This window comes from Macaca nemestrina, chromosome 4 (genome assembly GCF_043159975.1).
Source record: "Macaca nemestrina isolate mMacNem1 chromosome 4, mMacNem.hap1, whole genome shotgun sequence".
Lineage (NCBI taxonomy): Eukaryota > Metazoa > Chordata > Mammalia > Primates > Cercopithecidae > Macaca > Macaca nemestrina.
Genome location: NC_092128.1, coordinates 24,470,275 through 24,613,176, shown reverse-complemented (window position 1 = coordinate 24,613,176; position 142,902 = coordinate 24,470,275). Strand labels below are relative to the sequence as shown.

Sequence of the window (142,902 nt, the reverse complement as noted above, 5' to 3'; positions counted from 1 at the left end):
ACTACAGGTGCCTGCCACCATGCCTGGCTAATTCTTTGTATTTTTAGTAGAAATGGGGTTTCACCGTGTTAGCCAGGATGGTCTCGATCTCCTGACCTCGTGATCTGCCCTCCTTGGCCTCCCAAAGTGCTGGGATTACAGGCATAAGCCACCGGTCCGGCCGCCTTCTCTTCTCTTACCAAAGCAACTCTGAGACGACCACTCAAAATGTCTTATTCTGCAGAAAGACAACTATCCCTCAGAGGCTTTGAGCACCAAGGAAGAGCATGGCTTCTCAGCCTTGGAACATGAGTGCACAGCTTCTCAGCTGACCTCGGTGTGTGTTTGTCACAGGCGACACATAAGACTTTCTTTCAGAGCCAGGACATAGGCACGCAGCTTCTCCATCAGCCTCTCAAGTTTCTCAAACCCTGATTGTGGGTGTGGGGACTTTGTGCAAGCCAAGGGTATGCTCATGGAGTGGGTAGTGTTGAAGGCCTGTTTTTCAGACCCTGGACATCTGCACATAGCTGCTCCACTGGCCTAGGGGCATGTCAGGTGCTTGGTGGGTTGAGGACCTGTTCTCCTTGGGGGAGAACACATAGTCATTTGGCTGGCACAAGAGCAGGTTCTTCCTGGGTGAGACTGCTAGATTATTCTTCCAGCTGTATTGCAGATAGCATGGGTTTGTTTCACTGTTGTGCAGGACGACAGTCATAGCCCATCCTGGGACCAGCCTCTGTGCAGCTGGGTGCCATGCGGGCTTGGTGGAATGAAGATAGAGCCCTAGTGCTAGAGAGGCACAATGACTATGACCCCAGAGCAGGGCACACTCCAGCAGTAGCTCTGTTCTCAGGATGGTGTCATGCTGCAGCAGTGTGGCTCAGTGAGGTAAGGGGGAGTACACACTTTATGCTCTTCACCTGGAGTGACACAGCTAAGTGAATTCTCAGCAGCTCTCCAAACTGGACTCAGGGCTTACAAGGATGTGGGATTCTTCCGCAGTAAGGATTGGATGTGTTTGCAGTGGCAAGGGGTGACAGGGATTCTACTGTTTACCTTTTTCCACTAAGAGGTAGTCCTCTTATCTCTGGGCCGGTCTGATCCAGGTGGGTGAGATGGGGCTGCAGAGGCCAGGTGCCTCCATCCTGTCCTCCTGGGCCTCCAACCACCTCAGAAGCATCTCCACTCCCCTGCTTCACTCCATCGCTCTCCTTTTGGCACTCCAGTCAAATTTCAGCTGTCTATTTATTGCCTCGGTCCTTTCTTGTAGGGAAGATAAGGGTCAGGTGTCTCCAGTCAGCCATCTTACTAATGTCACTCTTCTATTCAATCAAAGTTGTATGTGAAACAGGAGCCTTCAGAAATAAAACCTCCAAAACCTAGGGAAAACTGTTTTTATGCTTAGGTTTGATGAAGAATGAACAGCTGTTTAGAAATGTGATTGCACAAAAGGATGTGCTCTAATGGCAGTATACTAAGAGCGGGTAGGAAGCCCAGCAAAGCCAGTCTGTTCAGATTCTTCTTGGCCACTCGGTTGAGCATTCCTTCCTCCTGGCCATATGGCAGGACCCCTACGGAATGAGTCTTATGGCCTACTATCTGATAAGGCAGATCAGCTCCTACACAGAAAGGCGGGAGAAAGGTTAGAGTAATATTTTTAGGTTTTATGACTCACCTTGGGGAGAGGAAATTCTGGTTTCTATGACTCACTTCAGGGGAGAATGAGAGGCAAGAGACAGGAGGGTAGGAGAAGATCAGAGAGAACTTGTTTCTGAGCCTGCTTTCAGCCCTTCCAATTTTCTTTTGTTCAAAGTGCTAAACTTGAGATACGGTTTTCTGAGCCCCAACAATCTTTTTGCGGCACGTCGCCCCAATGTTCCCTTGCTCAGCTGTCATGTGAAGACAAATATAGCAGGGTGGTTAAAAACACACTATGAGGTCCCTAATCACCTGAAGAAGAAATCTCAGGTCTGCGCAGCTAAGGCCATATGAAGTGCTTCCCCTTTGTGAAGGCTGAAATCAGCAGGAAGCTTCCCCTGTGGGGAGCCAGGCTGGCACAGGCTGAAATCAGCAGGAAGCTTCCCCTGTGGGGAGCGAGGCTGGCACAGGGAACAGGGTAGGTTTCCAGGCAGCATGTGTGGGTAGGGAAGGGGTGCTGCCATCGCTGCTTCTCAAACATCAACATGAACAGGTATCACAAGGGAATCTTGTGAAAATGTAGAGTCTGACTCAGAGGGTCTGGGGTAGGGTCTGAAATTCTGCTTTTCTGTCAAGTTCCTAGGTGATGCCAATGGTGCCAGTCCTCTAAACATACTTTGAGAAGCCAAAGAGGGACATGGAATGGGAAATGGTGAGGAGTCAAAGACTAAGTTTTCCTGCACTGGGAGATTGGCTTGGTCCACCTCTGCACCTGGGCTTGAGTTCCAGATTATGTTCTAAATGGATTTTAATTTTTGATGCCCATGTAGACTTCGTTAAACCTTGTTCCCTTTCTCCGGAAAGCATGATCTCAGGGCAAGTTTTGTGACTTTCCTGGAAAGCCCGGGACATAGGTATGTGCTGCCCTCTGCTGGTTGTAGTCTGACATGCACACAATCCACCGCAGCTCTGGATTTGATATTAGATGGGGTTTCCCGATCACACCTGAAATTGTCAAGGCAGTTCTAGGCCAGGAAAGGGAATGGATTCACTCCTTTAATCTTGTAGGTTTGCTCTGTAACAAATCTTTATTTTGTTTTTTTGTCGTTGTTGTTTTTTGTTTTGTTTTGTTTTGTTTTGTTTTGAGATGGAGTATCGCTCTGTTGTCCAGGCTGGAGGGCGGTGGCGAGATCTTGGCTCACTGCAACCTCTGCCTCCTGAGTAGCTGGGATTACAGGCACCTGCCACCACGCCCAGCTAATTTTTGTATTTTTAGTAGAGATGAGGTTTCACCATGTTGGCCAGGCTGGTCTCGAACTCCTGACCTCAAGTGATCCACCCGCTTCGCCCTCCCAAAAGTGCTGGGGTTACAGGTGTGAGCCGCCATGCCCGGTCTTGCAACAAACCTTTAGATACACACCTTTTCTGAGCTTTACCACAGTGGTGAGAACTTGCTTCTATTGTGAGCAATGGGTCTAGGGTGAATTGATCTAACGCAAAGGTCTAACACATCTTCAAACGATGTGTTAGATCTGTTAGGGCACTCGCAATCATCTAGTATTGGGTGTTTCAGAAATACTTTGAAGGTTTTTTTTCGCCAAAGAGAAAAGAAATAATATGTATGCTGAAAAAGCATTTCACATTATTCTGGTATGCCACCCCTTTTCTCTGCTGAGAACCTCCACAGTATCATTTTACATATGAAGAAACTGAGGCTCCAAGCGGCTAATCAATAGGTCACATTGATAGCAGAAAAGCTGGCACTAGGACCTAAGTCCTGGCACATGCTGCCTCCCTGGGATTCCCAGGTCACTTCCAATGCTGCCTCACTCTGTGTGACATGGTGATGACACTCCTTCAAGACCAGAATGAGTGACTCTCCAGAGCTCTACAACCCTCTCCTGCCCAGTAAGTCAACTTGGCAAAAGTAGCTTCTCTGGTCAGAAGAAGAAAGAGGTGACAGCAGGGAAGACTACACCAATTATTTTTAATAGAAGTTCTGTAGGAATAGACCCAATTGTGGCTCTTTCCAGGCCTAGTTTGACAAGGATGATGCTGGTATATATATACAGCTCCCGAGAGACCCTAGAACTGGGAATTTAAGCCCAGTTCTTCTAAAAGAAGATCACTATGGAAGATAGGGATAAATGAGATGGTGGGTAGTGCCACCTCCATCCCCTTAGTAAATAATAAAACAATATCCTTCCAGTTTCCATCTTAAAACAGAGAGGGACTCCAGTTGTGACCTTAATACAGCAGGTTTCTTACATAACCTAGTTAGTAGAGATTCATCAGCAGACCACTAGGGGCAGTGTGGTCTGATTATGGGGAAAAGCGCCAAGAAGAAAGCAAAAAACAACATGGCTACAAGTAGCCACCAAGAAAAGAGGGTGGAGAGTGATAAATAGATAGGGGGAAAAATCTAAGTGGACAATTCTGCCTGTCTGTTCTTTACTGCCTGCCCTCCTCTGAAACAATTTTACATCTTCTTCAACACCTTCAAGTTCAGCTGAGGATTTCTTTGCATATTTCAAGATGTCAGACCCATCATGAAAATAGACAAATGCCACCTACTCCTCCGACTGTCAATTCCACCGCTTCCTTCCGTCCTCTGCTGTTCTATACACAAAAGAAGTTTTCCTCTTGTTACAGAAGGAGGCATGACCGTGGTCCTACCCAGGACTTTCTAAGGGATGGGGGAACAAGAATAGGTTCGGTGCATCTATTCTCAGATGCTCATGGAGTCTAAGCTGGTGCCTCTTATACCTTGCTGGTCATATAGACATATTCTTGCCATATAATCAGCCCCAGGGACAGACTTCTCCAGGGAGAGGGGGGCGGGTCTTGCCCATGCCAGGTGCAAGTCATGCATCTCATCCGGGTGTTACATTTCTGATTTCAGTTAGACAGTTCAGGTGATTTCCAGGCCTGCCAGAAAGAACCCTAACAGTACAATCCACCCTAGACCCATGGTCAGCCTTTTTACAACAAAACAATTACTCTTAGTTTGACAGCAATGTCAAACTCTGCCTCTCTCCTCCACTTTATAAGGACCCATCTGATTACATTGGGCCCACCTCAATAATCTGGGATAATCCCCTCATCTCAAAGTCAGCAGATTGGCAGGCTTAATTCCATCTGCAACCTTAATTCTCCTTTGCCATGTAACCTAATATGTTCACAGGTTCTGGGGATTAGGGCATGAACATCTTTGTGGCGGTGGCATTATTTTGTCTACCACACCCTGTGTTATTTCTCTTAAGAGTATAAACTTCACTTTGAGAGGCCAAGGTGGGTGGATCATGAGGTCAGGAGATCTAGACCATCCTAGCTAACATGGTGAAACTCCGTCTCTACTAAAAATACAAAAAATTAGCCGGGAGTCGTGGTGGGAGCCTGTAGTCCCAGCTACTTGGGAGGCTGAGGCAGGAGAATGTTGTGAACCCGGGAGGTGGAGCTTGCAGTGAGCCGAGATCATGTCACTGCACTCCAGTCTGGGCGACAGAGCGAGACTCTGTCTCAAAAAAAAAAAAAAAAAAAAAAAGTGTAAACTTGAGGCTATATCTCTGTTATGTCTGGAGTACACAGTATTCAAAATGTTTGGAGTACAAGTCAAACTCCTTTTCTCTGGGTATATGGCTTTAACAAATATTGCTTCCCATGGAAAGAGGCTCTACAACAGGGCCCATCTATTCCCCATGGGAAACACTCTAATTCTTTCCCAAATTTGTCAAATCACCATGAGTCACACTATAAAAAGAATGGTTTGCACTGAGTCATGGTGCTTAAGCCGTGGAAGAACATGTTGGTAGGTTGCTTTCTCTAATTAAACATTTTCATTGACTGGGTGGCTTATAAGTCTTCCACAAGTATGTAACTTGAAATTCTGCTGTGAGATGCCCTAGTCATTGTGTCGGGGATACCTCAAACTCCGTTTGAATTAAGACATCTAATAATCCAGATGTTGGCATGCAGGCTCATTCCCATTTCTGGATTTGGGCATGTCATCTTAATAGCTGCTATAATTGTCAGTCCTGTACTGTCATGCCAGGTAACTTGCCATCTTTGTCCTTCATCCTGAAATAGGATGCTTCTAGTTTCTCTATTGATATTAGAAGGTCTTCTTCTTCAACAGTCTTTCCTTATTAAAAATGAATTCTGCCTGGTCAACGATTTCTAGCCCAGTTCACAATCCTCCTAAAGCTCTCTTTCTTTGGGTGGGCTGATGCTGTTTGAGCCACCAGACACATTGTTGCCATTGATTACTCATTGCTTTAGTGCAATTTGGAAATAAAGTGGAGATCCAAAAATGTTGAATTCTTCAGGGTGAGGACGTATAAGTAGTAGTGACCCTAGGTGAATTTTGGTTTGTATATATTGTAATGCTTCTCAGAACCATGCACGTCTAATTGCTGGCTTTTCATTCTCAGGAATGCAGGATCACCAAGTTGTATATCATTACTGTCTCTGTCAGTGATCCAAGTATTTTAATTGTGCCTTCACCTCTTCATGGATTTTCTTTTTCTACTCACAACAGCTTTTTTAAAAACATAATTTTATAACAGATGGAGCATTCAATGGATAATTTATATCCTACTACCTTTCTTAAACCTTCACTAATCACAATTAATGGTCATGCAATGTTCATTCAAAAGATTATTGATCAGTGTTCTCTGAATTTGACAGGGGAAATATTCTGCTGCTATCTAACACAAGTCCTTAGTAGGCTCATTAGTTTGACCTTGAAGCAGCTCACGTCTTGGTTTTTTAAAAAAGGAGGAGTTCTCAGCAGACAGAGTTCTCCCTCTCAAGGGGAATCTGGATCAAAACTTATGAGAAAATATTATTCTCTTGCTCTAGCCTCTGCAAGGCACCAAATTGCAGGTAGATACCACAATCATTTGTTGACTTTTTTCTCTCAATGACAATCTTACTTTTCTTTCATTTATCATTAATTTTCATCTAAACATTTTCCCACAAATGAGGTCCCTGTCTTCAGCCACTGGACAATTCCTATTGTTGGTAGCAGTGTGGGACATGCCAGGGCTTCCCTTTACATTCATTTGCAATCACTGAGGGTCAGACTAAATAAGTACGGAGAAGAGGGCCATCTTTTCCACTAAGCAACAAAACAATTGCAATAGCCCCACTTTAGTGAGGTGTAGAAAAAGAATAATCCTTTTTGGTAATTCACACAAGAATAATTGTATCAATCCCTAGGGAATTCTTGCAATTAGGTTCTATTTTATAGGTATAGTCTCTTGTTTTGGAGTATTACATGCCTGTGGGACCCTTTGCTGTATGAATAGCTCTGGTTCAGGGACTAGCAGGTTTGACATTCAACAAAGGAATTGTGGTGAAGAAAGGAAGAGTTGGCTTCGAGTTTCTGTATTGTCTCCTATTTCCTAATCCATCACAAAAGTGTAGCAATTTATCTAATGGAAACTTGCCTTTAAATATTCTCGTGTCAACTTGCAAAACATATCGCTGAAGATTGTAGACCAGCTTTTCAATCCTTTTGAAAGCAGATGCTTTAGTTGTTCATTCGAACTTTCTATAAACCTATTAACTTGAAAGTGATAAGAAATACAATAAATTCATTGAATGTGATGCTTCTTGGGCCCTTGTTGTACTGTGTGGGTAGTAAAATGTTTGCTTTAATTTGATGAAATATAACTAGGTGGGCAAAACTGATGTAGAATGCTTTTTTGTTGTTGTTAGTGTTCTTTTTTAAAATTGTAGGTCCTAAGGGAAAAGAGGCTACTTGCTGGTAAATAAAATGTATCCCTCCTGTGCTTTGCCTGATAACGTGCTCCTGTATGTATCATTTCCCTTTCAAGATGGAACTTCTTTGAGCTTTGCACTCCTGTTGGAGTGCTTTGCTTTTCTTCTCTTCTCTCTTCTCTCTTCTTCCTTTCCTTTCCTTTCATTTCCTTTCTCCTTTCCTTTCCTTTGTCGCAGGTCAGACTCTTGCACTGTCACCTTGGCTGGAGTGTAATGGCATGATCTCAGCTCACTGCAACCTTTCCGCCTCCCACCTTCAAGTGATTCTCCTGTCTCAGCCTCCCATGTAGTTGGGATTACAGGTGCCCGCCACCATGTCCGGATAATTTTTTGAATTTTAGTAGAGACGGGGTTTCACTACGTTGGTCAGGCTGGTCTCAAACTCCTGACCCCGTGATCTGCCCGCCTCAGCCTCCCAAAGTGCTGGGATAACAGGTGTGAGCTACCGCGCCTGGCCAGATTGCTTTTCTGACATCACCCATGGAATGATGGGTATTTCCAGTCTTTATGTTCTTCAGTTATTTGGGTTATCTCAATGCCCAGTAACAAACAAGTAACTGTTTTCCAGGAGTACAGCAGAGAGCAGCATTTGGTAATGCTCTAGCACAGTTCAAAGTTGGTGAGTAGCAGTCATGGACTTCCGCTGGAGAGTTCACACAGCTTGAATATGGGGAGCCAATAGTCATATCATTTTAGCATGATGATTGTGTGTTCCCAGTGGAACCACTGCCTCCTGCAGTCATAAGAAGGCTGTTGTTTGGGTTCCCAATCAAATACATCCTTTTCCGCAGTGATTTGATGTATTGGGACCAGCAGTGTTCATAACTCAGGGATATGATTTCTCCAAAAGTCAAATAGACCCCCTGGGCACTGAGCCTCTTAGTTAGTCTGAGGGTTAGTAATTTGTTTTTGGTGGTCTGTGGTATGTTATGGGTTATTCCAGCACATATTATCTCCCCAAAACTTCCACAGTCTGTGCATGGCCCCTCGATTTTAGCAATCATCTCCAATTAGAGATACGCTTTATAAGCTTAATTACTTTTTTCTTAGCTTGATCTTCAGTTTCAGAAATAATCATGTCATCAATATAATCTATAATTAGTATATTGTCCAATTGTATTAGATTTGGAACTCACCTTAACAGTTAGTGAAGATACATGGGAGAGGCTGGGCATGGTGGCTCATACCTGTAATCTCAGCACTTTGGGAGGCTAAAGTAGGTTGATCACGTGAGGTCAGGAGTTCGAGACCAGCCGAACCAATGTAGTGAAACCCCGTCTCTACTAAAAATACAAAAAATTTAGCCAGGTGTGGTGGCATGTGCCTGTAGTCCCAGCTACTAGGGAGGCTGAGACAGGAGAACAGCTTGAACCCAGGAGGCAGAGGTTGCACTGAGTAGAGATCATGCCACTGCATTCCAGCTTGGGTGACAGAGCGAGACTCTGTCCCAAAAAAAAAGAAAAAAGGAAAGAAAGAAAAGAAAGAAAGAAAGAAAGAAAGAAAGAAAGAAAGAAAGAAAGAAAGAAAGAAAGAAAGAAAGAAAGAAAGAAAGAAAGAAAGAAAAATACATGGGAGAGTTGAAATATTGTTGAGGTAGTACAGTAAACACATGAGGGTGATCATTCTACATCAGAGAAAATTGTTGGCTCACCTTGGTGACTGATATGGAGAGAGGCGAATTAGCCAGATTAATTACAGATCAATTACCAGTTGTCTTTACTTTGTTGTATCAGTAGAAGAGTCTGGACCAGGTAGGGCGTTGGTAAGGCTGTTGGGGACACAGTTTTGCTTTTCCTCTACTCTATTGTGCAGTGAACTGCCATGCCATGAACAGGTCAGCCTTTCTTACTGAGCACGCCAGGCTATTGTACATGGTGTTTGTGTACACTAACACATGTGCATCTAGTATTTCCCTAGTTAGGTCTGTCGTCTCTTATTGTTTGTTGATATTGTTTCAGATTTACTATTTGAGTTGGCTTAGGCAACTCTCAAGGCTCCCAGTTTCCATGTCCAATTAATACTGAACAAAACCAAATCTACAAGTTATTTTTTTAATCTTACCCAGTAGGGGGAGGAATTTCCTTTTAGAGATTATATCCATACCAGTTATATTTTCCGATAACAGAAATACCAGTATTCCATGCATTTTATCATATATTCTGATATTAATCAGAGTTTAATTTGCATTCTTTCCACAGTCACATCCCCATGTCTCCCTAAATGAATTCTGTTACCCCAAACAGCTCTTTACCAGGGCTAGACAGTAATATACAGTGTGCCCTTGCATCGAATAGAAGTAAAAGAAGTTGAACAATAAGAACACAAAGACACAGGGAGGGGAACATCACACACTGGGACTTGTCGGGGGTTGGGGGGCTAGGGGAGGGGTAGTATTAGGAGAAATACCTAATGTAGATGATGGGTTGATGGACGCAACAAACCATCATGGCACATGCATACCTATGTAACAAACCTGCACGTTCTGCACATGTATCCCAAAACTCAAAGTGTATATATGTGTGTGTGTGTGTGTGTGTGTGTGTGTGTGTGTGTGTGTGTGTGTGTAAACAAGTAAAAGAAGAGTTTCTTCTCCATCCCAGGCCACTTTCACATTTGTGAAAGGCCTTGGGTTCCACAGCTAGATGGGATTCAAACGCTAAGCAAGGCTCTCATGATCCAAACTGGCAAGGCTTACAAATCTACAGGTGACGATAGGAAAAGAAAACAATAGAGAAACAGTCTAGAAGTGAGACTGTTTGTAATAGTCAAAGGCTGTCTCCAGCAAGGGGTCTGGAGGAGCTGGTTTGGGCTCCAAGTTTTCTTCCTTTCTCCAAGGGTTGTACCAGGACATTCTTGAATCAGAACCACAAATATATGTACAGAATCCATTGGAACTAAAGAGTCAAAAATGGAATCTAATCTTTCTGCCTACATCGGAATTTTCTTGTTACATAACTAGAAAGGACAGAACCCTGTAAGAGTTTATACTGAGATGCACATCACCAATTTCAATGTTATCAACGACAAAACTGACACAAACTGCAACTCCTCAGACCCAAGGTCACAAAGAAACACCACTAATCATTACGGTTCCCAGCATATGCCAGGGAGATGCCTTTATTATTTTAATAAAATGTATCAGGCTAATTCAGCCCTGATAAAGTTAACTCTTACAGCACTTGCAGATATAAATTAATTTTTTAAAAAATCTCCATTTATGTTACATAGAGATAAAGTTCCAGTGGAATTTTATATTAGATGTTTAATGGTTTATCAAAAATTTAAGTATTTATGCTTAAAAATTATTTTTGTATAAATACTAATTTTAATAACTTGATTCAGAAGAAAATATTTCTAACCCCTAGAACCTTATGATCACAGGAAATAAAGCATAAACATTTTAATGATTGTAAGTCATTGTGGGATAAATTTTCAGAGGCTTTCATGTGTATGAATATTATTATAGTCTCCCATTTAAATGGCAGTTTGGCTGGATAGAAAATTCTGAGTTTAAAGTTTCTTTTTCTTCACAACTTAAGAAAAATATTTCTCCATTGCTTTTTGCATTCAGTATTCTGACGGGGTAAGAAGCAGACTGCTCTGAAAATAATCTGATTTGTATATTTGAATTTGAAACTATGCATATTTGGCTTTGGAACATAATTCCGAAACAAAACATTTGAAAAGGAACCCCTGGAATTTAAAACCAAAATAGAATTGTCAAAAAAATACACCGTAGGCTCCCGAAATCACTAGGCTAAAGGGAAATGCCAAGCTGGGAACTGCTAAGACAAACCTGCCTCCCATTCTATTCAAAGTCACCCCTCTGGGCCCGGTGTGGTGGCTCACATCTGTAATCCTGGCACTATGGGAGGTCGAGGCAGGTGGATTACCTAAGGTCAGGAGTTCGAGACCAGCCTGACCAACATGGCGAAACCCCGTTTCTACTAAACACAAAACATTAGCCAGGCATGGTGGCACATGCCTGTAATCCCAGCAACTTGGGAGGTTGAGGCAAGAGAATCACTTGAACCCGGGAGGCAGAGGTTGCAGTAAGCTGAGATCGCACCATTGCACTCCAGCTTGGGCAACAAGAGCGAAACTTCATTTCAAATAAACAAAGCCACCCCTCTGCTCACTGAGATAAATGCATATGTGATTTCCTCTTTTGGAGAGGCTAATCAGAAACTCAAAATAATGCAGCCATTTGTCTCTTATCTACCTATGATCTGGAAGCCCCCTCCCTTTCTGGATGGAGCCAGTGTTCATCTTACATATGTTAATTGATGCCTCATGTCTCCCTAAAATGTATAAAACCAGGCTGTGCTCTGACTATCTTGGGCACAGGTCATCATGACCTTCTGAGGCTGTGTTGTGGGTGGGTGTCCTCAACCTCGGCAAAATAAACTTTCTAAATTAACTGAGACCTGTCTCAAATTTTCAGGGTTCACAGAATAAATAAGCCTAAAGGCTCTTAAACTGTTTTCAATACTTTAAAATTGTTTTCAGTAATTATAGTGTGTAGATTGTGTTGTGTTTTTAGTACTATTGCAAGTACATTGTGAAATCAAGCAAATTAGCAATTATGTTTGGATCTTTGGGAAGTGAGATAGTCAGTGTGAGAGAATGAAGAAACATAAGACAGGTGAGATTAAGCCTTGCAGTTCTTAACTTGAATCAGAAATGTCCATTTGAAGTCATGATTTTTTTTTTTGAGATGGAGTTTCACTCCTGTTGCCCAGGCTGGAGTGCAATGGTGCGATTTTGGCTCACCGCAATCTCCACTTCCCGAGTTCAAGTGATTCTCCTGCCTCAGCCTACCGAGTAACTGGGATTACAGGTGTGCACCACCATGCCTGGCTAATTGTTTCTTGTATTACTAAACATACATGGTAGGTTTTTAAAAAGTTATTTCCTACCTCTTTCTACTGAAAAGGCCTGGAAGCAAGATTCAATTCAATTGCAAAGAATGGTTCTAGTTCCCAAATTGTGGTTTCTAAATATGTTTCCACTAAAAGGAACCAAGTCTCCTTGGATAAATGTAGGTCTGGAACAGGAAAGCAATGAAGTTACCAAAGACTATAAAGAGTATATGAAAAGAATGCAAAAGCCAATTTGAAGTGCTCTTAGTGGCAAAGAGGATAATTTGAGCATCAATAAGAACAGCAATAGATTATAACATATTTAAATTCATGAATTCAAAGAACACTAAATGACAACTAATCGGTCATCTTGGAGGGTGCTTGGAAACCTCATTTTAAAAACTAAAATAAAAGAATGAATCAATCATTATTCAGGGTTCTTATACAAACTATACCTCAGGGTAGCCAAATAAATTTCTCCTTAAAGAAGTATGCCAGCTAATACATGAAGAAAGAATGGTGGAATTAGTATTTCGCTGTTTTGTAATGTAATGAAATAATGGATTTAAGGAATGATCATCAATGACTACTATAAATAATACAAATAAATAAATACAAACAAAGAGGCAGCCAGTCATTCCACTGGAACAGAAGAACACAGCATATAGGAAGTAGCCAAAAAACGAAACAAAACAAAAATTGGATCTGAATTTTATCAAGCCTCTAGGTCTTATTAAGTGTTGCCAAGACATTCGGGGGATAGAGTGACATGATAAATACATTTCTGGGAATGCAATAATCAGCAGAATCCAGAGGGTGGGAAATTAGAGAGAGAAAGTGATTTTTTTTTTTTTTTTTCTCCAGACAGTGTCTTACTCTGTTATCCAGGCTCCTAGGCTCAAGCAATCATCTGGCCTCAGCCTCCTGAGTGGCTGAGACTACAGGCATGTGCCACCATGCCTGGCTAATTGTTTATTGTATTTTTCATAGAGACAGGGTCTCACTATGTTACTCCTGGCCTCAAGTAGTCCTCCTGCCTCAGCCTCCCAAAGAGCTGGGATTACAGGTGGTGTGAGCCACCACACCCAGCTATGATACGATTTTTAAAACAAATAGAGCACAAGGAGAGAAAGTGAGGACCTTGCATATTTTCAAAATATTTCATAATAAAAAGATTTTTGAAAAATAAAAAGCAAAACTTTGGTGCTCTCAAATAAAGACAAAAAATGTTAACATACAGGTGGATTCAGATTTTGTGATCCTGATGTTGTATAATTAGGGTTTTCTTTTAAAGAAAAAGAATACAAAATTAAGAATTCAATGTTAGGTACAAAGTCTAAGATGGTGCTCAGGCAAGTGAGGGCAACTGAAGGTCAAATTTTGTTAGTTTCATGGTAAATCCACCTCCGTGATCACAGCTTTGCAGCTCCTGACTCTCTGGTACCTGCATACCACTCTAGCTTTAACTCTGCTGGGCACCCCGTAAGTCCACTCTCTGATCATCCCCACACTGGCTTCCTCCCATTCTTCCAATGTATCTTAGTCCCTTCCACCCCTTGGTTCACACTGTTCTGCCCAGAAACTTCTCTTCACTCCCACAATTCTTGGAATTGTTCTTTTCCTCCCTGTTTTGGATATATTCGTTGCTGTTTCCTCTGTTTCTTAGAGAAATGGATGTGAGAATGAAAAGTGGTACTACTCCTCATTCATTTTCCTTCTACAAAATAATTGTCTCTCAATTTGTATATATTTCTTTTTAACAAAGTAAAACTTCTTATGCACATAGATTCATCGGATTGAAAAAATGAGAGTTTCTTAAAGGTAGAAAACCAGGAATACATTGGTAAATTCATGAAGCTAGAAAGTAGCTAATCAAAACTCTTATGACAACTTCTGGGGTTGATTAAGAATAGCCATAATTCTTTGTAACAAATCCCCTCAAGAGGTGGAATCTATTCCCTTACTCCTTGGCCCTGTTCTGGCCTTGAGACTTGCTTTGATCAATAGAAGGTGACAGAAGTGACTCTGCACACATTCCGAGAGTAGGCCTTCTACGATGCTGCTACCTATGAACAAGTCCAAGTTAGCCTCATGGAAAACGAAAAACATGTGAAGAGGGGTCCCTGCCTTCCCTGACATCCCGGTCCACCCCAGTGAAGCCCACAGAGGTGAGGAAACCCAGCTGATACCATGTGGTTCTGAGACCAGCTTATCAGCTGATTCCTACCCAAATTGCCAACCCACAAAATCATGAGCAAATAAATGGTTGCTGTTATAACTAGTTGGTTTGTTACACAGAAACAGCTAATCGATATGCCTTCTTAATCTCAATTATCTAAAAAAGATCTCCCTCCTCACTGATTCATAGCTAAGTGGTTCTCCAAGGAATATTATTATGAACAATACACATTTCTTTCTTTTGTGCATCACGTGAAAATGGTCAGAATCAAAATGGAGTCACTAATATTAAAAAACAAACAAAAGACTCTAGCAAATACAGCTGGGAAGGCCATGAAAGGAGGGTTCTAATATTGTACACCTGAAAGCCAAAACTACCAAGACTGCAAAAACCACAACCTTGAACAAAGCCCACTGCAACTGAACACAAAGCATACTCTGCAAGGACCTCTGAACAACTGCCTGTCCAACCTCAGACTAACACTTTCAGGACCGATCTTTGTAGCCAAGGCTAATTATTTCAAAGCAATTAGATAATCCTCATTTTTTCCTTGAAAAAATTTTATCTTCCTTTATTTCCCCAAATATACACATACTTTCCTCTGGCATGCATATTCCCATTGCAGTGCTCTATTCCCAGAGAAATATTTTTCTTTTAGGGACCCTCTCTCTGTTATTTAGCTTGACGGTCAATAAGGATTTACTATTTCAACAATACTAGCCCTGCATGTCATCCAGTATACACTGGGAAAATAAGGTGCCCCATGTGCAGATCCAGGAGACTTTGTGGCCACCAGGTGATGAGGCATGCGTGTATTTATGTATCTATTTCTGGGACAGAGTCTCTCTCTGTCGCCCAGGCTGGAGTGCAGTGGCACGATCTTGGCTCACTGCAATCTCTCCCTCCCAGATTCAAGTGATTCTCAGGCCTCCCAAGCAGCTGGGACCACAGCTATGTGCCAGCATGCCTGGCTAATTTTCAGATTTTAGCAGAGACAGGGTTTCACCATGTTGGCCAGGCTGGTCTCAAACCCTGGAGCTCTAGTGATCCACCTTCCTGGGCCTCCCAAAGTGCTGGGATTACAGGCATGAGCCACCATGCCCGGCCTATGCATGTATTATTAATGTTGAAGTAGATAATTTAACAAACATCAATGAAGTGTAAGATCTTTCACTCATAGGTGCAAAATATCATGCCAATTGCCTTCTATGAGCTGTCATAAGCCACAGCCTAGAGGTTCAAGTCCATTTCAATTTTCAACCAAACCCACCTCATAAACAAGAACGCAAAGAAGACAGAAAAACCCACTACCCGCAAGCCGAAGCTGATGCTGTGACGTGGCCCTGGCCTGTCACGGCGTGTTACAGCATGGCCCAGGCCTGTATCATGTTCCCTAGATTGCTGACTACCAACTAGTTACAGCTGACTCTAATCAGCCCAGGATTTGACCATCTCTGCATTGAACCTGGAATTGCAACTTTTAAAATGGAAACACTGCTTCTTACCTCTCCTCCCTAGACTCCATTTCACAGAGGAAAGCATCACGGGGAAAGAAAGTCGCTGTTTCTTCTTCCTTCTTTGCTTTTGTCTCTTTCTTTTCTCTCTCTCTTCTCTTTCTTTTACGTTCTTTCTCTTTTTTTGAGATAGGGTCTCACTCTCTCGCCCCGGCTGGAGTGCAGTGGCACAATCTCAGCTCACTGCAACCTCCGCCTCCCAGGTTCAAGCAATTCTCCTGTCTCAGTCTCCCAAGTAGCTGGGATGACAGACATGTGCCACCGTGCCTGACTGATTTTTGTAGTTTTAGTAGCGAGGGTTTCACTGTGTTGACCAGTCTTCTTTCCCTCCCTCCCCCAACTCTTCTTTCCTTCCTTTCTCTCTCCCTGCCTACTTTCCAACTTTTGGGGGTGTTGAATTTGTTGAGTCATGGTGAACAAGCAGAAACTCCAATGATACTGTTAACGAACAGTGAACTTTGCACAACGTTGCGGTGATTAATAATTCATTCATACAATCCTTAATCTCACAAAAGCCTGGAATGGATTTCCTGTTTGCTTATGGCAGGAAAGCTACTGTGGCCAGGCTCCAGCTCCTCCCACTGTAGATAACACCAGTCTTCATAAGCAGCACATAGCCTGGCCAGTAGCTCACGCCTGTAATCCCAGCACTTTGGAAGGCCGAGGTGGGTGGATCACCTGAGGTCAGGAGTTTGAGACCAGCCTGTCTCTACTAACAATATAAAAATTACCTGGAAGTCGCAGTGGGCGCCTGTAATCCCAGCTACTCGGGAGGCTGACGCAGGAGAATTGCTTGAACCCAGGAGACAGAGATTGCAGTGAGCCGAGATCGCACCACTGCACTCTAGCATCGGCGACACAGCAAGACTGCCTCAAAAACAACAACAAAAAGCAGGACGTGAGACTTCTACCTGCTCCCTCAGAATCATTTCTGCACCAACCATGGCCACCTTTGTGGAGCTCAGTACCAAAGCCAAGATGCCCATTGTGGGCCTGGGCACTTGGAAGGTAAATATGCAAATCTTTGCACAGCCTTCTTCTCTGGAGGGGCGTTTGGGTGTTTTCTCTTTCTGCATTCAGCCAGGAAAGCCTGGAGTTTGGGCAGGGTTTTGGAGAGGTGAGATTCAGTCCTGGAGCCGGGACTCCGGTTGCTTTCTTTTCTCAGAGCTGATTCAGGCTGGAAAGCTCCAAGGATGGCTTTCCCAGCAGCGCTGAGAGCTTCTCTAGCAAGTATCAAAGTTCAAGGAGCTGTTGGACCTAAAATTGTTTTCCAGGGCAGTTTCTCTCTCTGGCTCTAGGACACTTAATTGGGCTCAACATTTCCCCAGAGTCTTGGCTGTGGCTTTGTTGTGGCCTGGGTGGTTGCGGAGAGGATGCAAAGCCCCAAGTCCCTGGCATCCCTTTGCAGATCAGGGTGTGGGACTTGGGCTAGCAGAATCCATATGACCTGGGAGCTTGTTAGAAATGCAGAACTGGCCGGGTGTGGTGGCTCATGCCTGTAAACCCAGCACTTTGGGAGACCCAGACAGGAGGATTGCTTGAGCCCAGGAGTTGGAGACCAGTCTGGGCAAGATGGTAAGACCCCATTTCTACAAAAAATAAATAAATTAGCTAGGCATGGTGGGACACACCTGTAGTCCCAGTCACTTGGGAGGCTGAGGTGGAGATTGAGTGTTGAGCCTGAGAGGTCAAGGCTGCAGTGAGCAGTGATTGGGCCACTGCCCTCCAGTGTCGGCAACAGAGTGAGATCCAAGAAAGAAAGAGAGAAAGAGAGAGAGAGAAAACGCAGTCTCAGACTCCACCCCAGGCTACCTAATGGGCATGGGCACTTTAACAAGATCCCTAGGTGGTTCCTGTACACACTGAAATCTGCAACGTGCTGGGGCTGCCGAGAGCCTGGGCTGGGAGTCCTGGGCTCCACCCGGCTGTGTTAATGTCAGCTGGCAAAACGTCATAAGGTACATCCAGGACTCAGTGAGGCAGGTTCCTGAGCCTCTCTTAGGCTAAGTTTGAAGTTGTTCCATCACCACCTCACTCTGCCTTCTTTGCCATTTCCATCCATGATAGCACTACCCTAACTAGTGATCAGAAGCAGTCTTTGGAATTCCTCTTCTCTCCTGTGCCTTGTGGCTAATGTCCCTGCGGGGTCTTCTGCCTACGGCGCTCTTTCCTTCTGTGCACCCTGATTTTTCCCCTCTCTTGTGCCGAGCTGGAGGGTAGGACACTCTGTTGCCACACTGGGTCATTCTCAGGATACGTTCTAGGTGTATCTGGACGAACAGATCACTTCCAGCTTGATTCATGCACAGCGTCTCTTGCTTGAATAGCAAGATTTGCCCAAAATCAGAGCTTCAATCCTATATAAATGGAACAAATAATCACTTCCAGAATTTCAGGGAATCTGCCCACCCTGGGTAAGTTCACCAGACAGTTTCACAATTTTGGAATTGAATGCAAGAATTACGAAAGGAGCCTCTTCAACACGTGGAGATGATAGATAAAGGATTATGAACTTGGCAGTGGAGGTGAAGGATGGTGTAGCATAGCGGTTGGGGGCACAGGGGTGTTTCTGGATGCCTGGCAGCAGCCGGTTTCTTGTCCAGGTGGTAGGGCAGCTGTGCATCTCTGTTTTGTGTTCATTTCAATGTTTGTTATCTCACAATAGAAGAGGTTTAAAAGACTATTCCGTGAGAGATCAAGTTTTAAGTGCTTTTTGCCCCCATCATTGGCTTGGTTAGGTTAGAACAAATATGTGATAATTCTATTGCCTTTCTTTTCTTTTTTTTCCTTTTTTTTCTTTCCTTCCTTTCTTTCTCTCCCTCTCTCTCATTCTCCCTCCCTCCCTCTTTCTTCTTATAGGAATGGAAAACAAACTCTATTCCTATAAGGTTTTCTGTTTCTCCTTTTTTTCTGAAAGGATCCTTGTATAATGAACGGCCTCTACTGAGCCTTACTGTGTGTCAGGTGATGTGCTTAACTTAACATTCATTGCAGCGTGTCATCACCACAAAGGCCTCATGAGGCTGGCGCTATTATTTTTTCCATTTTGCAGACAAGGTTGAGAGAGATTGAGTCACCTGCTTAGGCCCACACAGCCAGTAAGTATTGGAATCCGGATTGATGCTGTAATGACCATTATCCAGATCCTTATCACCGTTTGGGGATATTGTCTGAAAATCCCTCTGGGTTATTTAGAGTCAAGCTTTCATCTGGGTCTTCAGAAAGTTGCAGTGGAGCCATTTGCACTCCCTGACACACCTGAAGACATTTCAGGACTAACCTGGATGAAAGGGGAACTGACTTTAACTAGGACAGGACATAAGGACATAATCATAAAATTAATTCACTTTCCTCCTTTTCTTTTGAAAACTTTTCTAAAGTGTGTATCCTCCTGGATATCCCCTGGCCAAGGAGACCCCAGTGAGGCCTTGGTTTGGAGAAACTGGGCCATGTGGGGCAGCCTATTGAAGGTGATCTGGGGATAAGAGACTATGTTGGTTGCCGAGTGTGGTGTAATTCCAGCTACTCCGGAGGTGGGAGGATTGCTTGAACCTGGGAATGTGAGGCCAGCCTGCGCAACATGGCAAGGCCCCATCACTTAAAAAAAAAAATAATACGTGTGTGATGGGCTTTTCTTTTGCCTTTCAGTCTCCTCTCGGCAAAGTGAAAGAAGCAGTGAAGGTGGCCATTGATGCAGGATATCGTCACATTGACTGTGCCTATGTCTATCAGAATGAACATGAGGTGGGGGAAGCCATCCAAGAGAAGATCCAAGAGCAGGCTGTGAAGCGGGAGGACCTGTTCATCGTCAGCAAGGTGCACGTGGCGCATTGGGTGGGAGGCCTTCACTTGAAGGCAGGCAGAAGTATCTGGGTCGGGTCGGCAGCGAGATCTCTGTCAGCCTTTTCTACATGTAGCCCTTTTCATGCCTGCCTTGATAACATCCGTGGATACAATTCTATCCATACTCCAAGCCGCTATTGATATTTGAACATGTCGTTGCTGCGCCACCTGCCTGCGGGTTGGTTTTCCCACCGTGGGCTTGTCTCCATGGAGCCCTGCACTGCCCTGGGCCTCCCTGTTCCCCATCAGAGGGATCCACCATCTGTCCAGAGGCAGTCAGAGGCCAAGGGTGCAGGCAGGGCTTGATGTGTGACCTCCCTGTCAGCACTGTGGTCTCAGCAACTGGGACCCGAGGTTGTCAGCCAGAGGGCATTTTGGAAACAGTAGGAGCATTTATCTATTGTCACATGTGATTTTCTTCATTAAGTCTATTGAAAGGTGAGGTACACAATGTTATAAAAAAGAAGAGGATGTTGGGTGTGAGGGGGTTGAGAATCACTGGATTTACATTATACACAACTTGCTGAGAAAACACTAGTTCTAGGTACGTGGAAATTGCATACATCTGGTGGGACAAATAGACCCCACTGTGTAGCAGCCAAGTGTGGATAAAGCCCTTATAAAGTTATCACTTGGGGCCTGACAGGCTTGATAAGGGACCTATCAGATAGGTCAGATAAAGGACCATCTTTTCCCGAAGGCCTAGGAATGCTTGACATTTAAAAGTTACACACAAGTCCCCCTCTCAGAGAGCCCACAGTTGAGGACGAGACTGAGACAGGTAAACACATTTCAAATCTGTGGCCATATTTACTTAAATGATCTGAGAGACATATAAAGTACTAGGAGAGTTGAAAAAGTAAATTGGTTTTAACACTTAAGACATGTCATTGACGTGCTGAGCCCTGGTGATCTTCCACACTGTGTCGTGGATTTTAATCAGCTTTGTTATAAATGGCCTGTGCCAGGTTAGATCAGGGTGCAAATCAAAAGGCAGGGACAATGGGTATAACGTGGCCCTTCCTTCTCCAAATATTAACAGCCTATTGCTACACTCTTGCAGTTGTGGCCCACTTTCTTTGAGAGACCGCTTGTGAGGAAAGCCTTTGAGAAGACCCTCAAGGACCTGAAGCTGAGCTATCTGGACCTCTATCTTATTCACTGGCCACAGGGATTCAAGGTTTGAGCGACTCCCTTTCTCAGCCTCTAGATTCTGAGCAGCTGCCGGAAAATAGTAGCTGCACCAGGGCTAGGGGTGGTGTGGACTGGAACAGGAGACCTTGTAGTTCATAATTGGGAGTGTCAGGTGGTCAGGAAGAGACCTTGGAGCAGAAAGACGCTGGCGTGGAAGGGAGGCTGAGGCCATGTGTGCTGCTGAGGTGGCCACATGCCTGCGTTTTCTTGCAGTTATGTCTGAGAGAAGCCATGATTTCTGGCAGCCCAGACAAGTTGCAACTGCCCTATCACCTTTGTCTTGATTTTGCGCCCCAGAGTTGCCCTCCCAGCAAATCCCTTGGATTAGACTTGCATAACTATATTCCAGGGCCTAATTATCTTATTAAGCAAAGCACACCCCGGGAGTGGCATCTTGGAGAAAAGCCCAAGTGCGGTGATGCTGGAAGGAAGCCAGTAGTCATCGCGGCTCCCATTGCCTGGGGCTCTGCTCTACCTGCTCCTGAGGGGTGGGAGAGACAAATTTCCAGCTCTCTCCCCTCCTGACCAGCGGGAGTGCTGATGGCCTGCCATCCCTTATTCCATGTCTCTTCTAGAGGCTGCAAGGATAGAAGCTGGCCAATATCTTCCCCAGAAAACCACACCCTGGAGATCTAATCCTTATCCAGTGATACTGAAATGAAAGTTTGCCCTTGGGTGTACACAGGATCTAGGTGTATGAGGTGAATGTCCATGGTGATAAAGGTGGCTTCTGGAATGTACTAACAGCAGATCTGAACATCAATCCAGTGGTTTCTAAAATATATGGATTAATATGCTATAGTAGATATAGAGATTTTATTTAAACTCACATTCTTGTAGTATGTACTACAGAGCCTGAAAAACTGGTATGCACATGTGGTATTTAGCAAGAGTCAGGACCCTGAAACCTTGTTTAACAGAACCAAGTGTCCTGATGCAGATTCCAGTAAACTTTTCATTCTGTATTTACAGTCTGGAGATGACTTTTACCCCAAAGATGATAAAGGTAATGCCATCGGTGGAAAAGCAACGTTCTTGGATGCCTGGGAGGTAGGTTCCAGCTTCCTGTAAGTGTGCTGGGAGAGAAATCTTCAGTTATCCGTGAGACTTCTCGTTCATATGAAAGAGGCCATGTGCCTGATGCTTTCTAATATCATCATTGTGATTCTCTAGATCTTCTAATATCTTCCTCATCACCTTTGGCTTTTGGGTGCATCTGATACTATTTAGATTTCAAGTCTAGAACTGAGTCTTCAAATAAGACTGAAAATACAATGTACCCCACTTTGGGGAATATACACGCTGTTCTCAAACCAGAGCGAGCCATTTGGAACAGGAGGTTTCGGTCTGGGTATGCTCATAGCAGCTGAGTAACCTAGGGTCAGTTTTGTAACGTTTTTAGGGCTCAGTTGTCTCTTCTTAAAAAAGAAGTCTTATAACACATACTACTACTATGTATTTTTGAGGGTGCGATAATGATTAAGATGGTTTACATGCCAGGAACATTAGTCACAGTAGCCATTTAATTATCTAAACCTATAAGGCAGGCTTAACATCCCCCTTTATAAATAATGACATTTGAAGCCTAGATTGATTGGTGACTTGCGCAGGTCATGTCACAATGTGTGTGGCAGAGCTGGGATTGGACCTAGACTCATCTGAATCACAAGTCCAACCACCCAAACCATCAGCATGGAGCTTGTCAGGCAGTGAACACACATCCAGAAATCAGGGAGCCTGAGTGCCCTGCTTCCCAGATCACATCATGATCTGTTTCACATCATTCACATTCAAAGTGAATTAAGGGATCAGTGTTTTCTCTGATCATTTTTTATTATACCATTCTATCCTTTTGCAAATGCTAGTAGAGAACAAAGTGGAGGAATGAGTTATAAATGATCAGTGGTATATGACTCAAGAGTTAATCATGTTATCTTGGCAGCTGTCTGTGTAGGGATGCATGTAGTTGCGAGTTTGTATTGTATTTTACAAGGGAAAATATATTAAGCCTCACCTTTCTGAAATGCTTAGAATTGACATGATTCAATTAAATGTAGCTTTTTCTGTGTATTGTTGGTTCAAAAACATTAATCCACAAAACACAGCATTCTTTTTTAAAGACAGAGTCTCACTTTGTCGCCCAGGCTGGAGTGCAGTGGCTTCATCTTGGCTCACTGCAACATCCCTCTCTCGAGTTAAAGCCATTCTCCTCCCTTAGCCTCCTGAGTAGCTGGGACTACACGTGCGTACCACCACCCTCGGCTAACTTTTATATTTTTAGTAGAGTTAGGGTTTCACCGTATTAGCCAGACTGGTCTCGAACTCCTGACCTCAGGGGATCCACCCATCTCAGCTTCCCAAAGTGCTCAGATTACAGGTGTGAGCCACCGCAACTGGCAGTTTGCGTTACATTTGAACAGTTTTTTTGCCTTAGCTCCTATGATGATATTAAGTATGGCAAGTATGTAACTATAGCCTGCGTCTCACAGTGCTATGTTTTCTGAATGAATACAGGAATGACTGTTAAATAAAACATTTGAAAGGCATGAAAAGATATCGATGATCAAGGTCGGAGGCTCTGATTTGAAACGAGCAGGCTTGAATATGAAAGTGCTGGATGTTTCTGTAGACCCACAGCCAGTTCAGTAGAAACCTCATTGACCACACTGAAGCAGACGGGAGGAAAAAGTATAAAGAAGTCAAGTTCGAAGACAGGCAAACTAACCTGACCTATGATGTACAATAGCTTTTAAACTATCTAATTGCTCAATCGAAAGTTTTGGGGAACCTTATGATTTCATAGCTTTTAAACTCTACTACCCAATTGAATAACTTCGTCTACGCTAGTGGTCTCAATGTTGGCTGAGCATTAGAATCACCTGAGGAGTTTACAAATCCCAATGTCTAGGCTACACTCAGATAAAATCTGTAAGAAACTCTGGGGGGTGAAATCTAGCCACCGATATTACTTTTTTTTTTTTTTTAAATTTAGACAGAGTCTTGTTCTGTTGCCCAGTCTGCAGTATAATGGCAAGATAATAGCTCAGTGCAGCCTCGGACTCCTGGGCTCAAGCAATTCCCCCAAGTAGCTGGGATCAGAGGCACATGCCACCACATCCAGCTAATTAAAAACAATTTTCTCATAGAGACAGAGTCTTGCTATGTTGCCCAGGATGGTCTGGAACACCTGGCCTCAAGCAATCCTCCTGTCTCAGCCTCTGATAATGTGTATCAGAAATATATGTATTATTAGTATGTATTATAAGACTTTTTTTGAGAAGAGAATATGAAGGTCTACAAGAGTTAAAAACTTACCCTAGGTTGCTGAAACCCAGGCTCAAACCCCCTGTTCCAATCCTATCCCAAAGTGCTGAGATTACAGTCATGAGCCACTGCATCCACCGGTAGTTTTTAAACTTCCCTGGTGATTACAAGTTGCAGCCAAAGTTGAGAAGGGCTGGATAAAGAGTTCCCTGAACAAGTCATGTTCATCCCTGCCTCTGAGCTTTGCTATTGCCTTCCTGTCTCATAGGCTCATGTTTTTCCCTTCTTTTCTCTCTCTCTCTTTTTTTTTTTTTTTTTTTGAGGCGTACTTTAAACTCTACCTGGAGGTCTGCCCTGACAGCTGCAGGCTGTGTGAATCTCTTCCTTCTCTGCCCTTTCTGACTCTGTCTATGCCACGGTCATGTTATCTGAGGCAGCCTCAGGGTCATGGTTGATGGTTCCACAGAAGGGAACCCTAGCACTTTAACTGGACTATAAGAATCCCAGAAAAGGAAGCACATTGTATACTTTTACATCCTGACAACTTCTGGAACATGTAATAGATGGCTAATAAATACATGTTGCATTGGAGGCTGCTGCTAACATATATGATATCTTTGGGCAAGTTTGGAAAATGCCCAATATAGGCTAAAAGTTATACAAAGATTCCCTTCCTTGGGGGTCCCTGTAGTTTCTGTACCGGGAAGCATGGCTGGATATGCAGACAGTGGGTCAGGTTCAGCCCCACACAACCCCTTGCCCAGGTGCCCCTGCCAGGGCATAATCTATACGCATGACCTTCCTGCCAACCCAAGCACGGTTGGTGTGGGAGAAGGTGACTCAGGACCCACAAGTGAGGCTTCTCCACATGCTGCAGCCTCTTCCTGACTAACACAGCTTACCCAGGTTAGGGTGTACAATACACACACAGCAGTAGCCACCCGCTGTCATTTGGATTCATTAAAAATAAAATCATCTCATAAGCTTGCAAATGTTCATTTTTATTTATTTTTTATTTTTTGCATTACAAAACTTTCATATTTCCCCTGTGTACAGAAGTATAATTTTGAGTGTGTTTCTTTATGTGTAAGGTGAGGGTGGCAAGAATATAAAATCTTTACCTGTTACTCCTAGTTTTTCTTGGGCTGGGGAGGGGCAGTAGGACTGGAACATTCACTGATGGGCACCCAGGCCCTGGACTGAAATGTCCTGTGAATGCCTCGGCTAACCCTGTTGTGATGAATCCTTTAGCAATTTCTGCCCCAGGGAGGACTAAGGCAAGCCAGGGTCCCTGTAGTCCCTCTGGGGCTGCCCAAAAGGTTTTCCTTTCTATGACAGGCTATGGAGGAGCTGGTGGATGAGGGGCTGGTGAAAGCCCTTGGCATCTCCAATTTCAGCCACTTCCAGATTGAGAAGCTCTTGAACAAACCTGGACTGAAATATAAACCAGTGACTAACCAGGTAAATTCTATTTAGTATAAGGGTAAATAAAAGTCTTGACCTATTGCTTCTTAAACATTGGGAGGAACGTTCAATGCTATGCCCTGAGTCTCACCTCAGGGGTCAGTGATCAGGACACTCTCGGGAGGTGTGAGGCTGACCTCATGGGTGTGTTAGCAAGAATCTCAGTGGGTAGGTGTTTGGCCTTTGCTTGGTGGTCTTTTTTTGTGTGTGTCGAACTCCCTCCCTATGAATAACTCCAAAAGCCAGCCAGCTTTCCCTGTGATGAGGATTGTTTGCTGTTGCAGGTTGAGTGTCACCCATACCTCACGCAGGAGAAACTGATCCAGTACTGCCACTCCAAGGGCATCACCGTTACAGCCTACAGCCCCCTGGGCTCTCCCGATAGACCTTGGTGAGGCTTCCAAGCAGTGGATCCTTCTCTTGATAATCTTAAAAACATTATTTTATATTTGGCAAATATTGGTATGAGACCATAAGTCACTCTAAAGAAAAATGTGTGTAAGGTAATGCGTTTAGTACAACCAAATGGGATGACTGTGGGAAAAAATGGGAATTGAAAAGCAACAACAGCAACAACAAAAACATGGGCGACGTGTTTGACCCTCTGGGAATATTTCCAGTTCAGCCACCCAAGCATGAACCAGGCTTTGCAACATACTGAGGCTTCAGAGCCCGGGGGAAGGACCCAAGCTTCCAGGTCCTCCTGCCTGTCTCCCAGATGGAGAGGCTCTGATGATCAGTCTTGAGACCCTCATTGGTGTGGTGTCCATCTGTACATGGTAGCCATGGTGATTGTTCACATCAGCATCTTTCTGCCTCTAGGGCCAAGCCAGAGGACCCTTCCCTGCTGGAGGATCCCAAGATTAAGGAGATTGCTGCAAAGCACAAGAAAACCACAGCCCAGGTGCCATATTTTTATTTTTCTTGTTATCCAGCAACTATTTCTTCCAGTCTCATGTTTCATTTCTTGTGTTGTCCTCAACTAACTCCTTAAAGGGGAAGAACACAGGAGCTGAAGCCATCTATAGTGTTTCTTCGAAGCCTGTTGGAACCTCAAGAAACACAAGAGCTGTCACTGAAACAAAGATAGCCTCTGCCTCACAGCTTCCTGTTAAGCCCTACAGCCAAGTCGCAAAGCGTGGCTTTGGAGTCTAGGGATATGGGTGCAGACGCCAACTCCACCTCTGATCAGCCTTATGACCCAAAATGCTTTCTTTATTCCTGAAAAATGAAGATCACAGAATTGTCCCTAAGGTGAAGGGAGAGATGAGGCGAGGGGCTGGCACAAATCTAATAGCTGCAAAGGGCTCAGTCAGTATCAGCGATTGTACCTGAAGCCACAGTGAGCTGCAGGGATGTTTTATTCTTCCTTTCCATAAAAGGAAGGCTCCTTGTAGCTGAGTGGAAACATGATGTCCCCTTTCCGCACAGGTTCTGATCCGTTTCCATATCCAGAGGAATGTGATTGTGATTCCCAAGTCTGTGACACCGGCCCGCATTGTTGAGAACATTCAGGTAAGATCCCGGCTGGTTGGCCCTGGTACTTCTCCGTGGGGTGGGGCAGAGGCAGACCCTCTCACCAGGATTCTCAGCTCATTCCTGCACTGTCTTTGGTCCCCTCCGTTCCCACTACCCTATCATTTTCCAGTCTAGGGTGCTAGGCTCAGTATACCTGAGATGAATGACCCATGGGCTGAGGACATGCTGGGGACGGTGCCTGCTGAAGCCTTGTCAGGTCTGAGCACAGCTGTGCCTCACACCACTGAGAAGACCCTCAGTTGCCCCTGAGCAGCTAAGCCCTGGGCCACCACATAAGCAGACTGTCCTGGCCTCCCTGCTCGTCTTCCGGCAGCAGAGGAGGTGTGAACTGTCCTTGGAGAACTGTCTTCTAGAAGGGCGCATCATGGAGCACAGGGCCTGTGCACACCTGGGGCTTAGTGCCTGTGAACCTGGTCTCCCTCCCCTAGAACACTGAGCACTACAAATACTGCGGTCTGTGTGTAGGACTTAATTTAGAGAAAAATTTATACCCCGTGGATATAATGGGAAAAACACCTGTGACCAGTTTGTGCTGCTAGAACTCCCTGCTAGAATGAGCGGCAGTCTCCAGTCACAGCAGTAACTGCCTTACTGATGATGTCCTGGAACTCCTATCTTTCCAGGTCTTTGACTTTAAATTGAGTGATGAGGAGATGGCAACGATACTCAGCTTCAACAGAAACTGGAGGGCCTGTAACGTTTTGCAGTAAGTGGCATGAAGTTAACTAGGAGCATTGCTAGGAGTTTTTCTAAACTGGTAGAGGGTTAGTTGGAAGAATTAGAAGGCTGCTGGGACTGCTTGTGTCTTCAAATACAATTTTGGGGCAGTTCTGAAACTAAAATTGGGGTACCTGGGAATCACTGCGAGGGACACATCTCTAATTGCTGCTCATTGTCTGAACTTCTGGATGTAGAGCTAGAATTGTAACAGAAGGTGTGTTGTCAATAGGCAGAAGGTGAGCATTCATTTATTCCTACATTCAATAAATATCTAGTGGTCCTCTATGTGCCAGGCATCTTCTAGGTGCTTGGGTTATCATACTATGCAAAGCTGCTGCCTCCACGTGCTTATGGAGGGAGGGAAGAAGACAGAACAGAAATAAATCAAATCAAAATACATGTGACAGACAGTAACAAATGCTAGACAGAAAAATAAAGTAGGGCAAAGTGGATAGGAAGTGGTGGGTGGTAGTGGGACGGATCCTTTATACAGGGTGGGTCAAGGGAGGCTTTGCTGTGAAGGATATGCCATATGCATATTTGGGGGAAGAGCATTCTTGGCATTGATAACAGCAGGTGCCAAGGCCCTGAGGTGGGATTGTGTTTAGAGCATTCAAGCAAGAAGGCCGGGGAGGCTGGATTAAATAATCTCCAAATGCCTCTTAAAGGAGGTGGTGGTAACTCTACTTTAAATGTCAGATAAATGGTTGAAAGAAAGTTTTCACTCTGGCTAGGTGGGAATCCTAAATCATCTCTTTACAATCAATACTTTCTGATTAATGTATCTAATTAAATATATCAAAGAGAGTTGTCTGGCATTTATTACTTCGAGGTCTGTAATTCAATGCCAATTTGAATTTCTTCCAATGTTTCTATAGCCAAAATGATTTTTCAGCTTTTAAAAATGGTTTCAGTATCTCAAGCACAGCTTGCTTGTCATGATATTCCATATCTATCCTGCCCACCTTTAGTATTACAGAAGCCTTTCCTCATCTTATAATGGCTTATTTTTATCAGTGTTTAACAAAGTAGCAGCTGCTTAGTGTAAAAAGGCAGGGTGAACATAAAATGGGATTCTCCCCCAAACTGAACGGCTGACCTTCCAATGAACATCATATCCAGTGAAGGCAATGGGTTGGTGGCTCAGGAGTAAGTGCACCTGGCCTCAGATCCAACACTAACCCTGGTTTCTTAGCTGTGTGACGTTGGGTAAATTTCCTAGTTTTTCTTAGTTGGTTTCTTTACCTATAAAGTAGGATGATAATATGAGTAGCAGCTAACATCCATTGAACCTTCGCTGAGAATGTGCCAGGGTCCTGAGCCCTTTGCCAGTGCTATTATCTCATTTAATACTCATAACAATCCCCAAGCTGTCAATTCTGCTGTTGTTTCCTACCTCAGCATGTTGTGACAGTGGATTGGGACAAGACTTGTCAGTTGCCTCACCTGACACCAGGCTAACCATGAGTTGTCATTCCGAGTTGTTTCCCGTGCCCTGGTCACTGTCTGTCCTCCTTCCTAGCAAAGCCCTCGTATCAGTTTGAGGGAAGATCAAGGTGTGAGCACCCTTCTTGTGTTCTTGCAGGGAGGAGGCTGAGAGAGCGCAGATATGATAGAGTCCACCAGAGAAGAATGCCTTCTCAACGAGAGTTTTTGCTGTGATGGAACAGAGTTTCTCTCTTTTTTTGTTTCTGCAGATCCTCTCATTTGGAGGACTACCCCTTCCATGCAGAATATTGAGGTTGAATCTCCTGGTGACATTACACAGGGGATTCTCTTTCTTCGCTGAAGTGTGACTATCTCCACTCACGTCCTATTTTAGCCAAGCTTATCTGAGATCACAGTGAACTTCGTCCTGCTGTAGACCAGAATCGAGGTGCTGTTTTACACATGTATTTCTGTATGTGCAATGAGGATCAGAATAGCACAGAAAAACATGGCTTGAATAAGCAGAGGACAATTTTTTCCACTTCTCTGATCTGAAAAAATATTTGTTAAGCACAAGAAATTCTGCCAACACTGAGGATGTAAAGATCAATAATAAACAATAATGATGGTAACCAAGATGGATTGAGAGTGGACTATGTTCCCACACAACGTGAAGTGTTTTCCTGTGAGGGAAGTCACTGAATCCTCAAAATAACCCCACTGTGGTAGGTACTCTTAACATCTTAGGAGGGAGAGAGGAGGAACTTGTCAATGCCACCCAGGTAATAAGTGATTGAACAAAGTTTGAAAGGCAGGCAGGCTCTGGGAGAGCTCACAGCGATCGATGGTCATCCTCTTCCTCCTGAGTCTTTTCCTGCCACCTTTCCTCCTTGCCTGTCTCCACTCATTCCCTGTCTTGCTCTCCCACCTTGTCTTCAATACACCATCATGCCAAAGAGTCAATGGCACAGCCTGCAAACTCCACAAAGATGCTACTCTTCACTGAGAGAGATGTGGCATTTCCTTGGAAAGCAGGGTGGAAATACAATAAAGATGCTTACTGTTGCCATTAATCTGGAACATTTCTGTTTGTCCTATAATAATCGCTTCTTATGAAATATTCCAACTATATAGAAATGTACAGAAAATAAAGTAATGAGCCTCTGGTCACCCATATTATAATGTTAACAGGTGTTAGCTGGGTGTAGTGGTATGCACCTTAGTCCCAGCTACTAGAGAGGCTGAAGTGGGAGGGTTGCTTGAACCCAGGAGGTGGAGTTTGCAGTGAGCCAGACTTGCACCACTGCACACCAGCCTGGGTGACAGAGAGAGACTCTGTCTCAAAACAAAAAACAAAAACAAATGCTAACATTTTACCATATTGTCTCCAAACCTTTAAAAAAAATTAAAGAAATTAGGAGTTACCAATATAGTCAAAGACCACTTTGTGCACATTCCCCTGACTACCTCTCCAGAGGCAAATGCCTATCCTAAATTGGCAAGTCCCCTCACCCTCTGACTGGGGCTGGGGGGTACACCTACATTCCCAGGCTTCCTTGCTATGTTATAACTTCCCCTGGGTTTGCTCAGTGAGAGGTACTGTTAGGAGCTTGAAGGGCTGGAGAAGGGAAGAGTCAGGCATTTCTCTCTCCCTCTCTCCCTGTCTCTTGACCTTGAGTGGCATCTCCAGTAGAAAGCACATTCCTCTGTGGGCCCAGCTTTTTCCAGGCAGCCTCCACCATGATTCTATCTCTTACCAGACAAAGCTTCTGGGTTGAGGGAGCAGCACCCTTTCTTTGTCCTTCTTCCTTAGGAGCGAGGATCTCTTCCTGCTGCTTCTAAACTGAGTTGCCTCATCTCCTTTCCATAGCCCAGCTATTCCATCACGTGTAACTGATCACCTATTATAACCAATTATTTGAATCAAACATCCAATATTTAAAAATCTTAGCACAGTTTCTTTTCTCCTGGCTAGACCTTTCCCTGGTATACTTCCCATCCACATTTTTGTATTTTTAGTATATATGTTCACATCCATACACAATGTCATAGACGGGGTACTTTTACAATGTATATGGAGGCACGCCCATGATGGCTGAATAGGAACAGCTCCAGCCTCCAGCTCCCAGCGTGAGTGACACAGAATACGGGTGATTCTGCATTTTCAACTGAGGTACTGGGTTCATGTCACTGGGTTGGGTCGGACAGTTGGTTCTGGTCTGTGGGTGCAGCCCGAACAGCAACAGCTGAATCAGGGTGAGGCATCGCCTCACCTGTGAATCGCAAATGGGAAGTGAATTCCTTTTCCTAGCCAAAGGAAAATGAGACACAAAACACCTGGAAAATCGGATAACTCCCACCCTAATACTGCGCTTTACCAAGGGTCTTGGCAAATGGCACACTAGGAGATTATATCCCATACCTGGCCCAGAGTGTACCACTCACATGGAACCTCCCTCATTGCTAGCACAGCAGTCAGATCTAACTGCAGGACGGCAGCAAGGCTTGGGGAAGGGCACCCGCCATTGCTGAGGCTTAAGCAGGTAAACAAAGCCACCAGGAAGCTCGAATTGGGTGGAGTCCATCACAGCTCAAGGAGGCCGGTCTGCTTCTGTAGACTCCTCTGGGGAGAGGTCATAGCTAAACAAACAGCAGCAGAAACCTCGGCAGAGGTAAATGCCCCTGTCTGATAACTTTGAAGAGAGCAATGGATCTCCCAGCATGGAGGTTGAGATCTGAGAAGACAGACAGCCTGCTCAAGTGGGTCCCTGATCCCTGAGTAGCCTAACTGGGAGACATCCTCACTAGGTGCAGACCAACACCTCACACCTCACATGGTGGGCTCTACCCCGGAGATGAAGCTTCCAGAGCAAGAATCCGACAGCAACACTCACTGTTCAGCAATATTCTATCTTCTGCAGCCTCCGCTGCTGATACCCAGGCAAACAGGGTCTGGAGTGGACCCCAAGCAAACTCCAACAGACCTACAGCTGAGGGTCCTGACTGTTGGAAGGAAAACTAATAAACAGAAAGGACACCCACACCAAAACCCCATCAATATGTCACCATCATCAAAGACCAAAGGCAGATAAAACCACAAAGATGGGGGGAAAAGCAGTGCAGAAAAGCGGGAATTTCAAAAAATCAGAGCGCATCTCCCCCTCCAAAGGAATGCAGTTCATCGCCAGTAACGGAACAAAGCTGGAAGGAGAATGACTTTGATGAGTTGAGAGAAGAAGGCTTCAGTCAATCAAACTTCTCAGAGCTAAAGGAGGAACTACATAACCAGTGCAAAGAAACTAAAAACCTTGAAAAAAGATTTGACGAATGGCTAACTAGAATAACCAATGTAGATAAGTCCTTAAAAGAACTGATAGAGATGAAATCCATAACACGAGAACTACGTGACAAATACACAAACTTCAGTAACTGACTCGATCATCTGGAAGAAAGAGTATCAGCGATTGAAGATCAAATGAATGAAATGAAGTGAGAAGAGAAGTGTAGAGAAAAAAGAGTAAAAAGAAATGAACAAAGCCTCCAACCAATATGGGATTATGTGAAAAGACCAAATCTACATCTGATTGGTGTGCCTGAAAGTGACGGGGAAAATGGAACCAAGTTGGAAAACACTCTGCAGGATATCATCCAGGAGAACTTCCCCAACCTAGTAAGGCAGGCCAACATTTGAATTCAGGAAATACAGAGAATGCCACAAAGATACTCCTCGAGAAGAGCAACTCTAAGACAAATAATTGTCAGATTCACCAAAGTTGAAATGAAGGAATAAATGTTAAGGGCAGCCGGAGAGAAAGGTCAGGTTACACACAAAGGGAAACCCATCAGACTAACAGCTGATCTCTCGGCAGAAACTCTCCAAGCCAGAAGAGAGTGGGGGCCGATATTCAACACTCTTAAAGAAAAGAATTTTCAACCCAGAATTTCATATCCAGCCAAACTAAGTTTCATAAGTGAAGGAGAAATAAAATCCTTTACAGACAAGCAAATGCTTAGATTCTGTCACCACCAGGCCTGCCCTACAAGAGATCCTGAAGGACGCACTAAACATGGAAAGGAACAACAGGTACCAGCCATTGCAAAAACATGTCAAAATGTAAACTCCATCAATGCTAGAAAGAAACTGCATCAACTAGCGAGCAAAATAACCAGCTAATATCATAATGACAGGATCAAGTTCACACATAACAATATTAATCTTAAATGTAAATGGACTAAATGGTCCAATTAAAAGACACAGACTGGCAAATTGGATAAAGAGTCAAGACTCATCAGTTTGCTGTATTCAGGAGACCCATCTCACATGGAGAGACACAAATAGGTTCAAAATAAAGGGAGGGAGGAAGATCTACCAAGCAAATGGAAAACAAACAAAAACAAAAAGCAGGGGTTGCAATCCTAGTCTTTGATAAAACAGACTTTAAACCATCGAAGATCAAAAGAGACAAGAAGGCCATTACATAATGGTAAAGGGATCAATTCATCAGGAAGAGCTAACTATCCTAAATATATATGCACCCAATACAGGAGCACCCAGATTCATAAAGCAAGTCCTTAGAGACTTACAAAGAGACTTAGACTCTCATACAGTAGTAATGGGAGACTTCAACACCCCACTGTCAACATTATACAGATCAATGAGACAGAAAGTTAACAAGGATATCCAGGATTGAACTAAACTCTGCACCAAGCGGACCTAACAGCCATCTGTAGAACTCTCCACCCCAAATCAACAGAATATACATTCCTCTCAGCACCACATCCCACTTATTCCAAACTTGACCACACAGTTGGAAGTAAAGCACTCCTCAGCAAATGAAAAACAGCAGAAATTACAACAAACTGTCTCTCAGACCGCAGTGAAATCAAACTAGAACTCAGGACTAAGAAACTCAATTGAAACTGCTTAACTACATGGAAACTCAACAACCTGCTCCTGAATGACTACTGGGTACATAACGAAATGAAGGTAGAAATAAAGATGTTCTTTGGAACCAATGAGAACAAAGATACAACATACCAGAATCTCTGGGACACATTTAAAGCAGTGTGTAGAAGGAAATTTATAGCACTAAATGCCCACAAGAGAAAACAGGAAAGATCTAAAATTGACACCCTAGCATCACAATTAAAAGAACTAGAGAAGCAAGAGCAAACAGATTCCAAAGCTAGCAGAAGGCAAGAAATAACTAAGATCAGAGCAGAACTGAAGGAGATAGAGACACAAAAAATCCTCCAAAAAATCAATGCATCCAGGACCTGGTTTTTTGAAAAGATCAACAAAATTGATGGACTGCTAACAAGACTAATAAAGAAGAAAAGAAAGAAGAATCAAATAGATGCAATAAAAAATGATAAAGGGGATATCACCACCGACCCCACAGAAATACAAACTACCATCAGAGAATACTATAAACATCTCTTTGCAAATAAACTAGAAAACCTAGAAGAAATGGATAATTTCCTGGACACTTACACTCTCCCAAGACTAAACCAAGAAGAAGTTGAATCCCTGAATACACCAACAGCAGGCTCTGAAATTGAGGCAATAATAGCCTACCATCCAAAATAAGTCCAGGACCAGACGGTTTCACAGCCAGTTCTACCAGAGGTACAAGGAGGAGTTGGTATCATTCCTTCTGAAACTATTCCAATCAATAGAAAAAGAGGGAATCCTCCCTAACTCATTTTACAAGGCCAACATCATCCTGATACCAAAGCATGACAGAGATACAACGAAAAAAGGGAATTTTGGACCAATATCCCTGATGAACATCAATGCAAAACTCCTCAATAAAATACTGGCAAACCGAATCCAACAGCACATCAGAAAGCTTATCCACCATGTTCAAGTGGGCTTCATGCCTGGGATGCAAGGCTGGTTCAACATATGCAAATGAATAAACGTAATCCAGCATATAAACAGAACCAAAGACAAAAACCACATGATTATCTCAATAGATGCAGAAAAGGCTTTTGACAAAATTCAACAGCCCTTCATGCTAAAAACTCTCAATAAATTTGGTATTGATGGAACGTATCTCAAAATAATAAGAGCTACTTATGACAAACCCACAGCCAATATCATGCTGAATGGGCAAAAACTGGAAGCATTCCCTTTGAAAACTGGCACAAGGCAGGGATGCCCTCTCTCACCACTCCTATTCAACATAGTGTTGGAAGTTCTGGCTAGGTCAATCAGGCAAGAGAAAGAAATCAATGGTATTCAGTTAGGAAAAGAAGAAGTCAAATTGTCCCTGTTTGCAGATGACATGATTGTATATTTAGAAAACCCCACTGTCTCAGCCCAAAATCTCCTTAAGCTGATAAGCAACTTCAGCAAAGTCTCAGGATACAAAATCAATGTGCAAAAATCACAAGCATTCTTGGCCGGGCGCGGTGGCTCAAGCCTGTAATCCCAGCACTTTGGGAGGCCGAGGCGGGTGGATCACGAGGTCAGGAGATTGAGACTATCCTGGCTAACATGGTGAAACCCCATCTCTACTAAAAATACAAAAAACTAGCCGGGCGTGGTTGCGGGCGCCTGTAGTCTCAGCTACTGGGAGGCTGAGGCGGGAGAATGGCGTAACCCGGGAGGCGGAGTTTGCAGTGAGCCGAGATCACGCCACTGCACTCCAGCCTGGGAGACACAGCGAGACTCCGTCTCAAAAAAAAAAAAAAAAAAAAAAAAAAAAAAAAAAAAAAAAAATCACAAGCATTCTTATACACCAGTAACAGACAAACAGAGGGCCAAATCATGAATGAACTCCCATTCACAATAGCTTCAAACAGAATAAAATATCTAGGAATCCAACTTACAAGGGATGTAAAGGACTTCTTCAAGGAGAACTACAAACCACTGCTCAGTGAAATAAAAGAGGACACAAACAAATGGAAGAACATACCATGCTCATGGATAGGAAGAATGAACATTGTGAAAATGGCCATACTGCCCAAGGTAATTTATAGATTCAATGCCACCCCCATTAAGCTACCAATGACCTTCTTCACAGAATTGGAAAAAACTGCTTTAAAGTTCATATGGAACCAAAAAAGATCCCACATTGGCAAGACAATCCTAAGCCAAAAGAACAAAGCTGGAAGCATCAGGCTCCCTGACTTCAAACTATACTACAAGGATACAGTAACCAAAACAGCATGGTACTGGTACCAAAACAGAGATATAGACCAACGGAGCAGAACAGAGCCCTCAGAAATAATACCACAGATCCACAGCCATCTGATCTTTGACAAATCTGACAAAAACAAGAAATGGGGAAAGGATTCCCTATTTAATAAATGGTGCAGGGAAAATTGGCTAGCGATAAGTAGAAAGCTGAAACTGGATCTTTTCCTTACTCCTTATACGAAAATTAATTCAAGACTTAAATGTTAGACCTAAAACCATAAAAACCCTAGAAGAATACCTAGGTAATACCATTCAGGACATAGGCATGGGCAAGGACTTCTTGTCTTAAATACCAAAAGCAATGGCAACAAAAGCCAAAATTGACAAATGGGATCTAATTAAACTAAAGAGCTTCTGCACAGCAAAAGAAACTACCATCAGAATGAACAGACAACCTACAGAATGGGAGAAAATTTTTGCAATCTACTCATCTGACAAAGGACTAATATCCAGAACTTTTAAAGACCTCAATCAAATTTACAAAACAAAAAAACAAAAAAACAAAACAACCCTATCCAAAAGTGGGCAAAGGAAATGAACAGACACTTCTCAAAAGAAGATATTCATACAGCCAACAGACACATGAAAAAATGCTCATCATCACTGGCCATGAGAGAAATGCAAATCAAAACCACAATGAGATACCATCTCACAACAGTTAGAATGGCAATCATTAAAAAATCAGGAAACAACAGGTGCTGGAGAGGATGTGGAGAAATAGGAACACTTTTACACTGTTGGTAGGACTGTAAACTAGTTCAACCATTGTGGAAAACAGTGTGGCAATTCCTCAAGGATCTAGAACTAGAAATACCATTTGACCCAGCCATCCCATTACTGGGTATAAACCCAAAGGATTATAAGTCATGCTGTTCTAAAGACACATGCACATGTATATTTATTGCAGCACTGTACACAATAGCAAAGACTTGGAATCAATCCAAATGTCCATCAGTGACAGACTGGATTAAGAAAATGTGGCACATATACACCATGGAATACTATGCAGCCATAAAAAAGGATGAGTTCGTGTCCTTTGTAGGGACAAGCATGCAGCTGGAAACCATCATTCTCTGCAAACTATTGCAAAGAACAGATAACCAAATACCACATGTTCTCACTCATAGGTGGGAACTGAAGAATGAGGTCACTTGGACACTGGAAGGGGAACATCACACACCGGGTCCTATTGTGGGGAGGGGGGAAGGGGTAGGGATAACATTAGGAGATATACTTAATGTAAATGATGAGTTAATGGGTGCAGCACACCAATATGGCACATTATACATATGTAACAAACCTGCACGTTGTGCACATGTACTCTAGAACTTAAAGTATAATTTTTGAAAAGTATATAAAATGTATACAATTGATACACAGGAAGCAATTTCACCCCAGAGCCCAGTGATATCTCCTTAGTGAGCATTTGGTGAAAATTTTCTTCTTCATGTGACTGTGATTATGACTTGCTTGATAAAACGTTTAGGTTATAGGAGAAAATGATTGGGTTTCTATTAAGTGGCATTTTTTTGTTCGTTTGTTTCACTTGAATTTAACCAAACAGAGGTAAATTTGAAAAGCTAATGTGGGCCGGGTGCGGTGGCTCAAGCCTGTAATCCCAGCACTTTGGGAGGCCGAGACGGGTGGATCACGAGGTCAGCAGATCGAGACCATCCTGGCTAACCCGGTGAAACCCCGTTTCTACTAAAAAATACAAAAAACTAGCCGGGCAAGGTGGATGAAGGGTGGGTGGAGGATACATGGATGAGGGTTAGATGAATGATGGATTGATGGATGGATGGATGGATGGATGGATGGATGGATGGATGGATGGGTGGGTGGATGGATGGATGTGTGGGATATGATGAGGTTTCTCTTCAAATAATGTGATCAATCTTTTATTCTCTAATTCATAGTAACCCCTACACCTTTTTTCCTTTTTCTCCTTTTTCCCTTTTTGCCTTTTTTAGATGCCCAGGCATGACACAGTACCAGGCATTATCAGTAGTAGCTCACATTCCATTCCCTATTTGGAAGGAGGACTAACTTTTGAGGTCTTTACAGACACTCCTTCCCCTTTATTCTCTGCTTTTTTCTTTACATGCTCACTTTATCTTAAAAAATCAAATGTTTAGTCAACCAGGATGAGTTTAGATTGTACAACCCGACTCTGGCCAATGGAGGAAGGGTACAGGGGCAGAACTTGTGTCAGGAATAAAGGCTCTCATGCCCTTTTGTTCTTGTGTGCTCTCATGGCGACTGCCCAAGGAGGCACCCCTCGGTGCAGAAGTAAAATTGCTTTGCTAAGAATCCTTTGTTCAAGTGTTCAATTTCCTTAAGGTTTTGAGCATTACTCCTAACAGTTCTGGCGCCCAACTTTGGGGCTCGAATATTCTCCTTAGGGAGGGAGGCCTACAGTCACCCCACCCAAAGGGGATGCATCCTACTGTCTAGTTACCATGCCCCTAGCATGAGGGAGATCACGGCCCACCTGTTATAAGGAATAAATCTGGATTCTCAGCAAAGTGGTGAAGAGAGCCTTGCAAGACCGTGGCAATAAGAGGAGCAGGTAATTCTTGTGCACGGAATAAGGTAGGAGACTTCGAGAAGGTGACAAAGTATTTTCTAGGTGGTCGGGATAAATTGGAGGCTGAGAGTATGTTAAGGGAGGAGACCACCCCTCATATTGTCTTATGCCCAATTTCTGCCTCCAAAGAAAGAAGAAGTAAAAACTAAAAGGCAGAAATGAAATCCACAGGCAGACAGCCCGACGCAGCACCCTGGACCTGGTAGTTAAAGATCGACCCCTAACCTAATTGGTTCTGTTATCTATAGATTACAGACATTGTATAGAAATGCACTGTGAAAATCCCTATCTTGTTTTGTTCCGATCTAATGACTGGTGCACACAGCCCCCAGTCACGTACCCGCTACTTGCTCAACCAATCAGGACCCTCTCACATGCACCCCCTTAGAGTTGTGAGCCCTTAAAAGGGACAGGAATTGCTTACTCCGGGAGCTCGGCTCTTGAGACAGAGGTCTTGCTGATACCTCTGACGGAACAAACCCCTTCCTTCTTTATGTCGGTGTCTGAGGAGTTTTGTTGGCAGCTCGTCCTGCTACGTTTCGAATGAGACTAAGTATGGGGGTTGTGTGGAGTGAGTGAGTCTTGTCTGTGGCCTCATGCTGCCATCTATCAACTAGAGGCAGGAACAGACAGAGCAGACAAAGAGGAAGGGGGAGGGTAGAAAATCCAAACAGGTGGGGTTGGAGCCTTTCCCCAAAGCCTCAGTAAGCCTCCAGGAAGGGTGAGGGTAGAAATCTCTAACAGGAGGGGTTGGACCCCCTCCCATAATCCCTAAGACGGAGAACGTTTCAAGTAAGATGGGAAAACTAGAGAGTCTAGAGAGGATGAAATTCCTTCTGATAGCCCCTTGGGGCTTCTGCTAAAGTCTTGAAAATATAATAAGAGAACCAAGTAAAAACAAAAACAGTAGATGATAAAATATTGTTGTTTTATTTTAGTTCGAGAATCCACCCTTAAGCCTTCACTTTTCTGGCCAAAATTTAAGTCTGAAGAAGAGCAGATTTGTCATCTCCAAATCGAACATGTTAATGACAAGAGCCCTGTCTCTCAGGAAAAATCGATTCCGCCCTCTGCTGGCGGCAGGGACCAGTTCTCCTTTACCCTTCAGACTCCGGAGGGAGAAAGTCAGAAGCTAATGTTTCTAAAAAGGAAAGAGTTCCCATGCCTAGACAACCCACACCTACTAACCCATGGAATCCTGTAAATCATCTTCCTTCCTTCAGCGCCCCCAATCCCACCCCTGCGGTTCCTGTGTCAGGTCCCCCTGGCTGCGGTTTCAGGTTACTCCACAGCCTTTTCAGGCCATGCTCCAGGCTGCGCTGTCCCTCCAACTGCGGTTTTAGGTTACTTCCTAGGGGCTTCAGGCCACGCCCCACCAAGTTACAACTGTATTAAATCAAAAAGCAAGGAGGTAGATCACTAACGTGAAAATTTTAAAATTTGAGGCTATCTTACAGGAAAAAGAGATGATTTAATATTAACTACTAATAATGCAGTTCATCCAGCAGGCTTTTTAACGGGGGATCCAAACTTAAAATGAGAACATGCATGTTTCAATCTAATTAATTACCATACCAAAGTTCAAGCAGACTTAGGAAAAACTCCCTTCAAGACAGGAGGGCACTGATTCATAGGTAGATCCTCCCATGTGATTTAAAAAAAACATAATAGGTATTCAGTGATTAATGGAAAGACGCTTGCAAAGTAAAACCAGGAAAGTGGCCTGATAATTGGTCTGCCCAAGGGTGTGAACTGTTTGCACTCAGGCAAGCTTTAGGACATTTACAAAACCAAGAAAACACTCTCTATACTGACTCTAAGTATGCCTTTGGGGTGGCGCACACATTTGGAAAAATTTGGATGGAGAGGGGTCTTATCAATAGTAGAGGCCAAGATTTAGTTCAAATAGAACTGATGCTCGTGTCCTCAACAATCTCCAACTGCCAGAAGTGACAGCTATTGTACATGTCCCAGGGGACCAAAAGGACTTGCCTTTCACAAGTCGAGGAAATAATCCTGCAGATCAAATAGCAAAACAAGTTGCCATTTCTTCCATTTAACTCCATGCCTTCCTTCTCCTACTGCAACCCTCGTTTTCTCTTCCATTGAAAAAAAGAAGTTAAGAACAGGAGCTAAACAAAATGCAGAAAGGAAACGGATATTACCAGACCAAAGGGGAATGTTGTCAAAACCTCTCATGAGGGAAATCTGTTTCAATTATGTCAAGGGACCCATTGGGGACCCCAAGCAATGTGCGATGCAGTTCTCCGGGTTTATGGGTGTATAGGAATTTATACCCAGAACAAACAAGTTATAGATAGTTGCTTAATATGTAAAAAAACTAATAAGCAGGTTCTAAGTAAATGTCCCTTTGGAAGAAGAAATCCGGGGCTGAGACCATTTCAAAATGTTCAGATTGATTACACTGAAATGCCTCCAGTTGGTCGGTGTACTTATTAGTAGTAATAGACCACTGTACCCACTGGGTAGAGGCAATCCCCTTCTCACGTGCAACTGCCAGCAATGTAGTTAAAGCATTAAGTGAAAACATTGCACCCAGATTTGGACTAATAGAAAATATTGATTCAGATAATGGAACCCATTTCACTGTGCATGTCATTAAGAAGTGAGCCCAGGCACTAGATATACATTGGGAATACCATACCCCTTGGCATCCATCTTCCTCAGGAAGCCTAGAGTGGATGAATCAGACTCTAAAAAACCACTGAAGTTAGCTTTAGAAACTCGATTGCCATGGATTAAATGTCTTTCTGTTGCTTGTTAAGAATCCGGACTGCCCCTCAGAGAGATATTGGCCTGTCACCTTATGAAATGCTCTATGGAATTCCCTACTTACACTCCACTGCTGACATCCCTACGTTCGAAACAAAGGATCAGTTCGTCAAAAATTATATGCTTGTTCTATCCTCTACCTTCTCTTTCCTTAAGACTGAAGGTCTCCTAGCACAGGCGTCGCCCCTGGAGTTTCCAGAACATCAGCATCGGCCTGGAGACCACGTTCTCATCCAAGGTAGAAGGAAAGGAAGCTCAAACCAGCCTGGGAAGGACCCTACCTAGTGCTCCTAACTACTGAGACTGCAGTCTGGACAGCAGAAAGAGGATGAACTCATCACACCTGAGTCAAGAAGGCGCCACCACCTCCAGAGTCATGAACTGTCACTCCAGGGCCGACCCACACCAGTTAACTCTAAAAAGAGCTTAATAATCACTTATTTATTCTCTCTTTTTTTTTTTTTTCAACAGAAGGTCATCCTGTCATCAGTGTAACTCAGGCTAGTCATTTCTTAACCCTTCTGTTTGATGCCTGTTCAGTCATCATGGTGGAGAGGAGCAGGTTAAAAGGAAGCTATCCCATGTTGATAAGTGTCTATGTCCATACCACAAAACATCAAGCAAGTATGAGTATGGAGATTAAAAAGTCCCTGTGGTGACTGGGCAGATGTTTGGTGGACTACTAAGTACAAAGGGTGGACAGCCGAGACCCCTGCTTCAAATAAGTTATGAGGACTGAAACAAAAAACTCCAATTAGTCTGTGGTCCCACCCCACCAAATTGTAAGCCATTACACTGTAACCCCTTGTGGCTGATTATAAATAATCCCCAGAACATGACCAACAGCCACGTATATTCGAACAGTATGGGTTAGCAACAGATGTTGAAGACAGATCCATTTCTTAGAGAAATGGATGTGAGAATGAAATATGACAATACTCATTCATTTTTCTTCTACAAAATAATTTTCTCTCAATTTTTTATGTATTTATTTTTAACAAAGTAAAGCGTCTTATGGACATACATCCATCAGATTTAAAAAATGAGAGTTTCTTAACGGTGCAAAACCAGGAACAGATTGGTAAGTTCATGAAGGTAGAAAGGAGCTAATCAAAGTTCTTATGAAACCTGGGGTTGATTTAGAATAGCCAAAATTCGGCCAGGTGAGGTGGCTCACACCTGTAATCCCCGCACTTTGAGAGGCCAAGGCAGGCAGATCGCAAGGTCAGCAGATTGAGACCATCCTGACCAACATGGTGAAACCCTGTCTCTAATAAAAATACAATAATTAGCTGAGTGTGGTGGTGTGCACCTGTAGTCCTAGCTACTCGGGAGGCTGAGGCAGGAGAATCACTTGAACCTGGGAGGCAGAGGTTGTAGTGAGCCGAGATTGTGCAACGGCACTCCAGCTTGGGTGACAGAGACAGACTCTACCTTTAAAAACAAAATTATCCAAAATTCCCTGTAACCAATCCCCTCAAGAGGTGGAATCTATTCCCTTACTCCTTGGCCCTTTTCTGGCCGTGAGACTGGCTTTGATCAATAGAAGGTGACAGAAGTGACACTGTTCACATTCCAAGAGTAGGCCTCCGACAATGCTGCTACCTATGAACAAGTCCAAGAAAGCCTCATGGAGAACGAAAAACATGTGAAGAGGGGTCCCTGCCTTCCCTGACATCCCGGTCCACCCCAGTGAAGCCCACAGAGGTGAGGAAACCCAGCTGACACCACGTGGTTCTGAGACTGCCTTATCTGCTACTTCCTGCCCAAACTGCCAGCCCACAAAATCACCAGCAAATAAATGGTTGCTGTTATAACCAGTTGGTTAGTTACATGAAAACAGCTAATCGATATAGCTTCTTAACCTCAATTATCTAAAAAAGATCTCTCTCCTCACCGATTCATAGTTAAGTGGTTCTCCAAGGAATATTATTATGAATAATACACATTTCTTTTTTCTGTGCATCATGTAAAAATGGTCAGAATCAAAAGGGAGTCACTAATGTTAAAAAACAAACAACAAATACAGCTCAGAAGGCCATGAAAGGAGGGTTCTAATGGTTGTACAACTGAAAACCAAAATTACCACGAAAGACTGCAAAAACCGCAACCTTGAACAAAGGCCATTGCAACTGAACACAAAACATACTCTGCAAGGACCTCTGAACAACTGCCAGTCCAAGCTCAGACTAACACTTTCCTGACCGATCTTTGTAGCCAAGGCTAATTATTTCAAAGCAATGAGATAATCCTCATTTTTTCCTTGAAACATTTTGTCTTCCTTTATTTCCCCAAATATACACATACTTTTCTCTGGCATGCGTATTCCCATTGTAGTGCTCTATTCCCAGAGAAATATTTTTCTTTTAGGGACCTCTCTCTGTTATTTAGCTTGATGGTCACTAAGCATTTACTATTTCAACAATACTAGCCCTGCATGTCATCCAGTATACACTGGGAAAATAAGGTGCCCCATGTGCACATCCAGGAGACTTTGTGGCCACCAGATGATGAGGTTGCGTGTATTTATGTATCAATTTCTGGGACAAAGTCTCTCTCTGTGGCCCAGGCTGGAGTGCAGTGGCACGATCTTGGCTCACTGCAATCTCTCCCTGCCAGATTCAAGTGATTCTCAGGTCCCCCAAGCAGGTGGGACCACAGCTATGTGCCACCATGCCTGCTAATTTTCAGATTTTAGCAGAGACTGGATTTCACCATGTTGGAGAGGCTGGTGTCAAACCCTGGAGCTCAAGTGATCCACCTTCCTCAGCCTCCTAAAGTGCTGGGATTACAGGCATGAGCCACCATGCCCGGCCCATTCATGTATTGTCAATGTTGAAGTAGATAATTTAACAAACATCAATGAAGTGTAAGATCTTTCACTCATAGGTGCAAAATATCATGCCAATTGCCCTCTATGAGCTGTCATAAGCCACAGCCTAGAGGTTCAAGTCCATTTCAATTTTCAAGCCAACCCACCTCATAAACAAGAACGCGAAAAAAACAGAAAAACCCACTACCCGCAAGCCGAAGGTGATGCTGTGACGTGGCCCTGGCCTGTCACGGCGTGTTACAGCATGGCCCAGGCCTGTATCATGTTCCCTAGATTGCTGACTACCAACTAGTTACAGCTGACTCTAATCAGCCCAGGATTTGACCATCTCTGCATTGAACCTGGAATTGCCACTTTTAAAATGGAAACACTGTTTCTCACCTCTCCTCCCTAGACTCCATTTCACAGAGGAAAGCATCACAGGGAAAGAAAGCCGCTGTTTTTTCTTCCTTCTTTGCTTTGCTTTGTCTCTTTCTTTTCTCTGTCTCTGTCTCTTCTCTCTTCTCTTTTTTGTTCTTTCTCTTTTTTTGAGACAGGGTCTCACTCTCTCGCCCAGGCTGGAGTGCAGTGGCACCATCGGCTCACTGCAACCTCCGCCTCCCAGGGTCAAGCAATTCTCCTGTTTCAGCCTCCCAAGTAGCTGGGATGACAGACATGTGCCACTGTGCCTGGCTAATTTTTGTAGTTTTAGTAGAGAGGGTTTCACTGTGTTGGCCAGGCTTCTTTCCCACCCTCCCCCAACTCTTCTTTTCTTCTTTTCCCTCTCCCTGCCTACTTTCCAACTTTTGGGTGTGTTGAATTTGTTGAGTCATGGTGAACAAGCAGAAACTCCAATGATACTGTTACCGAACAGAGAACTTTGCACAAAGTTGGCGTGATTAATAATTCTTTCACACAATCCTCATTCTCACAATAGCCTGGAATGGATTTTCTGTTTGCTTACGGCTGGAAAGCTACTGTGGCCAGGCTCCAACTCCTCCCACTGTAGATAACACCAGTTTTCATAAGCAGCACGTAGCTGGGCCAGTAGCTCACGCCTATAATCCCAGCGCTTTGGAAGGCCGAGGTGGGCAGATCACCTGAGGTCAGGGGTTTCAGACCAGCCTGTCTCTACTAACAATATAAAAATTACCTGGAAGTTGCAGTGGGCGCCTGTAATCCCAGCTACTCGGGAGGCTGACGCAGGAGAATTGCTTGAACCCAGGAGACGGAGGCTGCAGTGAGCCGAGATCGCACCACTGCACTCTAGCCTCGGCGACACAGCAAGACTGTCTCAAAAACAACAACAAAAAGCGGGACGTGAGACTTCTACCTGCTCACTCAGAATCATTTCTGCACCAACCATGGCCACCTTTGTGGAGCTCAGTACCAAAGCCAAGATGCCCATTGTGGGCCTGGGCACTTGGAAGGTAAATATGCAAATCTTTGCACAGCCTTCTTCCCTGGAGGGGTGTTTGGGTGTTTTCTCTTTCTGCATTCAGCCAGGAAAGCCTGGAGGTCAGGCAGGGGTTTGGAGAGGTGAGATTCAGTCCTGGAGCCGGGACTCCAGTTACTTTCTTTTCTCAGAGCTGATTCAGGCTGCAAAGCTCCAAGGCTGGCTTTCCCAGCAGTGCTGAGAGCTTCTCTAGCAAGTATCAAATTTCAAGCAGCTGTTGGACCTAAAATTGTTTTCCAGGGCAGTTTCTCTCTCTCGCTCTAGGACATAATAGGGCTCAACATTTCCCCAGAGTCTTGGCTGTGGGTTTGTTGTGGGCTGGGTGGTTGTGGAGAGGATGCAGAGCCCCAAGTCCTTGGCACCCCTTTGCAGATCAGGGTGTGGGACTTGGGCTAGCAGAATCCATATGACCTCGGAGCTTGTTAGAAATGCAGAACTGGCCAGGTGTGGTGGCTCATGCCTGTAATTCCAGCACTTTGGGAGACCCAGACAGGAGGATTGCTTGAGCCCAGGACTTGGAGACCAGTCTGGGCAACATAGCAAGACTCCATTTGTACAGAAAATAAATAAATTAGCTGGGCATGGTGGGACACACCTGTAGTCCCAGTCACTTGGGAGGCTGAGGTGGAGATTGAGTGTTGAGCCTGAGAGGTCAAGGCTGCAGTGAGCAGTGATTGTGCCACTGCCCTCCAGTTTTGGCAACAGAGTGAGATTTAAGAAAGAAAGAGAGAAAGAGAGAGAGAGAAAACGCAGAATCTCAGGCTCCACCCCAGGCTACCTAATGGGCATCTGCACTTTAACAAGATCCCCAGGTGGTTCCTGTACACACTGAAATCTGCAACGTGCTGGGGCTGCCGAGAGCCTGGGCTGGGAGTCCTGAGCTCCACCTGGCTGTGTTAATGTCAGCTGGCAAAACGGCGTAAGGCACATCCAGGACTCAGTGAGGCAGGTTCCTGAGCCTCTCTTAGGCTAAGTTTGAAGTTGTTCCATCACCACCTCACTCTGTCTTCTTTGCCGTTTCCATCCATGATGGCACTACCCTAACTAGTGACCAGAAGCAGTCTTTAGAATTCCTCTTCTCTCCTATCCCTCATGGCTAATGCCTGTGCTGAGTCTTCTGCCTCTGGCTCTCTTTCCTTCTGTGCACACTGATTTTTCCCCTCTCTTGTGCCAAGCTGGAGGGTAGGACACTCTGTTGCCACACTGGATCATTCTCAGGATACGTTCTAGGTGTATCTGGACGAACAGATCACTTCCAGCTTGATTCATGCACAGCGTCTCTTGTTCAATAGCAAGATTTGCCCAAAATCAGAGCTTTAATCCTATGTAAATGGAACAGATAATCATTTCCAGAACTCCAGGGAATCTGCCCACCCTGGGTAAGTTTACCAGACAATTTCAGAATTTTGGCATTGAATGTAAGAATTATGAAAGGAGCCTCTTCAACACGTGGGGATGATAGATAAAGGATTATGAACTTAGCAGTGGAGGTGAAGGATGGTGTAGCATAGCGGTTGGGGACACAGGGGTGTTTCTAGATGCCTGGCAGCAGCCCGTTTCTTGTCCAGGTGGTAGGGCAGCTGTGCATCTATGCTTTATGTTCTTTTCAATGTTTGTTATCTCGCAGTAGAAGATGTTTAAAAGACTATTTTGTGAGAGATCAAGTTTTTTTTTTTTTTGTTTTGTTTTGTTTTTTTTGAGACGGAGTCTCACGCTGTTGCCCAGGCTGGAGTGCAGTGGCGCGATCTCGGCTCACTGCAAGCTCCGCCTCCTGGGTTCACGCCATTCTCCTGCCTCAGCCTCCTGAGTAGCTAGGACTACAGGCGCCCGCCACCGCGCCCGGCTAATTTTTTGTATTTTTAGTAGAGACGGGGTTTCACTGTGGTCTCGATCTCCTGACCTTGTGATCCGCCCGCCTCGGCCTCCCAAAGTGCTGGGATTACAGGCTTGAGCCACTGCGCCCGGCCGAGATCAAGTTTTAAGTGCTTTTTGCCCCCATCATTGACTTGGTTAGGTTAGAACGAATATGTGATAATTCTATTTCCTTTCTTTTCTTTCCTTCCCTTCTTTCTCTCCCTCTCTCTCATTCTCCCTCCCTCCCTCTTTCTTCTTATAGGAATGGAAAACAAACTCTATTCCTGTAAGGTTTTCTATTTCTCCTTTTTTTCTGAAAGGATCCTTGTATAATGAACGGCCTCTACTGAGCCTTACTGTGTGTCAGGTGATGTGCTTAACTTAACATTCATTGCAGTATGTCATCATCACAAAGGCCTCATGAGGCTGGTACTTTTTTTTTTTTTTTTTTTTTTCCATTTTGCAGACAAGGTTTAGAGAGATGGAATCAACTACTTAGACCCACAAACCCAGTAAGTGTTGGAATCCGGATTGATGCTGTAATGACCATTATCCAGATCCTTATCACCGTTTGGGGATAATGTCTGAAAATTCCTCTGGGTATTTATAGTCAAGCTTTCATCTGGGTCTTCAGGAAGTTGCAGTGGAGCCATCTGCACTCCCTGACACACCTGAAGACATTTCAGGACTAACCTGGATGAAAGGGAACTGACTTTAACTAGGACAGGACATAAGGACATAATCATAAAATTAATTCACTTTCCTCCTTTTGAAAACGTTTCTAAAGTGTGTGTCCTTCCGGATATCGCCTGGCCAAGTAGAGCCCATTGAGGCCTTGGTTTGGAGAAACTGGGCCATGTGGGGCAGCCTGTTGAAGGTGGTCTGGGGACAAGACAATATGTTGGTTGCTGAATGTGGTGTAATTCCAGCTACTGGGGAGGTAGGAGGATTGCTTGAACGTGGGAGTGTGAGGCCAGCCTGGGCAACATGGCAAAGCCCCATCACTTAAAAAAAAAAAAAATACATGTGTGATGGGCTTTTCTTTTGCCTTTCAGTCTCCTCTCGGCAAAGTGAAAGAAGCAGTGAAGGTGGCCATTGATGCAGGGTATCGCCACATTGACTGTGCCTATGTCTATCAGAATGAACATGAGGTGGGGGAAGCCATCCAAGAGAAGATCCAAGAGCAGGCTGTGAAGCGGGAGGACCTGTTCATCGTCAGCAAGGTGCACATGGAGCATTGGGTGGGAGGCCTTCACTTGAAGGCAGGCAGAAGTATCTGGGTCGGGTCGGCAGTGAGAACTCTGTCAGCCTTTTCTACATGTAGCCCTTTTCATCCCTGCCTTGATAACATCCGTGGATACAATTCTCTCCATACTCCAAGCCGCTATTGATATTTGAACATGTCGTTGCTGTGCCACCTGCCTGCGGGTTGGTTTTCCCACAGTGGGCTTGTCTCCATGGAGCCCTGCACTGCCCTGGGCCTCCCTGTTCCCCATCAGAGGGATCCACCATCTGCCCAGAGGCAGTCAGAGGCCAAGGGTGCAGGCAGGGCTGGATGTGTGGCCTCCCTGTCAGCACTGAGGTCTCCCTGTCAGCACTGTGGACATGCAACCACGTCCCTGAGGCTGTCAGCTAGAGGGCATTTTGGAAACAGTAGGAGCATTTTTCTATTGTGACATATGATTTTCTTTATTAAGTCTATCGAAAGGTGAGATACTCAATGTTTTAAAAAAGAAGAGGGTGTAGGGTGTGAGGGGGTTGAGAATCACTGGATTTACATTATACACAACTTGCTGAGAAAACACTAGTTCTAGGTACGTGGATATTGCAAACATCTGGTGAGACAAATAGACCCCACTGTGTAGCAGCCACATGTGGATAAAGCCCTTATAAAGTTATCATTTGGGGCCTGACAGGCTTGATAAGGCACCTATCAGATAGGTCAGATAAAGGACCATCTTTTCCCGAAGGCCTAGGAATGCTTGACATTTAAAAGTTACACACAATTCCTGCTCTCAGAGAACCCACAGCTGAGGATGAGACTGAGACAGGTAAACACATTTCAAATCTGTGGCCACATTTACTTAAATGATCTGAGAGACATATAGAGTACTAGGAGAGTTGAAAAAGTAAATTGCTTTCAACACTTAAGACATGTCATTGACGTGCTGAGCCCTGGTGATCTTCCACACTGTGTCGTGGACTTTAATCAGCTTTGTTATAAATGGCCTGTGCCAGGTTAGATCAGGGTGCAAATCAAAAGGCAGGGACAATGGGTATAACGTGGCCCTTCCTTCTCCAAATATTAACAGCTCATTGCTACCCTCTTGCAGTTGTGGCCCACTTTCTTTGAGAGACCGCTTGTGAGGAAAGCCTTTGAGAAGACCCTCAAGGACTTGAAGCTGAGCTATCTGGATGTCTATCTTATTCACTGGCCACAGGGATTCAAGGTTTGAGCGACTCCCTTTCTCAGCCTCTAGTTTCTGAGCAGCTGCCGGAAAATAGTAGCTGCACCAGGGGTAGGGGTGGTGTGGACTGGAGCAGGAGACCTTGTAGTTCATAATTGGGAGTGTCAGGTGGTCAGGAAGAGACCTTGGAGCAGAAAGACGCTGGCGTGGAAGGGAGGCTGAGGCCATGTGTGCTGCTGAGGTGGCCACATGCCTGCGTTTTCTTGCAGTTATGTCTGAGAGAAGCCATGATTTCTGGTAGCCCAGACAAGTTGCAACTGCCCTATCACCTTTGTCTTGATTCCGTGCCCCAGAATTGCCCTCCCAGGAAATCCCTTGGATTACACTTGCATAACTATATTCCAGGGCCTAATTATCTTATTAAGCAAAGCACACCCCGGGAGTGGCATCTTGGAGAAACGCCCAAGTGCGGTGATGCTGGAAGGAAGCCAGTAGTCATCGCGACTCCCATTGCCTGGGGCTCTGCTCTACCTGCTCCTGAGGCGTGGGAGAGACAAATTTCCAGCTCTCTCCCCTCCTGACCAGCGGGAGTGCTGATGGCCTGCCATCCCTTATTCCATGTCTCTTCTAGAGGCTGCAAGGATAGAAGCTGGCCAATATCTTCCCCAGAAAACCACACCCTGGAGATCTAATCCTTATCCAGTGATACTGAAATGAAAGTTTGCCCTTGGGTGTACACAGGATCTAGGTGTATGAGGTGAATGTCCATGGTGATAACAGTGGCTTCTGGAATGTACTAACAGCAGATCTTAACGTCAATCCAGTGGTTTCTAAAATATATGGATTAATATGCTATAGTAGATATAAAGATTTTATTTAAACTCACATTCTTGTAGTATGTACTACAGAGCCTGAAAAACTGGTATGCACATGTGGTACTTAGCAAGAGCCCGGACCCTGAAACCTTGTTTAACAGAACCAAGTATCCTGATGCAGATTCCAGTAAACTTTTCATTCTGTATTTACAGTCTGGGGATGACTTTCAGCCCAAAGATGATAAAGGTAATATCATCGGTGGAAAAGCAACGTTCTTGGATGCCTGGGAGGTAGGTTCCAGCTTCCTCTAAGTGTGCTGGGAGAGAAATCTTCAGTTATCCATGAGACTTTCTGTTGATATGAAAGAGGCCGTGTGCCTGATGCTTTCTAATTTCATCATTGTGATTCTCTAGCTCTTCTAATATCTTCCTCATCACCTTTGGCTTTTGGGTGCATCTGATACTATTTAGATTTCATGTCTAGAACTGAGTCTTCAAATAAGACTGAAAATACAATGTACCCCACTTTGGGGAATATACACGCTGTTCTCAAACCAGGGTGAGCCATTTGGAACAGGAGGTTTGGGCCTGGGTATGCTCATAACAGCTGAGTAACCTAACGTCAGTTTTGTAATGTTTTTAGGGCTCAGTTTTCTCTTCTTAAAAAAGAAGTCTTATAACACATACTACTACTATGTATTTTTGAGGGTGCGATAAAGATTAAGATGGTTTACATGCCAGGAACATTAGTCACAGTAGCCATTTAATCATCTAAACCTATAAGGCAGGATTAACATCCCCCTTTATAAATAATGACATTTGAAGCCTAGATTGATTGGTGACTTGCGCAGGTCATGTCACAATGTGTGTGGTAGAGCTGGGATTGGACCCAGACTCATCTGAATCACAAGTCCAACCACCCAAACCATCAGCATGGAGCTTGGCAGGCAGTGAACACACATCTAGAAATCAGGGAGCCTGAGTGCCCTGCTTCCCGGATCACATCATGACCTGTTTCACATCATTCACATTCAAAGTGAATTAAGGGATCAGTGTTTTCTCTGATCATTTTTTATTATACCATTCTATCCTTTTGCAAATGCTAGTAGAGAACGAAGTGGAGGAATGAGTTATAAATGATCAGTGGTATATGACCCAAGAGTTAATGATGTTATCTTGGCAGCTGTCTGTGTAGGGATGCATGTAGTTGCGAGTTTGTATTGTGTTTTACAAGGGAAAATATATTAAGCCTCACCTTTCTGAAATGCTTAGAATTGACCAGATTCAATTAAATGTAGCTTTTTCTGTGTATTGTTGGTTCAAAAACATTAATCCACAAAACACAGCATTCTTTTTTAAAGACAGAGTCTCACTTTGTCGCCCAGGCTGGAGTGCAGTGGCTTCATCTTGGCTCACTGCAACATCCCTCTCTCGAGTTAAAGCCATTCTCCTGCCTTAGCCTCCTGAGTAGCTGAGACTACACGTGCATACCACCACTCTCGGCTAACTTTTATATTTTTAGTAGAGACAGGGTTTCACCATGTTAGCCAGAATGGTCTCGAATTCCTGACCTCAGGGGATCCACCCATCTCAGCTTCCCAAAGTGCTCGCATTACATTCATGAGCCACCGCACCTGGCAATTTGTGTTACATTGGATCAGTTTTTTTGCCTTAGCTCCTATGATGATATTAAGTATGGCAAGTATGTAAGTGTAGCCTGCGTCTCACAGTGCTATGTTTTCTGAATGAATACGGGAATGACTGTTCAATAAAACATTTGAAAGGCATGAAAAGATATCAGTGATCAAGGTCAGAGCCTCTGATTTGAAACGAGCAGGCTTGAATATGAAAGCGCTGGATGTTTCTGTAGACCCACAGCCAGTTCAGTAGAAACCTCATTGACCACCCTGAAGCAGATGGGAGGAAAAAGTATAAAGAAGTCAAGTTCGAAGACAGGCAAACTAACCTGACCTATGATGTACAATAACTTTTAAATTGTCTAATTGCTCATTCGGAAGTTTTGGGGAACCTTATGATTTCATAGCTTTTAAACTCTACTCCGCAGTTGAATAACTTCCTCTGTGCTAGTGGTTCTCAATGTCGGCTGAGCATTAGAATCACCTGAGGAGTTTACAAATCCCAATGTCTAGGCTACAACTCAGATAAAATCTGTAAGAAACTCTGAGGGGTGAAACCCAGCCACTGATACTACTTTTTTTTTTTTTTTTTTAGAGAGTCTTGTTCTGTTGCCCAGGCTGTGGTACTATGGCAAGATCATAGCTCAGTGTAGCCTCAGGCTCCTGGGCTCAAGCAATCCTCCCAAGTAGCTGGGATCAGAGGCACATGCCACCACATCCTGCTAATTAAAAATTTTTTTTCTAGTAGACACAGAGTCTTGCTATGTTGCCCAGGCTGGTCTCTAACAACTGGCCTCAAGCAATGCTCCTGTCTCAGCCTCTGATAATGTGCATCAGAAATATATATATTATTAGTATGTATTATAAGACTTTTTTTGAGAAGAGAATACTAAGGCCTACAAGAGTTAAAAACTTACCCTAGGTTGCTGAAACCCAGGCCCAAACCCCCTGTTCCAATCCTATCCCAAAGTGCTGAGATTACAGTTATGAGCCACTGCATCCACCGGTAGTTTTTAAACTTCCCTGGTGATTACAAGTTGCAGACAAAGTTGAGAAGGGCTGGATAAAGAGTTCCCTGAACAAGTCATGTTCATCCCTGCCTCTGAGCTTTGCTATTGCCTTCCTGTCTCATAGGCTCATGTTTTTCCCCTCTTTTCTCTCTCTCTCTCTCTCTTTTTTTTCTGAGGCTCAGTTTAAACTCTACCTGAAGGTCTGCCCTGACAGCTGCAGGCTGTGTGAATCTCTTCCTTCTCTGCCCTTTCTGACTCTGTCTATGCCACGGTCTGTTATCTGAGGCAACCTTGGTGTCATGGTTGATGGTTCCACAGAAGAGAACCCTGGCACTTTAACTGAACTATAAGAATCCCAGAAAAGGAAGCACATTGTATACTTTTACATCCTGACAACTTCTGGAACATGTAATAGATGGCTAATAAATACATGTTGCATTGGAGGCTGCTGCTAACATATATGATATCTTTGGGCAAGTTTGGAAAATGCCCAATATAGGCTAAAAGTTATACAAAGATTCCCTTCCTTGGGGGTCCCTGTAGTTTCTGTACCGGGAAGCATGGCTGGATATGCAGACGGTGGGTCAGGTTTCAGCCCCACACAACCCCTTGCCCAGGTGCCCCTGCCAGGGCATAATCTATGTGCATGACCTTCCTGCAAACCCAAGCACGGTTGGTGTGGGAGAAAGTGACTCAGGACCCACAAGTGAGGCTTCTCCACATGCTGCAGCCTCTTCCTGACTAACACAGCTTACCCAGGTTAGGGTGTACAATACACACACAGCAGTAGCCACCCGCTGTCATTTGGATTCATTAAAAATAAAATCATCTCATAAGCTTGCAAATGTTCATTTTTATTTATTTTTTATTTTTTGCATTACAAAACTTTCATATTTCCCCTGTGTACAGAAGTATAATTTTGAGTGTGTTTCTTTATGTGTAAGGTGAGGGTGGCAAGAATATAAAATCTTTACCTGTTACTCCTAGTTTTTCTTGGGCTGGGGAGGGGTAGTAGGACTGGAACATTCACTGATGGGCACCCAGGCCCTGGACTGAAATTTCCTGTGAATGCCTCGGCTAACCCTGTTGTGATGAATCCTTTAGCAATTTCTGCCCCAGGGAGGACTAAGGCAAGCCAGGGTCCCTGTAGTCCCTCTGGGGCTGCCCAAAAGGTTTTCCTTTCTATGACAGGCTATGGAGGAGCTGGTGGATGAGGGGCTGGTGAAAGCCCTTGGCATCTCCAATTTCAGCCACTTCCAGATTGAGAAGCTCTTGAACAAACCTGGACTGAAATATAAACCAGTGACTAACCAGGTAAATTCTATTTAGTATAAGGGTAAATAAAAGTCTTGACCTATTGCTTCTTAAACATTGGGAGGAACGTTCAATGCTATGCCCTGAGTCTCACCTCAGGGGTCAGTGATCAGGACACTCTCGGGAGGTGTGAGGCTGACCTCATGGGTGTGTTAGCAAGAATCTCAGTGGGTAGGTGTTTGGCCTTTGCTTGGTGGTCTTTTTTTGTGTGTGTCGAACTCCCTCCCTATGAATAACTCCAAAAGCCAGCCAGCTTTCCCTGTGATGAGGATTGTTTGCTGTTGCAGGTTGAGTGTCACCCATACCTCACGCAGGAGAAACTGATCCAGTACTGCCACTCCAAGGGCATCACCGTTACAGCCTACAGCCCCCTGGGCTCTCCCGATAGACCTTGGTGAGGCTTCCAAGCAGTGGATCCTTCTCTTGATAATCTTAAAAACATTATTTTATATTTGGCAAATATTGGTATGAGACCATAAGTCACTCTAAAGAAAAATGTGTGTAAGGTAATGCGTTTAGTACAACCAAATGGGATGACTGTGGGAAAAAATGGGAATTGAAAAGCAACAACAGCAACAACAAAAACATGGGCGACGTGTTTGACCCTCTGGGAATATTTCCAGTTCAGCCACCCAAGCATGAACCAGGCTTTGCAACATACTGAGGCTTCAGAGCCCGGGGGAAGGACCCAAGCTTCCAGGTCCTCCTGCCTGTCTCCCAGATGGAGAGGCTCTGATGATCAGTCTTGAGACCCTCATTGGTGTGGTGTCCATCTGTACATGGTAGCCATGGTGATTGTTCACATCAGCATCTTTCTGCCTCTAGGGCCAAGCCAGAGGACCCTTCCCTGCTGGAGGATCCCAAGATTAAGGAGATTGCTGCAAAGCACAAGAAAACCACAGCCCAGGTGCCATATTTTTATTTTTCTTGTTATCCAGCAACTATTTCTTCCAGTCTCATGTTTCATTTCTTGTGTTGTCCTCAACTAACTCCTTAAAGGGGAAGAACACAGGAGCTGAAGCCATCTATAGTGTTTCTTCGAAGCCTGTTGGAACCTCAAGAAACACAAGAGCTATCACTGAAACAAAGATAGCCTCTGCCTCACAGCTTCCTGTTAAGCCCTACAGCCAAGTCGCAAAGCGTGGCTTTGGAGTCTAGGGATATGGGTGCAGACGCCAACTCCACCTCTGATCAGCCTTATGACCCAAAATGCTTTCTTTATTCCTGAAAAATGAAGATCACAGAATTGTCCCTAAGGTGAAGGGAGAGATGAGGCGAGGGGCTGGCACAAATCTAATAGCTGCAAAGGGCTCAGTCAGTATCAGCGATTGTACCTGAAGCCACAGTGAGCTGCAGGGATGTTTTATTCTTCCTTTCCATAAAAGGAAGGCTCCTTGTAGCTGAGTGGAAACATGATGTCCCCTTTCCGCACAGGTTCTGATCCGTTTCCATATCCAGAGGAATGTGATTGTGATTCCCAAGTCTGTGACACCGGCCCGCATTGTTGAGAACATTCAGGTAAGATCCCGGCTGGTTGGCCCTGGTACTTCTCCGTGGGGTGGGGCAGAGGCAGACCCTCTCACCAGGATTCTCAGCTCATTCCTGCACTGTCTTTGGTCCCCTCCGTTCCCACTACCCTATCATTTTCCAGTCTAGGGTGCTAGGCTCAGTATACCTGAGATGAATGACCCATGGGCTGAGGACATGCTGGGGACGGTGCCTGCTGAAGCCTTGTCAGGTCTGAGCACAGCTGTGCCTCACACCACTGAGAAGACCCTCAGTTGCCCCTGAGCAGCTAAGCCCTGGGCCACCACATGAGCACACTGTCCTGGCCTCCCTGCTCATCTTCTGGCAGCAGAGGAGGTGTGAACTGTCCTTGGAGAACTGTCTTCTAGAAGGGCGCATCATGGAGCACAGGGCCTGTGCACACCTGGGGCTTAGTGCCTGTGAACCTGGTCTCCCTCCCCTAGAACACTGAGCACTACAAATACTGCGGTCTGTGTGTAGGACTTAATTTAGAGAAAAATTTATACCCTGTGGATATAATGGGAAAAACACCTGTGACCAGTTTGTGCTGCTAGAACTCCCTGCTAGAATGAGCGGCAGTCTCCAGTCACAGCAGTAACTGCCTTACTGATGATGTCCTGGAACTCCTATCTTTCCAGGTCTTTGACTTTAAATTGAGTGATGAGGAGATGGCAACCATCCTCAGCTTCAACAGAAACTGGAGGGCCTGTAACGTGTTGCAGTAAGTGGCATGGAGTTAACTAGGAGCATTGCCAGGAGTTTTTCTAAACTGGTAGAGGGTTAGTTGGAAGAATTAGAAGGCTGCTGGGACTACTTGTGTGTTCAAATACAATTTTGGGGCAGTTCTGAAACTAAAATTGGGGTACCTGGGAATCACTGCGAAGGACACATCTCTAATTGCTGCTCATTGTCTGAACTTCTGGATGTAGAGCTAGAATTGTAAAAGAAGGTGTGTTGTCAATAGGCAGGAGGCAGAGCATTCATTTATTCCTGCATCCAATAAATATCTAGTGGTCCTCTATGTGCCAGGCATCTTCTAGGTGCTTGGGTTATCATACTATACAAAGCTGCTGTCTCCACGTGCTTAGGGAGGGAGGGAAGAAGACAGAACAGAAATAAATCAAATAAAAATATATGTGTCAGTAACAAATGCTAGACAGAAAAATAAAGTAGGGCAAAGTGGATAGGAAGTGGTGGGTGGTAGTGGGACAGATCCTTTATACGGGGTGGGTCAAGGGAGGCTTTGCTGTGAGGAATATGCCATATGCATATTTGGGGAAGAGCATTCTTGGCATTGAAAACAGCAGGTGCCAAGGCCCTGAGGTGGGATTGTGTTTAGAACATTCAGGGAAGAAGGCCGGGGAGGCTGGATTAAATAATCTCCAAATGCCTCTTAAAGGAGGTGGTGGTAACTTTACTTTAAATCTCAGATAAGTGGTTGAAAGAAAGTTTTCACTCTGGCTAGGTGGGAATCCTCAATCATCTCTTTAACAATCAATACTTTCTGATTAATGTATCTAATTAAATATATCAAAGAGAGTTGTCTGGCATTTATTACTGTGAGGTCTGCAATTCAATGCCAATTTGAATTTCTTCCAATGTTTCTATAGCCAAAATGATTTTTCAGCCTTTAAAAATGGTTTCAGTATCTCAAGCACAGCTTGCTTGTCATGATATTCCATATCTATCCTGCCCACCCTTAGTATCACAGAAGCCTTTCCTCATCTTATAATGGCTTATTTTTATCAGTGCTTAACAAAGTAGCAGCTGCTTAGTGTAAAAAGGAAGGGTGAACATAAAATGGGACTTTCCCCCAAACTGAACGGCTGACCTTCCAATGAACATCATATCCAGTGGAGGCAATGGGTTGGTGGGCTCAGGAGTAAGTCCACCTGGCCTCTGATCCAACTCTAACACTGGTTTCTTAGCTGTGTGACATTGGGTAAATTTCCTAGTTTTACCTAGTTGGTTTCTTTACCTATAAAGTAGGATGATAATACTAATGGCACTAAACATCCATTGAACATTAGCTGAGAATGTGCCAGGGTCCTGGGCCCTTTGCCGGTGCTATTATCTCATTTAATACTCAAAATAATCCCCAAGCTGTCAATTCTGCTGGTGTTTCCTAGCTCATGATGTTGTGACAGTGAATTGGGACAAGACATGTCAGTTGCCTCACCTGACACCAGGCTTACCATGAGTTGTCATTCCGAGTTGTTTCCCGTGCCCTGGTCACTGCCTGTCCTCCTTCCTAGCAAAGCCCTCATATCAGTTTGAGGGAAGGTCAAGGTGTGAGCACCCTTCTTGTGTTCTTGCAGGGAGGTGGCTGAGAGAGCACAAATACCATAGAGTCCACCAGAGAAGATTACCTTCTCAACCAGAGCTGTTGCTTTGATGGAACAGAGTTTCTCTCTCTTTTTGTTTCTGCAGATCCTCTCATTTGGAGGACTACCCCTTCCATGCAGAATATTGAGGTTGAATCTCCTGGTGACATTACACAGGAGATTCTCTTTCTTCGCTGAAGTGTGACTATCTCCACTCACGTCCTATTTTAGCCAAGCTTATCTGAGATCACAGTGAACTTCGTCCTGCTGTAGACCAGAATCGAGGTGCTGTTTTAGACATGTATTTCTGTAAGTGCAACTAGGATCAGAATATCACAGGAAAACATGGCTTGAATAAGCAGATGACAATTTTTTCCACTTCTCTGATCTGAACAAATGTTTGTTAAGCACAAGAAACTCTGCCAACACTAAGGATGTAAAGATCAATAATAAACAATAATGATGTTAACCAAGATGGATTGAGAGTGGACTATGTTCCCACACAACGTGAAGTGTTTTCCTGTGGGGGAAGTCACTGAATCCTTAAAATAACCCCTCTGAGGTAGGTACTCTTAACATCTTAGGAGAGAGAGAGGAGGAACTTGTTAAGGCCAGCCAGGTAATAAGTGACTGAACCAAGTTTCAAAGGCAGGCAGGCTCTGGGAGAGCTCACAGTGATCGATGGTCATCCTCTTCCTCCTGAGTCTTTTCCTGCCACCTTTCCTCCTTGCCTGTCTCCACTCATTCCCTGTCTTGCTCTCCCACCTTGTCTTCAATACACCATCATGCCAAAGAGTCAATGGCACAGCCTGCAAACTCCACAAAGATGCTACTGTTCACTGAGAGAGATGTGGCATTTCCTTGGGAAGTACGGTGGAAATACAATAAAGATGCTTACTGTTGCCATTAATCTGGAACATTTCTGTCGTCCTATAATAATCGCTTCTTATGAAATATTCCAACCATATAGAAATGTACAGAAAATAAAGTAATGAGCCTCTGGTCACTGACATTATAATGTTAACAAGTGTTAGCTGGGTGTAGTGGTGTGCACCTTAGTCCCAGCTACTAGAGAGGCTGAAGTAGGAGGGTCGCTTGAACCCAGGAGGTGGAGTTTGCAGTGAGCTAGACTTGCACCACTGCACTCCAGCCTGGGTGACAGAGAGAGATTCTGTCTCAAAACAAAAACCAAAAAACAAATGCTAACATTTTGCCATATTGTCTCCAAACCTTTAAAAAAAATTAAAGAAATTAGGGGTTACCAATATAGTCAAGGACCACTTTGTGCACATTACCCTGACTACCTCTCCAGAGGCAAATGCCTATCCTAAATTGGTGAGTCCCCTCACCCTCTGATTGGGGCTGAGGGGTACACCTACATTCCCAGGCTTCCTTGCTATGTTATGACTTCCCCTGGGTTTGCTCAGTGAGAGGTACTGTTAGGAGCTTGAAGGGCTGGAGAAGGGAAGAGCCAGGTATTTCTCTCTCCCTCTCTCTCTGTCTCTTGACCTTGAGTGGCATCTCCAGTAGAAAGCACATTCCTCTGTGGGCCCAGCTTTTTCCAGGCAGCCTCCACCTTGATTCTATCTCCTACCAGACAAAGCTTCTGGGTTGAGGGAGCAGCACCCTTTCTTTGTCCTTCTTCCTTAGGAGCGAGGATCTCTTCCTGCTGCTGCTAAACTGAGTTGCCTCATCTCCTTTCCATAGCCCAGCCATTCCATCACATGTAACTGATCACAAATTTTAACCAATTATTTGAATCAAACATCCAATATTTAAAAATCTTAGCACAGTTTCTTTTCTCCTGGCTAGACCTTTCCCTGGTATACTTCCCATCCACATTTTTGTATTTTTAGTATATATGTTCACATCCATACACAATGTCATAGACGGGGTGCTTTTAAAATGTATATGGAGGCACACCCATGATGGCTGAATAGGAAGAGCTCCAGCCTCCAGCTCCCAGCGTGAGTGACAGAGAATACGAGTGATTCTGCATTTTCAACTGAGGTACTGGGTTCATCTCACTGGGTCGTGTTGGACAGTTGGTAATGTAATCCAGCATACAAACAGAACCAAAGACAAAAAACACATCATTATCTCAATAGATGCAGAAAAGGCGTTTGACAAAATTCAACAGCCCTTCATGCTAAAAACTCTCAATAAATTTGGTATTGATGGAACATATCTCAAAATAATAAGAGCTATTTATGACAAACCCACAGCCAATATCATGCTGAATGGGCAAAAACTGGAAGCATTCCCTTTGAAAACTGGCACAAGGCAGGGATGCCCTCTCTCACTACTCCTATTCAACATTGTGTTGGAAGTTCTGGCTAGGGCAATTAGGCAAGAGAAGGAAATCAAGGGTATTCAGTTAGGAAAAGAAGAAGTCAAATTGTCCCTGTTTGCAGATGACATGATTGTATATTTAGAAAACCCCACTGTCTCAGCCCAAAATCTCCTTAAGCTGATAAGCAACTTCAGCAAAGTCTCAGGATACAAAATCAATGTGCAAAAATCACAAGCATTCTTATACACCAGTAACAGACAAACAGAGAGCCAAATCACAAATGAACTCCCATTCACAATAGCTTCAAACAGAATAAAATATCTAGGAATCCAACTTACAAGGGATGTAAAGGACTTCTTCAAGGAGAACTACAAACCACTGCTCAGTGAAATAAAAGAGGACACAAACAAATGGAAGAACATACCATGCTCGTGGATAGGAAGAATGAACATTGTGAAAATGGCCATACTGCCCAAGGTAATTTATAGATTCAATGCCATCCCCATTAAGCTACCAATGACTTTCTTCACAGAATTGGAAAAAACTGCTTTAAAGTTCATATGGAACCAAAAAAGATCCCACACTGGCAAGACAATCCTAAGCCAAAAGAACAAAGCTGGAAGCATCACGCTACCTGACTTCAAACTAAACTACAAGGCTACAGTAACCAAAACAGCATGGTACTGGTACCAAAACAGAGATATAGACCAACGGAGCAGAACAGAGCCCTCAGAAATAATACCACAGATCCACAGCCATCTGATCTTTGACAAATCTGACAAAAACAAGAAATGGGGAAAGGATTCCCTATTTAATAAATGGTGTGGGAAAGTTGGCTAGCCATAAGTAGAAAGCTGGAGCTGGATCTTTTCCTTACTCCTTATACAAAAATTAATTCAAGATGGATTAGAGACTTAAACGTTAGACCTAAAACCATAAAAACCCTAGAAGAATACCTAGGTAATACCATTCAGGACATAGGCATGGGCAAGGACTTCATGTCTAAAACACCAAAAGCAATGGCAACAAAAGCCAATATTGACAAATGGGATCTAATTAAACTAAAGAGCTTCTGCACAGCAAAAGAAACTACCATCAGAATGAACAGACAACCTACAGAATGGGAGAAAATTTTTGCAATCTACTCATCTGACAAAAGGCTAATATCCAGAACCTTTAAAAACCTCAATCAAATTTACAAGAAAAAAACAAACAATCCTATCCAAAAGTGGGCAAAGGATATGAACAGACAGTTCTCAAAAGAAGACATTCATACAGCCAACAGACACATGAAAAAATGCTCATCACACTGGCCATCAGAGAAATGCAAATCAAAACCACAATGAGATACCATCTCACACCAGTTAGAATGGTAATCATTAAAAAATCAGGAAACAACAGGTGCTGGAGAGGATGTGGAGAAACAGGAACACTTTTACACTGTTGGTAGGACTGTAAACTAGTTCAACCATTGTGGAAAACAGTGTGGCAATTCCTCAAGGATCTAGAACTAGAAATACCATTTGACCCAGCCATCTCATTACTGGGTATATACCCAAAGGATTATAAGTCATGCTGCTATAAAGACACATGCACATGTATATTTATTGCAGCACTGTTCACAATAGCAAAGACTTGGAACCAACACAAATGTCCATCAGTGACAGACTGGATTAAGAAAATGTGACACATATACACCATGGAATACTATGCAGCCATAAAAAAGGATGAGTTTGTGTCCTTTGTAGGAACAAGCATTAAGCTGGAAACCATCGTTCTCAGCAAACTATCGCAAAGAACAGAAAACCAAATACCGCATGTTCTCACTCATAGGTGGGAACTGAAGAATGAGATCACTTGGACACAGGAAGGGGAACATCACACACCGGGTCCTATTGTGGGGAGGGTGGAAGGGGTAGGGAGAGCATTAGGAGATATACCTAATGTAAATGATGAGTTAATGGGTGCAGCACACCAACATGGCATATGTATACATATGTAACAAACCTGTACCTTGTGCACATGTACTCTAGAACTTAAAGTATAATTTTTAAAAAGTATATAAAATGTATACAATTGATACACAGGAAGCAATTTCAACCCAGAGCCCAGTGATATCTCCTTAGTGAGCATTTGGTGAAAATTTTCTTCTTCATGTGACTGTGATTACGACTTACTTGATAAAAAGTTTAGGTTATAGGAGAAAATGATTGGGTTTCTATTATGTGGCATTTTTGTGTTCGTTTGTTTCACTTGAATTTAACCAAACAGAGGTAAATTTGAAAAGCTAATGTGGAGAAATGCGGTGTTTCAAAAAGCAACTTCTTAGTTATTCTGTTCTCTGTCTTTGTAGAGAACGAGTCTTGCTCTGTTGCCCAGGCTGGAGTGGAGTGCCGTGGCATGATTACAGCTCATTGCAACCTTCAATTCCTGGGCTCAAATAATTCTCCTGCCTTAGCGCCATGAGTAGCTCAGAGTACAGGCACAGGCCACGACCTCCTGCTAATTAATTTTTGTAGAGACATCATGTTGTGATGTTGCTATGTTGCCCAGGCTGGTCTTGAACTCCTGGCCTCAAGTGATCCTCCCGCCTTTGCCTTCCAAAGTGATGGGATCACAGGCATGCACCACCTCACCAGCCAGTTATCTGATTATATTTTTGGCATTTATATCTCGAGTAATGAGAACCTTGCAGGTCTCATGGTCCTCAATGTCACAACTGTAATAAACACAAGGCATCCATCCTAAAATTTGTTCACTATTTTGTCCCAGTTGGTCAGAAATAAAGCCACCATCCTCTACAACTAAACCAAGGCTACTATTAAGGGGAGAGAATCTAAGGTATACACTACTGATATGTGTTAAATAACTCTTATGATAATGTAGGGAACTTGCCTTATGAAGAGAAAGGAAGGGGCATAACCACAGAGAGGAAGATGGTAAGGTCAGTGTGGAAAAGGAAGGGAGCTTGTCGTGGGAAGTAGGGAGGCAAGGAGTGAGGCTCTTATGTTTCAAGTATTCTCTCCACTCATTGTCTAAGAGAGGGCTAGAAAGATGGGTAGCATCTACCACGGAGATTGTGGAATCACTGTGACTGTCCTGCTGTGCCCAGGTAGTCCAGAGGGCTAGACTTCCCCTGTTGTAATGAAGTGAGATCTGGCAAATGCTGGCCAGATGATGCCAAACTATAACTGGGACCTAAAGGGATTTGGATCTCCCAGCCAGACCCCTTAATGCCTGACTGTCCAGGGCTGCTCCAGTCATTTCAACAACCTTGCAACAACTCTGCATTTTACATGATTAAAAATTTGGACCTAGCTGGGACTGGTGATTCACACCTGTAATCCCAGCACTTTGGGAGGCTGAGGCAGGAGGATTGCTTGAGGCCCAGAATTTGAGACTAGCCTGGGCAACATAGTGAGACTGTTGCTATATGAAATATTATTTTAAAAATGTTGAGCCTACTTATTGCATTATTGTGATTTTAACTGTACATTATAGTTAAGAATGTACAGATGAAAGAGGTTTCTGTAGAAAATATTTTTCAGTAAAATTTGAAAGAACCCTGAAGAGTGAAGATTGTTGGAAGTAAGTTTTTTTTTTTTTGCTTTAATGAGCGTGCAAGACTATAGCAATGTAAACTCTGAACAGACAATTACGCAAAAATATGCCAGAGGCAGTGGCTCACGCCTGTAATCCCAGCACTTTGGGAGGTTGAGGAGGGTGGATCATTTGAGGTCATCATGGCAGAACCTGGCCATGATGGCAAAACCTAGTCTCTAACAAAACTACAGAACTGATCTAGGAATGGTGGCACACCCCTGTATTCCCATTTAGGAGACTGAGGCACAAGAAACGCTTGAACCCAGGAGGCGAAGGTTGCAGTTAGCCGAAATTGTGCCACTGCACTCCTGCCTGGGTGACAGAGTGAAACTCCATCTCAAAACAAAAACAAACAAACAAACAAACAAAAAATAGGAAATAAACAGACTTGGACAAACCATTTGGCAATTTTCTCATAATCAATAGAGCTTATTCATGTCAGTAAGAGAAATCTAAGATGCCCAAAACAAAGTTTTGGCAAAACATCCACTGGGAAAACCAAATGAAAAAATACACTTTTATTTCAAATTATTCTCATTTAACAAGTCTTTCGATTTTCAAAAATACGTATTCTGAATGTACAATGCAATGGAATTTGATTATATTTAATTTTAAATTCTACCTAATTCATTTGTTTTTCCTCATTTGTTGTCAGCGTTTTCCCAGAAACTTCATGAAAGTTTTGCACCCTTAAAATCTTAAAGTGTTGCCTTCCAGCATTTTTATTGGTTCAAAAATGTCAGGCCCCAAATAAGTTAGGGAGAGTTGGTGGGACCAAGAAGACCTTGACCATTACTGAAAAATTACACAGGAGAGGTACTTGTGCCTCAGGGTTTTGCCCTTGCTATTCTCACTGCCCGAGATGCTCTGCCCCCAGGTATTAGAATAATTCTCTGACTTGTATTTTTAATTTCCTTGTTGATTTATCGTCTTCTCAGAGACACCCTTCTTCATCATCCTATTTAAAATTAACCCATCTCCTCTGATATTTCCTCTTGGCCTTCTGTGTTTTCTTCTTCTCCATAGCATTTGTTTATCCATATGTTATATATTTTATATATTTGCTGTTTGCTTGCTTACCCTGCTTCTACCCACTAGAATGTAAGCTCTGTGAGAGAAAGGATTTCTGCGTTTTGTTAATTATTATATTCCCCTGCCTCAATGATATCTGGTGAATAAATGGATAGATGGAATGTATGGAACAATGGATGGATGAATGGATGGATGGAGGGAGGGAGGCATGGATGGATGGAAAAAGGGAAGGAAGGATGGAAGGATGGATGGAAGGTTGAATAGAAGGAAGGATGGGTAGAAGGATACATGGATTGGGGTTGGATGAATGATGGATGGATGGATGGTTGTGTGGGATATGATGAGGTTTCTCTTCAAATAATGTGATCAATCTTTTATTCTCTAATTCATAGTAACCCCTCCACCATTTTTCCTTTTTCTCCTTTTTTCCTTTTTGCCTTTGTTAGATGCCCAGGCACGCCACAGTACCAGGCATTATCAGTAGAAGCTCACATTCCATTCCTTATTTGCAAGGAGGACTAACTTTTGAGCTCATTAGAGACACTCCTTCCCGTTTATTCTCTGCTTTTTTTTTTACATGCCCACCTTATCTTAAAAAGTCAGATGTTTAGCCAACCGGGATTAGTTTAGATTGTACGACCTGACCCTGGCCAATGGAGAAAGGATACAAGGGCAGTATTTGCGTCAGGAATAAAGGCTCTCCTGCCCTTTTGTTCATGTGTGCTCTCATGGCGACTGGCCAAGGAGGCACCCCTCGGTGCAGAAGTAAAATTGCTTTGCTAAGAATCCTTTGTTCAAGTGTTCAATTTCCTTAAGATTTTGAGCGTTATTCCTAACAGTTCTGGCGTCCAACTTTGAGGCTCAAACATTCTCCTTTGGGAAAGGGGCCTTTGGTCGCCCCACCCAGAGGGGTGCATCCTACTGTCTAGTTACCATGCCCCTAGCGTGAGGGAGACTAAGGCCCACTTGTTGTAAGGAATAAATCCGGATTCTCAGCAAAGCGGGAAGGAGAGCCTTGCAAGACCACGGCAATAAGAGGAGCAGGTAATTCTTTTTTTTTTTTTTTTTTTTAATCTTAGTAATTTAAATTTATTTATTTATTTATTTTCTTTCTTTATTTATTTTTTTCTTTTTTATTATACTTTAAGTTCTAGGGTACATGTGCACAATGTGCAGGTTTGTTACATATGTATACATGTGCCATGTTGGTGTGCTGCACCTATTAACTGGTCATTTACATTAGGTATATCTCCTAATGCTATCCCTCCCCCGTCCTCCCACCCCACAACAGGCCCCAGTGTGTGATGTTCCCCTTCCTGTGTCCAAGTGTTCCCATTGTTCTGTTCCCACCTATGAGTAGGAACATGTGGTGTTTGGTTTTTCGTCCTTGTGATAGTTTGCTGGGAATCATGGTTTCCACCTTCATCCATGTCCCTACAAGGACATGAACTCATCCTTTTTTATGGCTGCATAGTATTCCATGGTGTATATGTGTCACATTTTCTTAATCCAGTCTGTCATTGATGGACATTTGTGTTGGTGCCAAGTCTTTGCTAAGGTGAACAGTGTCATAATAAACATATGTGTGCGTGTGTCTTTATAGCACCATGACTTAAAATCCTTTGGGTATATACCCAGTAATGGGATGACTGGGTCAAATGGTATTTCTAGTTCTAGATCCTTGAAGCAGCTAATTCTTGTGCATGGAATAAGGTAGGAGACAAAAGATGATTTAATATTAACTACTAATAATTCAGTTCATCCAGCAGGCTTTTTAACGGGGAATCCAAACTTAAAATGAGAGCACACATGTCTAAATCTAATTAATTACCATACCAAATTCAACCAGACTTAGGAAAAACTCCCTTCAAGACAGGACAGCAGTTATTCATAGATGGATCCTCCCAGGTGATTAAAAGAAAAAGACATAATAGGTATTCAGTGATTAATGGAAAGATGCTTAAAAAGTAAAATCAGGAAGGTGGCTGGATAATTGATCTTCCCAAGGGTGTGAAGTGTTTGCACTCAGCTAAGCCTTAGGACATTTACAAAACCAAGAAAAAACTATCTAAGTATGCCCTTGGGGTGGCACACACATTTGGAAAAATTTGGATGGAGAGGGGTCTTATCAATAGTAGAGGCCAAGATTTGTTTCAAATAGAACTGATGCTCATGTCCTCAACAATCTCCAATTGCCAGAAGAGACAGCTATTGTACATGTCCCAGGGCACCAAAAGGACTTGCCTTTCAGAAGTTGAGGAAATAATCTTGCAGATCAAATAGCAAAACAAGTTGCCATTTTTTCCATTTAACTCCATGCCTTCCTCCTCCTACTGCAACCCCTGTTTTCTCTTCCATTGAAAAAAAGAAGTTGATAAAAATAGGAGCTAAAGAAAATGTGGAAAGGAAATGGATGTTACCAGATTAAAGGGAAATGTTGTCAAAACCTCTCATGAGGGAAGTCTGTCTCAATTATGTCAAGGGACCCACTGGGGACCCCAAGCAATGTGCGATGCAGTTCTCCGGGTTTATGGGTGTATAGGAATTGACACCCTGGCCAAGCAAGTTATAGATAGTTGCTTAATATGTAAAAAATCTAATAAGCAGGTTCTAAGTAAATGGCCCTTTGGAGGAAGAAATCCAGGGTTGAGACCATTTCAAAGTGTTCAGATCGATTATACTGAAATGCTTTCAATTGGTTGTTATACTTATTAGTAATAATAGACCACTGTACCCACTGGGTTGAGGTAATCCCCTTAATAATCACTTGTTTATTCTCTTTTTTTTTTTTTCAACAGAAGGTCATCTTGTCATCAATGTAACTCAGGCTAGTCATTTTTTAACCCTTCTGTTTGATGCCTGTTCAGTCATCCATGTGGAGAGGAGCAGATTCAAAGGAAGCTATCCCATGTTGATAAGTGTCTATGTCCATACCACAAAGAATCAAGCAAGTGTAAAAGTCCCTGTGGTGACTGGGCAGATGTTTGGTGGACTACTAAGTACAAAGGGTGGACAGCCAAGCCTCCTGCTTCAAATAAGTTGTGAGGACTGAAACAAAAAACTCCAATTAGTCCGTGGTCCCACCCCACCAAATTGTAAGCCATTACACTGTAACCCCTTGCTGCTGATTATAAATAATCCGCAGACCATGGCCAACAGCACTCTATATTCAAACAGTATGGGTTAGGAGCAGACATTTAATGACAGATCCATTTCTTAGAGAAACGGATGTGAGAAGGAAATATGACACTACTCCTCATTCATTTTTCTTCTACAAAATAATTTTCTCTCAACTTTTTATCTATTTATTTTTAACAAAGTAAAGCACCTTACGGACATATATTCATCAGTTTTAAAATATGAGAGTTTTTTAAAGGTGCAAAACCAGGAGTAGATTGGTAAATTCATGAAGCTAGAAAGGAGCTAATCAAAGTTCTTATTAAACCTTCTGGGGTTGATTAAGAATAGCTAAAATTTGGCCAGGCATGGTGGCTTACGCCTGTAATCCCAGCATTTTGGGAGAGCAAGGAAGGCAGATCTCAAGGTCAGCAGATTGAGACCATCCTGGCCAACATGGTGATACCCCGTCTCTAATAAAAATACAATAATTAGCTGAGTGTGGTGGCGTGCACCTGTAGTCCTAGCTACTCGAGAGACTGAGGCAGGAGAATCCCTTGAACCTAGGAGGCAGATGTTGTAGTGCGCCGAGATTGTGCAACTGCACTCCAGCCTGGGTGACAGAGCGAGACTCCGTCTCAAAAAAAAAAAAAAAAAAAATTAGCCAAAATTCCCTGTAACCAATTCCCTCAAGAGGTGGAATCAATTTCCTTACTCCCTGGCCCTTTTCTGGCCTTGAGACTTGCTTTGATCAATAGAAGGTGACAGGTGACTCTGCACACATTCCGAGAGTAGGCCTCCTATGATGCTGCTACCTATGAACAAGTCCAGGTTAGCCTCATGGAAAATGAAAAACATGTGAAGAGGGGTTCCTGCCTTCCCTGACATCCCATTCCACCCCAGTGAAGCCCACAGAGGTGAGGAAACCCAGCTGACACCACGTGGTTTTGATACCAGCTTATCAGCTGCTTCCTGACCAAACTGCCAGCCCACAAAATCACTAGCAAATAAATGGTTGCTGTTATAACCAGTTGGTTTGTTACACGAAAACAGCTAATCGATATACCTTCTTAATCTCAATTATCTAAAAAAGATCTTCCTCCTCACCGATTCATAGTTAAGTGGTTCTCGAAGGAATATTATCATGAATAATACACATTTCTTTTTTCTATGCATCACGTAAAAATGGTCAGAATCAAAATGGAGTCACTAATGTTAAAAAACAAACAAAAAACAAAAAACAAATACAGCTCAGAAGGCCATGAAAGGAGGGTTCTAATGGTTGTACAACTGAAAACCAAAATTACCACGAAAGACGGCAAAAACCACAAAGTTGAACAAAGGCCATTGCAACTGAAGACAAAACATACTCTGCAAGGACCTCTGAACAGCTAACTGCCTGTCCAAGCTCAGACTAACACTTTCATGATTGATCTTTGTAGCCAAGGCTAATTATTTCAAAGCAATTAGATAATCTTCATTTTTTCCCTGAAAAATTTTTGTCTTGCTTTATTTCCCCAAATATACACATACTTTCCTCTGGCATGCGTATTCCCATTGCAGTGCTCTACTCCCAGAGAAATATTTTTCTTTTAGGGACCCTCTCTCTGTTATTTAGCTTGACGGTCACTAAGGATTTACTATTTCAACAATACTAACCCTGCATGTCATCCAGTATCCACTGGGAAAATAAGGTGCCCCATGTGCAGATCCAGGAGACTTTGTGGCCACCAGATGATGAGGCACGCGTGTATTTATTTATCAGTTTTTGAGACAGAGTCTCTCTCTGTCGCCCAGCCTGGAGTGCATGGCACAATCTTGGCTCACTGCAATCTCTCCCTCCCAGATTCAAGTGATTCTCAGGCCTCCCAAGCAGCTGGGACTACAGCTATGTGCCAGCATGCCCGGCTAATTTTTGGATTTTTAGCAGAGACAGGGTTTCACCATGTTGGTCAGGCTGGTCTCCAACTCCTGAGCTCAAGTGATCCACCTTCCTCGGCCTCCCATAGTGCTGGGATTACAGGCGTGAGCCACCATGCCCGGCCCATGCATGTATTATTAATGTCGAAGTAGATAATTTAACAAACATCAATGAAATTTAAGATATTTCACTCATAGGTACAAAATATCATGCCAATTGACCTCTAAGAGCTGTCATAAACCACAGCCCAGAGATTCAAGTCCATTTCAATTTTCAAGCAAACCCACCTCATAAACAAGAATGCGAAAAAAACAGAAAAACCCACTACCCTCAAGCCGAAGCTGATGCTGTGACGTGGCCCTGGCCTGTCATGGTATGTCACAGCATGGCACAGGCCTGTATCATGTTCCCTAGATTGCTGACTACCAACTAGTTAAAGCTGACTCTAATCAACCCAGGATTTGACCATCTCTGCATTGAACCTGGAATTGCCACTTCTAAAATGGAAACACTGCTTCTTACCTCTCCTCCCTAGACTCCATTTCACAGAGGAAACCATCACAGGGAAAGAAAATCCTTGTTTTTTTTTCCTTCTTTACTTTGCTTAATCTCTTTCTTTCTTTCTCCCCTTCTTTCTTTTTCAGACAGGGTCTCACTCTGTTGTCCAGGCTGGAGTGCAGTGGCATGATCTCTGCTCACTGCAACCTCCACCTCCCAGGTTCAAGCGATTCTCCTGTCTCAGCATCCCAAGTAGTTGGGATTACAGACATGGCCACTGTCTGGAGTTGGTCCCTTCCGGTAGGTTCCTGATCTCACTAACTTCAAGAATGGAGCACACATCTTCGCAGTGAGTGTTACAGCTCTTAAAGATGGCACAGACCCCAAGAGTCAGCAGCAGCAAGATTTATTTTGAAGAGTAAAAGAACAAAGTTTCCACAGCATGTAAGGGTACCCAAGTGGGTTGCCTCTGCAGGCTGGGATGGCCAGCTTTAATTCCCTTATTTTTCCCTGACCACTTCCTGCTGATTGGTCCATTTTACAGAGTGCTGATTGGTCCATTTTAAGGAATGCTGATTGGTCCATTTTACAGAGCACTGATTGGTCCATTTTACAGAGTGCTGATTGGTCCATTTTATAAACCTCTACTAGCCACAGAGCACTGATTGGTGCATTTTACCATCCTAGCTACAGAGTGCTAATTGGTGCATTTTACAATCCTCTTGTAAGACAGAAAAGATCTCCAAGTCCCTACGCAACCCAGAAGTCCAGTTGGCTTCACCTCTCACCACCATGACCAGCTAATTTTTGTATTTTTAGTAGAGATGGCCAGACTTCTTTATTACCCTTTCATTTTTCTTTCTTTACCTCTCTTTCTTTCTTTCTTTCTTTCTTTCTTTCTTTCTTTCTTTCTTTCTTTCTTTCTTTCTTTCTTTCTTTCTTTCTTTCTTTCTTTTCTTTCTCTCTCTTTCTTTTCTTTCTTTCTCTCTCTTTCTTTCTCTTCTTTCTTTTCTTTCTTTCTCCTTCCTGCCTGCCTGCCTGCCATTCTGCCTTCCTGCCCTCCTGCCTTCCTCCCTACCTTTACTCTCCTTCGTTTTCTTTCTCTTTTCTCTCTTCTGTACTCTTCCCTCATTCCTTCCCTCCCTCCCCCTACTCTTCTTTCCTTCCCCTCTCTCTCCCTCACTACTTTCCAACTTTGGGCTGTTTTGAATTTCTTGACTCATCATGAACAAACAAAAATGCCGATGATACTCTTATGTAAGAGAACTTTACACAAGGTTGCCATGTGTAATAATTCATTCACACAATCGTCAATCTCACAAAAGCCTGGAAGGGATTTCTTGTTTGGATAGGGCAGGGAAGCTACTGTGGCCAGGCTCCAGCTCTTCCCACAGCAGGTAGCACCAGCCTTCTTAAGCAGGATGTGGCCAGGCACAGAAGCTCATGCCTGTAATCCCAGCACTTCGGAAGGCCGAGGTGGGCGGATCACCTGAGGTCAGGAGTTTGAGACCAGTCTGTCTCTACTAAAAATACAAAAGTTAGACTGGAGTGATGGTGGGCACCTATAATCCCAGCTATTCGGGAAGAGAGTTGCTTGAACCCGGGAGATGGAGGTAGCAGTGACCCGAGATCACACCACTGCACTCCAGCCTGGGAGTCAGAGCAAGACTCCATCTCAAAAACAAACAAACAAAAAGCAGTGACCGGTGAAGCCAGCTGGACTTCCTGAATCGAGTGGGGACTTGGAGAACATTTCTCCCTAGCTAGCAGATAGTAAATGCACCAATCAGCACTCTGCAAAAACGCACCAATCTTTCATCCCATCTCATGCCATCTTTCAAGCACTCTCTTGAATGGTTCCTAGTAGATACAAACTGTTTTTTTCTCCAATGGGAAAATAGAACACAGAGAGCCATTCAGTTTGCTCCCAACACCCCTTTCCGGACACTCACTGTATTTACCTTGGCAAGTCCTCTAGGAGTATGGGAAAATGAAAACAACAAACTCACACACCTTTTTAATATACATACCCTGTTCTGACTATCCAGCAAGGCATATTCTTCTTCTGTGTAACGTCAACCTATATCTGCCTCCCCACTAAGTGGACAGGCACCTGCACCTTAGTCTTCCTAAGTCCCAACATTAACATTGCCCCAGGAAATCAGACCCTATCAGTGCCCCTCAAAACTCAAGTCCATCAGTGCAGAGCCATATAACTACTACCCCTACTTACAGGGTTAGGAACAGCTACTGCTACAGGAACTGGAATAGCCAGTTTATCTACTTCATTATCCTACTATCACACACTCTCAAAGGATTTCTCAGAAAGTTTGCAAGAAATAATGAAATCTATCCTTACTCTACAATCCCAAATAGACTATTTGGCAGTAGTGACTCTCCAAAACCGCCGAGACCTTGACCTCCTCACTGCTGAGAAAGGAGGGCTCTGCACCTTTTTAGGGGGAGAGTATTGTTTTTTCACTAACCAGTCAGGGATAGTACGAGATGCCACCCGATGTTTACAGGAAAAGGCTTCTGAAATCAGACAGTGCCTTTCTAACTCTTATGCCAACCTCTGGAGTTGGGCAACATGGCTTCTCCCCTTTCTAGGCCCGTGACAGCCATCTTGCTATTACTCACCTTTGGGCCCTGTATTTTTAACCTCCTTGTAAATTTGTTTCCTCTAGGATTGACACCATCAAGCTACAGATGGTCTTACAAATGGAACCCCAAGTGTGCTCGACTAACAACTTGTACCGAGGACCCTTGGACCGACCTGCTGGCCCTTTGACTGGCCTAAAGAGTTCCCCCTCTGAAGGACACTACAACTGCAAGGCCTCTTGTTCATCCGTATCCAGCAAGAAGTGTCTAGAGTGGACATCGCCCAATTCCCAACAGCAGTTAGGATGTCCTGTTTAGAGGGAGAATTGAGAGGTGAAGCCAGCTGGACTTCCTGGGGCGACTGGGGACTTGGAGAACTTTTCTGTCTAGTTAAAGGATTGTAAATGCATCAATCAGCACTCTGTAAAAATGTACGAATCAGTGCTGTGTCTACCTAAAGGACTGTAAATGCACCAAACACCACTCTGTAAAATGCACCAATCAGTGCTCTGCAAAATGGACCAATCAGTGCTCTGCAAAATGGACCGATCTGCAACGCATGGGCGGGGATAAATAATGGAATAAACAACCTGCTCGGGTTCCCTTCCAGCTGTGGAAGCTTTGTTCATTCCCTCTTCCTAATAAATCTTGCTGCTGCTGACTGTTTGGATCTGCACCACCTTTAACAGCTGTAACACTCGCCACGAAGCTCTGTGGCTTCATTCTTGAAGTCAGAGACACGACGAACCCACCAGAAGGGAGGAACTCCAGACACATCTGAAGGAACAAACTCTGTACACACCATCGTTAAGAGCTGTAACAATCACTGCGAAGGTCTGTGGCTTCATTCTTGAAGTCAGCAAGACCAAGAACCCACCAGAAGCAACCAACTCTGGACACAGCAGGACGTCAGACTTCTACCTGCTCACTCAGAATCATTTCTGCGCCAACCATGACCACCTTTGTGGAGCTCAGTACCAAAGCCAAGATGCCCATTGTGGGCCTGGGCACATGGCAGGTAAATATGCAAATCTTTGTGCACCCTTCTTCTCTGGAGGGGCGTTTGGGTGTTTTCTCTTTCTGCATTCAGCCAGGAAAGCCTGGAGGTCGGGCAGGGGTTTGGAGAGGTGAGATTCAGTCCTGGAGCCGGGACTCTGGTTGCTTTCTTTTCTCAGAGCTGATTCAGGCTGCAAAGCTCCAAGGCTGGCTTTCCCAGCAGTGCTGAGAGCTTCTCTAGCAAGTATCAAAGTTCAAGCAGCTGTTGGACATAAAATTGTTTTCCTGGGCAGTTTCTCTCTCTGGCTCTAGGACACTTAATTGGGCTCAACCTTTCCCCACTTGGCTGTGGGTTTGTTGTGGGCCGGGCGGTTGTGGAGAGGATGCAGAGCCCCAAGTCCTTGGCACCCCTTTGTAGATCAGGGTGTGGGACTTGGGTTAGCAGAATCCATATGACCTGGGAACTTGTTAGAAATGCAGAACTGGCCGGGTGTGGTGGCTCATGCCTGTAATCCCAAATTAATTTACTTTCCTTCTCTTCTTTTGAAAACTTTTCTAAATTTTGCCAGATATTCCCTGGCCCAGGAGACCCCAGTGAGGCCTTGGTTTGGAGAAACTGGGCCATGTGGGGCAGCCTGTTGAAGGTGGTCTGGGGATAAGAGACTATGTTGGTTGCTGAATGTGGTGTAATTCCAGCTACTCGGGAGTTGGGTGGATTGTTTGAACCTGGGAATGTGAGGCCAGCCTGGGCAACATGGCAAGGTCCCTTCTCTTAAGGAAAAAAAAAATACATGTGTGATGGGCTTTTCTTTTGCTTTTCAGTCTCCTCTCGGCAAAGTGAAAGAAGCAGTGAAGGTGGCCATTGATGCAGGGTATCGCCACATTGACTGTGCCTATGTCTATCAGAATGAACATGAGGTGGGGGAAGCCATCCAAGAGAAGATCCAAGAGCAGGCTGTGAAGCGGGAGGACCTGTTCATCGTCAGCAAGGTGCACATGGCACATTGGGTGCGAGGCCTTCACTTGAAGGCAGGCAGAAGTATCTGGGTCGGGTCGGCAGCGAGATCTCTGTCAGCCTTTTCTACATGTAGCCCTTTTCATCCCTGCCTTGATAACATCCGTGGATACAATTCTCTCCATACTCCAAGCCGCTATTGATAATTGAACATGTCGTTGCTGCGCCACCTACCTGCGTGTTGGTTTTCCCACAGTGGGCTTGTCTCCATGGAGCCCTGCACTGCCCTGGGCCTCCCTGTTCCCCATCAGAGGGATCCACCATCTGCCCAGAGGCAGTCAGAGGCCAAGGGTACAGGCAGGGCTTGATGTGTGGTCTCCCTGTCAGCACTGTGGTCTCCGCCACTGTGTCCCTAAAGTTCTCAGTCGGGGGCATTTTGGAAAACAGTAGGAGCATTTTTCTATTGCCACATATGATTTTCTTTATTTGATCTAGTAAAAGGTGAGGTACACAATGTTATAAAAAAGAAGAGGGTGTTGGGTGTGAGGGGGTTGAGAATCACTGGATTTACATTATACACAACTTGCTGAAAAAACACTAGTTCTAGGTACGTGGAAATTGCATATATCTGGTGGGACAAATAGACCCCACTGTGTAGCAGCCAAGTGTGGATAAAGCCCTTATAAAGTTATCACTTGGGGCCTGACAGGCTTCGTAAGGGACCTATCATATAGGTCAGATAAAGGACCATCTTTTCCTGAAGGCCTAAGAATTCTTGACATTTAAAAGTTACACACAAGTCCTCCTTTCAGAGAGCCCACAGTTGAGGAAGAGACTGAGACAGGTAAACAGATTTCAAATGTGTGGCCACATTTACTTAAATGATCTGAGAGACATATAGAGTACTAGGAGAGTTGAAAAAGTAAATTGGTTTTAACACTTAAGACATGTCATTGACGTGCTGAGCCCTGGTGATCTTCCACACGGTGTCGTGGATCTTAATCAGCTTTGTTATAAATGGCCTGTGCCAGGTTAGCTCAGGGTGCAAATCAAAAGGCAGGGACAATGGGTATAACGTGGCCCTTCCTTCTCCAAATATTAACAGCTCATTGCTACACTCTTGCAGTTGTGGCCCACTTTCTTTGAGAGACCGCTTGTGAGGAAAGCCTTTGAGAAGACCCTCAAGGACCTGAAGCTGAGCTATCTGGATGTCTATCTTATTCACTGGCCACAGGGATTCAAGGTTTGAGCGACTCCCTTTCTCAGCCTCTAGTTTCTGAGCAGCAGCCAGAAAATAGTAGCTGCACCAGGGCTAGAGGTGGTGTGGACTGGAGCAGGAGACCTTGTAGTTCATAATTGGGAGTGTCAGGTGGTCAGGAAGAGACCTTGAAGCAGAAAGATGCTAGCGTGGAAGGGAGGCTGAGGCCATGTGTGCTGCTGAGGTGGCCACATGCCTGCGTTTTCTTGCAGTATGTCTGAGAGAAGCCATGATTTCTGGCAGCCCAGACAAGTTGAAACTGCCCTATCACCTTTGTCTTGATTTTGCGCCCCAGAGTTGCCCTCCCAGGAAATCCCTTGGATTACACTTGCATAACTATATTCCAGGGCCTAATTATCTTCTTAAGCAAAGCACACCCCGGGAGTGGCATCTTGGAAAAAAGCCCAAGTGTGGTGATGCTGGAAGGAAGCCAGTAGTCATCGCGGCTCCCATTGCCTGGGGCTCTGCTCTACCTGCTCCTGAGGGGTGGGAGAGACAAATTTCCAGCTCTCTCCCCTCCTGACCAGCAGGAGTGCTGATGGCCTGCCATCCTTTATTCCATGTCTCTTCTAGAGGCTGCAAGGATAGAAGCTGGCCAATATCTTCCCCAGAAAACCACACCCTGGAGATGTAATCCTTATCCAGTGATGTTGTTGTGAAAGTTTGCCCTTGGGTGTACACAGGATCTAGGTGTATGAGGTGAATGTCCATGGTGATAAAGGTGGCTTCTGGAATGTACTAACAGCAAATCTTAACGTCAATCCAGTGGTTTCTAAAATATATGGATTAATATGCTATAGTAGATATAGAGATTTTGTTTAAACTCACATTCTTGTAGTATGTACTACAGAGTCTGAAAACCTGGTATGCACATGTGGTATTTAGCAAGAGTCACGACCCTGAAACCTTGTTTAACAGAACCAAGTATCATGATGTAGATTCCAGTAAACTTTTCATTCTGTATTTACAGTCTGGGGATGACTTTTACCCCAAAGATGATAAAGGTAATGCCATCGGTGGAAAAGCAACGTTCTTGGATGCCTGGGAGGTAGGTTCCAGCTTCCTCTAAGTGTGCTGGGAGAGAAATCTTCAGTTATCCATGAGACTTCCCGTTCATATGAAAGAGGCCATGTGCCTGATGCTTTCTAATTTCATCATTGTGATTCTCTAGCTCTTCTAATATCTTCCTCATCACCTTTGGCTTTTGGGTGCATCTGATACTATTTATATTTCAAGGCTAATACTGAGTCTTCAAATAAGACTGGAAATATAATGTACCCAACTTTGGTGAATATACATGCTGTTCTCAAACCAGGGCGAGCCATTTGGAACAGGAGGTTTGGGCCTGGGTTTTCTCATAGCAGCTGAGTAACCTAGGATCAGTTTTGTAACTCTTGTAGGGCTCAGTTTTCTCTTCTTAAAAAGAAGTCTTATAACACATACTACTACTATGTATTTTTGAGGGTGCAATAAAGATTAAGATGGTTTATATGCCAGGAACATTAGTCATAGCCACCATGTAATCATCTAAACCTATAAGGCAGGGTTAACATCCACCTTTATAAATAATGACATTTGAAGCCTAGATTGATTGGTGACTTGCGCAGGTCATGTCACAATGTGTGTGGCAGAGCTGGGATTGGACCCAGACTCATCTGAATCACAAGTCCAACCACCAAAGCCATCAGCATGGCGCTTGGCATGCAGTGAACACACATCCGGAAATTAGGGAGCCTGAGTGCCCTGCTTCCCAGATCACATCATGACCTGTTTCACATCATTCACATTCAAAGTTAATTAAGGGATCAGTGTTTTCTCTGATCATTTTTTATTATACTATTATATCCTTTTGCAAATGCTAGTAGAGAACGAAGTGGAGGAGTAAGTTATAAATGAACACTGGCATATGACTCCAAGAGTTAATGATGTTATCTTGGCAGCTGTCTGTGTAATTGCGAGTTTGTATTGTGTTTTACAAGGGAAAATATATTAAGCCTCACCTTTCTGAAATGCTTAGAATTGACATGATTCAACTAAATGTAGCTTTTTCTGTGTATTGTTTCTTCAAAAACATTAATCCACAAGCACAGCGTTCTTTTTTAAAGACAGAGTCTCACTTTGTTGCCCAGGCTGGAGTGCAGTGGCTTCATCTTGGCTCACTGCAACATTCCTCTATCGAGTTAAAGCCATTCTCCTGCCTTAGCCTCCTGAGTAGGTGGGACTGCACGTGCATACCACCACGCTCGGCTAACTTTTGTATTTTTAGTAGAGACAGGGTTTCACCATGTTAGCCAGACTGGTCTCAAACTCCTGACCTCATGGGATCCACCCATCTCGGCTTCCCTGAGTGCTCGGATTACTGGCGTGAGCCACTGCACCTGGCCATTTGCAATACATTTTATCAGTTTGCCTTAGCTCCTACGATGATGTTAATATGGCTCATGTGTCAGTGTAGCCTGCGTCTCACAGTGCTGTTTTCTGAATGAGTACAAGGATGACTGCTAAATACAACATTTGAAAGGCATGAAAAGATATTAGTGATCAAGGTCAGAGGCTCTGATTTGAAACGAGCAGACTTGAATATGAAAGCGCTGGATGTTTCTGTAGACCCACAGCCAGTTCAGTAGAAACCTCGTTGACCACCACCAGCAGAGGGGAGGAAAAAGTATAAAGAAGTCAAGTTCGAAGACAGGCAAACTAACCTGACCTATGATGTACAATAACTTTTATATTATCTAATTGCCCCATCAGAAGTGTTGGGAACCTTATGTTTTCATAGCATCTAAACTCTACTGCCCAATTTGAACTACTTCATCTACACTTGTGGTTCTCAATGTGGCTGTTCATTAGAATCACCTGAGGAGTTTAAAAATCCCAATGTCTAGGCTACAACTCAGACAAAATCTGTAAGAAACTCTCGGGGGTGAAACCCAGCCACCGATATTACTTTTTTTTTTTTTTTTAAATCAGAGAGTCTTGTTCTGTTGCCCAGGCTGCAGTACAATGGCAAGATCACAGCTCAGTGCAGCCTCGGACTCCTGCGCTCAAGCAATCTTCCCAGGTAGCTGGGATCAGAGGCACATGCCACCACATCCAGCTAATTAAAAACAATTTTTCTGGTAGAGACAGAGTCTTGCTATGTTGCCCAGGATGGTCTGGAACACCTGGCCTCAAGCAATCCTCCTGTCTCAGCCTCTGATAATGTGTATCAGAAAGATATGTATTATTAGTATGTATTATAAGACTTCTTTTAAGAAGAGAATACTAAGGCCTAAAACAGTTAAAAACTTACCCTAGGTTGCTGAAACCCAGGCTCATGATTTTTCCCTCTTTTCTCTCTCTTTTTTTTTCTGAGGTTCACTTTAAACTCTACCTGGAGGTCTGCCCTGACAGCTGCAGGCTGTGTGAATCTCTTCCTTCTCTGCCCTTTCTGACTCTGTCTATGCCACGGTCATGTTATCTGAGGCAGCCTCAGGGTCATGGTTGATGGCTCCATAGAAGGGAACCCTAGCACTTTAATTGGACTATAAGAATCCCAGAAAAGGAAGCACATTGTATACTTTTACATCCTGACAACTTCTGGAACATGTAATAGATGGCTAATAAATACATGTTGCATTGGAGGCTGCTGCTAACATATATGATATCTTTGGGCAAGTTTGGAAAATGCCCAATATAGGCTAAAAGTTATACAAAGATTCCCTTCCTTGGGGGTCCCTGTAGTTTCTGTACCGGGAAGCATGGCTGGATATGCAGACAGTGGGTCAGGTTTCAGCCCCACACAACCCCTTGCCCAGGTTCCCCTGCCAGGGCATAATCTATACGCATGACCTTCCTGCAAACCCGAGCATGGTTGGTGTGGGAGAAAGTGACTCAGGACCCACAAGTGAGGCTTCTCCACATGCTGCAGCCTCTTCCTAACACAGCTTGCCAAGGTTTGGGTGTACAATTCACACAGAGCCGTAGCTACCTGCTGTCATTTAGATTCATTAAAAATACAATCATCTCATAAGCTTGCAAATGTTCATTTTTTATTTTTTATTTTTTGCATTACAAAACTTCATATTTCCCCTGTATAGAGCAGTATAATTTTGAATGTGTTTCTTTACGTGTAAGGTGAGAGTGGCAAGAATATACAATCTTTACCTGTTACTCCTAGTTTTTCTTGGGCTGCGGAGGGGCAGTAGGGCTGGAACCAATCACTGTTGGGCACCCAGGCCCTGGACTGAAACTTCCTGTGAATGCTTCAGCTAACCCTGTTGTGCTGGATCCTTTAGCAATTTCTGTCCCAGGGAGGACTAAGGCAAGCCAGGGTCCCTGTAGTCCCTCTGGGGCTGCCCAAAAGGTCTTCCTTTCTATGACAGGCCATGGAGGAGCTGGTGGATGAGGGGCTGGTGAAAGCCCTTGGCATCTCCAATTTCAACCACTTCCAGATTGAGAAGCTCTTGAACAAACCTGGACTGAAATATAAACCAGTGACTAACCAGGTAAATTCTGTTTAGTATAAGGGTAAATAAAGGTCTTGCCCTATTACTTCTTAAACATTGGGAGGAATGTTCAATGCTATCTATGCCCCGAGTGTCATCTCAGGGGTCAGTGATCAGGACACTTGTGGGAGGTGTGAGGCTGATCTCTTGGGTGTGTTAGCAAGAATCTCAGTGGGTAGGTGTTTGGTCTTTGCTTGGTGGTCTCTTTGTGTGTGTGTGTGTGTAGAACTCCCTATGAACAACTCAAAAAGCCAGCCAGCTTTCCCCGTGATGCGAATTGTCTGCTGTTGCAGGTTGAGTGTCACCCGTACCTCACGCAGGAGAAACTGATCCAGTACTGCCACTCCAAGGGCATCACCGTTACGGCCTACAGCCCGCTGGGCTCTCCGGATAGACCTTGGTGAGGCTTCCAAGCAGTAGATCCTTCTCTTGATAATCTTTAAAACGTTATTTTATGTTTGGTACATATTGGTATGAGACCATAAGTCACTGGAAAGAAAAACGTGTGTAAGGTAATGCATTTGGTACAACCAAATGGGATGACAGTGGGATCAAATGGGAATTAAAAAGCAACAACAACAGCAACAACAAAAACATGGGCGACGTTTTTGACCCTCTGGGAATATTTCCAGTTCAGCCACCCAAGCATGAACCAGGCTTTGCAAAATGCTGAGACTTCAGAGCCCTGGGGAAGGAACCAAGTTTCCAGGTCCTCCTGCCTGTCTCCCAGATGGAGAGGCTCTTATGATCGGTCTTGAGACCCTCATTGGAGTGGTGTCCGTCTGTACATGGTAGCCATGGTGATTGTTCACATCAGCATCTTTCTGCCTCTAGGGCCAAGCCAGAGGACCCTTCCCTGCTGGAGGAGCCCAAGATTAAGGAGATTGCTGCAAAGCACAAGAAAACCGCAGCCCAGGTATCATATTTATATTTTTCTTGTTATCCAACAACTATTTCTTCCAGTCTCATGTTTCATTTCTTGTGTTGTCCTCAACTAACTCCTTAAAGGGGAAGAACACAGGAGCTGAAGCCATCTATAGTGTTTCCTTCGACGTCTGTTGGAACCTCTAGGAAACACAAGAGCTGTCACTGAAACAAAGATAGCTTCTGCCTCACAGCTTCCTGTTAAGCCCTACAGCCAAGTCGCAAAGCGTGGCTTTGAAGTCTAGGGATATGGGTACAGATGCCAACTCTACCTCTGATCAGCCTTATGACCCAAATGGCTTTCTTTATTCCTAAAAAATGAAGATCACAGGGTTGTCCCTAAGATGAAGGGAGAGAATGAAGCAAGGAGCTGGCACAAGTCTAATAGCTGCGAAGGGTTCAGTCAGTATCAGCGATTGTACCTGAAGCCACAGTGAGCTGCGAAAATGTTTTATTCTTCCTTTCCATAAAAGGAGGGGTCCTTGTAGCTGAGTGGAAACTTGATGTCCCCTTTCCACACAGGTTCTGATCCATTTCCATATCCAGAGGAATGTGATTGTGATCCCCAAGTCTGTGACACCGGGACGCATTGTTGAGAACATTCAGGTAAGATCCCGGCTGGTTAGCCCTGGTATTCCTCAGGGAAGTGGGGCAGAGACAGACCCTGTCATTAGGCTTCTCACCTCATCCCTGCACTGTCTTTGGTCGCCTCCGTTCCTACCACCCTATCATTTTCCAGCCCAGGGATCTAGGCTCAGTATACCTGAGATGAATGATCCATGGGCTTAGGACATGCTGGGGACAGTGCCTGCTGAAGCCCTGTCAGATCTGAGCACAGCTGTGCCTCACACCACTGAGAAGACCCTCAGTTGCCCCTGAGCAGCTAAACCCAGGGCCACCACATGAGCAGACTGTCCTGGCCTCCCTGCTCATCTTCCGGCAGCAAAGGAGGTGTGAACTGTCCTTGGAGAACTGTCTTCTAGAAGGGTGCATCATGGAATACAGGGCCTGTGCACACCTGGGGCTTAGTACCTGTGAGCCTGGTCTCCCTCCCCCGGAACACTGAGCACTACAAATACTGCGGTCTTGTGTAGGACCTAATTTAGAGAAAAATTTGTATCCCGTGGACATAATGGAAAAACACCACTGACCAGTTTGTGCTGCTAGAACTCCCTGCTAGAATTGCTGGTAGTCTCCAGTCACAGCAGTAACGACCCTACTGATGATGTACTGGAACTCCTATCTTTCCAGATCTTTGACTTTAAATTGAGTGATGAGGAGATGGCAACCATCCTCAGCTTCAACAGAAACTGGAGGGCCTATATCGTGTGGCCGTAAGTGGCATGGAGTTAACTAGGAGCATTGCTAGGAGTTTTTCTAAACTGGTAGAGGGTTAGTTGGAAGAATTAGAAGGCTGCTGGGACTACTTGTGTCTTCAAATACAATTTTGGGGTGGTTTTGAAAGTTAAAATTGGGGTACCTGGGAATCACTGTGATGGACACATCTCTAATTGCTGCTCATTGTCTGAACTTCTGGATGTAGAGCTAGAATTGTAACAGCAGGTGTGTTGTCAATAGGTAGGAGGCAGAGCATTCATTTATTCCTGCATTCAATAAATATCTAGTGGTCCTCTATGTGCCAGGCATTTTCTAGATGCTTGGGTTATCATACTGTACAAAGCTGCTGTCTCCACGTGCTTATGGAGGGAGGGAAGAAGACAGAACAGAAATAAATCAACTCAAAATTTGTGTGTCACACAGTAAAAAATGCTAGACAGAAAAATAAAGTAGGGCAAAGTGGATAGGAAGTGGTGGGTGGTAGTGGGACAGATCCTTTATACGGGGTGGGTCAAGGGAGGCTTTGCTGTGAGGGACATACCATATGCATATTTGGGGGAAGAGCATTCTTGGCATTGATAACAGCAGGTGCCAAGGCCCTGAGGTGGGATTGTGTTTAGAACATTCAAGGAAGAAGGCCGGGGAGGCTGGATTAAATAATCTCCAAATGCCTCTTAAAGGAGGTGGTGGTAACTCTACTTTAAATGTCAGATAAGTGGTTGAAAGAAAGTTTTCACTCTGGCTAGGTGGGAATCCTCAATCATCTCTTTACAATCAATACTTTCTGATTAATGTATCTAATTAAATATATCAAAGAGAGTTGTCTGGCATTTATTACTGCGAGGTCTGCAATTCAATGCCAATTTGAATTTCTTCCAATGTTTCTATAGCCAAAATGATTTTTCAGCTTTTAAAAATGGTTTCAGTATCTCAAGTGTAGCTTGCTTGTCATGATATTCATATCTATTCTGCCCACCCTTAGTATCACAGCAGCCTTTCCTCATCTTATAATGGCTTATTTTTATCAGTGTTTAACAAAGTAGCAGCTGCTTAGTGTAAAAAGGCAGGGTGAACATAAAAGGGGACTATCCCCCAAACTGAACCACTGACCTTCCAATGAACATCATTTCCAGTAGAGGCAATGGGTTGATAGCTCAGGAGTAAGTCCACCCTGCCTCAGATCCAACTCTAACACTGGTTTCTTAGCTGTGTTACATAGGGTAAATTTCCAAGTTTTACCTAGTTGGTTTCTTTACCTATAAAGTAGGATGATAATACTAATCGCAGCTAACATCCATTGAACCTTCGCTGAGAATGTGCCAAGGTCCTGAGCCCTTTGCCGGTGCTATTATCTCATTTAATACTCATAACAATCCCCAAGCTGTCAATTGTGCTGGTATTTCCTACCTCATGATGTTGTGACAGTGGATTGGGACAAGACTTGTCAGTTGCCTCACCTGACACCAGGCTTACCATGAGTTGTCATTCCGAGTTGTTTACTGTACCCTGGTCACTGTCTGTCCTCCTTCCTAGCAAAGCCCTCGTATCGGTTTGAGGGAAGGTCAAGGTGTGAGCACCCTTCTTGTGTTCTTGCAGGGAGGAGGCTGAGAGAGCACAAATACCATAGAGTCCACCAGAGAAGAGTACCTTCTGAACCAGAGCTGTTGCTTTGATGGAACAGTTTCTCTGTTTTTGTTTGTTTGTTTGTTTCTGCAGATCCTCTCATTTGGAGGACTACCCCTTCGATGCAGAATTTTGAGGTTGAATCTCCTGGTGACATTACACAGGGAATTCTCTTTCTTCACTGAAGTGTGACTATCTCCACTCACGTCCTATTTTAGCCAAGCTTATCTGAGATCACAGTGAACTTCGTCCTGCTGTAGACCAGAATCGAGGTGCTGTTTTAGACATGTATTTCTGTATGTGCAACTAGGATCAGAATATCACAGGAAAATATGGCTTGAATAAGCAAATGACAATTTTTTCCACTTCTCTGATCTGAACAAATGTTTGTTAAGCACAAGAAACTCTGCCAACACTAAGGATGTAAAGATCAATAATAAACAATAATGATGGTAACCAAGATGGATTGAGAGTGGACTATGTTCCCACACAACGTGAAGTGCTTTCCTGTGGGGGAAGTCACTGAATCCTCAAAATGACCTCTCTGAGGTAGGTACTCTTAACATCTTAGGAGAGAGAGAGGAGGAACTTGTCAAGGCCACCCCGGTAGTAAGTGACTGAACCAAGTTTCAAAGGCAGGCAGGCTCTGGGAGAGCTCACAGCGATCGATGGTCATCCTCTTCCTCCTGAGTCTTTTCCTGCCACCTTTCCTCCTTGCCTGTCTCCACCCATTCCCTGTCTTGCTCTCCCACCTTGTCTTCAATACACCATCATGCCAAAGAGTCAATGGCACAGCCTGCAAACTCCACAAAGATGCTACTGTTCACTGAGAGAGATGTGGCATTTCCTTGGAAACTAGGGTGGAAATACAATAAAGATGCTTACTATTGCCATTAATCTGGAACATTTCTGTTTGTCCTATAATAATCGCTTCTTATGAAATATTCCAACTATATAGAAATGCACAGAAAATAAAGTAATGAGCCTCTGGTCACTCACATTATAATGTTAACAAGTGTTAGCTGGGTGTAGTGGTATGCATCTTAGTCCCAGCTACTAGAGAGGCTGAAGTGGGAGGGTCGCTTGAACCCGGGAGGTGGAGTTTGCAGTGAGCCAGACTTGCACCACTGCACACCAGCCTGGGTGACAGAGAGAGACTCTGTCTCAAAACAAAAAAGCAAAACCAAATGCTAACATTTTGCCATATTGTCTCCAAACCTTTAAAAAAAAATTAAAGAAATTAGGGGTTACCAATATGGTCGAGGATCACTTTGTGCACGTCCTGATCCCCATTCCCCTGACTCTCGCTCCAGAGGCAAATGCCTATCCCAAATAGGTGAGTCCCCTCACCCTCTGACTGGGGCTGAGAGGTACACCTACATTCCCAGGCTTCCTTGCTATGTTATAACTTCCCCTGGGTTTGCTCAGTGAGAGGTACTGTTAGGAGCTTGAAGGGCTGGAGAAGGGAAGAGCCAGGCATTTCTCTCCCTCTCTCCCTGTCTCTTGACCTTGAGTGGCATCTCCAGTAGAAGGTACAATCCTCTGTGGGCCCAGCTTTTTCCAGGCAGCCTCCACCTTGATTCTATCTCCTACCAGACAAAGCTTCTGGGTTGAGGGAGCAGCACCCTTTCTTTGTCTTTCTTCCTTATGTGCAAGGATCTCTTCCTGCTGCTGCTAAACCGAGTTGCCTCATCTTCTCCTTTCGATAGCCCAGCTATTCCATCACGTATAGATAATCACCTATTATAACCAATTATTTGAATCAAACATCCAATGTGTAAAAATCTTAGCACAGTTTCTTTTCTCCTGGCCAGACCTTTGCCTGCTACACTTCCCATCTATGTTTTTGTATGTTTAGAAAATATGTTCACATGCATACCCAATGTCATAGACTGGGTGCTTTTTAAACGAATATAAAATGTATACAATTGATACACAGGAAGCAATTTCAATGCAGAGTGCAGTGATATCTCCTTAGTGCGCATTTGGTGAAAATTTTCTTCTTCATGTGACTGTGATTATAACTTGCTTGATAAAAAGCTTAGGTTATAGGAGAAAATGATTGGGTTTCTTTTATGTGGCTTTTTTTTTGTTTGTTTCACTTGAATTTAACCAAACAGAGGTAAATTTAAAAAGCTAATGTGAAGAAATGCTGTGTTGTAAAAAGTACCTCTTAGTTATTCTGTAGAATAACTTTGTCTTTGTCTTTGTAGAGAACAAGTCTTGCTCTGTTGCCCAGGCTAGAGTGGAGTGCAGTGGCATGATTATAGCTCACTGCAATCTTCAATTCCTGGGCTCAAATGATTCTCCTGCCTCAGCGCCATGAGTAGCTCGGAGTACAGGCACAGGCCACGACCTCCTGCTAATTAATTTTTGTAGAGACATCATGTTGTGATGTTGCTATGTTGCCCAGGCTGCTCTTGAACTCCTGGCCTCAAGTGATCCTCCCGCCTCTGACTTCCAAAGTGATGGGATCACAGGCAAGCGCCACCTCATCAGCCAGTGATCTGATTATATTTTCAGTATTTATATCTCAAGTAATGAGAACCTTGCAGGTCTCATGGTCCTCAATGTCACAACTGTAACAAATACAAGGCATCCATCCTAAAATTTGTTCACTATTTTGTCCCAGTTGGTCGAAAATAAAGCCACCATCCTCAACAACTAAACCAAAGCTGCCATTATGGGGAGAGAATCTAAGGTATACACTACAGATGTGTGTTAAATAACTCTTATGATAATGTAGGGAATTTGCCTTATGAAGAGAAAGGAAGGGGAGTAACCACAGAGAGGAAGATGGTAAGTAAGTTCAGTGTGGAAAAGGAAGGGAGCTCGTCGTGGGAAGTAGGGAGGCAAGGAGTGAGGCTCTTATGTTTCAAGTATTCTCTCCATTCATTGTCTAAGAGAGGGCTAGAAAGATGGGTAGCAACTACCATGGAGATTGTGGAATCACTGTGACTGTCCTGCTGGGCCCAGGTAGTCCAGAGGGCTAGACTTCACCTGTTGTATTGAAGTGAGATCTGGCAAATGCTGGCCAGATGATGCCAAACTATAACTGGGTCCTAAAGGGATTTGGATCACCCAGCCAGACCCCTTAATGCCTGACTTTCCAGGGCTGCTCCAGTCATTTCAACAACCTTGCAACAATGCTGCATTTTACATGATTAAAAATTTGGACCCAGCTGGGACTGGTGGTTCACACATGTAATCCCAGTAGTTTGGGAGGTTGAGGCAGGAGGATCACTTGAGGCCAGGAATTTGAGACTAGCCTGGGCAACATAATGAGACTGTTGCTATATGAAATATTATTAAACAAAATTTGGACCCTAGTTATTGGAATTGTGAGATTTAACTGTACATTATAGTTAAAAATGTACAGACCAAAGAGGCTTCTGTAGAAAATAGTTTTCACTAAAATTTGAAAGAACCCTGAGGAGTGAAGATTGTTGAAAATAAGTGTTTTATTGTTTTTTTTGTGTGTGTGTTTTTTGCTTTAATGAGCGTTCATGACTATAGCAATGTAAACTCTGAACTGACAATTATGCAAAAATATGCCAGTGGCAGTGGATCACGCCTGTAATCCCAGCACTTTGGGAGGTTGAAGAGGGTGGTTCATTTGAGGTCAGGAGTTGGAGACCAGCCTGGCCATCATGGCAAAACCCGGTCTCTAATAAAACTACAAAACTTATCTAGGCATGGTGGCACACCCCTGTAATCTCACTCAGGAGGCTGAGGCAGGAGAATTGCTTGAATCCAGGAGGCGGAGGCTGCAGGGAGCCGAGATTGCGCCACTGCACTCCTGCCTGGGTGACAGAGTGAAATTCCATCTGAAAACAAAAACAAACAAACAAACAACAGGAAGTAAACAGACCTGGACAAAACCATTAGGCAATTTTCTTATAATCAATAGAGCTTATTCATATCAATAAGAGAAATCTAAGATGCCCAAAAGAAAGTTGGTACATAAAAGTTGACCATTAAATGACATGAAAAAATGTACAGACTAGTAATAAAAACGCAAATTAAAATAAGCCTTTTTCACTATCAAACCAACAAAACTTAGAAATACAAGGCAAATCTATCTAGAAAGATATGAATATTTGTGTAACAGAGTTTTTTTCTATGATGTTTGGCAACAAGTTTATTATTGTTATACTTTTATATAATTTTCAAAATTTCTACAATAAGAAATGAACTTTTACATTCTAGAAAGGCATTAAGGATTTTAAAAATAACAGATTTACCTCAATTAGTTATTTTATACATCCACTGGGAAAACCAAATGAAAAAGACACTTTTATTTCAAATTATTCTCATTTAACAAGTCTTTCCATTTTTGAAAATACGTATTCTGAATGTACAATGCAGAGGAATTTGATTACATTTAATTTTAAATTCTATCTAATTCATTTATTTTTCCTCATTTGTTGTCAGCGTTTTCCCAGAAACGTCATGAAAGTTTTGCACCCTTAAAATCTTAGAGTGTTGCCTTCCAGCACTTTTGTTGGTTCAAAAATGTCAACCCCTAGATAAGTTAGGGAAAGTTGGTGGGGACCAAGAGGACCTTGACCGTTACTAAAAAATTACACAGGAGAAGTACTTGTGCCTCAGGGTTTTGCCCTTGCTGTTCTCACTGCCCGAGATGCTGTGCCCTCAGGTATTAGAATAATTCTGACTTGTATTTTTAATTTCCTTGCTGATTTATCATCTTCTCAGAGAGGCCCTTCTTCGTCATCCTATTTAAAATTAACCCATCTCCTCTGATATTTCCTCTTGGCCTTCTGTGTTTTCTTCTTCTCCATAGCATTTCTTTATCCATGTGTTTTATATTTTATATATTTGCTGTTTGCTTGCTTACCCTGTTTCTACCCACTAGAATGTAAGCTCTATGAGAGAAGGGATTTCCGCATTTTGTTAATTATTATATTCCCCTGCCTCAATAATATCTGGTGAATAAATGGATAGATGGAATGTGTGGAACAATGGATGGACGAATGGATGGATGGATGGAGGGAGGCATGGATGGATGGATGGAAATAGGGAAGGAAGGATGGAAGGATGAATGGAATGAAGGGTGGGTGGAGGATACATGGATGAGGGTTGGATGAATGATGGATTCATGGATGGATGGATGGATGGGTGGATGGATGTGTGGGATATGATGAGATTTCTCTTCAAATAATGTGATCAATCTTTTATTCTCTAATTCATAGTAACCCCTCCACCTTTTTTCCTTTTTCTCCTTTTTCCCTTTTTGCCTTTGTTAGATGCCCAGGCATGCCACAGTACCAGGCGTTATCAGTAGTAGCTCACATTCCATTCCCTATTTGGAAGGAGGACTAACTTTTGAGTTCTTTACAGACACTCCTTCCCCTTTATTCTCTGCTTTTTTCTTTACATGCTCATTTTATCTTAAAAAATCAAATGTTTAGTCAACCAGGATGAGTTTAGATTGTACAACCCGACCCTGGCCAATGGAGGAAGGGTACAGGGGCAGAACTTGCATCAGGAATAAAGGCTCTCATGCCCTTTTGTTCATGTGTGCTCTCATGGCGACTGGCCAAGGAAGCACCCCTCGGCGCAGAAGTAAAATTGCTTTGCTAAGAATCCTTTGTTCAAGTGTTCAATTTCCTTAAGATTTTGAGCGTTACTCCTAACAGTTCTGGAGCCCAACTTTGGGGCTCGAATATTCTCCTGTGGGAGGGAGGCCTACAGTCACCCCACCCAAAGGGGATGCATCCTACTGTCTAGTTACCATGCCCCTAGCATGAGGGAGATCACGGCCCACCTGCTGTAAGGAATAAATCTGGATTCTCAGCAAAGTGGGGAAGAGAGCCTTGCAAGACCGTGGCAATAAGAGGAGCAGGTAATTCTTGTGCACGGAATAAGGTAGGAGACTTCGAGAAGGTGACAAAGTATTTTCTAGGTGGTCGGGATAAGTTGGAGGCTGAGAGTATATTACGGGAGGAGACCACCCCTCATATTGTCTTATGCCCAATTTCTGCCTCCAAAGAAAGAAGAAGTAAAAACTAAAAGGCAGAAATGAAATCCACAGGCAGACAGCCCAACCCGCACCCTGGACCTGGTAGTTAAAGATCAACCCCTGACCTAATTGGTTCTGTTATCTATAGATTACAGACATTGTATAGAAATGCACTGTGAAAATCCCTATCTTGTTTTGTTCCGATCTAATGACTGGTGCACACAGCCCCCAGTCACGTACCCGCTGCTTGCTCAATCAATCAGGACCCTCTCACATGCACCCCCTTAGAGTTGTGAGCCCTTAAAAGGGACAGGAATTGCTTACTCGGGGAACTCGACTCTTGAGACAGAAGACTTGCTGATACCTCTGACGGAACAAACCCCTTCCTTCTTTATGTCGGTGTCTGAGGAGTTTTGTTGGCAGCTCATCCTGCTACGTTTCGAATGAGACTAAGTATGGTGGTTGTGTGGAGTGAGTGAGTCTTGTCTGTGGCCTCATGCTGCCATCTATCAACTAGAGGCAGGAACAGACAGAGCAGACAAAGAGGAAGGGGGAGGGTAGAAAATCCAAACAGGTGGGGTTGGAGCCTTTCCCCAAAGCCTCAGTAAGCCTCCAGGAAGGGGGAGGGTAGAAATCTCTAACAGGAGGGGTTGGGCCCCCTCCCATAATCTCTAAGACGGAGAACGTTTCAAGTAAAACGGGAGAACTAGAGAGTCTAGAGAGGATGAAATTCCTTCTGATAGCCCCTTGGGGCTTATGCTAAAGTCTTGAAAAGATAATAAGAGAACCAAGTAAAAACAAAAACAGTAGATGATAAAATATTGTTGTTTTATTTTAGTTCGAGAATCCACCCTTAAGCCTTCACTTTTCTGGCCAAAATTTAAGTCTAAAGAAGAGCAGATTTGTCATCTGGTAATCGAACAAGTTAATGATAAGAGCCCTGTCTCTCAGGAAAAATCGATTCCGCCCTCTGCTGGCGGCAGGGACCAGTTCTCCTTTACCCTTCAGACTCTGGAGGGAGAGTCAGAAGCCAATGTTTCTAAAAGGGAAAGAGTTCCCATGCCTAGACAACCCACACCTACTAACCCATGGAATCCTGTAAATCATCTTCCTTCCTTCAGCGCCCCCAGTCCCGCCCCTGCGGTTCCTGTGTCAGGTCCCTCTGGCTGCAGTTTCAGGTTACTCCACAGCCTTTTCAGGCCATGCTCAAGACTGTGCTGTCCCTCCAACTGTGGTTTTAGGTTACTCCCCAGGGGCTTCAGGCCACGCCCCACCAAGTTACAACTGTATTAAATCAAAAAGCAAGGAGGTAGATCACTAACTCAAAAAATTTAAAATATGAGGCTATCTTACTGGAAAAATAGATGATTTAATATTAACTACTAATAATGCAGTTCATCCAGCAGGCTTTTTAACAGGGGATCCAAACTTAAAACGAGAACACGCATGTTTGAATCTAATTAATTACCATACCAAAGTTCAAGCAGACTTAGGAAAAACTCCCTTCAAGATAGGACGGCACTGATTCATAGGTGGATCCTCCCAGGTGATTAAAAGAAAGAGACATAATAGGTATTCAGTGATTAATGGAAAGATGCTTGAAAAGTAAAATCAGGAAGGTGCCCTGATAATTGGTCTGCCCAAGGGTGTGAACTGTTTGCACTCAGCCAAGCTTTAGGACATTTACAAAACCAAGAAAACACTCTCTGTACTGACTCTAAGTATGCCTTTGGGGTGGCGCACACATTTGGAAAAATTTGGATGGAGAGGGGTCTAATCAATAGTAGAGGCCAAGATTTAGTTCAAATAGAACTGATGCTCGTGTCCTCAACAATCTCCAACTGCCAGAAGTGACGGCTATTGTACATGTCCCAGGGGACCAAAAGGACTTGCCTTTCAGAAGTCGAGGAAATAATCCTGCAGATCAAATAGCAAAACAAGTTGCCATTTCTTCCATTTAACTCCATGCCTTCCTTCTCCTACTGCAACCCCCGTTTTCTCTTCCATTGAAAAAAAGAAGTTGATAAGAATAGGAGCTAAACAAAACGCAGAAAGGAAATGGATATTACCAGACCAAAGGGGAATGTTGTGAAAACCTTTCATGAGGGAAATCTGTTTCAATTATATCAAGGGACCCATTGGGGACCCCAAGCAATGTGCGATGCAGTTCTCCGGGTTTATGGGTGTACAGGAATTTACACCCAGAACAAACAAGTTATAGATAGTTGCTTAATATGTAAAAAAACTAATAAGCAGGTTCTAAGTAAATGTCCCTTTGGAAGAAGAAATCCGGGGCTGAGACCATTTCAAAGTGTTCAGATTGATTACACTGAAATGCCTCCAATTGGTCGGTGTACTTATTAGTAGTAATAGACCACTGTACCCACTGGGTAGAGGCAATCCCCTTCTCACGTGCAACTGCCAGCAATGTAGTTAAAGCATTAAGTGAAAACATCGCACCCAGATTAGGACTAATAGAAAATATTGATTCAGATAATGGAACCCATTTCACTGTGCATGTCATTAAGAAGTGAGCCCAGGCACTAGATATGCATTGGGAATACCATACCCCTTGGCATCCATCTTCCTCAGGAAGCCTAGAGGGGATGAATCAGACTCTAAAAAACCACTGAAGTTAGCTTTAGAAACTCGATTGCCATGGATTGAATGTCTTTCTGTTGCTTGTTAAGAATCCGGACTGCCCCTCAGAGAGATATTGGCCTGTCACCTTATGAAATGCTCTATGGAATTCCCTACTTACACTCCACTGCTGACATCCCTACGTTTGAAACAAAGGATCAGTTCCTCAAAAATTATATGCTTGTTCTATCCTCTACCTTCTCTTCCATTAAGACTGAAGGTCTCCTAGCACAGGCGTCGCCCCTGGAGTTTCCAGAACATCAGCATCGGCCTGCAGACCATGTTCTCATCCAAGGTAGAAGGAAAGGAAGCTCGAACCAGCCTGGGAAGGACCCTATCTAGTGCTCCTAACTACTGAGACTGCAGTCCGGACAGCAGAAAGCGAAGGACTCATCACACCTGAGTCAAGAAGGCGCCACCACCTCCAGAGTCATGAACTGTCTCTCCAGGGCCGACCCCCACCAAATTAACTCTAAAAAGAGCTTAATAATCACTTGTTTATTCTCTCTTTTTTTTTTTCAACAGAAGGTCATCTTGTCATCAGTATAACTCAGGCTAGTCATTTTTTAACCCTTCAGTTCGATGCCTATTCAGTCATCCGTGTGGAGAGTAGCAGGCTCAAAGGAAGCTATCCCATGTTGATAAGTGTCTATGTCCATACCACAAAACATCAAGCAAGTATAAGTATGGAGATTGAAAAGTCCCTGTGGTGACTGGGCAGATGTTTGGTGGACTACTAAGTACAAAGGGTGGACAGCCAAGCCCCCTGCTTCAAATAAGTTATGAGGATTGAAACAAAAAACTCCAATTAGTCTGTGGTCCCACCCCACCAAATTGTAAGCCATTACACTGTAACTCCTTGTGGCTGATTATAAATAATCCCCAGACCATGACCGACAGCCACGTATATTCGAACAGTATGGATTAGGAACAGATGTTGAAGGACAGATCCATTTCTTAGAGAAATGGATGTGAGAATGAAATATGACACTACTCATTCATTTTTCTTCTACAAACTAATTTTCTCTCAATTTTTCATGTATTTATTTTTAACAAAGTAAAGCGTCTTATGGACATATATTCATCAGATTTGAAAAATGAGAGTTTCTTAACGGTGCAAAACCAGGAACAGATTGGTAAGTTCATGAAGGTAGAAAGGAGCTAATCAAAGTTCTTATGAAACCTGAGGTTGATTTAGAATAGCCAAAATTCGGCCAGGTGAGGTGGCTCACACCTGTAATCCCCGCACTTTGAGAGGCCAAGGCAGGCAGATCGCAAGGTCAGCAGATTGAGACCATCCTGACCAACATGGTGAAACCCTGTCTCTAATAAAAATACAATAATTAGCTGAGTGTGGTGGTGTGCACCTGTAGTCCTAGCTACTCGGGAGGCTGAGGCAGGAGAATCACTTGAACCCGGGAGGCAGAGGTTGTAGTGAGCCGAGATTGTGCAACGGCACTCCAGCCTGGGTGACAGAGAGAGACTCTACCTTTAAAAAAAAAATTAGCCAAAATTCCCTGTAACCAATTCCCTCAAGAGGTGGAATCTATTCCCTTACTCCTTGGCCCTTTTCTGGCCTTGAGACTTGCTTTGATCAATAGAAGGTGACAGAAGTGACACTGTTCACATTCCGAGAGTAGGCCTCCTACAATGCCACTACCTGTGAACAAGTCCAAGTTACCCTCATGGAAAATGAAAAACATGCGAAGGGGGGTCCCTGCCTTCCCTGACATCCCGGTCCACCCCACTGAAGCCCACAGAGGTGAGGAAACCCAGCTGACATCACGTGGTTCTGAGACTGGCTTATCAGCTGCTTCTTGCCCAAACTGCCAGCCCACAAAATCACCAGCAAATAAATGGTTGCTGTTATAACCAGTTGCTTTGTTACATGAAAACAGCTAATCGATATACCTTCTTAACCTCAATTATCTAAAAAAGATCTCCCTCCTCACCGATTCATAGTTAAGTGGTTCTCCAAGGAATATTATTATGAATAATACACATTTCTTTTTTCTGTGCATCATGTAAAAATGGTCAGAATCAAAAGGGAGTCACTAATGTTAAAAAACAAACAACAAATACAGCTCAGAAGGCCACGAAAGGAGGGTTGTAATGGTCGTACAACTGAAAACAAAAATTACCACGAAGACTGCAAAAACCGCAACCTTGAACAAAGGCCATCGCAACTGAACACAAAACATACTCTGCAAGGACCTGTGCCAACAACTGCCTGTCAAACCTCAAACTAACACTTTCATGATTGATCTTTGTAGCCAAAGCTAATTATTTCAAAGCAATTAGATAATCCTGATTTTTTCCTTGAAAAATTTTGTCTTCCTTTATTTCCCCAAATATATACATAGTTTACTGCCGCAAGCGTATTCCCATTGCAGTGCTCTACTCCCAGAGAAATATTTTTCTTTTAGGGACCTCTCTCTGTTATTTAGCTTGACGGTCAATAAGGATTTACTATTTCAACAATACTAGCACTGCATGTCATCCAGTATCCACTGGGAAAATAAGGTGCCCCATGTGCAGATCCAGGAGACTTTGTGGCCACCAGATGATGAGGCATGCGTGTATTTATGTATCTATTTCTGGGACAGAGTCTCTCTCTGTGGCCCAGGCTGGAGTGCAGTGGCACGATCTTGGCTCACTGCAATCTCTCCCTCCCAGATTCAGGTGATTCTCAGGTTCCCCAAGCAGATGGGACCACAGCTATGTGCCAGCATGCCTGGCTAATTTTTGTATTTTAGCAGAGACAGGGTTTCACCATGTTGGCCAGGCTGGTTTCAAACCCTGGAGCTCAAGTGATCCACCTTCCTCAGCCTCCCAAAGTGCTGGGATTACAGGTGTGAGCCACGATGCCCGGCCCATGCATGTATTATTAATGTTGAAGTAGATAATTTCAAAAACATCAATGAAGTGTAAGATATTTCACTCATAGGTGCAAAATGTCATGCCAATTGCCCTCTATGAGCTGTCATAAGCCATAGCCTAGAGGTTCAAGTCCATTTCAATTTTCAACCAAACCCAACTCATAAAGAAGAACGCAAAGAAGACAGAAAAACCCACTACCCGCAAGCCGAAGCTGACGCTGTGACGTGGCCCTGGCCTGTCACGGCATGTTACAGCATGGCACAGGCCTGTATCATGTTCCCTAGATTGCTGACTACCAACTAGTTACAGCTGACTCTAATCAACCCAGGATTTGACCATCTCTGCATTGAACCTGGAATTGCAACTTTTAAAATGGAAACACTGCTTCTTACCTCTCCTCCCTAGACTCTATTTCACAGAGGAAAGCATCACAGGGAAAGAAAGCCGCTGTTTCTTCTTCCTTCTTTGCTTTGCTTTGTCTCTTTCTTTTCTCTGTCTCTCTCTCTTCTCTGTCTTTTTCGTTCTTTCTCTTTTTTTGAGATAGGGTCTCACTCTCTCGCCCAGGCTGGAGTGCAGTGGCACCATCGGCTCACTGCAACCTCCGCCTCCCAGGTTCAAGCAATTCTCCTGTTTCAGCTTCCCAAGTAGCTGGGATTACAGACATGTGCCACCGTGCCTGGCTAATTTTTGTAGTTTTAGTAGAGAGGGTTTCACTGTGTTGGCCAGGCTTCTTTCCCTCCCTCCCCCAACTCTTCTTTCCTTCCTTTCTCTCTCCCTGCCTACTTTCCAACTTTTGAGTGTGTTGAATTTGTTGAGTCATGGTGAACAAGCAGAAACTCCAATGATACTGTTACCGAACAGAGAACTTTGCACAAAGTTGACGTGATTAATAATTCATTCACATAATCCTCATTCTCACAAAAGCCTAGAATGGATTTCCTGTTTGCTTATGGCAGGAAAGCTACTGTGGCCAGGCTCCAACTCCTCCCACTGTAGATAACACCAGCCTTCATAAGCAGCACGTAGCCGGGCTGGTAGCTCATGCCTATAATCCCAGCACTTTGGAAGGCCGAGGTGGGCAGATCACCTGAGGTCAGGGGTTTGAGACCAGCCTGTCTCTACTAACAATATAAAAATTACCTAGAAGTCGCAGTGGGCGCCTGTAATCCCAGCTACTCGGGAGGCTGACGCAGGAGAATTGCTTGAACCCAGGAGACGGAGGCTGCAGTGGGCCGAGATCGCACCACTCCACTCTACCCTCGGCGACACAGCAAGACTGTCTCAAAAACAACAACAAAAAGCAGGACGTGAGACTTCTACCTGCTCACTCAGAATCATTTCTGCACCAACCATGGCCACCTTTGTGGAGCTCAGTACCAAAGCCAAGATGCCCATTGTGGGCCTGGGCACTTGGAAGGTAAATATGCAAATCTTTGCACAGCCTTCTTCCCTGGAGGGGCGTTTGGGTGTTTTCTCTTTCTGCATTCAGCCAGGAAGCCTGGAGGTCGGGCAGGGGTTTGGAGACATGAGATTCAGTCCTGGAGCCTAGACTCTGGTTGCTTTCTTTTCTCAGAGTTCATTCAGGCTGCAAAGCTCCAAGGCTGGCTTTCCCAGCAGTGCTGAGAGCTTCTCTAGCAAGTATCAAATTTCAAGCAGCTGTTGGACCTAAAATTGTATTCCAGGGCAGTTTCTCTCTCTGGCTCTAGAAGACAATTGGGCTCAACGTTTCCCCAGAGCCTTGGCTGTGGCTTTGTTGTGGGCCAGGTGGTTGCGGAGACGATGCAGACCCCCAAGTCCTTGGCATCCCTTTGCAGATCAGGGTGTGGGACTTGGGCTAGCAGAATCCATATGACCTGGGAGCTTGTTAGAAATGCAGAACTGGCCGGGTATGGTGGCTCATGCCTGTAAACCCAGCACTTTGGGAGACCCAGACAGGAGGATTGCTTGAGCCCAGGAGTTGGAGACCAGTCTGGGCAGCATGGTAAGACCCCATTTCTACAAAAAATAAATAAATTAGCTGGGCATGGTGGGACGCACCTGTAGTCCCAGTCACTTGGGAGGCTGAGGTGGAGATTGAGTGTTAAGCCTGAGAGGTCAAGGCTGCAGTGAGCAGTGATTGCGCCACTGCCCTCCAGTTTCAGCAACAGAGTGAGATCCAAGAAAGAAAGAGAGAAAGAGAGAGAGAGAAAACGCAGAGTCTCAGGCTCCACCCCAGGCTACTGATGGGCATCTGCACTTTAACAAGATCCCCAGGTGGTTCCTGTACACACTGAAATCTGCAACGTGCTGGGGCTGCCGAGAGCCTGGCCTGGGAGTCATGAGCTCCACCCGGCTGTGTTAATGTCAGCTGGCAAAACGGCGTAAGGCACATCCAGGACTCAGTGAGGCAGGTTCCTGAGCCTCTCTTAGGCTAAGTTTGAAGTTGTTCCATCACCACCTCACTCTGCCTTCTTTGCCATTTCCATCCATGATGGCACTATCCTAACTAGCGACCAGAAGCAGTCTTTAGAATTCCTCTTCTCTCCTATCCCTCATGGCTAATGCCTGTGCTGAGTTTTCTGCCTCTGGCTCTTTCCTTTTGTGCACCCTGATGTTTCCCCTCTCTTGTGCCGAGCTGGAGGGTAGGACACTCTGTTGCCACACTGGGTCATTCTCAGGATACGTTCTAGGTGTATCTGGGCGAACAGATCACTTCCAGCTTGATTCATGCACAGCGTCTCTTGTTCAATAGCAAAATTTGCCCAAAATCAGAGCTTCAATCCTATATAAATGGAACAAATAATCACTTCCAGAACTCTAGGGAATCTGCTCACCCTGGGTAAGTTTACCAGAGAGTTTCACAATTTTGGAATTGAATGTAAGAATTATGAAGGGAGTCATCTTCGACATGTGGGGATGATAGATAAAGGATTATGAACTTAGCAGTGGAGGTGAAGGATGGCGTAGCGTAGCGGTTGGGGACACAGGGGTGTTTCTAGATGTCTGGCAGCAGCCCGCTTCTTGTTCAGATGGTAGGGCAGCTGTGCATCTATATTTTGTGTTCTTTTCAATGTTTGTTATCTCACAGTAGAAGATGTTTAAAAGACTATTTTGTGAGAGATCTAGTTTTAAGTGCTTTTTGCCCCCATCATTGACTTGGTTAGGTTAGAACAAATATGTGATAATTCTATTTCCTTTCTTTTCTTTCCTTCCCTTCTTTCTCTCCCTCTCTCTCGTTCTCCCTCCCTCCCTCTTTCTTCTTATAGGAATGGAAAACAAACTCTATTCCTGTAAGATTTTCTATTTCTCCTTTTTTTCTGAAAGGATCCTTCTATAATGAATGGCCTCTACTGAGCCTTACTGTGTGTCAGATGATGTGCTTAACTTAACATTCATTGCAGCATGTCATCATCACAAAGGCCTCATGAGGCTGGTGCCATTTTTTTTTTTTTTTTTCCATTTTGCAGACAAGGTTTAGAGAGATGGAATCAACTACTTAGACCTACACACCCAGTAAGTGTTGGAATCGGGATTGATGCTGTAATGACCATTATCCAGATCCTTATCACCATTTGGGGATATTGTCTGAAAATTCCTCTGGGTTTTTTATAGTCAAGCTTTCATCTGGGTCTTCAGGAAGTTGCAGTGGAGCCATCTGCACTCCCCGACATACCTGAAGACATTTCAGGACTAACCTGGTTGAAAGGGAACTGACTTTAACTAGGACAGGACATAGGACATAATCATAATAAAGTGTGTTTCCTCCCGGATATCGCCTGGCAAAGGAGAGCCCAGTGAGGCCTTGGTTTGGAGAAACTGGGCCATGTGGGGCAGCCTGTTGAAGGTGGTCTGGGGACAAGACAATATGTTGGTTGCTGAATGTGGTATAATTCCAGCTACTGGGGAGGTGGGAGCATTGCTTGAACCTGGGAGTGTGAGGCCAGCCTTGGCAACATGGCAACTCCCCATCACTTAAAAAAAAAAAAAAAAATGTGTGATGGGCTTTTCTTTTGCCTTTCAGTCTCCTCTCGGCAAAGTGAAAGAAGCAGTGAAGGTGGCCATTGATGCAGGGTATCGCCACATTGACTGTGCCTATGCCTATGAGAATGAACATGAGGTGGGGGAAGCCATCCAAGAGAAGATCCAAGAGCAGGCTGTGAAGCGGGAGGACCTGTTCATCGTCAGCAAGGTGCACATGGCACATTGGGTGCGAGGCCTTCACTTGAAGGCAGGCAGAAGTATCTGGGTTGGGTTGGCAGCGAGAACTCTGTCAGCCTTTTCTACATGTAGCCCTTTTCATCCCTGCCTTGATAACATCCGTGGATACAATTCTATCCATACTCCAAGCCGTTATTCATAATTGAACATGTCGTTGCTGTGCCACCTGCCTGCAGGTTGGTTTTCCCACAGTGGGCTTGTCTCCATGGAGCCCTGCACTGCCCTGGGCCTCCCTGTTCCCCATCAGAGGGATCCACCATCTGCCCAGAGGCAGTCAGAGGCCAAGGGTGCAGGCAGGGCTTGATGTGTGGCCTCCCTGTCAGCACTGTGGCCTCCCTGTCACCACTGTGGACATGTGACTATGTCCCTGAGGCTGTCAGCCAGAGGGCATTTTGGAAACAGTAGGAGCATTTTTCTATTGTCACATATGATTTTCTTCATTAAATCTATCGAAAGGTGAGGTACACAATGTTATAAAAAAGAAGGGGGTGTTGGGTGTGAGGGGGTTGAGAATCACTGGATTTACATTATACACAACTTGCTGAGAAACACTAGTTCTAGGTACTTGGATATTGCATACATCTGGTGGGACATATAGACCCCACTGTGTAGCAGCCAAGTGTGGAGAAAGCCCTTACAAAGTTATCATCTGGGGCCTGACAGGCTTGATAAGGGACCTGTCAGATAGGTCAGATAAAGGACTATCTTTTCCCGAAGGCCTAGGAATGCTTGACATTTAAACGTTACACACAAGTCCTGCTCTCAGAGAGCCCACAGCTGACAAAGAGACTGAGGCAGGTAAACACATTTCAAATCTGTGGCCACATTTACTTAAATGATCTGAGAGACATATAGAGTACTAGGAGAGTTGAAAAAGTAAATTGCTTTCAACACTTAAGACATGTCATTGACGTGCTGAGCCCTGGTGATCTTCCACACTGTGTCATGGATCTTAATCAGCTTTGTTATAAATGGCCTGTGCCAGGTTAGATCAGGGTGCAAATCAAAAGGCAGGGACAATGGGTATAACGTGGCCCTTCCTTCTCCAAATATTAACAGCTCATTGCTACACTCTTGCAGTTGTGGCCCACTTTCTTTGAGAGACCGCTTGTGAGGAAAGCTTTTGAGAAGACCCTCAAGGACCTGAAGCTGAGCTATCTGGACCTCTATCTTATTCACTGGCCACAGGGATTCAAGGTTTGAGCGACTCCCTTTCTCAGCCTCTAGATTCTGAGCAGGTGTCAGAAAATAGTAGCTGCACCAGGGCTAGGGGTGGTGTGGACTGGAGCAGGACACCTTGCACTTCATAATTGGGAGTGTCAGGTGGTCAGGAAGAGACCTTGGAGCAGAAAGACGCTAGCGTGGAAGGGAGGCTGAGGCCATGTGTGCTGCTGAGGTGGCCACATGCCTGTGTTTTCTTGCAGTTATGTCTGAGAGAAGCCATGATTTCTGGCAGCCCAGACAAGTTGCAACTGCCCTATCACCTCTGTCTTGATTTCGCGCCCCAGAGTTGCCCTCCCAGGAAATCCCTTGGATTACATGTGCATAACTATATTCCAGGGCCTAATTATCTTCTTAAGCAAAGCACACCCCGGGAGTGGCATCTTGGAGAAAAGCCCAAGTGCGGTGATGCTGGAAGGAAGCCAGTAGTCATCGCGGCTCCCATTGCCTGGGGCTCTGCTCTACCTGCTCCTGAGGGGTGGGAGAGACAAATTTCCAGCTCTCTCCCCTCCTGACCAGCGGGAGTGCTGATGGCCTGCCATCCCTTATTCCATGTCTCTTCTAGAGGCTGCAAGGATAGAAGCTGGCCAATATCTTCCCCAGAAAACCACACCCTGGAGATCTAATCCTTATCCAGTGATACTGAAATGAAAGTTTGCCCTTGGGTGTACACAGGATCTAGGTGTATGAGGTGAATGTCCATGGTGATAAAGGTGGCTTCTGGAATGTACTAACAGCAGATCTGAACATCAATCCAGTGGTTTCTAAAATATATGGATTAATATGCTATAGTAGATATAGAGATTTTATTTAAACTCACATTGTTGTAGTATGTACTGCAGAGCCTGAAAAACTGGTATGCACATGTGGTATTTAGCAAGAGTCAGGACCCTGAAACCTTGTTTAACAGAACCAAGTGTCCTGATGCAGATTCCAGTAAACTTTTCATTCTGTATTTACAGTCTGGGGATAACATTTTTCCCAAAGATGATAAAGGTAATATCATCGGTGGAAAAGCAACGTTCTTGGATGCCTGGGAGGTAGGTTCCAGCTTCCTCTAAGTGTGCTGGGAGAGAAATCTTCAGTTATCCATGAGACTTCCCGTTGATATGAAAGAGGCCGTGTGCCTAATGCTTTCTAATTTCATCATTGTGATTCTCTAGCTCTTCTAATATCTTCCTCATCACCTTTGGCTTTTGGGTGCATCTGATACTATTTAGATTTCAAGTCTAGAACTGAGTCTTCAAATAAGACTGGAAATACAATGTACCCCACTTTGGGGAATACACATGCTGTTCACAAACTAGGGCGAGCCATTTGAAACAGGAGGTTTGGGCCTGATTTGCTCATAGCAGCTGAGTAACCTAGGGTCAGTTTTGTTACTCTTTTAGTGCTGAGTTTTCTCTTCTTAAAGAAGAAGTCTTATAACACATACTACTAATATATATTTTTGAGGGTGCAATAAAGATTAAGATGGTTTACATGCCAGGAACATTAGTCACAGTAGCCATTTAATCATCTAAACCTATAAGACAGGGTTAACATCCCCCTTTATAAATAATGACATTTGAAGCCTAGATTGATTGGTGACTTGCGCAGGTCATGTCACAATGTGTGTGGCAGAGCTGGGATTGGACCTAGACTCATCTGAATCACAAGTCCAACCACCAAAGCCATCAGCGCGGTGCTTGGCAGGCAGTGAACACACATCCAGAAATCAGGGAGCCTGAGTGCCCTGCTTCCCGGATCACATCATGACCTGTTTCACATCATTCCCATTCAAAGTGAATTAGGGATCAGTGTTTTCTCTGATCATTTTTTATTATACCATTCTATCCTTTTGCAAATGCTAGTAGAGAACGAAGTGGAGGTATGAGTTAAAAATGATCAGTGGCATCTGACTCCAAGAGTTAATGGTGTCATAGTGGCAGCTGTCTGTGTAGGGATGCATGTAGTTGCGAGTTTGTATTGTGTTTTACAAGGGAAAATATATTAAGCCTCACCTTTCTGAAATGCTTAGAATTGACCAGATTCAATTAAATGTAGCTTTTTCTGTGTATTGTTGGTTCAAAAACATTAATCCACAAACACAACATTCTTTTTTTAAAGACAGAGTCTCACTTTGTCGCCCAGGCTGGAGTGCAGTGGCTTCATCTTGGCTCACTGCAACATCCCTCTATCGAGTTCAAGCCATTCTCCTGCCTTAGCCTCCTGAGTAGCTGGGACTGCACGTGCGTACAACCACGCTCGGCTAACTTTTGTATTTTTAGTAGAGACAGGGTTTCACCGTATTAGCCAGACTGGTCTCGAACTCCTGACCTCAGGGGATCCACCCATCTCGGCTTCCCAGAGTACTCGGATTACAGGTGTGAGCCACTGCACCTGGCAGTTTGCCTTACATTTGATCAGTTTTTTTGCCTTAGCTCCTATGATATTAAGTATGGCAAGTATGTAAGTGTAGCCTGCGTCTCACAGTGCTGTTTTCTGAATGAATACGGGAATGACTGTTAAATAAAACATTTGAAAGGCATGGAAAGATATCAGTGATCAAGGTCAGAGGCTCTGATTTGAAACAAGCAGGCTTGAATATGAAAGCACTGGATGTTTATGTAGACCCACAGCCAGTTCAGTAGAAACCTCATTGACCACCCTGAAGCAGACGGGAGGAAAAAGTATAAAGATGTCAAGTTCGAAGACAGGCAAACTAACCTGACCTATGATGTACAATAGCTTTTAAATTATGTAATTGCTACATCGGAAGTTTGAGGGAACCTTAAGATTTCATAGCTTTTAAACTCTCCTCCCCAATTGAATAACTTCGTCTACGCTAGTGGTCTCAATGTTGGTGGAGCATTAGAACCTGAGGAGTTTACAAATCCCAATGTCTAGGCTACAACTCAGATAAAATCTGTAAGAAACTCCGGGGGGTGAAACCCAGCCACCGATATTACTTTTTTTTTGTTTGTTTTAATTTAGATAGTCTTGTCCTATTGCCTAGGCTGCGGTACAGTGGCAAGATCATAGCTCAGTGCAGCCTCGGACTCCTGGGCTCAAGCAATCCTCCCAAGTAGCTGGGATCAGAGGCACGTGCCACCACATCCAGCTAATTAAGAAAAATTTTTCTGGTAGACACAGAGACTTGCTATGTTGCCCAGGATGGTCTCGAACACCCGGCCTCAAGCAATCCTCCTGTCTCAGCCTCTGATAATGTGTATCAGAAAGATATATATTATTAGTATGTATTATAAGACTTTTTTTGAGAAGAGAATACTAAGGCCTACAAGAGTTAAAAACTTACCCTAGGTTGCTGAAACCCAGGCTCAAACCCCCTGTTCCAATCCTATCCCAAAGTGCTGAGATTACAGTCATGAGCCACTGCATCCACCGGTAGTTTTTAAACATCCCTGGTGATTCCAAGTTGCAGCCAAAGTTGAGAAGGGCTGGATAAAGAGTTCCCTGAACATGTCATGTTCATCCCTGCCTCTGAGCTTTGCTATTGCCTTCCTGTCTCATATGCTCATATTTTTCCCCTCTTATCTCTCTCTCTCTCTTTTTTTTTTTTTTTTTTCTGAGGTGCAGTTTAAACTCTACCTGGAGGTCTGCCCTGACAGCTGCAGGCTGTGTGAATCTCTTCCTTCTCTTTCCTTTCTGACTCTGTCTATGCCACGGTCATGTTATCTGAGGCAGCCTCAGGGTCATGGTTGATGGCTCCATAGAAGGGAACCCTGGCACTTTAATTGGACTGTAAGAATCCCAGAAGAAGGAAGCACATTGTATACTTTTACATCCTGACAACTTCTGGAACATGTAATAGATGGCTAATAAATACATGTTGCATTGGAGGCTGCTGCTAACATATATGATATCTTTGGGCAAGTTTGGAAAATGCCCAATATAGGCTAAAAGTTATACAAAGATTCCCTTCCTTGGGGGTCCCTGTAGTTTCTGTACCGGGAAGCATGGCTGGATATGCAGACAGTGGGTCAGGTTTCAGCCCCACACAACCCCTTGCCCAGGTGCCCCTGCCAGGGCATAATCTATATGCATGACCTTCCTGCAAACCCAAGCACGGTTGGTGTGGGAGAAAGTGACTCAGGACCCACAAGTGAGGCTTCTCCACATGCTGCAGCCTCTTCCTGACTAACACAGCTTGCCCAGGTTTGGGTGTACAATGCACACACAGCAGTAGCTACCCGCTGTCATTTGGATTCATTAAAAATAAAATCATCTCATAAGTTTGTAAATGTTCATTTTTTATTTTTTTATTTTTTGCATTACAAAACTTTCATATTTCCCCTGTGTACAGAAGTATAATTTTGAGTGTGTTTCTTTATGTGTAAGGTGAGAGTGGCAAGAATATAAAATCTTTACCTGTTACTCCTAGTTTTTCTTGGGCTGAGGAGGGGCAGTAGTACTGGAACATTCACTGATGGGCACCCAGGCCCTGGACTGAAATTTCCTGTGAATGCCTCGGCTAACCCTGTTGTGCTGGATCCTTTAGCAATCTCTGACCCAGGGAGGACTAAGGGAAGCCAGGGTCCCTGTAGTCCCTCTGGGGCTGCCCAAAAGGTCTTCCTTTCTATGACAGGCCATGGAGGAGCTGGTGGATGAGGGGCTGGTGAAAGCCCTTGGCATCTCCAATTTCAACCACTTCCAGATCGAGAGGCTCTTGAACAAACCTGGACTGAAATATAAACCAGTGACTAACCAGGTAAATTCTGTTTAGTGTAAGGGTAAATAAAGGTCTTGCCCTATTACTTCTTAAACATTGGGAGGAATGTTCAATGCTATCTATGCCCCGAGTGTCATCTCAAGGGTCAGTGATCAGGACACTTGTGGGAGGTGTGAGGCTGATCTCATGGATTTTTTAGCAAGAATCTCGGTGGGTAGATGTTTGGCCTTTGCTTGGTGGTCTTTGGGTGTCTGTGTAGAACTCCCTATGAACAACTCAAAAAGCCAGCCAGCTTTCCCCATGATGAGGATTGTTTGCTGTTGTAGGTTGAGTGTCACCCGTACCTCACGCAGGAGAAACTGATCCAGTACTGCCACTCCAAGGGCATCACCGTTACAGCCTACAGCCCCCTGGGCTCTCCCGATAGACCTTGGTGAGGCTTCCAAGCAGTGGATCCTTCTCTTGATAATCTTAAAAACATTATTTTATGTTTGGTAAATATTGGTATGAGACCATAAGTCACTGGAAAGAAAAACGTGTGTAAGGTAATGCATTTGGTACAACCAAATGGGAAGACGGTGGGAACAAATGGGAATTGAAAAGCCACAACAACAGCAACAACGAAAACATGGGTGACGTGTTTGACCCTCTGGGAATATTTCCAGTTCAGCCACTCAAGGATGAACCTGTCTTTGCAAAACGCTGAGGCTTCAGAGCCCGGGGGAAGGACCCAAGCTTCCAGGTCCTCCTGCCTGTCTCCCAGATGGAGAGGCTCTGATGATCAGTCTTGAGACCCTCATTGAAGTGGTGTCCATCTGTACATGGTAGCCATGGTGATTGTTCACATCAGCATCTTTCTGCCTCTAGGGCCAAGCCAGAGGACCCTTCCCTGCTGGAGGATCCCAAGATTAAGGAGATTGCTGCAAAGCACAAGAAAACCACAGCCCAGGTGCCATATTTTTATTTTTCTTGTTATCCAACAACTTTTTTCCAGTCTCATGTTTCATTTCTTGTGTTGTCCTCAACTAACTCCTTAAAGGGGAAGAACACAGGAGCTGAAGCCCTCTAAAGTGTTTCCTTCGAAGTCTGTTGGAACCTCAAGAAACACAAGAGCTGTCACCGAAACAAAGATAGCTTCTGCCTCACAGCTTCCTGTTAAGCCCTACAGCCAAGTCGCAAAGCGTGGCTTTGAAGTCTAGGGATATGGGTGCAGACGCCAACTCTACCTCTGATCAGCCTTATGACCCAAACTGCTTTCTTTATTCCTAAAAAATGAAGATCACAGAGTTGTCCCTAAGGTGAAGGGAGAGAATGAAGCGAGGGGCTGGCACAAGTCTATAGCTGTCAAGGGCTCAGTCAGTATCAGCGATTGTACCTGAAGCCACAGTGAGCTGCAGGGATGTTTTATTCTTCCTTTCCATAAAAGGAGGGGTCCTTGTAGCTGAGTGCAAACATGATGTCCCCTTTCCGCACAGGTTCTGATCCGTTTCCATATCCAGAGGAATGTGATTGTGATCCCCAAGTCTGTGACACCGGCACGCATTGTTGAGAACATTCAGGTAAGATCCAGGCTGGTCGGCCCTGGTACTTCTCAGTGGGTTAGGGCAGAAGCAGACCCTCTCACCAGGATTCTCACCTCATTCCTGCACTGTCTTTGGTCTTCTCCATTCCCACCACCCTATCATTTTCCAGCCCAGGGATCTAGGCTCAGTATACCTGAGATGAATGACCCATGGGCTTAGGATATGCTGGGGACAGTGCCTGCTGAAGCCCTGTCAGGTCTGAGCACAGCTGTGCCTCACACCACTGAGAAGACCCTCAGTTGCCCCTGAGCAGCTAAGCCCTGGGCCACCACATGAGCAGACTGTCCTGGCCTCCCTGCTCATCTTCTGGCAGCAGAGGAGGTGTGAACTGTCCTTGGAGAACTATCTTCCAGAAGGGCGCATCATGGAGCACAGGGCCTGTGCACACCTGGGGCTTAGTGCCTGTGAGCCTGGTCTCCCTCCCCTGGAACACTGAGCACTACAAATACTGCGGTCTTTGTGTAGGACCCAATTTAGAGAAAAATTTGTATCCCGTGGACATAATGGGAAAATCACCACTGACCAGTTTGTGCTGCTAGAGCTCCCTGCTAGAATGGCTGACAGTGTCCAGTCACAGCAGTTACGGCCTTACTGATGATGTACTGGAACTCCTATCTTTCCAGGTCTTTGACTTTAAATTGAGTGATGAGGAGATGGCAACCATCCTCAGCTTCAACAGAAACTGGAGAGCCTGCACCGGGTTGCAGTGAGTGGCATGGAGTTAACTAGGAGCATTGCCAGGAGTTTTTCTAAACTGGTAGAGAGTTAGCTGAAAGGATTAGAAGGCTGCTGGGACTACTTGTGTCTTCAAATACTATTTTGGGGCAGTTTTGAAAGTTAAAATTGGGGTACCTGGGAATCACTGCGAGGGAAACATCTCTAATTGCTGCTCATTGTCTGAACTTCTGGATGTAGAGCTAGAATTGTAACAGAAGGTGTGTTGTCAATAGGCAGGAGGTGAGCATTCATTTGTTCATGCATTCAATAAATATCTAGTGGTCCTCTATGTGCCAGGCATTTTCTAGATGCTTGGGTTATCATACTATGTAAAGCTGCTGCCTCCACGTGCTTAGGGAGGGAGGGAAGAAGACAGAACAGAAATAAATTAACTCAAAATACATGTGACAGACAGTAACAAATGCTAGACAGAAAAATAAAGTAGGGCAAAGTGGATAGGAAGTGGTGGGTGGTAGTGGGACAGATCCTTTATACGGGGTGGGTCAAGGGAGGCTTTGCTGTGAGGAATATGCCATATACATATTTGGGGAAGAGCATTCTTGGCAGTGATAACAGCAGGTGCCAAGGCCCTGAGGTGGGATTGTGTTTAGAGCATTCAGGCAAGAAGGCCGGGGAGGCCGGATTAAATAATCTCCAAATGCCTCTTAAAGGAGGTGGTGGTAACTCTACTTTAAATGTCAGATAACTGGTTGCAAGAAAGATTTCACTCTGGCTAGGTGGGAATCCTAAATCATCTCTTTACAATCAATACTTTCTGATTAATGGATCTAATTAAATATATCAAAGAGAGTTGTCTGGCATTTATTACTTCGAAGTCTGTAATTCAATGACAATTTGAATTTCTTCCAATGTTTCTATAGCCAAAATGATTTTTCGGCTTTTAAAAATGGTTTCAGTATCTCAAGCATAGCTTGCTTGTCATGATATTCCGTATCTATCCTGCCCACCTTTAGTATCACAGCAGTCTTTCCTCATCTTATAATGGCTTATTTTTATCAGTGCTTAACAAAAAAGCAGCTGCTTAGTGTAAAAAGGAAGGATGAACATAAAATGGGACTTTCCCCCAAACTAAACCACTGCCCTTCCAATGAACATCATTTCCGGTGGAGGCAATGGGTTGGTGGCTCAGGAGTAAGTGCACCTGGCCTCAGATCCAACTCTAACACTGGTTTCTTAGCTGTGTGACATTGGGTAAATTTCCTAGTTTTACCTAGTTGGTTTCTTTACCTATAAAGTAGGATGATAATATTAATCGCAGCTAACATCCATTGAACCTTAGCTTAGAATGTGCCAGGGTCCTGATCCCTTTGCCGGTGCTATTATCTCATTTAATACTCATAACAATCCCCAAGCTGTCAATTCTGCTGTTGTTTCCTAGCTCATGATGTTGTGACAGTGGATTGGGACAAGACTTGTCAGTTGCCTCACCTGACACCAGGCTTACCATGAGTTGTCATTCCGAGTTGTTTCCCGTGCCCTGGTCACTGTCTGTCCTCCTTCCTAGCAAAGCCCTCATATCGAATTGAGGGAAGGTCAAGGTGTGAGCACCCTTCTTGTGTTCTTGCAGGGAGGAGGCTGAGAGAGCACAGATACCATAGAGTCCACCAGAGAAGAGTACCTTCTCAACCAGAGTTGTTGCTTTGATGGAACACAGTTTCTCTGTTTTTTTGTTTCTGCAGATCCTCTCATTTGGAGGACTACCCCTTCGATGCAGAATATTGAGGTTGAATCTCCTGGTGACATTACACAGGGGATTCTCTTTCTTCGCTGAAGTGTGACTATCTCCATCAAGTCCTATTTTAGCCACGCTTATCTGAGATCACAGTGAACTTCGTCCTGCTGTAGACCAGAATCGAGGTGCTGTTTTAGACATGTATTTCTGTATGTGCAACTAGGATCAGAATATCACAGAAAAACATGGCTTGAATAAGCAGATGACAACTTTTTCCTCTTCTCTGATCTGAACAAATATTTGTTAAGCACAAGAAATTCTGCCAACACTGAGGATGTAAAGATCAATAATAAACAATAATGATGGTAACCAAGATGGATTGAGAGTGGACTATGTTCCCACACAACGTGAAGTGCTTTCCTGTGGGGGAAGTCACTGAATCCTCAAAATGACCTCTCTGAGGTAGGTACTCTTAACATCTTAGGAGAGAGAGAGGAGGAACTTGTCAAGGCCACCCAGGTAATAAGTGACTGAACCAAGTTTCAAAGGCAGGCAGGCTCTGGGAGAGCTCACAGTGATCGATGGTCATCCTCTTCCTCCTGAGTCTTTTCCTGCCACCTTTCCTCCTTGCCTGTCTCCACCCATTCCCTGTCTTGCTCTCCCACCTTGTCTTCAATACACCATCATGCCAAAGAGTCAATGGCACAGCCTGCAAAGTGCACAATGATGCTACTGTTCCATGAGAGATATGTGGCATTTCCTTGGGAAGTAGGGTGGAAATACTTCCACTAAAGATGCTTACTGTTGCCATTAATCTGGAACATTTCTGTTTGTCCTATAATAATCACTTCTTATGAAATATTCCAACAATATAGAAATGCAGGGAAAATAAAGTAATGAGCCTCTGGTCACCCACATTATAATGTTAACAGGTGTTAGCCGGGTGTAGTGGTATGCACCTTAGTCCCAGCTACTAGAGAGGCTGAAGTGGGAGGGTCGCTTGAACCCAGGAGGTAGAGTTTGCAGTGAGCCAGACTTGCACCACTGAACTCCAGCCTGGGTGACAGAGAGAGACTCTGTCTCAAAACAAGAAACCAAAAACAAATGCTAACATTTGGCCATATTGTCTCCAAACCTTTAAAAAAAATTAAAGAAATTAGGGGTTACCAATATAGTCAAGGACCACTTTGTGCACGTCCTGATCCCCATTCCCCTGACTCCTTCTCCAGAGGCAAATGCCTATCCTAAATTGGTGAGTCCCCTCACCCTCTGATTGGGGCTGGGGGGTACACCTACATTCCCAGGCTTCCTTGCTATGTTGTAACTTCCCCTGGGTTTGCTCAGTGAGAGGTACTGTTAGGAGCTTGAAGGGCTGGAGAAGGGAAGAGCCAGGCATTTCTCTCTCCCTCTCTCCCTGTCTCTTGACCTTGAGTGGCATCTCCAGTAGAAAGCACATTCCTCTGTGGGCCCAGCTTTTTCCAGGCAGCCTCCACCTTGATTCTATCTCCTACCAGCCAAAGCTTCTGGGTTGAGGGAACAGCACTCTTTGACTTTCTTCCTTAGGAGCGAGGATCTCTTCCTGCTGCTGCTAAACCGAGTTGCCTCATGTTCTCCTTTCAATAGCCCAGCTATTCCATCACGTGTAACTGATCACCTATTATAACCAATTATTTGAATCAAACATCCAATATTTAAAAATCTTAGCACAGTTTCTTTTCTCCTGGCTAGACCTTTCCCTGTTATACTTCCCATGGACATTTTTGTATTTTTACTATATATGTTCACATCCATACACAATGTCATAGACGGGGTGCTTTTAAAATGTCTATAAAATGTATACAATTGATACACAGGAAGCAATTTCATCCCAGAGCCCAGTGATATCTCCTTAGTGAGCATTTGGTGAAACTTTTCTTCTTCATGTGACTGTGATTATGACTTGCTTGATAAAAAGCTTAGGTTATAGGAGAAAATGATTGGTTTTCTATTATGTGGCATTTTTTTGTTCATTTGTTTCACTTCAATTTAACCAAACGGAGGTAAATTTTAAAAGCTAATGTGGAGGAATGCTGTGTTTTAACAAGCAACTTCTTAGGTATTCTGTTCTCTGTCTTTGTAGAGAACGAGTCTTGCTCTGTTGCCCAGGCTGGAGTGGAGTGCCGTGGCATGATTATAGCTCACTGCAATCTTCAATTCCTGGGCTCAAATGATTCTCCTGCCTCAGCGCCATGAGTAGCTTGGAGTACACGCACAGGCCACGACCTCCTGCTAATGACTTTTTGTAGAGACATCATCTTGTGATGTTGCTATGTTGCCCAGGTTAATCTTGAACTCCTGGCCTCAAGTGATCCTCCCACCTTTGCCTTCCAAAGTGATGGGATCACAGGCATGCACCACCTCACCAGCCAGTTATCTGATTATATTTTCAGTATTTATATCTTGAGTAATGAGAACCTTGCAGGTCTCATAATCCTCAATGTCACAACTGTAACAAATACAAGGCATCCACCCTAAAATTTGTTCACTATTTTGTCCCAGTTGGTCAGAAACAAAGCCACCATCCTCAACAACTAAACCAAAGCCACCGTTATGGGGAGAGAATCTAAGGTATACACTACAGATGTATGTTAAATAACTCTTATGATAATGTAGGGAACTTGCCTTATGAATAGAAAGGAAAGGGAGTAACCACAGAGAGGAAGATGGTAAGGTCAGTGGGAAAAGGAAGGGAGTTTGTCATGGGAAGTAGGGAGGCAAGGAGTGAGGCTCTTATGTTTCAAGTATTCTCTCCACTCATTGTCTAAGAGAGGGCTAGAAAGATGGGTAGCAACTACCATGGAGATTGTGGAATCACTGTGACTGTCCTGCCGGGCCCAGGTAGTCCAGAGGGCTAGACTCCCGCTGTTGTATTGAAGTGATATCTGGCAAATGCTGGCCAGATGATGCCAAAGTATAACTAGGACCTAAAGGGATTTGGATCTCCCATTCAGACCCCGTAAAGCCTGACTGTCTAGGGCTGCTCCAGTCATTTCAACAACCTTGCAACAACGCTGCATTTTACATGATTAAAAATTTGGACCCAGCTGAGACTGGTGGTTCACACCTGTAATCCCAGCACTTTGGGAGGCTGAGGCAGGAGGATCGCTTGAGGCCAGGAATTTGAGACTAGCCTGGGCAACTTAGTGAGACTGTTGCTATATGAAATATTATTTTAAAAAATGTGGACCCTACTTATTGTATTATTGTGAGATTTAACGGTACATTATAGTTAAGAATGTACAGATGAAAGAGGCTTCTACAGAAAATAGTTTTCAGTAAAATTTGAAAGAACCCTGAAGAGTGAAGATTGTTGGAAGTAAGTTTTTGTTTTGTTTTGTTTTGTTTTTTGCTTTACTGAGACTGCATGACTAAAGCAATGTAAACTCTGAAGAGACAATTATGCAAAAATATGCCAGCGGCGGTGAATCATGCCTGTAATCCCAGCACTTTGGGAGGTTAAGGAGGGTGGATCCTTTGAGGTTTGGAGTTTGAGACCAACCTGGCCATCATGGCTAAACCTGGTCTCTAATAAAACTACAAAACTGATCTAGCAATGGTGGCACACCCCTGTAATCCCACTCAGGAGGCTGAGGCACGTGAATGCTTGAACCTAGGAGGCGAAGGTTGCAGTGAGCCGAGATTGCGCCACTGTACTCCTGCCCGGGTGACAGAGTGAAGCTCCATCTCAAAACAAAAAAAAACAAACAAACAAAAAATAGGAAATAAACAGACTTGGACAAACCATTTGGCAATTTTCTTATAATCAATAGAGCTTATTCATGTCAGTAAGAAATCTAAGATGCCCAACACAAAGTTGGTACATAAAAATTGACCATTAAATGACATGAAAAATTGTACAGACTAGTAATAAAAATGCAAATTAAAATAAGCCTTTTTCACTATCAAACCAACAAAACTTAGAAATGACAGGAAAATCTCTCTAGAAAGATATGAATATTAACAGTTTTTTCTATGTTGTTTGGCAGCAAGTTTATATTTGTTATACTTTTACATACTTTTCAAAAGTTCCACAATAAGAAATGAACTTTTACATTCTAGAGAGGCATTAAGGATTTAAAAAGGAACAGATTTAACTCAATTAGTTATTTTATACATCCACTGGGAAAACCAAATGAAAAAGACACTTTTATTTCAAATTATTCTCATTTAACAAGCCTTTCGATTTTTGAAAATACGTATTCTGAATGTACAATGAAATGGAATTTGATTACATTTAATTTTAAATTCTATCTAATTCATTTGTTTTTCCTCATTTGTTGTCAGCGTTTTCCCAGAAACTTCATGAAAGTTTTGCACCCTTAAAATCTTAGAATGTTGCCTTCCAGCACTTTTGTTGGTTCAAAAATGTCAACCCCCAGATAAGTTAGGAAGAGTTGGTGGGATCAAGAGGACCTTGACCGTTACTAAAAAATTACACAGGAGAGGTACTTGTGCCTCAGGGTTTTGCCCTTGCTATTCTTACTGCCCGGGATGCTCTGCCCTCACGTATTAGAATAATTCTCTGACTTGTATTTTTAATTTCCTTGCTGATTTATCGTCTTCTCAGAGACACCCTTCTTCATCATCCTATTTAAAATTAACCCATCTCCTCTGATATTTCCTCTTGCCCTTCTGTGTTTTCTTCTTCTCCATAGCATTTGTTTATCCATATGTTATATATTTTATATATTTGCTGTTTGCTTGCTTACCCTGCTTCTACCCACTAGAATGTAAGCTCTATGAGAGAAGGGATTTCTGCGTTTTGTTAATTATTATATTCCCCTGCCTCAATGATATCTGGTGAATAAATGCATAGATGGAATGTATGGAACAATGGATGGATGGAGGGAGGGAGGCATGGACGGATGGATGGAGGGAAACATGGAAGGAAGCATGGAAGGATGGATGGAAGGTTGAATGGAAGGAGGGATGGGTGGAAGGATACATGGATTGGGGTTGGATGAATGGTGGATGGATGGATGGTTGTGTGGGATATGATGAGGTTTCTCTTCAAATAATGTGATCAATCTTTTATTCTCTAATTCATAGTAACCCCTCCACCTTTTTTCCTTTTTCTCTTTTATTTTTGCCTTTGTTAGATGCCCAAGCATGCCACAGTACCAGGTGTTATCAGTAGCTGCTCACATTCCATTCCTTATTTAGAAAGAGGACTAACTTTTGAGCTCATTACAGACACTCCTTCCCCTTTATTCTCTGCTTTTTTTACATGCCCACCTGATCTGAAAAAATCAGATGTTTAGCCAAACGGGATTAGTTTAGATTGTGCGACCGACCCTGGCCAATGGAGAAAGGGTACAGGGGCAGTACTTGCGTCAGGAATAAAGGCTCTCCTGCCCTTTTGTTCATGTGTGCTCTCATGGCGACTGGCCAAGGAAGCACCCCTCGGCGCAGAAGTAAAATTGCTTTGCTAAGAATCCTTTTGTTCAAGTGTCCAATTTCCTTAAGATCTTGAGCATTATTCCTAACAGTTCTGGTGCCCAACTTTGGGGCTCGAACATTCTCCTTTGGGAAGGGGGCCTTTGGTCACTCCACCCAGAGGGGTGCATCCTACTGTCTAGTTACCGTGCCCCTAGGGTGAGGGAGACCGTGGCCCACCAGTTGTAAGGAAAAAATTCAGATTCTTAGCAAAACGGGAAGGAGAGCCTGGCAAGACTGCAGCAATAAGAGGAGCAGGTAATTCTTTTTTTTTTTTTTTTAATCTTAGTAATTTAAAATTATTTATTTTCTTTAAAAAAAATTTTTTTTATTATACTTTAAGTTCTAGGGTACATGTGCACAATGTGCAGGTTTGTTACATATGTATACATGTGCCAAGTTGGTGTGCTGCACCCATTAACTCGTCATTTACATTAGGTATATCCCCTAATGCTATCCCTCCCCCCTGCCCCCATCCCATGACAGGCTCCAGTGTGTGATATTCCCCTTCCTGTGTCCAAGTGTTCTCATTGTTCAATTCCCACCTATGAGTGAGAACATGCGGTGTTTGTTTTTCTGTTCTTGCGATAGTTTGCTGAGAATGATGGTTTCCAGCTTCATCCATGTCCCTACAAAGGACATGAACTCATCCTTTTTTATGGCTGCATAGTATTCCATGGTGTATATGTGCCACATTTTCTTAATCCAGTCTGTCACTGATGGACATTTGGGTTGGTTCCAAGTCTTTGCTATTGTGAACAGTGTCGCAATAAACATACGCGTGCATGTGTCTTTATAGCAGCATGATTTATAATCCTTTGGGTATCTACCCAGTAATGGGATGGCTGGATTAAATGGTATTTCTAGTTCTAGATCCTTGGAGCAGGTAATTCTTGTGCACGGAATAAGGTAGGAGATTTCGCAAAGGTGACAAAGTATTTCCTAGGTGGTCGGGATAAGTTGGAGGCTGAGAGTGTATGAATGACACTAAGTATGGGGGTTGTGTGGAGTGAGTGAGTCTTGTCTGTGGCCTCATGCTGCCATCTATCAACTAGAGGCAGGAACAGACAGAGCAGACAAAGAGGAAGGGGGAGAGTAGAAAATCCAAACAGGTGGGGTTGGAGCCTTTCCCCAAAGCCTCAGCAAGCCTCCAGGAAGGGGGAGGGTAGAAATCTCTAACTGGAGGGGTTGGGCCCCCTCCCATAATCCCTAAGATAGGGAACGTTTCAAGTAAGACGGGAAAACTAGAGAGTCTAGAGAGGATGAAATTCCTTCTGATAGCCCCTTGGGGCTTATGCTAAAGTCTTGAAAAGATAATAAGAGAACCAAGTAAAAACAAAAACAGTAGATGATAAAATATTGTTGTTTTACTTTAGTTCAATAATTCATCCTTAAGCCTTCACTTTTCTGGCCAAAATTTAAGTCTAATGAAGAGCGGATGTGTCATCTCTTAATCGAACATGTTAATGATAAGAGCCCTGTCTCTGGAAAAATCGATTCCGCCCTCTGCTGGCGGCAGCGACCAGTTCTCCTTCAGACTCTGGAGGGAGAAAGTCAACAGCCAATGTTTCTAAAAGGGGAAGAGTTCCCATGCCTAGACAACCCACACCTACTAACCCATGGGATCCTGTAAATCATCTTCCTTCCTTCAGTGCCCCCAATCCTGCCCCTCCTGTTCCTGTCTCAAGTCCCTCTGGCTGCGGTTTCAGGTTACTCCACAGCCTTTTCAGGCCATGCTCCAGACTGCTGTCCCTCCAGCTGACATTTTAGTTACTCCCTAGTGGCTTCAGGCCACGCCCCACCAAGTTACAACTGTATTAAATCAAAAAGCAAGGAGGTAGATCACTAACTCAAAAATTTTAAAATATGAGGCTATCTTACTGGAAAAAGAGATGATTTAATATTAACTACTAATAATTCAGTTCATCCAGCAGGCTTTTTTTTTTTTTTTTTTGAGAATTTCACTCTTGTTGCCCAGTTTGGAGTTCAAAGGCACGATCTGGGCTCACTGCAACCTCTGCCTCCTGGGTTCAAGCGATTCTACTGCCTCAGCCTCTCAGGTAGCTGGGATTAAGGGCTTGTGCCATCACGACCGGCTGATTGCTTTGCATTTTTAGTAGAGAGGGGCTTTCCCCATGTTTGTCAGAGTGGTCTTGAACTTCCGACCTCAGGTGATCCGCCCGCCTTGGCCTCCCAACGTGCTGGGATTACAGGCATGAGCCACCGCACCCGGCCATCCAGCAGGCTTTTTAACGGGGGATCCAAACTTAAAAGGAGAGTACGCATGTTTGAATCTAATTAATTACCATACCTAAGTTCAACCAGAGTTAGAAAAACTCCCTTCAAGACAGGACGGCACTGATTCATAGATGGATCCTCCCAGGTGATTAAAAGAAAGAGACATAATAGGTATTCAGTGATTAATGGAAAGATGCTTGAAAAGTAAAATCAGGAAGGTGGCCTGATAATTGGTCTGCCCAAGGGTATAAACTGTGCACTCAGCCAAGCTTTAGGACATTTACAAAACCAAGAAAACACTCTCTGTACTGACTCTAAGTATGCCTTTGGGGTGGCGCACACATTTGGAAAAATTTGGATGGAGAGGGGTCTTATCAATAGTACAAGCCAAGATTTAGTTCAAATAGAACTGATGCTCGTGTCCTCAACAATCTCCAACTGCCAGAAGTGACGGCTATTGTACATGTCCCAGGGCACCAAAAGGACTTGCCTTTCACAAGTCGAGGAAATAATCCTGCAGATCAAATAGCAAAACAAGTTGCCATTTCTTCCATTTAACTCCATGCCTTCCTTCTCCTACTGCAATCCCCGTTTTCTCTTCAATTAAAAAAAAAGAAGTTGATAAGAATAGGAGCTAAAGAAAATGCAGAAAGGAAACGGATGTTACCAGATCAAAGGGGAATGTTGTCAAAACCTCTCATGAGGGAAGTCTGTCTCAATTATGTCAAGGGACCCACTGGGGACCCCAAGCAATGTGCGATGCAGTTCTCTGGGTATTTGTGTGTATAGGAATTTACACCCTGGCCAAACTAGTTATAGATAGTTGCTTAATATGTAAAAAAACTAATAAGCAGGTCCTAAGTAAATTTCCCTTTGGAGGAAGCAATCCAGGGCTGAGAACATTTCAAAGTGTTCAGAATGATTACACTGAAATGCCTCCAGTTGGTCGGTGTACTTATTAGTAATAATAGACCACTGTACCCACTGGGTAGATGCAATCCCCTTCTCACGTGCAACTGCCAGCAATGTAGTTAAAGCATTAAGTGATAACATCGCACCCAGATTTGGACTAATAGAAAATATTGATTCAGATAATGGAACCCATTTCACTGTGCATGTCATTAAGAAGTGAGCCCAGGCACTAGAAATGCATTGGGAATACCATACCCCTTGGCATCCATCTTCCTCAGGAAGACCAGAGTGGATGAATCAGACTCTAAAAAACCACTGAAGTTAGCTTTAGAAACTTGATTGCCATGGACTAAATGTCTTTCTATTGCTTTGTTAAGAATCCAGACTGCCCCTTGGAGAGATATTGGCCTGTCACCTTATGAAATGCTCTATGGAATTCCCTACTTACACTCCACTGCTGACATCCCTACGTTTGAAACAAAGGATCAGTTCCTCAAAAATTATATGCTTGTTCTATCCTCTACCTTCTCTTCCCTTAAGACTGAAGGTCTCCTAGCACAGGCGTCGCCCCTGGAGTTTCCAGAACATCAGCATCGGCCTGGAGACCACATTCTCATCCAAGGGTAGAAAGAAAGGAAGCTCGAACCAGCCTGGGAAGGACCCTACCTAGTGCTCCTAACTACTGAGACTGCAGTCTGGACAGCAGAAAGAGGATGGACTCATCACACCTGAGTCAAGAAGGCACCACCACCTCCAGAGTCATGAACTGTCTCTCCAGGGCCGACCCCCACCAAATTAACTCTAAAAAGAGCTTAATAATCACTTGTTCATTCTCTCTTTTTTTTTTTTTCAACAGAAGGTCATCTTGTCATCAGTATAACTCAGGCTAGTCATTTTTTAACCCTTCTGTTCAATGCCTGTTCAGTCATCCGTGTGGAGAGGAGCAGGCTCAAACGAAGCTATCCCATGTTGGTAAGTGTCCATGTCCATACCACAAAACATCAAGCAACTATAAGTATGGAGATTGAAAAGTCCCTGTGGTGACTGGGCAGATGTTTGGTGGACTACTAAGTACAAAGGGTGGACAGCCAAGCCCCCTGCTTCAAATAAGTTATGAGGACTGAAACAAAAAACTCCAATTAGTCTGTGGTCCCACCCCACCAAATTGTAAGCCATTACGCTGTAACCCCTTGTGGCTGATTATAAATAATCCCCAGACATTGACCGACAGTCATGTATATTCAAACAGTATGGGTTAGGAACAGATGTTGAAGGACAGATCCATTTCTTAGAGAAATGGATGTGAGAATGAAATATGACACTCCTCATTCATTTTTCTTCTACAAACTAATTTTCTCTCAATTTTTTATGTATTTATTTTTAACAAAGTAAAGCGTCTTATGGACATATATTCATCAGATTTAAAAAATGAGAGTTTCCTAAAGGTACAAAACCAGGAACAGATTGGTAAGTTCATGAAGCTAGAAAGGAGCTAATCAAACTTCTTATGAAACCTTCTGGGGTTGATTTAGAATAGCCAAAATTCGGCCAGGCGAGGTGGCTCACACCTGTAATCCCCGCACTTTGAGAGGCCAAAGCAGGCAGATCGCAAGGTCAGCAGATTGAGACCATCCTGGCCAACATGGTGAAACCCCTTCTCTAATAAAAATACAATAATTAGCTGAGTGTGGTGGTGTGCACCTGTAGTCCTAGCTACTCGGGAGGCTGAGGCAGGAGAATCCCTTGAACCCGGGAGGCAGAGGTTGTAGTGAGCCGAGATTGTGCAACGGTACTCCAGCCTGAGTGACAGAGAGAGACTCTACCTTTAAAAAAAAATTAGCCAAAATTCCCTGTAACCAATTCCCTCAAGAGGTGGAATCTATTCCCTTACTCCTTGGCCCTTTTCTGGCCTTGAGACTTGCTTTGATCAATAGAAGGTGACAGAAGTGACACTGTTCACATTCCAAGAGTAGGCCTCCTACAATGCCACTACCTGTGAACAAGTCCAAGTTAGCCTCATGGAGAACGAAAAACATGTGAAGAGGGGTCCCTGCCTTCCCTGACATCCCAGTCCACCCCACTGAAGCCCACAGAGGTGAGGAAACCCAGCTGATACCACGTGGTTCTGAGACTGCCTTTTCAGCTGCTTCCTGCCCAAACTGCCAGCCCACAAAATCACCAGCAAATAAATGGTTGCTGTTATAACCAGTTGCTTTGTTACACGAAAACAGCTAATCGATGTATCTTCTTAACCTCAATTATCTAAAAAAGATCTCCCTCCTCACCGATTCATAGTTAAGTGGTTCTCCAAGGAATATTATTATGAATAATACACATTTCTTTTTTCTGTGCATCACGTAAAAATGGTCAGAATCAAAATGGAGTCACTAATGTTAAAAAACAAACAACAAATACAGCTCAGAAGGCCATGAAAGGAGGGTTCTAATGGTTGTACGACTGAAAACCAAAATTACCATGAAAGACGGCAAAAACCACAACCTTGAACAAAGGCCATTACAACTGAACACAAAACATACTCTGCAAGGACCTGTGAACAACTGCCTGTCCAACCTCAGGCTAACACTTTCATGATTGATCTTTGTAGCCAAGGTTAATTATTTCAAAGCAATTAGATAATCCTCATTTTTCCTTGAAAAATTTTTGTCTTGCTTTATTTCCCCAAATATACACATAGTTTCCTCTGGCGTGTGTATTCCCATTGCAGTGCTCTATTCCCAGATATATATTTTTCTTTTAGGGACCCTCTCTCTGTTATTTAGCCTGACAGTCCCTAAGGATTTACTATTTCAACAATACTAGCACTGCATGTCATCCAGTATACTCTGGGAAAATAAGGAGCCCCATGTACAGATCCAGGAGACTTTGTGGCCACCAGATGATGAGACATGCGTGTATTTATGTATCTATTTCTGGGACAGTCTCTCTCTGATGCCCAGGCTGGAGTGCATGGCACGATCTTGGCTCACTGCAGTCTCTCCCTCCCAGATTCAAGTGATTCTCAGGTCCACCAAGCAGCTGGGACTACAGCTATGTGCCACCATGACCGACTAATTTTTGGATTTTTAGCAGAGACAGGGTTTCACCATGTTGGTCAGGCTGGTCTCCAACTCCTGAGCTCAAGTGATCCACCTTCCTCGGCCTCCCAAAGTGCTGGGATTACAGGCATGAGCCACCAGCCATGGTCCATGCATGTATTATTAATGTCAAAGTAGATAATTTAACAAACATCAATGAAATTTAAGATATTTCACTCATAGGTGCAAAATATCATGCCAATTGCCCTCTAAGAGATGTCATAAGCCACAGCCCAGAGATTCAAGTCCATTTCAATTTTCAACCAAACCCACCTCACAAACAAGAACGCGAAAAAGACAGAAATACCCACTACCCACAAGTTGAAGCTGAGGCTGTGACATGGCCCTGTCCTGTCATGGTGTGTCACAGTATGGCACAGGCCTGTATCATGTTCCCTAGATTGCTGACTACCAACTAGTTACAGCTGACTCTAATCAGCCCAGGATTTGACCATCTCTGCATTGAACCTGGAACTGCCACTTTTAAAATGGAAACACTGCTTCTCACCTCTCCCCCCTAGACTCCATTTCAGAGGAAAGCATCACAGGGAAATAAAATCCTTGTTTTTTCTTCCTTCTTTGCTTTGCTTTCTCTCTTTCTTTCTCTCCCTCCTTCCTTCCTTCCTTCCTTTCTTTTCTCTTTTCTTTTCTTTTTTTTGAGACAGGGTCTCACTCTCTCGCCCAGGCTGGAGTGCAGCGGCAAGATCTCGGCTCACTGCAACCTCCACCTCCCAGGTTCAAGCAATTCTCCTGTCTCAGCCTCCCAAGTAGCTGGGATTACAGACTTGTGCCACCGTGCCTGGCTAATTTTTGTATTTTTAGTAGAGAGGGGGTTTCACCATGTTGGCCAGGCTTCTTTCCCTCCCTCTCCCTACACTTCTTTCCTTCCTTTCTCTCTCCCTCGCTACTTTCCAACTTTTAGCTGTGTTGAGTTTGTTGACTCATAGTGAACAAGCAGAAACTCCAATGATACTGTTACCTAAGAGGGAACTTTGCACAAGGTTGCCGTGATTAATAATTCATTCACATAATCCTCAATCTCACAAAAGCCTGGAATGGATTTCCTGTTTGCTTATGGCAGGAAAGCTACTGTGGCCAGGCTCCAACTCCTCCCAATTAAGATAGCACCAGCCTTCTTAAGTAGCATGTGGCCCGGCTCTTAGGTCACGCCTATAATACCAGCACTTTGGAAGGCCGAGGTGGGCGGATCACCTGAGGTCAGGGGTTTCAGACCAGCCTGTCTCTACTAACAATATAAAAATTACCTGGAAGTCGCAGTGGGCGCCTGTAATCCCAGCTACTCGGGAGGCTGACGCAGGAGAATTGCTTGAACCAAGGAGACAGAGATTGCAGTGAGCCGAGATCGCACCGCTGCACTCTACCCTCGGGGACACAGCAAGACTGCCTCAAAAACAACAACAAAAAGCAGGATGTGAGACTTCTCCCTGCTCACTCAGAATCATTTCTGCACCAACCATGGCCACCTTTGTGGAGCTCAGTACCAAAGCCAAGATGCCCATTGTGGGCCTGGGCACTTGGAAGGTAAATATGCAAATCTTTGCGCAGCCTTCTTCTCTGGAGGGGCGTTTGGGTGTTTTCTCTGTCTGCATTCAGCCAGGAAAGCCTGGAGGTCGGGCAGGGGTTTGGAGAGGTGAGATTCCATCCTGGAGCCGGGACTCTGGTTGCTTTCTTTTCTCAGAGCTGATTCAGGCTGCAAAGCTCCAAGGCTGGCTTTCCCAGCAGTGCTGAGAGCTTCTCTAGCAAGTATCAAATTTCAAGCAGCTGTTGGATCCAAAATTGTTTTCCAGGGTAGTTTCTCTCTCTGGCTCTAGGACACTTAATTGGGCTCAACGTTTCCCCAGAGTCTTGGCTGTGGGTTTGGTGTGGGCCGGGTGGTTGCGGAGAGGATGCAGAGCCCCAAGTCCTTGGCATCCCTTTGTAGATCAGGGTGTGGGACTTGGGCTAGCAGAATCCATATGAGCTGGGAGCTTGTTAGAAATGCAGAACTGGCCGGGTGTGGTGGCTCATGCCTGTAATCCCAGCACTTTGGGAGACCCAGACAGGAGGATTGCTTGAGCCCAGGAGTTGGAGACCAGTCTGGGCAACACGGTAAGACTCCATTTTTACAAAGAATCAATAAAGTAGCTCGGCATGGTGGGACGCACCTGTAGTACCAGCCACTTGGGAGGCTGAGGTGGAGATTGAGTGTTGAGCCTGAGAGGTCAAGGCTGCAGTGAGCAGTGATGGTATCACCGTGCTCCAGTCTGGGCAGCAGAGTGAGATCCAAGAAAGAGAGAAAGAGACAAAGAGAGAGAGAGAAAGAAACTGCAGAGTCTCGGGCTCCATCCCAGGCTACCTAATGGGCATCTGCACCTTAACAAGATCCCTAGGTGGTTCCTGTACACATTGAAATCTGCAACGTGCTGGGGGTGCCGAGAGCCTGGGCTGGGAGTCATAAGCTCCACCTGGTTGTGTTAATGTCAGCTGGCAAAACACGGTAAGGCACATCCAGGACTCAGTGAGGCAGGTTCCTGAGCCTTTCTTAGGCTAAGTTTGAAGTTGTTCCATCACCACCTCACTCTGCCTTCTTTGCCATTTTCATCTATGATGGCACTACCCTAACTAGCGACCGGAAGCAGTCTTTGGAATTCCTCTTCTCTCCTATCCCTCATGGCTAATGTCCCTGCTGAGTCTTCTGCCTCTGGCTCTTTCCTTCTGTGCACCCTGATTTTTCCCCTCTCTTGTGCCGAGCTGGAGGGTAGGACACTCTGTTGCCACACTGGCTCATTCTCAGGATACATTCTTGGTTAATCTGGGCAAACTGATCACTTCCAGCTTGATTCATGCACAGCGTCTGTTGCTTGATTAGCAAGATTTACTCAAAATCACAGCTTCAATCCTATATAAATGGAACAAATAATCACTTCCAGAACTCCAGGGAATCTGCTCACCCTGGGTAAGTTTACCAGACTTACCCAAAATTCTGGAATCCAAAATTCCAGAATTTTGGAATTGAATGTAAGAAATATGAAGGGAGTCATCTTCGACATGTGGGGATGATAGACTAAAGGATTATGAACTTAGCAGTGGAGGTGAAGGATGGTGTAGTGCAGCATAGTGGTTGGGGGCACAGGGGTGTTTCTGGATGCCTGGCGGCCGCCCGTTTCTTCTCCAGGTGGTACGGTAACTGTGCATCTATGTGTTATGTTCTTTTCAATGTTTGTTATCTCGCAGTAGAAGACGTTTAAAAGACTATTTTGTGAGAGATCAAGTTTTAAGTGCTTTTTGCCCCTATCATTGGCTTGGCTAGTTTAGAACAAAATATGATAATTCTATTTCTTTTCTTTTCTTTCTTTCCCTTCTTTCTCTTCCTCTCTCATTCTCCCCTCCCTCCCTCTTTCTTCTATAGGAATGGAAAACAAACTCTATTCCTTTAAGCTTTTCTATTTCTCCTTTTTTTCTGAAAGGAAATTGTATAATGAACAGCTTCTACTGAGCCTTACTGTGTGTCAGGTGATTTGCTAAAAACTTAACATTCATTGCAGCATGTCATAACCACAAAGGCCTCATGAGGCTCTTGCTAATTTTTGCATATTGCAGACAAGGTTGAGAGAGATTGAATCACCTGCTTAGACCCACACACCCAGTAAGTGTTGGAATCCGGATTGATGCTATAATGACCATTATCCAGATCCTTATCACCATTTGGGGATATTGTCTGAAAATTCCTCTGGGTATTTAGAGTCAAGCTTTCATCTGGGTCTTCAGAAAGTTGCAGTGGAGACATCTGCACTCCCCGACACACCTGAAGACATTTCAGGACTAACCTGGATGAGACTTTAACTAGGACAGGACATAAGGACATAATCATAAAATTAACTCACTTTCCTACTTTTCTTTTGAAAACTTCTCTAAAGCGTGTATCCTCCCAGATATCCCCTGGCCAAGAGACCCTAGTGAGGCCTTGCTTTGGAGAAACTGGGCCATGTGGGGCAGCCTGTTGAAGGTGGTCTGGGGATAAGAGACTATATTGGTTGCTGAGTGTGGTGTAATTGTGGCTACTCCGCAGGTGGGAGGATTGCTTGAAACTGGGAGTGTGAGGCCAGCCTGGGCATCATGGCAAGTCCCCATCGCTTAAAAAAAATAATAATACATGTGTGATGGGCTTTTCTTTTGCCTTTCAGTCTCCTCTCGGCAAAGTGAAAGAAGCGGTGAAGGTGGCCATTGATGCAGGGTATCGCCACATTGACTGTGCCTATGTCTATCAGAATGAACATGAGGTGGGGGAAGCCATCCAAGAGAAGATCCAAGAGCAGGCTGTGAAGCGGGAGGACCTGTTCATCGTCAGCAAGGTGCACATGGCGCATTGGGTGGGAGGCCTTCACTTGAAGGCAGGCAGAAGTATCTGGGTCGGGTCGGCGCGAGATCTCTGTCAGCCTTTTCTACATGTAGCCCTTTTCATCCCTGCCTTGATAACATCCGTGGATACAATTCTATCCATACTCCAAGCCGTTCTTGATATTTGAACATGTCATTGCTGCGCCACCTGCCTGCGGGTTGATTTTCCCACAGTGGGCTTGTCTCCATGGAGCCCTGCACTGCCCTGGGCCTCCCTGTTCCCCATCAGAGGGATCCACCATCTGCCCAGAGGCAGTCAGAGGCCAAGGGTGCAGGCAGGGCTTGATGTGTGGCCTCCCTGTCAGCACTGAGGTCTCCACCACTGTGTCTCTAAGGTTCTCAGCCAGGGGGCATTTTGGAAAACAGTAGGCGCATATTTCTATTGTCACATATGATTTTCTTTATTCAGTCTAGTAAAAGGTGAGGTACACAATGTTATAAAAAAGAAGAGGGTGTTGGGTGTGAGGGGGTTGAGAATCACTGGATTTACATTATACACAACTTGCTGAGAAAACACTAGTTCTAGGTACTTGGATATTGCATACATCTGGTGGGACAAATAGACCCCACTGTGTAGCAGCCAAGTGTGGATAAAGCCCTTATAAAGTTATCACTAGGGGCCTGACAGGCTTGATAAGGGACCTATCAGATAGGACAGATAAAGGACCATCTTTTCCCAAAGGACTAAGAATGCTTGACATTTAAAAGCTACACACAAGTCCTGCTCTCAGAGAGCCCACAGCTGACAAAGAGACTGAGACAGGTAAACATTTCAAATCTGTGGCCACGTTTACTTAAATGATCTGAGAGACATGTAGAGTACTAGGGGAGTTGAAAAAGTAAATTGCTTTTAACACTTAAGACATGTCATTGACATGCTGAGCCCTGGTGATCTTCCACATGTGTCGTGGATCTTAATCAGCTTTGTTATAAATGGCCTGTGCCAGGTTAGATCAAGGTGCAAATCAAAAGGCAGGGACAATGATTATAACGTGGCCCTTACTTTTCTCAGTATTAACAGCTCATTGCTGCATTCCTTGCAGTTGGGGCCCACTTTTTTTGAGAGACCGCTTGTGAGGAAAGCCTTTGAGAAGACCCTCAAGGACCTGAAGCTGAGCTATCTGGACGTCTATCTTATTCACTGGCCACAGGGATTCAAGGTTTGAGCGACTCCCTTTCTCAGCCTCTAGTTTCTGAGCAGGTGTCAGAAAATAGAAGCTTCACCAGGGCTGGGAGATGGTGTGGACTGGAGCAAGAAACCTTGTAGTTCATAATTGGGAATGGCAGGAAGAGACCTTGAAGCAGAAAGTCGCTGGCGTGGAAGGGAGGCTGAGGCCATGTGTGCTGCTGAGGTGGCCACATGCCTGCGTTTTCTTGTAATTATGTCTGAGAGAAGCCATGATTTCTGGCAGCCCAGACAAGTTGCAACTACCCTATCACCTTTGTCTTGATTCCATGCCCTGGGAATGCCCTCCCAGGAAATCCCTTGGATTACACTTGCATAACTATATTCCAGGGCCTAATTATCTTATTAAGCAAAGCACACCCTGGGAGTGGCATCTTGGAGAAAAGCCCAAGTGCGGTGATGCTGGAAGGAAGCCAGTAGTCATCGCGGCTCCCATTGCCTGGGGCTCTGCTCTAGCTGCTCCTGAGGGGTGGGAGAGATAAATTTCCAGCTCTCTCCCCTCCTGACCAGCGGGAGTGCTGATGGCCTGCCATCCCTTATTCCATGTCTGTTCTAGAGGCTGCAAGGATAGAAGCTGGCCGATATCTTCCCCAGAAAACCACATCCTGGAGATCTAATCCTTATCCAGTGATACTGAAATGAAAGTTTGCCTTTGGGTGTACACAGGATCTAGGTGTATGAGGTGAATGTCCATGGTGATAAAGGTGGCTTCTGGAATGTACTAACAGCAGATCTTAACGTCAATCCAGTGGTTTCTAAAATAGAAGGATTAATATACTACAGTAGATATAGAGATTTCATTTAAACTCACATACTTGTAGCATGTCCTGCAGAGTCTGAAAAACTGGTATGCACATGTGGTATTTAGCAAGAGTCAGGACCCTGAAACCTTGTTTAAAGAACCAAGTGTCATGATGCAGATTCCAGTAAACTTTTCATTCTGTATTTACAGTCTGGGGATGACATTTTACCCAAAGATGATAAAGGTAAAGTCATCGGTGGAAAAGCAACGTTCTTGGATGCCTGGGAGGTAGGTTCCAGCTTCCTCTACGTGTGCTGGGAGAGAAATTCTCAGTTATCCATGAGACTTCCCGTTGATATGAAAGAGGCCGTGTGCCTGATGCTTTCTAATTTCATCATTGTGATTCTCTAGCTCTTCTAATATCTTCCTCATCACCTTTGGCTTTTGGGTGCATCTGATACTATTTAGATTTCAAGGCTAATACTGAGTCTTCAAATAAGACTGGAAATACAACATACCCCACTTTGAGGAATACACATGCTGTTCTCAAACCAGGGCGAGCCATTTGGAACAGGAGGTTTGGGTCTGGGTTTGCTCATAGCAGCTGAGTAACCTAGGGTCAGTTTTGTAACTCTTGTAGGGCTCAGTTTTCTCTTCTTAAAAAAGAAGTCTTATAACACATACTACTAATATGTATTTTTGAGGGTGTGATAAAGATTAAGATGGTTTACATGCCAGGAACATTAGTCACAGTAGCCATTTAATCATCTAAACCTATAAGACAGGGTTAACATCCACCTTTATAAATAATGACATTTGAAGCCTAGATTGATTGGTGACTTGTGCAGGTCATGTCACAATGTGTGTGGCAGAGGTGGGATTGGACCCAGACTCATCTGAATCACAAGTCCAACCACCAAAGCCATCAGCATGCGCTTGGCAGGCAGTGAACACACATCCAGAAATCAGGGAGCCTGAGTGCCCTGCTTCCCAGATCACATCATGACCTGTTTCACATCATTCCCGTTCAAAGTGAATTAAGGGATCAGTGTTTTCTCTGATCATTTTTTATTATACTATTATATCCTTTTGCAAATGCTAGTAGAGAACGAAGTGGAGGAGTAAGTTATAAATGAACACTGGCATATGACTCCAAGAGTTAATGATGTCATCTTGGCAGTGTAGGGGTACATGTAGTTGCGAGTTTGTATTGTGTTTTACAAGAGAAAATATATTAAGCCTCATGTTTCTGAAAAGCTTAGAATGGACATGATTCAACTAAACATAGCTTTTTCTGTGTATTGTTTGTTCAAAAACATTAATCCACAAGCACAGCGTTCTTTTTTTAAGACCGAGTCTCACTTTGTCGCCCAGGCTGCGGTGCAGTGGCATCATCTTGGCTCACTGCAACATCCCTCTATCGAGTTAAAGCCATTCTCCTGCCTTAGCCTCCTGGGTAGCTGGGACTACACGTGCGTACACCATGCTCAGCTAACTTTTGTATTTTTAGTAGAGACAGGGTTTCACCATGTTAGCCAGACTGGTCTCGAACTCCTGACCTCAGGGGATCCACCCATCTCGGCTTCCCAAAGTGCTCTGATTACATGCGTGAGCCACCGCACCTGGCCATTTGCAATACATTTTATCAGTTTGCCTTAGCTCCTATGATGATATTAATGTGGCTTGTGTGTCAGTGTTGCCTGCGTCTCACAATGCTATGTTTTCTGAATGAGTACAAAGATGACTGCTAAATACAACATTTGAAAGGCATGAAGAGATATCAGTGATCAAGGTCAGAGGCTCTGATTTGAAACGAGCAGGCTTGAATATGAAAGCGCTGGATGTTTCTGTAGACCCACAGCCAGTTCAGTAGAAACCTCATTGATCACCCTGAAGCAGACGGGAGGAAAAAGTATAAAGAAGTCAAGTTCAAAGACAGGCAAACTAACCTGACCTATGATGTACAATAGCTTTTGTATTATCTAATTGCCCCGTCAGAAGTTTTGGGAAACTTTTGTTTTCATAGCATCTAAACTCTACTGCCCAATGTGAACAACTTCATCTATGCTAGTGGTTCGCAATGTGGCTGTTCATTAGAATCACCTGAGGAGTTTACAAATCCCAATGTCTAGGCTACAACTCAGACAAAATCTGTAAGAAACTCTGGGGGGTGAAACCCAGCCACCGATATTACTTTTTTTTTTTTTTTTTTAAATTCAGAGAGAGTCTTGTCCTGTTGCCCAGGCTGCAGTACAATGGCAAGATCACAGCTCAGTGCAGCCTCGGACTCCTGCGCTCAAGCAATCTTCCCAGGTAGCTGAGATCAGAGGCACATGCCACCACATCCAGCTAATTAAAAAAAAATTTTCTGGTAGAGACAGAGTCTTGCTATGTTACCCAGGATGGTCTCGAACACCTGGACTCAAGCAATCCTCCTGTCTCAGCCTCTGATAATGTGTATCAGAAAGATATGTATTATTAGTATGTATTATAAGACTTTTTTTGAGAAGAGAATATGAAGGTCTACAAGAGTTAAAAAACTTACCCTAGGTTGCTGAAACCCAGGCTCAAACCCCCTGTTCCAATCCTATCCCAAAGTGCTGAGATTACAGTCATGAGCCACTGCATCCACCGGTAGTTTTTAAACTTCCCTGGTGCTTACAAGTTGCAGCCAAAGTTGAGAAGGGCTGGATTAAGAGTTCCCTGAACAAGTCATGTTCATCCCTGCCTCTGAGCTTTGCTATTGCCTTCCTGTCTCATAGGCTCATGTTTTTCCCTTCTTTTCTCTCTCTCTCTCTCTTTTTTTTTTTTTTTCTGAGGTGCAGTTTAAACTCTACCTGAAGGTCTGCCCTGACAGCTGCAGGCTGTGTGAATCTCTTCCTTCTCTGCCCTTTCTGACTCTGTCTATGCCACGGTCATGTTATCTGAGGCAGCCTCAGGGTCATGGTTGATGGCTCCACAGAAGGGAACCCTAGCACTTTAATTGGACTATAAGAATCCCAGAAGAAGGGAGCACATTGTATACTTTTACATCCTGACAACTTCTGGAACATGTAATAGATGGCTAATAAATACATGTTGCATTGGAGGCTGCTGCTAACATATATGATATCTTTGGGCAAGTTTGGAAAATGCCCAATATAGGCTAAAAGTTATACAAAGATTCCCTTCCTTGGGGGTCCCTGTAGTTTCTGTACCGGGAAGCATGGCTGGATATGCAGACGGTGGGTCAGGTTTCAGCCCCACACAACCCCTTGCCCAGGGCATAATCTATACGCATGACCTTCTTGCCAACCCAAGAACAGTTGGTGTGGGAGAAAGTGACTCAGGACCCACAAGTGAGGCTTCTCCACATGCTGCAGCCTCTTCCTGACTAACACAGCTTGCCTAGGTTTGGGTGTACAATGCACACAGCAGTAGCTACCCGCTGTCATTTGGATTCATTAAAAATACAATCATCTCATAAGCTTGCAAATGTTCATTTTTTATTTATTTTTTATTTTTTGTATTACAGAACTTCATATTTCCCCTGTATAGAGCAGTATAATTTTGAATGTGTTTCTTTACGTGTAAGGTGAGAGTGGCAAGAATATAAATCTTTACCTGTTACTCCTAGTTTTTCTTGGGCTGGGGAGGGCCAGTAGGGCTGGAACCAATCACTGATGGGCACCCAGGCCCTGGACTGAAACTTCCTGTGAATGCTTCAGCTAACCCTGTTGTGGTGGATCCTTTAGCAATTTCTGCCCCAGGGAGGACTAAGGCAAGCCAGGGTCCCTGTAGTCCCTCTGGGGCTGCCCAAAAGGTTTTCCTTTCTATGACAGGCCATGGAGGAGCTGGTGGATGAGGGGCTGGTGAAAGCCCTTGGCATCTCCAATTTCAACCACTTCCAGATTGAGAAGCTCTTGAACAAACCTGGACTGAAATATAAACCAGTGACTAACCAGGTAAATTCTGTTTAGTATAAGGTTCAATAAAGGTCTTGCCCTATTACATCTTAAACATTGGGAGGAATGTTCAATGCTATCTATGTCCCGAGTCTCATCTCAGGGGTCAGTGATCAGGACACTTTTGGGAGGTGTGAGGCTGATCTCATGGTTGTGTTAGCAAGAATCTCAGTGGGTAGGTGTTTGGTCTTTGCTTGGTGGTCTTTTTTTGTGTGTGTAGAACTCCCTCCCTATGACAACTCAAAAGCCAGCCAGCTTTCCCCGTGATGCGGATTGTTTGCTGTTGCAGGTTGAGTGTCACCCGTACCTCACGCAGGAGAAACTGATCCAGTACTGCCACTCCAAGGGTATCACCGTTACGGCCTACAGCCCGCTGGGCTCTCCGGATAGACCTTGGTGAGGCTTCCAAGCAGTGGATCCTTCTCTTGATAATCTTAAAAACATTATTTTCTATTTGGTAAATATTGGTATGAGACCATAAGTCACTGGGAAGAAAAACGTGTGTAAGGTAATGCGTTTGCTACAACCAAATGGGATGACTGTGGGAACAAATGGGAATTAAAAAGCAACAACAACAGCAACAACAAAAACATGGGCGACGTGTTTGACCCTCTGGGAATATTTCCAGTTCAACCACCCAAGGATGAACCAGGCTTTGCAAAATGCTGAGACTTTAGAGCCCAGGGGAAGGACCCAAGCTTCCAGGTCCTCCTGCCTGTCTCCCAGATGGAGAGGCTCTGATGATCAGCTTTGAGACCCTCACTGGAGTGGTGTCCGTCTGTACATGGTAGCCATGGTGATTGTTCACATCAGCATCTTTCTGCCTCTAGGGCCAAGCCAGAGGACCCTTCCCTGCTGGAGGATCCCAAGATTAAGGAGATTGCTGCAAAGCACAAAAAAACTGCAGCCCAGGTGCCATATTTTTATTTTTCTTGTTATCCAACAATGATTTCTTCCTGTCTCATGTTTCATTTCTTGTGTTCTCCTCAACTAACTCCTTAAAGGGGAAGAACACAGGAGCTGAAGCCATCTATAGTGTTTCCTTCGAAGTCTGTTGGAACCTCCAGGAAACATAAGAGCTGTCACTGAAACAAAGATAGCCTCTGCCTCACAGCTTCCTGTTAAGCCCTACAGCCAAGTCGCAAAGCATGGCTTTGAAGTCTAGGGATATGGGTGCAGACGCCAACTCCACCTCTGATCAGCCTTATGACCCAAACTGCTTTCTTTATTCCTGAAAAATGAAGATCACAGAGTTGTCCCTAAGATGAAGGGAGAGAATGAAGCGAGGGGCTGGCACAAGTCTATAGCTGTCAAGGGCTCAGTCAGTATCAGTGATTGTACCTGAAGCCACAGTGAGCTGCGAAGATGTTTTATTCTTCCTTTCCATAAAAGGAGGGGTCCTTGTAGCTGAGTGCAAACATGATGTCCCCTTTCCGCACAGGTTCTGATCCGTTTCCATATCCAGAGGAATGTGATTGTGATCCCCAAGTCTGTGACACCGGCACGCATTGTTGAGAACATTCAGGTAAGATCCAGGCTGGTCGGCCCTGGTATTCTTCAGGGGAGGGGGACACAGACAGACCCTGTCACTAGGCTTCTCACCTCATCCCTGCACTGTCTTCTGCCCCCTCCGTTCCCACCACCCTATCATTTTCCAGCCCAGGAATCTAGGCTCAGTATACCTGAGATGAATGACCCATGGGCTTAGGACATGCTAGGGACGGTGCCTGCTGAAGCCCTGTCAGGTCTGAGCACAGCTGTGCCTCACACCACTGAGAAGACCCTCAGTTGCCCCTGAGCAGCTAAACCCTGGGCCACCACATGAGCACACTGTCCTGGCCTCCCTGCTCATCTTCTGGCAGCAGAGGAGGTGTGAACTGTCCTTGGAGAACTGTCTTCTAGAAGGGCGCATCATGGAGCACAGTTCCTGTGCACACCTGGGGCTTAGTGCCTGTGAACCTGGTCTCCCTCCCCTGGAACACTGAGCACTAGAAATACTGCGGTCTTTGTGTAGGACCTAATTTAGAGAAAAATTTGTATCCTGTGGACATAATGGGAAAAACACCTGTGACCAGTTTGTGCTGCTAGAACTCCCTGCTAGAATGAGCGGCAGTCTCCAGTCACAGCAGTAACGGCCTTACTGATGATGTCCTGGAACTCCTATCTTTCCAGGTCTTTGACTTTAAATTGAGTGATGAGGAGATGGCAACCATCCTCACCTTCAACAGAAACTGGAGGGCCTGCAACGTGTTGCAGTAAGTGGCATGGAATTAACTAGGAGCATTGCCAGGAGTTTTTCTAAACTGGTAGAGGGTTAGTTGCAAGAGTTAGAAGGCTGCTGGGACTACTTGTGTCTTCAAATACTATTTTGGTGCAGTTCTGAAAGTTAAAATTGGGGTACCCGGGAATCACTGTGATGGACACATCTCTAATTGCTGCTCATTGTCTGGACGTTGAGCTAGAACTGTAACAGAAGGTGTGTTGTCAATAGGCAGGAGGCGAGCATTCATTTTTTCCTGCATTCAATAAATATCTAGTGGTCCTCTATGTGCCAGGCATCTTCTAGATGCTTGCGTTATCATACTATACAAAGATGCTGCCTCCACGTGCTTAGGGAGGGAGGGAAGAAGACGGAAAAGAAATAAATCAACTCAAAATACATGTGTCAGACAATAACAAATGCTAGACAGAAAAATAAGTACGGCAAAGTGGATAGGAAGTGGTGGGTGGTAGTGGGACGGATCCTTTATATGGGGTGGGTCAAAGGAGGCTTTGCTGTGAGGGATATGCCATATGCATATTTGGGGGAAGAGCATTCTTGGCAGTGATAATAGCAGGTGCCAAGGCCCTGAGTGGGATTGTGTTTGGAGCATTCAGGCAAGAAGGCCGGGGACGCTGGATTAAATAATCTCCAAATTCCTCTCAAAGGTGATGGTGGTAACTTTACTTTAAATCGTAGATAAGTGGTTGAAAGAAAGTTTTCACTCTGGCTAGGTGGGAATCCTCAATCATCTCTTTACAATCAATACTTACTGATTAATGGATCTAATTAAATATATCAAAGAGAGTTATCTGGCATTTATTACTGTGAGGTCTGCAATTCGATGACAATTTGAATTTCTTCCAATGTTTCTATAGCCAAAATGATTTTTCAGCTTTTAAAAATGGTTTCAGTATCTCAAGCGTAGCTTTCATGTCATGATATTCCATATCTATCCTGCCCACCCTTAGTATCACAGCAGCCTTTCCTCATCTTATAATGGCTTACTTTTATCAGTGCTTAACAAAGTAGCAGCTGCTTAGTATAAAAAGGAAGGGTGAACATAAAATGGGACTATCCCCCAAACTGAACCACTTACCTTCCAATGAACATCATTTCCAGTGGAGGCAATGGGTTGGTGGGCTCAGAAGCAAGTCCACCGGGCCTCAGATCCAACTCTAACACTGGTTTCTTAGCTGTGTGACATTGGGTAAATTTCCTAGTTTTTCCAAGTTGGCTTCTTTACCTATAAAGTAGGATGATAATACTCATCTCAGCTAACATCCATTGAACCTTAGCTTAGAATGTGCCAGGGTCCTGAGCCCTTTGCCGGTGCAATTATCTCATTTAATACTCATAACAATCCCCAAGCTGTCAATTGTGCTGGTGTTTCCTACCTCATGATGTTGTGAGAGTGGATTGGGTAAAGACTTATCAGTTGCCTCACCTGACACCGGGCTTACCATGAGTTGTCATTCCGAGTTGTTTCCCGTACCCTGTTCACTGTCTGTCCTCCTTCCTATCAAAGCCCTCGTATCAAATTGAGGGAAGGTCAAGGTGTGAGCACCCTTCTTGTGTTCTTGCAGGGAGGAGGCTGAGAGAGCACAGATACCATAGAGTCCACCAGAGAAGAATACCTTCTCAACCAGAGCTGTTGCGTTCATGGAACACAGTTTCTCTGTTTTTTTGTTTCTGCAGATCCTCTCATTTGGAGGACTACCCCTTCGATGCAGAATATTGAGGTTGAATCTCCTGGTGACATTACACAGGGGATTCTCTTTCTTCGCTGAAGTGTGACTATCTCCATCAAGTCCTATTTTAGCCACGCTTATCTGAGATCACAGTGAACTTCATCCTGTTGTAGACCAGAATCGAGGTGCTGTTCTAGACATTTATTTCTGTATATTCAACTAGGATCAGAATATCACAGAAAAACGTGGCTTGAATAGGCAAATGACAATTTTTTCCACTTATCTGATCTGAACAAATGTTTGTTAAGCACGAGAACTCTGCCAACACTGAGGATGTAAAGATTAATAATAAAAAAATAAGGATCGTAACCAACATGGATTGAGAGTGGACTATGCGCCCACACAATGTGAAGTGATTTCCTATGGGTGAAGTCACTGAATCCTCAAAATAACCGCACTGAGGTAGGTACTATTAACATCTTAGGAGGGAGAGAGGAGGAACTTGTTCAAGACCCCCAGGTAATAAGTGACTGAACCAAGTTTAAAGGCAGGCAGGCTCTGGGAGAGCTCACAGCGATCGATGGTCATCCTCTTCCTCCTGAGATATTTCCTGCCACCTTTCCTCCTTGCCTATCTCCATTCATTCCCTGTCTTGTTCTCCCACCTTGTCTTCAATACACCATCATGCCAAAGAGTCAATGGCACAGCCTGCAAACTCCACAAGGATGCTACTGTTCACTGAGAGAGATGTGACATTTCCTTGGGAAGAAGCATGGAAATACAATAAAGATGCTTACTATTGCCATTAATCTGGAACATTTCTGTTTGTCCTATAATAATTGCTTCTTATGAAATATTCCAACTATATAGAAATGTACAGAAAATAAAGTAATGAGCCTCTGGTCGCCCACATTATAATATTAACAAGTGTTAGCCAGGTGTAGTGGTGTGCACCTGTAGTCCCAGCTACTAGAGAGGCTGACGTGGGAGGGTCGCTTGAACCAGGGAGGTGGAGACTGCACTGAGCCCGACTTGCACCACTGCACTCCAGCCTGGGTGACAGAGAGAGACTCTGTCTCAAAACAAAAAACAAATGCTAACATTTTGCCATATTGTCTCCAAACCTTTAAAAAAAATTAAAGAAATTAGGGGTTACCAATACAGTCAAGGACCACTTTGTGCACATTCCCCTGACTACCTCTCCAGAGGCAAATGCCTATCCTAAATTGGTGAGTCCCCTCACCCTCTGATTGGGGTTGAGGGGTACACCTACATTCCCAGGCTTCCTTGCTATGTTATAACTTCCCCTGGGTTTGCTCAGTGAGAGGTACTGTTAGGAGCTTGAAGGGCTGGAGAAGGGAAGAGCCAGGCATTTCTCTCTCCCTCTCTCCCTGTCTCTTGACCTTGAGTGGCATCTCCAGTAGAAAGCACATTCCTCTGTGGGCCCAACTTTTTCCAGGCAGCCTCCACCTTGATTCTATCTCCTACCAGACAAAGCTTCTGGGTTGAGGGAGCAGCACCCTTTCTTTATCCTTCTTCCTTAGGAGCGAGGATCTTTTCCTGCTGCTGCTAAACCGAGTTGTCTCATCTCCTTTCCATAGCCCAGCTATTCCATCATATGTAACTGATCACCTATTATAACCAATTATTTGAATCAAACATCCAATATTTAAAAATCTTAGCACAGTTTCTTTTCTCCTGGGTAGATCTTTGCCTGGTACACTTCCCATCCACATTTTTGTATTTTTAGTATATATGTTCACATCCATACACAATGTCATAGACGGGGTGCTTTTAAAATGTATATGGAGGCAGGCCCATGATGGCTGAATAGGAACAGCTCCAGCCTCTAGCTCCCAGCATGAGTGACACAGAACACGGGTGATTCTGCATTTTCAACTGAGGTACTGGGTTCATCTCACTGGATCGTGTCGGACAGTTGGTTCTGGTCTGTGGGTGCAGCCCAACCAGCAACAGCTGAAGCAGGGCAAGGCATCACCTCACCTGAGAAGTGCAAAGGGGAAGTGAATTCCTTTTCCTAGCCAAAGGAAATTGAGACACAAAACACCTGGAAAATCGGGTGACTCCCACCCTAATACTGCGCTTTACCAAGGGTCTTAGCAAACGGCACACTAGGAGATTATATCCCACACCTGGCCCAGAGGGTCCCACTCACATGGAACCTCCCTCGTTGCTAGCACAGCAGTCAGATCTAACTGCAAGATGGCAGCGAGGCTTGGGGAGGGGCACCTGCCATTGGTGAGGCTTAAGTAGGTAAACAAAGCCACCAGGAAGCTCGATTAGGGTGGAGTCCACCACAGCTCAAGGAGGCCGGCCTGCTTCTGTAGACTCTTCCTCTGGGGACAGGTCATAGCTAAACAAAAAGCAGCAGAAACCTCGGCAGTGGTAAATGCCCCTGTCTGATAGCTTTGAAGAGAGCAGTGGCTCTCCCAGCACAGAGGTTTAGATCTGAGAACAGACAGACAGCCTGCTCAAGTGGGTCCCTGATCCCTGAGTAGCCTAACTTGGAGACATTCCCCACTAGGTGCAGACCAACACGTCACACCTCACACAGTGGGCTATACCCCAGAGACGAAGCTTCCAGAGCAAGAATCAGACAGCAACCCTCGCTGTTCAGCAATATTCTATGTTCTGCAAACTCCGCTGCTGATACCCAGGCAAACAGGGTCTGGAGTGGACCCCAAGCAAACTCCAAGAGACCTACAGCTGAGGGTCCTGACTGTTGGAAGGAAAACTAACAAACAGAAAGGACGCCCACACCAAAACCCCATCAGTGTGTCACCATCATCAAAGACCAAAGGCAGATAAAACCACAAAGATGGGGGGAAAAGCAGTGCAGAAAAGCGGGAATTTCAAAAAATCAGAGCGCATCTCCCCCTCCAAAGGAACGCAGCTCATCGCCAGCAATGGAACAAAGATGGACGGAGAATGACTTTGATGAGTTGAGAGAAGAAGGCTTCAGTCGATCAAACTTCTCAGAGCTAAATGAGGAACTACATAAGCATTGCAAAGAAACTAAAAACCTTGAAAAAAAGATTTTACAAATGGCTAACTAGAATATCCAATGTAGAGAAGTCCTTAAAAGAACTGATAGAGATGAAATCCATAACACGAGAACTGTGACAAATGCACAAGCTTCAGTAACCGACTTGATCATCTGGAAGAAAGAGTATCAGCGATTGAAGATCAAATGAATGAAATGAAGTGAGAAGAGAAGTGTAGAGTAAAAAGAAATGAACAAAGCCTCCAAGAAATATGGGGCTATGTGAAAAGACTAAATCTACATCTGATTGGTGTGCCTGAAGGTGACGGGGAAAATGGAACCAAGTTGGAAAACACTCTGCAGGATATCATCCAGGAGAACTTCCCCAACCTAGTAAGGCAGGCCAACATATGAATTCAGGAAATACAGAGAATGCCACAAAGATACTCCTTGAGAAGAGCAATTCTAAGACACTTAATTGTCAGATTCATCAAAGTTGAAATGAAGGAATAAATGTTAAGGGCAGCCAGAGAGAAAGGTCAGGTTACACACAAAGGGAAGCCCATCAGACTAACAGCAGATCTCTCGGCAGAAACTCTCCAAGCCAGAAGAGAGTGGGGGCCAACATTCAACATTTCTAAAAAAAAGAATTTTCAACCCAGAATTTCATATCCAGCCAAACTAAGTTTCATAAGTGAAGGAGAAATAAAATCCTTTACAGACAAGCAAATGCTTAGAGATTCTGTCACCCCCAGGACTGCCCTACAAGAGATCCTGAAGGAAGCACTAAACGTGGAAAGGAACAACAGGTACCAGCCATTGCAAAAACATGTCAAAATGTAAAGTCCATCAATGCTAGGAAGAAACTGCATCAACTAGCGAGCAAAATAACCAGCTAATATCATAATGACAGGATCAAGTTCATACATAACAATATTAATCTTAAATGTAAATGGACTAAATGGTCCAATTAAAAGACACAGACTGGCAAATTGGATAAAGAGTCAAGACCCATCAGTTTGCTGTATTCAGGAGACCCATCGCACATGCAGAGACACAAATAGGCTCAACATAAAGGGATGCAGGAAGATCTACCAAGCAAATGGAAAACAACAACAACAAAAAAAGCAGGGGTTGCAATCCTAGTCTGTGATAAAACAGACTTTAAACCATCGAAGATCAAAAGAGACAAAGAAGGGCATTACATAAATGTAAAGGGATCAATTCATCAGGAAGAGCTAACTATCCTAAATATATATGCACCCAATACAGGAGCACCCAGATTCATAAAGCAAGTCCTTAGAGACTTACAAAGAGACTTAGACTCCCATACAGTAATAATGGGAGACTTCAACACCCCACTGTCATCATTAGACAGATCAATGAGACAGAAAGTTAACAAGGATATCCAGGATTGAACTCAACTCTGCACCAAGCGGATCTAATAGACATCTATAGAACTCTCCACCCCAAATCAACAGAATATACATTCCTCTCAGCACCACATTGCACTTATTCCAAAACTGAACAAACAGTTGGAATTAAAGCACTCCTCAGCAAATGTAAAACAGCAGAAATTATAACAAACTGTCTCTCAGACCACAGTGAAATCAAACCAGAACTCAGGACTAAGAAATTCAATAGAAACCACTCAACTACATGGAAACTGAACAACCTGCTCCTGAATGACTACTGGGTACATAACGAAATGAAGGCAGAAATAAAGATGTTCTTTGAAACCAATGAGAACAAAGATACAACATACCAGAATCTCTGGGACACATTTAAAGCAGTGTGTAGAGGGACATTTATAGCACTAAATGCCCACAAGAGAAAGCAGGAAAGATCTAAAATTGACAAACTAGCATCACAATTAAAAGAACTAGAGAAGCAAGAGCAAACACATTCAAAAGCTACCAGAAGGCAAGAAATAACTGTGATCAGAGCAGAACTGAAGGAGATACAGACACAAAAAACCCTCCAAAAAATCCATGAATCCAGAAGCTGGTTTTTTGAAAAGATCAACAAAATTGATAGACCACTAACAAGACAAATAAAGAAGAAAAGAGAGAAGAATAAAATAGATGCAATAAAAAATGATAAAGGAGATATCATCACCAACCCCACAGAAATACAAACTACCATCAGAGAATACTATAAACATCTCTACGCAAATAAACTAGAAAACCTAGAAGAAATGGATAATTTCCTGGACACTTACACTCTCCCAAGACTAAACCAAGAAGAAATTGAATCCCTGAATACACCAATAGTAGGCTCTGAAATTGAGGCAATAATTAATAGCCTACCAACCAAAAAAAGCCCAGGACCAGACGGTTTCACAGCCAATTCTACCAGAGGTACAAGGAGGAGCTGGTACCATTCCTTCTGAAACTATTCCAATCAATAGAAAAAGAGGGAATCCTCCCTAACTCATTTTATGAGGCCAACATCATCCTGATACCAAAGCATGACAGAGATACAACAAAAAAAGAGAATTTTAGACCAATATCCCTGATGAACATCAATGCAAAAATCCTCAATAAAATACTGGCAAACCAAATCCAACA

At 44.1% G+C, this 142,902-nt stretch overlaps 4 protein-coding genes across 8 annotated transcripts; all 4 read left to right on the top strand.

Moving 5' to 3' along the window:
• The first annotated feature begins 16,597 nt into the window (after positions 1-16,597).
• On the top strand, positions 16,598-29,894 carry LOC105471342 (aldo-keto reductase family 1 member B10). Its single transcript, XM_071094489.1, has 10 exons — positions 16,598-16,967; positions 19,608-19,775; positions 20,866-20,982; positions 21,969-22,046; positions 25,599-25,721; positions 26,009-26,115; positions 26,547-26,628; positions 27,156-27,239; positions 27,887-27,969; positions 29,681-29,894. Exons 1-10 carry the CDS (start codon positions 16,902-16,904, stop codon positions 29,721-29,723), a joined length of 951 nt encoding a protein of 316 aa, XP_070950590.1. The 5' UTR covers positions 16,598-16,901; the 3' UTR covers positions 29,724-29,894.
• Positions 29,895-45,831: 15,937 nt separating this feature from the next.
• Positions 45,832-86,662, top strand: LOC105471344 (aldo-keto reductase family 1 member B10-like). Of its 4 annotated transcripts, XM_071094485.1 has the most exons (11): positions 45,874-46,240; positions 49,176-49,343; positions 50,454-50,483; positions 76,135-76,206; positions 77,298-77,414; positions 78,400-78,477; positions 81,794-81,916; positions 82,210-82,316; positions 82,751-82,832; positions 83,363-83,446; positions 84,092-84,212. In XM_071094485.1, exons 1-11 carry the CDS (start codon positions 46,175-46,177, stop codon positions 84,176-84,178), a joined length of 1,014 nt encoding a protein of 337 aa, XP_070950586.1. In that variant the 5' UTR covers positions 45,874-46,174; the 3' UTR covers positions 84,179-84,212. The 4 variants fall into 4 exon arrangements, with proteins under 4 accessions (XP_070950587.1, XP_070950588.1, XP_070950586.1 ...); XM_071094486.1 differs by lacking the exons at positions 76,135-76,206; positions 77,298-77,414; positions 78,400-78,477; ... (3 more) ...; positions 83,363-83,446; positions 84,092-84,212 and adding exons at positions 51,557-51,634; positions 55,182-55,304; positions 55,592-55,698; ... (2 more) ...; positions 57,470-57,552; positions 59,262-60,058 and having other exon boundaries at positions 45,832-46,240; positions 50,454-50,570; XM_071094487.1 differs by lacking the exons at positions 76,135-76,206; positions 77,298-77,414; positions 78,400-78,477; ... (3 more) ...; positions 83,363-83,446; positions 84,092-84,212 and adding exons at positions 51,557-51,634; positions 55,182-55,304; positions 55,592-55,698; ... (2 more) ...; positions 57,470-57,552; positions 85,895-86,662 and having other exon boundaries at positions 45,869-46,240; positions 50,454-50,570.
• Positions 86,663-98,341: 11,679 nt separating this feature from the next.
• Positions 98,342-117,131, top strand: LOC105471346 (aldo-keto reductase family 1 member B10-like). Its single transcript, XM_071094484.1, has 10 exons — positions 98,342-98,721; positions 101,305-101,472; positions 102,582-102,698; positions 103,685-103,762; positions 107,311-107,433; positions 107,721-107,827; positions 108,262-108,343; positions 108,870-108,953; positions 109,601-109,683; positions 111,395-117,131. The coding sequence occupies exons 1-10, from the start codon at positions 98,656-98,658 to the stop codon at positions 111,435-111,437; spliced, it is 951 nt and encodes a 316-aa protein (XP_070950585.1). The 5' UTR covers positions 98,342-98,655; the 3' UTR covers positions 111,438-117,131.
• A 2,311-nt stretch (positions 117,132-119,442) lies between these two features.
• On the top strand, positions 119,443-137,697 carry LOC105471343 (aldo-keto reductase family 1 member B10-like). 2 transcript variants are annotated; one of them, XM_071094480.1, is made up of 11 exons: positions 119,443-120,984; positions 124,380-124,649; positions 127,292-127,459; positions 128,549-128,665; positions 129,644-129,721; positions 133,255-133,377; positions 133,667-133,773; positions 134,208-134,289; positions 134,819-134,902; positions 135,550-135,632; positions 137,336-137,697. In XM_071094480.1, the coding sequence occupies exons 2-11, from the start codon at positions 124,584-124,586 to the stop codon at positions 137,376-137,378; spliced, it is 951 nt and encodes a 316-aa protein (XP_070950581.1). In that variant the 5' UTR covers positions 119,443-120,984; positions 124,380-124,583; the 3' UTR covers positions 137,379-137,697. The 2 variants fall into 2 exon arrangements, with proteins under 2 accessions (XP_070950581.1, XP_070950582.1); XM_071094481.1 differs by lacking the exon at positions 124,380-124,649.
• The last annotated feature ends 5,205 nt before the right edge of the window (positions 137,698-142,902 follow it).

What these genes read in the sequence shown, in the direction of transcription:
- LOC105471346 (XM_071094484.1), top strand. Translation starts at nt 98,656, where the DNA reads ATGGCCACCTTTGTGGAGCTCAGTACCAAAGCCAAGATGCCCATTGTG. An exon ending in GGCTCTCCCGATAGACCTTG is followed by an intron (nt 107,828 to 108,261) that starts GTGAGGCTTCCA and finishes TTCTGCCTCTAG; the next exon opens with GGCCAAGCCAGAGGACCCTT. An exon ending in ACAAGAAAACCACAGCCCAG is followed by an intron (nt 108,344 to 108,869) that starts GTGCCATATTTT and finishes CTTTCCGCACAG; the next exon opens with GTTCTGATCCGTTTCCATAT.
- LOC105471342 (XM_071094489.1), top strand. Translation starts at nt 16,902, where the DNA reads ATGGCCACCTTTGTGGAGCTCAGTACCAAAGCCAAGATGCCCATTGTG. An exon ending in ACTGGCCACAGGGATTCAAG is followed by an intron (nt 20,983 to 21,968) that starts GTTTGAGCGACT and finishes CTGTATTTACAG; the next exon opens with TCTGGAGATGACTTTTACCC. An exon ending in GGCTCTCCCGATAGACCTTG is followed by an intron (nt 26,116 to 26,546) that starts GTGAGGCTTCCA and finishes TTCTGCCTCTAG; the next exon opens with GGCCAAGCCAGAGGACCCTT.
- LOC105471344 (XM_071094485.1), top strand. Translation starts at nt 46,175, where the DNA reads ATGGCCACCTTTGTGGAGCTCAGTACCAAAGCCAAGATGCCCATTGTG. An exon ending in CTTTCTTTGAGAGACCGCTT is followed by an intron (nt 50,484 to 76,134) that starts GTGAGGAAAGCC and finishes AATGAACATGAG; the next exon opens with GTGGGGGAAGCCATCCAAGA. An exon ending in GCATTGTTGAGAACATTCAG is followed by an intron (nt 83,447 to 84,091) that starts GTAAGATCCCGG and finishes CTATCTTTCCAG; the next exon opens with ATCTTTGACTTTAAATTGAG.
- LOC105471343 (XM_071094480.1), top strand. Translation starts at nt 124,584, where the DNA reads ATGGCCACCTTTGTGGAGCTCAGTACCAAAGCCAAGATGCCCATTGTG. An exon ending in TGGGCCTGGGCACTTGGAAG is followed by an intron (nt 124,650 to 127,291) that starts GTAAATATGCAA and finishes TTTGCCTTTCAG; the next exon opens with TCTCCTCTCGGCAAAGTGAA. An exon ending in GCATTGTTGAGAACATTCAG is followed by an intron (nt 134,903 to 135,549) that starts GTAAGATCCAGG and finishes CTATCTTTCCAG; the next exon opens with GTCTTTGACTTTAAATTGAG.